Source organism: Mercenaria mercenaria, chromosome 8 (genome assembly GCF_021730395.1).
Source record: "Mercenaria mercenaria strain notata chromosome 8, MADL_Memer_1, whole genome shotgun sequence".
Classification (NCBI taxonomy): domain Eukaryota; kingdom Metazoa; phylum Mollusca; class Bivalvia; order Venerida; family Veneridae; genus Mercenaria; species Mercenaria mercenaria.
In genome coordinates this window covers 72199208-72343386 of record NC_069368.1, presented here as the reverse complement: position 1 = coordinate 72343386, position 144179 = coordinate 72199208, and the positions used below count along the sequence as shown (strand labels likewise).

Below are 144179 nucleotides of genomic sequence, written 5' to 3'. Positions count from 1 at the left end.
TGGAAACAAATATTCTGGCCAATTTTCATTAAGATTGCACCAAAAATGTGGTCTCTCGAGTTTAAACAAGTATTTTCTTAGATATGACCTAATGACCTAGTTTTGACTTGGAGTCTCCAGATGACCCATATTCAAACTTGACCAAGATTTTATCAAAGTAATCATTCTGACAAAATTTCATGAAGATCAATTGAAAAATACAGTCTCTATCGCATACACAAGGATTTTCTTTGATTTGACCTAGTGACCTACTTTTTGACCCCAGATGACCCATATTCAAACTTGACCTAGATTTCATCAAGGCAATCATTCTGACCAAATTTCACAAGGACCAATTGAAAAACACAGTCTCCATCGCATACACAAGGTTTTTCTTTGATTTGACCCAGTGACCTAGTTTTTGACCCTAGATGACCCATATTCGAACTTGACCTAGATTTCCTCAGGGCAATCATACTGACTAAATTTCATGAAAATCAACTGGAAAATACAGTCTCTATAGCATACACAAGTTTTTTTCTATAATTTGACCTAGTGACCTAGTTTTTGACCTCAGATAACCTATTTTCAAACTCGACCTAGATTTTATCAAAGCAATCATTCCAACCAACTTTCATGAAGATCAATTGAAAAATACAGCCTCTATTGCTTACACAAGGTTTTTCTTGGATTTGATCTTGTAACCTAGTTTTTGACCCCTGATAACCCATTTTCGAATCCGGCCTAGATTTCATCAATGTTATCATTCTGACCAAAATTCATGAAGATCAATTGAAAAATACAGTCTCTATCGCATACACAAGGTTTTTCTTTGATTTGACCTAGTTTTTGAGCCCAGATGATCCATTTTCGAACTCGGCCTAGATTTTATCAAACTAATAATTCTGACAAAATTTCATGAAGATCAGTTCAAAAATACAGTCTCTATTGCATACACAAGGTTTTTCTTTGATTTGACCTAGTTTTTGCTCCAAGATAACCCATTTTCGATCTTGGCCTAGATTTCATCAAGGTAATTCTGACAAAAATTCATGAAGATTAATTGAAAAATACAGCCTCTATCGAATACACTAGGTTTTTCTTTGATTTGACTTAGTGACCTAGTTTTTGACCCCAGATGAACCATTTTCAAACTCGGCCTAGACTTTATCAAGGTTATCATTCTGACAAAATTTCATGAAGATAAGTTGAAAAATACAGCCTCTATCGCATACACAAGCTAAATGTTGACAGACAGACGACAGACAGACGCCGGACATTGAGCGATCACAAAAACTCACCTGAGCATTTCTCAGGTGAGCTAAAAACATGAATATATGACTTTGCCAAGCTGATATGGTAACCTTACTTATGCTGATACATCTTTGGATGGAACAGTGTGTGTGTTCGGGTTTAGCATCTTTTTCAACATTTTTTTAGTTATATAATCGACGGTGTCTACTTTAGCAGTGAGCTTCTAGAACTGATCGACACCCAAGATACTTCCTTCTATGTTAACTTCAAGTAGGTGATTTTATTTTTTAGCATGTGCATTACCTTTAACACTTTTTCGGTTGACATCTGCTCCCTTTTCCAGGAGATATTTAGCAATATCATGATGTCCTTTATAGCAAGCTATCATTAAACATGTGTGACCATGTCTGTTTGCTATTTCTATGTCTGCTCCATTTTCAACCAGGAACCTCACTATTTCAAAATGTCCATCAAATGATGCAGCTCTCAGTGGAGTAGAGTTTGTAAGTGTGGTTTTATTAACTGATGCTGTTCTTGTTACAAGAAATTCCACAATATTAAGATAACCAGCAGCTGCAGCACACCACAATGGTGGGGCACCCTCAATTGTTTCACCATCAAATGTTACAGACCCAACCTGCTCAAAATCTGCACCACACTGCTCTATCAAATACTTAGCCACATCAAAGTGGCCGTTTCTGGCCGCCATAATCAGCGGTGTGGCTCCATTTGTCTTTGCCTGAACAAGCTGGCGTACGACATCTTTAGATTTGTGATCAAGGAAGATTTTCAGACGGTTCAGTTTACCGTCTCGTGCTGCGTTATAAACGACACTTCTATATTCCATGTCCTGTCCCTTGGACAGATGAAAGAACTCTCATATTAAAAAAGCGGGCTTATTGCAATTTTGATTTCCTAGGGCTGGGAAATTTTGAGATGTTTGTAAAATTCTGGAAATATTTTGACAAATATGGCCAGTAGTTTTTGCCAGTAGAGGGCGTTTTGTTTCGGTGCAGAAGAACAAACATTCCATGTGAATTATCACTCAGGTGGGTTTAAAACCACTAAATCAAAGTGTGGTTAAAAAAAAAATCGTACAAAAAAACGGGTATGACTGAATAGCGAAATCTAGTAGATTTCGCGAAATCTAATCAAATTAGCGAAATCTAGTCATAAAATGTAAACTAATGAATATTTTTAAAAATCCTTTTAAACTTTCGTTAAAAGTGTAAATCTACGTTTGCATGCCAATTTTCAAGAAAAAATATTTATATTTAGGGTGGTTTTGAAGCGAAAAAACGTATACGGGTCTAGATTTCGCCCGATTCTACATGCGCGGAAATCTCAAGTGTCAGGCAAAATCAAGATATAAAATCTAAAGTGATGAATTTTCTTTCTAAATCTTTTTAGGTTTTTATTAAGAATATATTTATAAGTTTGCATGTCAATTTTCAAGAAAAAATATTTATATATAAGGTGGTTTTGAAACGAAAAACGTATACAGGTGATGATTTCGCCAGAGTTTATATGGACAGAAATTTCAAGCGGCAGGCAAAATCTAGACATAAAATTTAAACAAATGAATATTTTTAAAAATCGTTTAAAGCTTTTATTAAAGATATAAATTTACGTGTGTATGCCAATTTTCAGGAAAATATATTCATATTTAAGGTGTTTTTGAAGCGAAAAACGAATACGGGTCTAGATTTCGTCCGATTCTACATGCGCGGAAATCTCAAGTGTCGGGCAAAATCAAGATATAAAATCTAAAGTGATGAATTTTCTTTCTAAATCTTTTTAGGTTTTTATTAAGAATATATTTATAAGTTTGCATGTCATTTTTCAAGAAAAAATATTTATATATAAGGTGGTTTTGAAACGAAAAACGTATACGGGTGATGATTTCGCCAGAGTTTATATGCGCAGAAATTTCAAGTGGCAGGCAAAATCAAGACATAAAATTGAAAGTGATGGATATTTTTTGAAAATCATTTAAAGGTTTTAATCAGAATATATTTCTACGTGTGCATGTCTATTTTCAGGAAAAATATTTATATTTAGTATGATTAATAACATATAATGATGTTGATTTCGCCCGATTTTATATGCGCTGAAATCTCAACTGTGAGGCAAAATCAAATCTTAAAATTTTAAGGAATGAGAGTTTTTAAAAAAAATCCTTGTGAGCTTTAATTAGGAATATATTTCTACGTGTCCATTTTAAGTTTCAAGAAATAATAATAATTAGTGTGGCTTTGAAAAGAAAGCCTATGAATTTGCCTGATTCTATATGCGCAAAACTCTCAAGTGTCAGACAGAATCGAGACTTGTATTCTTAGGTAATGAATATTTTAAACCTCCTTTTGAGCTTTTATTCGGAATGTATTTCTACCTGTCCAAGTCAAATTTAAAGAAAAAATACTAATATTTAGCATGGTTTTGAAAAGAAAATCCTATAAGAGTGTTCCTTTCATCCTATTCTGCGCGGAAGCAAAATCAAATCGTTAATTATAAGTTTGTATTATTTATTATATAATTCCACATTTATATGTCGAAAAATAGTATTGTTTTGTATAACGTATACGGGTGTATCTTGATGCATTATTCCAATATTAAATCTAAACTGGGTTTTAAAGTTGCGACTAAGGTCAAGGTCACTGTTGTAATGGTGGTAACTTTAAAAGTAGCTCTCGAAAAAAACCAGTTTTTTGTGATATTTGGAGGTATATAGGACTAATACAGTGTGTAAAATCGTTTATAATGACATAGGAGCACTTTGCATTCAGTATCTTTTACTGATAATGCTGGAATATAATGGATAAACGCAAACATTCAAGTGACTCAGGTGAAACACCGGACGCAAAAACTGCCCGTAATGGCGGCTCACCTGAAAACTTCATTGACTCAATTAGAATAGCAAATAATGTGTTAATGGACGATTCGCTAAGTGATTTATGTGGAAATATGTCAACCGCTGATCAAAATAGTATATTTACGGGAGAGGATGATAAATCAATGGATATAAAGGTAAATAAAAACGAAAACAATGGCTGCAGTGCTCCCGCCAATTTATCAAATTCAAATGAAATTCTACAATATCTAAAGAAAATTGACAAAAGATTAGACAATGTTGAACAAAAACTAACAAAGTTGGATTCATTAGAGTCTAAGGTGACTAGTATTGATACAGATGTTAAGAAATTGTGGGTATATGTGCAAGACAATATAGTGACGAACGATGAAAAGGTAAACAAATGTATGGAGGAAATTGACAATTTACAGTTTGCCTTAGGGCAGGCCAATGATTGTATTACCAGGTTAACTGAACAACAGGATAAATACAATAGTGAAATGGACTATATGAGATCGCAGTCTATGCGTAATAACCTTGTATTTGGAAACTTTCCCCGAGGTTATGAATGAAAAACATTACATGACTGAAACAAGGTACGTAATTTTCTAGTGAATGACATGGGTTTCCAACAGAATGTTGTTGATCAGATTCACATTGAAACGTGCACATCGTTCTACAAATCCACCAGATGGTTGTACTAGTGCAGATTTCACATACGAGGAGAACACGGATAACTCTGATGATGAAGGTCCCCGTCGCTATGGTCCGCCACGAAAGCCTCGAAATATTATTGTTAAGTTCGCATCCTTCAAAGACAGAGAACGTGTGCGTAACTCCAGTAATAAGCTTAAAGGCACTTCCTATTATGTGCATGAGCAATACCCTAAGGCAGTGAATGATCGACGTAAAGCATTAATCCCAAAACTTAAGGAGGCTATAAACAATGGTAGAAAAGCGTGGCTTAGCTACGATACACTGTATATTGATAAAATTCCTCAGAAAAACAGTTCTCATACTTCTGTCTCACATGATACACCAGATACACCAGTTTCACGAAACTCTACCGCTCACAGTTATGCCAGCTCCAACGCTGGCAGGCGCGGTAGAGGAAACAATGTCCGTAGAGGTCGAGGCGGTGCACGTGGAGGTAGTGATAATCGTGGTGGTAACGGTCGTGGTAAAGGTCACTAGGATTCTGCGAGGGTGGATCTTCGCATCCTTTCGTGGAACGTCCATGGATTGACTAGGGACAAGCTGGAAGATAAAGACTTCATACATTATATTACAAATAGTGATATACTGTTTTTGTACGAGACTTGGGCGAGTAAAGACAGTGCTTTTGATATATCTGGGTTTAAATGCTTGAATTTCTATAGGAAATTTCAGAATAGACGTGCTAAACGTTGCAGTGGAGGTGTTGCAGTGTACATTAGAAACGAATTCGTGAATGGAGTTAAATTAGTAAAATCAGTACATGACTCAGTTATTTGGTTAAAGTTAGAACGTGCATTTTTTCAAAACGATGAAGACATTTACATTGCAGGAGCATATATTTGGGTAGAAGGCTCGCCAGCATATGAGGTAGTAAACTGTGATTTTTTCCAGTTACTACAAACAGACATAACTAATTTCCAAGAGATGGGAAAGGTGATAGTATGTGGCGACCTAAATGCAAGAACTGGTAGTAACAGGCATGACTATATTGTTTGTGACACACTTGTTGATTATCTAGATAGTGATATATATATACCTGATAATCCTTTACCAAGAACTTCTATGGACTCTAGTACAAATTCACATGGTTTAAAGCTTCTAGATCTCTGTAAATCCACGTCTGTAAGAATGCTAACGGACGGCTTGTTGGTGACCAGGCTGGGACCTTCACCTATGTAAATACAGCAGGGTCTAGTGTAATAGATTATTTATTGCTGCATGAATATACTTTCAATATTGTTAACAATTTTAAAGTCATGCAATTTAATGAATGGTCAGACCATGCGCCAGTTTCTTTCAATATTTGCTGTGGTATCTATTCCATGAGCAATAATATTGAACCACAGTCTGGTTTGAAGCATAACTATTTTTAGTTGGAATGACCAGTTTAAAGATGAATTTAGAAGGAGATTAATTTCCAAGTTACCAGAGATGAAAAATGTGTTACACAATATCAATATCAGTAATAAAGAATCTGTAAATAATTGTATAAACAATTTCACTAATATTATAAGAGATGTTGCAGACCATTGTTTTCTAAGGAAATAAAAAGCAGTAGAGCATCTAATTACAATTACCCTAATAAATTGTGTAAGAAAGCAGATTGGTTCGATGAAGAATGCATCGCAATTAAGTCTGTATATAGTTCAGCTTTAAATCAGTTTAATTTGTGTAAATCTGAACAGAATAGAATAAACATGTGTAATGCTAAATCAGCATATAAACTACTCATTAGGAAGAAAAAACGCAAATATGAGTATAATAAGCTCAAGCAAATTGAAAATCTTAGACATTCCAAACCAAGGGATTTTTGGAAGTTATTTTAAGAAAAAAAACACATCATAGTAATGTTAAACTAGAACAGTTCTTTGAATTTTTTTCAAATTTACATGCTGATTTATCAGGAACAACAGTTCCGGAAGCAGAGGATTTCTGTGCTGCGGGTGACTGTGATCCAGATGGTGCTATTTTTGTAGAGCTAGATAGGGCAATCACTTTCGATGAAATAAAAACTGTTATTAAGGGTCTTAGCCGAAACAAAGCAAGTGGTATCGACTGTTTGTTAAATGAATATTTCATTGAGTCCTATGATATTATTGGTGGGCATCTAGCTGATTTATTCAATGTTGTTTTGAACTCCGGTCATTTTCCGGATAAATGGTCTGAAGGAATTATTGTACCATTATTTAAGAAAAAATGATGTCAATGATGTAAACAATTACAGAGTATAACTCTTATAAGTTGCCTTGCAAAAATATTTACAGGTGTACTCAATGCAAGAATTAACACATGGATAGAAAGTAATGAAATTTTAAGTGATAATCAGTTTGGTTTTAGAAACCGGTAGATCTACAGTAGATGCAATTTTTGTATTAAATGCTGTCGTGCAAAAAATCTTAAATGAGAAAGGTCGCCTTTACTGTGCCTTTATTGATCTAAGAAAGGCCTTTGACAGTATCTATTTAAATGGTTTATGGTTCAAATTATCTAAACTAGGTATTAGAGGGAAAATGTTAAATATTATAAGAAGTATGTACAACAAAGTTAAATCATGTGTACAGTGTTGTAAATCATATTCAGAATTTTTTGAATGTGCTGTTGGTCTGAAACAGGGTGAAGTTATGTCACCTGTATTATTTTCCTTATTTGTTGATGATTTAGAGTTATTTTTGCAAAACGAAGATGCATGTGGTTTGTCTATAGATGAAATTACCTTTATATTGATGTTGTTTGCAGATGACATGGTAATCTTTGGCAAAACTCCACAGGACCTGCAAAATAGTTTAAATATGTTGAAAACATACTGTGATAAATGGGGATTAGCTGTAAACACAGAGAAAAACTAAAGTCATGGTCTTCAGAAAAAGGGGTAACACTAGGCAAGACGAAAAGTGGAATTATGGGGGGATCGAGTTAGAAATAGTCAATAATTTTAATTATCTCGGCAATGTTTTTAATTACACTGGAAATTTTGCACTAAATCAGGAGTACTTAGCTGGCAAAGGTTTGAAAGCTCTGAATGTACTAATGTCAAAGATTAAACAATTCCAACTGAAACCAAAGACCATGTGCCAACTTTTTGATGCCTTTGTAGGTCAACTTTGAGTTACTCGTGTGAAGTGTGGGGGCTTACAAAATCTAAAGAGTTAGAAAGAGTTCATTTAAAATTCTGCAAGCAGTTAATGCATGTAAAAAAGTCAACCTGTAATATGGCAGTAAATGGGGAGCTAGGCAGATACCCCTTTACATAAAAGGTATGTAAGAATGATAAAGTTTTGGTGTAAAATAATCAGTTGTAATAATATTATTATTAGTACCTTATACAAAGAATTATATAATATGATTGGTCGGGTCAATGGTAGAAACTGGGCCAGTGATATAAAAATGCTTCTAGACAATTTTGGTTTTTCTTATGTATGGAACAATCCATATTCCACGAACCTGAAAATGTTTCCAAATATTTTTAAGCAGAGAGTGTATGATGCTTTTGTACAGAATTGGAACAATGATGTTTCTAATAATACTGGTTCTTTGTACCTGTATAGGAACTTTAAGACATCTTTTGAATTTGAATGTTATTTAAGTGTATTACCCAGCAAATATTGTGTTGCTTTGGCGCGATTAAGCTTGCATCTCATAAACTTCGTGTTGAAACTGACAGATATTCTCAGAATAGAAACGACAGACAACAGCGCCATTGCAGAATCTGTAATAAAATAGACATTGAAGATGAATTTCATTTTGTATTAATCTGTGAGGCATATCACCAATTGAGAAGACTCTATATCAAACCATACTTTTACAGACACCCTAGTGTTTATAAATTCAATATGTTAATGGAAACAAAAAACCATTAAAACCCTTAGAAATCTTAGTCGGTATGTGTATGAAGCCTTCGCTATGCGAAATGCTAGATTAAACAATTATGGTTAGCTGTATATATTGCATTTTGTTCCATCTTGTACAAATTTAAATTAGTTTATTAAACTACTTTATATCTGTAAACTACTAAGGTAGATTCTACTACCTATTGGGCTTATGAGCTATTTGTAAAATATTTGTATACATGTATATATGTAAAATACTTTGGTGAATTCACTACCTATAGAGTTACATAGGAAGCTTAAGAGCTAGCCTAGTTGTATTGTAGAATGCTGATCTCAAGTTAAAATTTGTTCACTTATTGTCAATATAAAACATTGATCATGTCTATATCAAGTACAGTATAGTAAAAAGTCAATCACTTTGTATCAGTAAATACGCATACTAGATCATATCTAACTACGACAAAATATGTGTACTGCAGTACCTTATTTTCTCTGCATATCAAGACTTGTTGTTGTTGTTGCTGTTTTTCGATGCTGTACAATATCACATATTCCTACAATCCCCGTGCGTGCCACTGTGTCAGTTAATACCTTTAACAATGATGCTGCAACAAAGAATCATGTAATTATCTTTCTGGATATAGAATACGCAATTTAAGTACAATTTGATACCTCAATTCATTAAATCTGGCAGAAACATTGTGAAAGCACTGAAACACGTGACGTGGTATGACCAGTTTATAAAACTGCATTTTTTATATGTCAAGCAAATGTCAGCTTATAACACCCTAGTAAACATATACTACATTTATCAGTCAAAAGAATTAAACTCAAATCATTTACCTGTTACAATTATACAGCCGGATATTTGAGGTTAATATATCCAAAACACATGTCCCAGTTTTTCAGCTGTTGCAAGCTTGGTTTACACACTGACTACGCATGCCCGAATATGTATGAACCGTGATATCGGATTTCCTTATTTGGAGGTGTCACTATGTAACCGTTATCAAATTGAATGACTCGATTTACGATATAGTGTATTGACTGGCGATGTAGACTGTTCCAAATATGGTAAAATTTACTACGGGTTTATTCTGAAAAAAAAAAAAAAAAAAAAATGTTTTAAATCTATATGAGCCGCGCCATGAGAAAACCAGTATATATTGTTTTTTCGAGCAGCCTGTCTACTGTAGACTGGAAATCGAGCATCTACTTTGGTAACATTTTGCTAGATAGATAGTTAGATATAGTCGTTATAAAAGTAAGAGTACCATGATTGACAAAATGTGTTAATATTATTGCTATAATTTGAAGAAAACCACCCTCACAGCTCAGTATATAACTTGTGAACAAACTACTGGTATAATTTAGATCTATAGATCTGTTAATTATTGATTTATTTTACAGTAACTATGACCTTATTGTTAAGCTATGTTTATTGTAAATATGTATATATGTATGACGAGAAACTGTGTACAGTTTAAGTCAATAAAATATTCTTCTTCTTCTTCTTCTTATTTTCATAATAATCTGGTAATTTAATCAAATAAGGAAGGTGTGATAATAACTGGACCGTGTTGCAGTGGGACAGTGTTACATGCAATATTACTCTCCAATATCGGGGCATTAGCCTGGCCTCTAGTATGTATAAACTTTATGCAAGTGTTCTTAATAATAGATTATCCCGCTGGTCAGAGTTAAATGCTAAAATTGTGGATGAACAGAATGGCTTTCGGAAGCGACGTAGTACAATAGATCACATTTCTACACTTACAAATATCATTGAAGTTTGCAAAAAGTTACGTAAATCAACATTCTGTTCCTTCATTGATTTTAGGCGAGCATATGATGGTATTGATAGAGCGTTATTGTGGAAGAGGTTGAACAGCATTGGTGTATCTTCTAAAATGTTGTCGGCAGTAAAGTCTTTATACAATTCAGTATCTGCATGTGTACGGATAAATGGCTTTTTGTACAGACTGGTTCTCGGTTAGTTCCGGCTTACGTCAGGGATGCTCGATGTCGCCGTTGCTTTTCAACCTGTTCTTAAATGACTTAGCATTGCAGATCAAGGCTGTAGGTAAAGGTATTAGTATTGATAATGAGCAGGTTTGCATTTTGTGTTATGCTGATGATTTAGTATTGATTGCTGAGAATGAGGAGGACTTACAGTCCATGTTACATGTTCTTAACAGTTGGTGTACATTGAATAGTATGGTTATCAATTGTAATAAGAGTAACATTGTTCATTTCAGACCACAATCCTTGTCAAGGTCAGATTTTGTGTTTAAGTGTGGAGATCATATATTAGAATATACTACTAAATATACATACTTAGGAATGCTACTCACTGAGCATTTAGATTATAATCTAACAGTCAAATCTGTGGCTCAAGCGCCAGTAGAGCTCTTGGTCTACTTATAGCCAGATATAAGAGTCTAGGTGGTATGTCCTTTTCAGTTTTTAGTAAATTGTATAATTCAACTGTGTGGCCTGTCATCTCGTATGCATCTGCCATTTGGGGTACTCGGTCTTACTCGTGTATTAATGCAGTAGAGAACAGAGCATTACGATTCTTTCTTGGCGTTGGAAAATACACACCGACTGCCGCTGTGGCTGGTGATATGGGATGGCTACCACCTTTAGTTAAACAATATAAAACAGTGTGTAATTTGTGGTATAGACTAATTACAATGGATAACAGTCGTCTCAATAGTAGAATTTTTCTCTGGACTAGAGATAATGCAAAGCCTAGTTGTAAGAATTGGGTTTTTAGTGTAAAACAAACTTTTATAGAGTTAGATTTAGATATGTTTTGTAATCGTCATTTGACTGTATCAAAAAGAAAACTTGGTGATAAGGTTTCTAGCACTATGTTTGAAAAATACAAAAATGACTGGAAAAATACTGTAAGCAGAACAAATGCTGTAAGAGGCAATGGTAGAAACAAACTAAGAACTTATTGTCTTTTCAAAAAACAGTATTGTACTGAAGAATACTGTAATGTGGTTTTACCTCGTACTCATAGGTCAGCATTTGCCAAGTTCAGATGTGGTGTAGCCCCACTTATGTTAGAAACTGGTAGATACATGAATTTGTTTCCTGAGAACCGTGTTTGCCCTTTTTGTATTGGGTGTGTGGAAGATGAGAGTCATGTTATCTTACAATGCCCTATGTATTCAAATATTAGAAATGTGCTATTTGCTAAGTGCCAAAAGGTAACAAATTTTAACTTGCAGTCGGATGCTGAAAAAATGGTTACTTTATTCTCCAACAATATGTTAATTAGATGCTGTGCCAAAGCCTGCTATGATATTTTACAATTAAGAAACTCACATTTGTATAGATAATGTTATCTCACCACTAATAAGCTGTTTTATACTGTAGAAATAAGTCTTTTTAATATTGTAGAAAACTGGAATGTTTTATCCTTGTAGTTGATGTACATGTTTACATATATTAAAATAGGTCCCTTACAATGATAAGTACTGTATGTTAATTAGGAAACTAGGATTTAGATGTAACATCTTTTTTTTTATATACTCAAAACTAAGTTTTATTCATGGGTCTTTAATTTTATGTTTTAAGTTTTCCTTAACCTGTCAAAGCTATAATTTTGAATATGTTGAAAACTTGCAACACTTGTTAAAATTTCTTGGTAAAGTTTTTGCCTCTACGTAAACTTTTCTCCATTTCGCCAAAGCTATTGTTTTAAACTTGGAACAATTTTTCACTATTAAAACCTGACACAGTAAATACTGGAACTCTACATTGCTCTGATTGAATTATGGCCCCTTTTGGACTTTTAATATTCAAGTATTGGATAATATTTATATTTAACAGAGACGTCTGCACCTGCAAGACGCATGCTCCTGTTCTAAAATGTGAATGGCCGGTATATAGTGATAGTAGAGTAGTTAGATATCCTTTCTAAATTAATTCCATTTGGCAAACAAATGAATAAACTCGGTACTTTTTTTTTCTGCCTGTAGTAAATGTATAATTTTAAATCCTATTATATAATATAGCTTTGGCCATACTATCAGTAACATTTAGTACATTTTGTGTAATAGTTATTACGTACCAAATCCCGCTTTTTTATTGTAATTCCAAGGTAATGTATAAATACATAAATCTGTATGTATGCATGTATTGATGTATACATATATGCATATATACCGTATGTTAAGTAAATTTTAATTTGAATCACTGTTATTTTAAATGTGTAGTAATTATTGTAAACTGTGATAGTATTATGTTTTTAGTAGTCTCTTATAACTCTACTAAAGAGCGGCAAAGTACATGTATATATAGAATTTTATCATGTTTTTAATATTGATTTGTGTACTTTGATGAGACTTTAATAAACAATAAAATCTGCAATGCACGCGGTGGCAATATACAACACAATACACAAAGCTTTTATCAGGAATATAAATATACGTTAGCATGTCAATTTTCAAGAAAAAATATTTATATTTCTGGTGGTTTTGAAGCGAAAAACACAATTATACGGGCCTAGATTTCGCCCGATTCTATATGAGCGGAAATCTCAAGTGACAGGTCATAAAATTTAAAGTGATGGATATTTTTTGAAAATCCTTCTAAGCTTTTATCAAGAATATATTTCTATGTGCGCATGTCAATTTTCAGGAAAAAGTATTTATATTTAGTATGATTAATAAACGAAAAACTTATACGGATGTTGATTTCGCCAGAATTTATATGCGCTAAAATCTCAACTGAGAGGCAAAATCAACTCTTTTAAGTTTTAAGGAATGAAATTTCAGTCGTGTAATTTAAATATTATTAAAAATATCGCAGTTATAGTCGTGACCGATTTTAAAAGTCTATGAATGTATAATCAGTACACTAATATATAAACATAACATGGATTTGAAATTAAGATTTCAACATGACGAAAATAACCCCAGATGTATCTAAATAATGCGATTGTGTTTTACGCTCGTTCCAACAATTTTCACGGAACTGCAATCCGTTGATATACAGAGACTATAATTTTCTACAAAAATTTGATTTCTGTAAGTTAAATATTTCTAATCTTACCTCACAGAAGATACAACGGTCATCACACTAGTCGGCACATACAGTTGATTAGTTAATCAAATTAAATTTAATCCAACGATAATTTAATTAAAGGTGGTTTTCTCACACGTTTAAAGAGGTGCGAAATGCAGCAGGTAATCATTCGGTCAAAATTGAGCCGATTTATATCATCCGACAATTATTAGTTTATTATGTGACAAACAGTAATTATTTAGATTTGCAATTTATTTTTCATTAACACATTTTCCATATGAAAACGTCTTTCTAAGAATTAAATTGAAGTTAAATGTTTAGGATATGGCCCATTTTCTTAATGTCATTCATATATGCATTCTTTCTCCAATCATTGTTGAATACAATCTCTTTCAGGTATTAAAAAATTTAGATGATGATTGATAAATATGACACGTGCAAACATAATTATATTCTCAATAACGGCTCAACACGATTTTAATAAATAATACAAACTTTTAATTTTTCGAGTTGATTTTTTTTTTTCGCGCAGAATAGGACGAAATCAACACTCGCATAGGATATTCTTTTCAGAACCTTGCTAAATATAAATATTTTTTCTTGAAAACTGACATGCACACGTAGAAATGTATTCTTAATAAAAGCTTAAAAGGATTTTAAAAAGTATTCATCACTTTAGATTTTATGTCTTGATTTTGTCTGTCACTTGAGATTTCTTCGCATATAAAATCTGGCGAAATCAACATCCGTATACCTTTTCGTTTTAAAACCAAACTTTATATAAATATTTTTTCTTGAAAATTGACATGCACACGTAGAAATATATTCTGAATAAAACCTTTAAAGGATTTTTTTTAAAAATCATCACTTTAAATTTTATGTCTTGATTTTACTTGTCACTTGAAATTTCTGCCCATATAAACTCTGGCGAAATCATCACCCGTATACGTTTTTCGTTTCAAAACCACCTTATATATAAATATTTTTTCTTGAAAAATGACATGCAAACTTATAAATATATTCTTAATAAAAACCTAAAAAGATTTAGAAAGAAAATTCATCACTTTAAATTTTATATCTTGATTTTGCCTGACACTTGAGATTTCCGCGCATGTAGAATCGGACGAAATCTAGACCCGTATTCGTTTTTCGTTTCAAAAACACCTTAAATATAAATATATTTTCTTGAAAATTGGCATACACACGTAAATTTATATCTTTAATAAAAGCTTTAAACGATTTTTAAAAATATTCATTAGTTTGAATTTTATGTCTAGATTTCGCTAATTTGATTAGATTTCGCGAAATCTACTAGATTTCGCTATTCAGTCATACCGCAAAAAAACCGACATTTACTTAATTATAATGAAGTGAATCTGCTATAACAATTAGTTTTCCTAATTTCGTGTTAAAATATTTAACTAGTCTTTATTGCATTTTTCTTTTTCATAAAATTCTCCATTATTAACGTGAGGATTTTCATCATTTTCGTGAAAGTTTTCATGAAATTAGATTCTAGTTATATTCCACCGAAAGTTAGTGTTCTGAAGTTAAACTGATACCTGTGGAAACGTATGTGCAACCCTCCTTTCAACCGGCCTTAAAGTTAATGTATTGTGATATTTCTGGCAAAGTTATTCCGTTAAGCAAAGAGCTATTTATAATTCTTTGGTTAAAGGCAAAGAAAATCTCCTATATAAGTGACACCCCCCCCCCCCCCCCCCCCCCCCCCCCCCCAAATACCAGACTTTTTAATCCCCAATATACAAGATCCTGTCTGGACCAGTCTGATAAGGGTCCATAAAACCCCTGTAGACTTGACATGTAGCCTAATTATTGTCAGAGAATCATAAATTTTATTGCCTACAGGTAAATTGGTTATTTCCTGTGTTTTGCATTTTATTAATTGAAATGCTGTTGTTTTTTTTAGTCTTTTTTCAGCATGTACACAAAATTATTTTAATTGATAAGATACTAATTTTGATTGCTCAGTCATGTTGAGTAATGTCCTGGCCAATTAAATTAAAACTCTTATAGCAAAGCATTTCTCACTATAAAATAATTATTCAAAACTTAATAAGAGAAATTACAAGTTTGTTTATTCAATGATTATGATCTTTTTAACAAAAGTAACAAAATAAAAACGGGAAAAAAAGATAACTGCTGGATTTTATTAGAAATTAAAGAAGCGTTCAGTTACATTTTTAATAGATAAAGAAGGTATATAGACAGAAGGAAGTTATATATTAAAAATGCTTAATTCCTCTTGTGTTGTCTAAATAATGTTAACCTTCTTTTATGTATAATAAAATCCAGCAATAAAGATATATCATTGTTCAAAAGATATATCATTGTTCAAAATACACAATAATTTATTACTTCTAAAAGCTATGTGCCTGAATGCATTTTTTATATTTTTGATAATAAAAAACAGCAATAATGAGATGTAATTGTTAAAAAACTTACTTTATTAAAAATATGATAAAACACTGTTGTATCTTATCACTTTGTTTATTTAGCCCTAATTCAATCAAGCTTTCTAAACTCGTTATAAAGGTGAGAACTGATTTGCTATAAAGGTGAGAAATATCACCTGCAATTTATTTACTGCACAGTAGCTATACCGTAGCTTATTATGATAAACAGAAGCAAGTCTACCAATGGTCCTGACTTGTGTATTGGACCTTATCGCCAATATGCAGACCTTATCATCTCCATAGGCCACATACCAGGCATACCAGAATCAGTGTCTTTAAAGCCAATAGCAAGTGGACATGTCCCTATAAATTTGTCGTAGAACTTCTATGAAAAACCTGTTATGTTGACATACAAATAAAATGAACTCAAGTATTTTTTATCATATTATGTGATAATTTTCTTGCCGTATAATTGATATACGGAACCATAATAAACGTGTTAACTTACAAACTTCCCAAATTCATGTCGTTAGCTGTGGTCGTTTTTCTTGATCCTCAGATAAAATGCATCACAGCTGTATAAATCAGATATGTCCTTGTTCCCAGAGGTAGATAATATTTTTTTCATTTAATCAAATATTGTTTTATCAATTTTTTGCTTGCAATGGTGCTTCAAGAATGAGTAGCACGTATTTATTTTCATTCATAGATCACCCATGTAAAAGCAACTAAAATGTTAATAAAGTGTTTGTAGCAAATAAAACGTAAATAATGAATTTGCATTTTGGAAAGGATAAGTAACCAAAAGCGAGCAAAATGTTCGTTCTATTCAAGTTTAAATTTTGCCTTTGACGTTACTGGTGCATATTTCAGACATCATATAGAAAAGGGCCTATGATAAAGAGCCGACCGCCATTTTCGTTAACGTGTGAGCTTGTAAAGTGTTAGGCGTGTGTCCTGTTTCTTAAGAGTAATGATGACACCCGTGCTCAGTGCAGTGCATCTACTGATTTCAAGGAATACTTTGACTGCCAACTGCGTTAAACGGTAAAAAATGGCTTTACTAAAACTTTTAGTGACATTCAGATACGTGAGATGGTGGCAGTTGTAAAGCAACTGTGTCAGGCCCTCCTGTTTTAAACGATAATAAATAGGACAGTGTCCTTATGTTTTGTTTCGTTCTACTTCATGGATACCACGACATTTGTTCTGCTGTGCTTACTGTTTGAATAAAGTGTTTACTTTCATAAGGATTATTGTTATTGATAATAAAACACTTCAAGTTTTAGTCCATCTAAGCGAATCCCACCTGGGTATAACAACAGGTACCTGTCACTGATGTGGGTAAAATATTCAGTTTCTAAATGTGGTGTACATAACACTAGGGGTTAAAGTGTGGAGATAAGCTGTAACTTGTGTGGCGGAACTACTAACTGATTGCTAAGATTCATGTTTTGTCCTGTACAAGGCTGATGATATTGTAGTTGTAAATCCACCACGTATATAGCATTTGCCCCTCAGTCAAATTTAATCTACTGATGAGCTACCTGGAAATCCTGTATGGATCAACACAGTCATAAAATGCCATTTGAAATTACAGTCTGTCTAGTATGCGCATTCGCTGTCAAGTTGTTTTTCTCGCGGTTCAGGACGGACATAATACTGCGAAACTTGTAAATTGCTATTCTTGCGTTTGGCAGAATAGCGATATTTATCTGTCTTTTATGATTTTGTTTCCTTGCAATAAAATTAGAATTAGCTCTTATAAAAATAAATAAATGAATGCCTACAATTTTGACTTTTCCAAAACGTGCGGAGACCGTAAATGATCAAAATTATGTGATTCCAAGTTTCGATTGTTAACATTTTTGATCTATCAGTAACAACATAATTTTCTAAACGTATGCTAAATTCCAAAATTTTATTGTCAGTCGTTGTAATGGTATTTGCAATTTATCAAGTGTTGCGTTAGAACAATTGCTAATAAGCAAGTAAGTAGGATATATTGTTTTCAGATTCAGTGATATTATATTTCTCTTAACCCTTAGCCTGCTGGCGGCAAGTGATTCTACCTTTGCGACCAGCGCAGACCAAGATCAGCATGCACATCCGTGCAGTCTGCACTGTTCGCAATTCAGTCAGTAAATTTTCAGTGAACACCCTTCTAATGATAAATGGTACTGCCCAAGTTGAATGATGGACCAGTCCATTTTAAAAATTTAGCAAGCTAAAGGTTAAGGTGCATTTTCGCGTTATTTTCAATGTGAAATAATATCCGTTATCTATAAAAGTGAATAGATAGAGATCTATAACAGTACAGTCAGATAATTGACAATGTTGTCTCAAAGAAACATTATCACGTTTTGGTCTGTTTTCCTTTTACTCCGCCTTTTCAAAACTCTCAAGGGGCAATAATAATAAACCAGAACAGACATTTCAACGGCCACTGTTCGGAATAAGTTTATGACAAGATAAAAAGGCTGGTTTGTTTGTAAAAGTTGACAACTTTACAAGTCCACCCTCTTGGGATATGTCAACACTGCAAGGAGATGCCACCGAATTTAGATGCGACCGCATCTTTGTAGTAGTATCCAGCCGGTAAACAGATATCACAGCTTTTCATAACATGCCTAGCCCCCGCATTACGCATGTGTACTGTGGTGTAAGGTTACTGAAGCTTTCTATACACAATTTAGCTAAAAATAGATGTGTGTCCATGGGACAATGGTGCCTGACCCACCCCCTTCCTGTCAATGTACATGACTTTATGACTCTAGGTGAAATATTTTAAATATACAATGTATATGCAGCATTAACTTTTAAGCTTTATATGTGTATTTTTAACTACGTCAAGGACCATAAACTCTGGTCTGGACGAGTGAAATCCCACACAAAACTCCAGTTGCATAACAACACATGCTATATAAGAATCGTCTAATGTTTTATGACTCTAGGTCGAATACTTTTTGAGATACATGGGACAAAAACTTTTATGCCCTAAATGCATTTTTACTAAAATGGCCGTGCCATGAGAAAACCAACATAGTGGGTTTGCGACTAGCATGGATCCAGACCAGCCTGCGCATCCGCGCAGTCTGGTCAGGATCCATGCTGTTCGCTAACAGTTTCTCCAATTCCAATAGGCTTTAAAAGCGAACAGCATGGATCCTGACCAGACTGCGCGAATGCGCAGGCTGGTCTGGATCCATGCTGGTCGCAAACCCACTATGTTGGTTTTCCCATGGCACGGCTCAAATAAAGGACCATGGCTCTGGTTTTGCAGAGTGAAATATAAAACAAAACTCGTGTGCACAATTTCACATGCTGTATAATATTCCTATAGGGTTTCATGATTCAAGTACAAATATTTTTTAAGATATATGCAGCATAAACTTATTTGCACATAACTGGTATTTTTGACTAAGACAGGGACCATAACTCTGGTCTGGCTGGATGACAGCCCAAACAGAACACATTTATTTATTTATTTATTTGAGTTTTACGGCGCAACAACACAGTATAGGTTATATGGCGCCAAACAGGACTACAAGTTTTGGTTCCACATCTCATTTACATCGAAATAAAAACATGAGGTATGGAATCAAAATCTGCATACCTGCTGGAATCACAGAGTTACTGCAAAACCAAGTGTAAAGACCCTATTAGTCGCCTCTTACGATCATGCAAGGGTAAGGCAGTGGTTCCAATTCTTTTAATACACAGATCGTCACAGAACCACATGGGGCAAACAAAAGACAAGGTGCACAACTTCAAGGTGCACAACTTCATATGACATATAACAATCCTGTAATGTATTATGACTCTGAGTAAAAAAAAAAAATGATGCATGTGACACAAGCATTTATGCATTTTTGCACATATTTGACTAGCGCCATAAGCCTGGTCTGGTTGAGTGAAATGGTGCATAACTTTACATACTGAATAACATTCCTATGATATTTCATAATCCTAAGTCAAATATACCGTTTGAGATATTTGCAACATAACCTTTAAGGCCATTTTAGTGCATACATTTGACTAAGTGAAGGGCCATAACTCTGGTCTGACTATTTGAAATCCCAATTAAAACACAAGGTGCACATTTTCAGATCCTGTGATATTAGACGATCCTGGAACAAATACTTTTCGAGCTATTAACAATACAAATACAGACGGATGGATGGACAGGGGCAACTCTAAGTGCTCCCCTCCCCCATCACACAAGCACACGCACACGTGCATGCACACACGCACACGCACACGCGCACACGCGCGCACACACACACACACACACACAAACACACACACGAAAGTGATGAATGAAGTACTATCATGCAATACGAAGGTGACTGATTATTTCTACTGCAGTATAACCTACTATCAATATTTGTCAATAATGTATAAACTTTATTAGGCTGTATATGTACAATATGTTGTAACGCAGTGTTTGGATTAAACGTTTGCATATATAAAATATAAATTTGTTGACTATAAATATAAAACAAGAGCACCGCCTTGCGGGTGCTGACGCTCATCTGATTTTTTTTGTGTAATAGAAATATTGTCCTACCCACGATTTTCTAAGTATAAAATGGGCCATCATTCTTGCAAAAAGCAGGATAGAGTTATGTTTCTTGATGTACAGTGTCCACTTATGATGGTGAAAAACTGTTGCAAGTTTTAAAGCAATAGCTTTGATAGTTTATGAGAAAAGTCAGCTTAAACATAATACTCAACCAAGAAAATGATTTTCTAAGTCCAAAAGGGGCAATAATTATTGCAAAAAGCAGGATGGAGTTATGTTGCTTGCTATACAGGGTCAGCTTATGATGGTGAACAAGTGTTGCAAGTTTCAAAGCAATAGCTTTGATAGTTTAAGAGAAAAAGTTGACCTAAACATAAAACTTAACCAAGAAATCTGATATTTTCTTAGTCCAAAAGGGGCCATAAATCTTGCAAAAAGCAGGATGGAGTTATGTTTCTTGCTGTACAGGGTCAGCTTATGATGGTGAACAAGTGTTGCAAGTTTTAAAGCAATAGCTTTGATAGTTTAGGATAAAAGCTGACCTAAACATAAAACTTAACCAAGAAAACTGATTTTCTAAGTCCAAAAGGGGCAATAATTCTTGCAAAAAGCAAGATGGAGTTATGTTTCTTGATGTACAGGGTCTGCTTATGATGGTGAACAAGTATTCCAAGTTTCAAAGCAATAGCTTTGATAGTTTAGGAGAAAAGTTGACCTAAACATAAAACTTAACCAAAAAATCTGATATTTTCTAAGTACAAAAGGGGCCATAAATCTTGCAAAAAGCAAGATGGAGTTATGTTTCTTGCTATACAGGGTCAGCTTATGATGGTGAACAAGTATTCCAAGTTTCAAAGAAATAGCTTTGATAGTTTAGGAGAAAAGCTGACCTAAACATAAAACTTAACCAGGCAACGCCGACGCAGACGCCGACGCCGACGCCGACAACCACTCAAGTGATGACAATAACTCATCATTTTTTTTCAAAAAATCAGATGAGCTAAAAATGTATATTTAATAACATTTCATTTTCAAACTTGTGGAGAAATATGAGAAAAATGTAATTATCAAAGGAAAGTAATTCTGAAGAAAATACAAAATTTTTGTTTTGTAATTTCGTCCATATGGCACATGAGCTTGTTATGTTGAATATTAATTAAATAAAGTTATTAAAATGTCCATGCATGTATGAAAAAGCTATTGACAGGACAAGAAAGGTGACCTAAGATATTTCACTAAATGGGATGTTGACTTTTGACTTCTAAGAGTGACCTTGACCTTTGAGGAAAGGATCTGGATGTTGTGCATGACAAATCATCTCATTCTTTGATGGATAGCAGCAACGAATGGGCAGTGAAAAAAAAAACAACTATAAACCTTTGACCTACAAGCGATACCATGACCTATGAGCTAAGCAGTTTGAATGTCGGGCATGACGTTATTTCATCAAAGCAAACATTTGTTCCAAGCAGGTTTTTACCCCCCCCCCCCCCCACAACACAAACAGACACACACACTACTTCAGTTTGATACGTATATCTTGGTAAATGTTTGGTCAAAATTTTTATAACATATATGTTATGGTCCAGACAAGGAAAACCCATAGACATTTGACCTTGGAATGTAACCTTGATCTTTGAGCTATGGGTCTGTGTGCTGCTCGTGACAAGTTGTCTCATTCCTTGAAACATTTGTGCAAAAAAGGCAAAGTTATGGACTGCACAGTAAAAAGTCCTATTGAACTTTGGCCTTTCAGTGTGACATTGTCCTTTGAGTTAGGGACCTGGGAAATGCGCATATCATATCGTCTCGTTATGAAGAACATGTTCGTCAAGTCATAATAACCCTTGAAGGATGACAGAGTTATGGGCCGGGCAGGAAAAAAACTATTGATCTCTGAACTCTGAGTTTGACATTGACCTGGAGGTCAGGGGTCTGGGTGTTGCGCACGACACTTCATCACATTATGGGATACATTTGCGCCATGTAATATAAGAATCCCTTCATGGAGTTATTGACCCGAAAGGGGAAAACACAACTGACATTTGACATCCAAATGTGACCTTGACCTTTGAGTTAGGGGTCTGGGTGTTGTGCATGACACGTTATCTCATTATGGGATGCATTTGTGTTAAGTAATATTAAAATTGCTTCATTTATGATCGTGTAATGGACCGGACAGGAAAATCATAACCGACCATTGACCTTCAAGTGTGACCTTGACCTTTAAGCTAGGAATCTGGGTTTTACCAATGACACTTCGTCTGATTATGCGGAACTCTTATGCCAAGTAATACTGAAATCCCTTGATGAAAGATTGAGTTACAGACAGGACATGCCAAAAAGTCATGTTGACCTTTGACTCCAAGTGTGACCTTGACCTTTGAGCTAGGGGGTCTGGATTTTGCGGATGATACGTCGTTTCATTATGGGGAACATTTGTGCCAAGTAATATTAAAATCCTTTGATGGATGACAAAGTTACATACTGGTCGCAAATTCGGGACGAACGAATGAAAAACGATCGGACGGACGCTGCAATTACTATATGCCGCCCCAAAGGGTGGCTGGTGGCATAAAAACATAGTGATATTCGACCTCTGAGTTTGACTTTGGCCTTTAAGATAGGGGTCGTGGTTTTGTGCGTTGCACATCATTATGGGGAGCATATGTGCCAAGTAATATTAAAATCCCAAGGATGACAGAGTTATAGATCTGACAGGAAAAAAGAGTGACCTTGATCTTTGAGCTAGGGGTCTTTGTATTGTGTCTAATGATAGGTATTTTTCCCAAATAATATTGTAATCCCTCTAAATGGATGGCAGGGCACAAAAAGACCCTGTTTACTTTTGACCTCAAAGTGTGACATTGACCTTTACGCTAGAGTTTGAAAGTTGTGCATTGCATATTTTCTTAATATGTAGAACATTTGTGCAAAGTAATATCCAAATCCTTTGATGGTTGGTTGTGTTGCAGACTGGACAGGAAAAAGCCCTGTTGACATTGGCCTTTGAGCTAGGGCTTCCAGTTTTGTATATGACATGTTATCTCATTACGGAACACCTTTGTGCCAGGTAAGTGATATACATGTACCCTTACAGAAGCAAGCCTCTGTGGCGTACATGCTGCGTATTTGCTGTGTATATGCCGCGAACACAGTAGTACGCCAGAGGAGTACATTTTACATACACCGCATGCCGCGTACATGCCGCGTACTATTTCAAGGAGTACACAGCATGTACGCAGGAGGTCACTAGTACACTTCAAGTACGCAGCACAGACTCTGAAAATTTAAGGAGTACACTGCATGTACGCAGGAGGGACTTGTACAAGAAAATAGTACACTGCATGTACACCGCAGATACTTTGAAATTTGTGCAGTACACTTCATATACGCGGGAAAGACTTGTACAATTTCTTTTGGCATTTATACTTAGTTTTTTTTTATAAGTTAAAGTCTGAAGTAAACTTCATATACGCGGGAGGGACTTGTTAATTTTCTTTTGGTGTTTATACTTTGAATTTTTTTAGGTAAAAGTCTGAAGTACACTTCATGCAGGAAGGATTTGTACATTTTTTTAGAAGCAAGAACTTGATTTCCGAGTAACTTTTATCTTAATAGCATAGAATAGTTCAGATTACCGGTATTCTGAACAATGAAAATTTGCCAAACTATTTGCAATGTTCATTTGTGAAGCTTACATCTTAGTGATTTCTGAGCTGCACCTTGCATGCAGTGTAAAAATATATTCTTTTTCATTTTGAATTAATCCTGGAGCTTTCTAACTTGGATAATTGAAAAGCCTTATTTGAACTTCGTTGCATTACATTTTGTAATACATGAAATAATTACCAAGATAATGCCTCAACAGGGCCCGAATGAGAAGAATTAATAGCTCTCACTGTTATTTGAATACTCTTAAGCAAAACACCATTCTATCATGTTTTATAAAGGCTTTAATGCTCATTATGTTAACTCATTAAGGCCTCACCAAATTAAAAAGTTGTTCATCGGATTTGCCGCTCGTATATTTTCAGAACGTTTTTGGCTAATTGTGCTCGCCCCATTGGAAAAAATCAATCCAAAATTTTTTGGTGCGCTACTTTTTACAGACGTAAAAGTGTATAAATGCTTATATAATTCCAGTCCTAGATTGTTCTCAGATGGACTTTAATCAAAATAAATACATACTACGCACACATCGTCTATAATAAATCATAACACTTATATTTAGTTGCATTAAAGTTGTTTCCCCTTGATGCAGTTACGCCATTTTCTTCAAATGTTTACCAAATTACATGCTACAAAAATTGATGTATTTCATTGAAAAGTGGATGAAGAAAAGCATACTAATTTATTTGATAACATCAATCTACATTATTTTGGTAAGGGTAAATACTTATTGATGCATGTCACTTATCTTTTTTCTGTTTTTTTCTGTCCAAATGATCAGCATTTGCATACGAAAGTTGGTGGGGTAAGGAATTTACATTATCACAGCAGTTTCGCCACAAGAGTACACAGCATGTATGCAGCAGGAGTACACAGCATGTACGCCGCAGGACTCGGGCCAGGAATACACAGCATGTACGCCGCAGGAGTACACAGCATGTATGCCGCAGGGGTAGTACACCGCAGGCTCATTTGCATGTGAAAAGTGTATGTGCCGCGTACATGCTGTGTACTATTTCCCGCATACTAAATTCCTCCAGCGTACATCCTGTGTACTATGTAGTCCACAGCATGTACGCAGCAAGTAGTACACGGCAGAGCTCATTTGCATGTCAAAAGTGTACTACAAACGTACTATCGGTGTATGTGCGGTGTATATCCTGCGTACTATTTAAAGCCCTTGATTTCAGTACACATCACGTACGCATCATATACGCTGTATGTACACAGCAAGAGTACGCAGCAGGCCTTTTTCTTCTGTAAGGGTAAAGATCTTCTAGCATACATTTGGTCGTTAATAACCTCACATGATCATCAAGATGAGGGTTTTTCCAGACAGACCTGTGCAGACTTTTCAAGTGCGATATGTACATTCTAGGACATTCCAATATGTATGCCTATGTCTGTACTTGCATATAACAGGGAGAAATCTACAGACAATGTCAACCATAAATTATTGAAATCTTAGTCATAAATCGCATCATAATTTTGTAATCTCTGAAGTGGGGAATTTACAGTGAAGATCTTTTTTGAAAACAATATGAAGCCAAGAGTTTTGTTTGAATTTGATGTTATTCTAGTGATGTGTGTATTCCAGTTTCGATTTGTGCCAAGGGGTTTGAATGCCAAAATAAACAAAAAAAGTAGATCTAATTGTCAAATTGTTACATAGGAAATCATAACCTCTCATGAACAGACTCAGTCAAACCTGGTCTGCTATTATGTTGTTTGGATGCATTCTATGCTTCTAAAGGATTTTTGCCACAGATTCTATTTTACCGTATACATACTTCTTTTTTCGTCAATAAACCTCAGCGAAATTTCACCCGACATTTACAGTTTGAAATATCTACTGATAATTCTTTGATGCTTGTGGACCATACAGACTGGCGATGTCATATCACTAGGGCCCATGGTAAAATGTAAAAGTAAAGGTAAACAACTGACAAAAGTTTTATGAAGTTTTTGAACGACAGCGACCCTACATCTAACAACAGTTAAAACTAATTATACCGTATCCGCAGTAATTTGCTGGTACCCATTTATAGTTGGGTTGACAGAGGCAATCATGGTATTTAGTGCCTTGTCCAGGGACACACCGCAAGGGGAGTAGCCAGGAATCGAACAAGGGGCCTTCCCTTCCGAGGAAAGCATCTTTATAGGCCACTTGACCAGCGCTTCCACTAAAACACAGTCTCTAAATTCCACATGTACATGTAGTTGGTTACAATCATGAGTCTGGCTACTGACAAAACTGCTGTACGAGGTTTTGAACAAGGTAGAGCTGCAGTTAAATAAGGTACTTTTGCGGCCTATACAGTACAGACGTAGATTTTTTTCATTTAACATAGAAATTTGATATTTTTTTCGTATACGCGTGTGATTTAATCATATTATTCATAATGTGTTGGAAAAATGCAATATATTAGGTAATGAGAAAAATATAACTCCTTTTTCGCAAACAAAACTCTTAAAGGAGTCCTCTTTGCACTTTAGGCGTACCACCTGTGGAGGAACCATTTCTGACAGTATCTATGTAGTTTTCCTTTTCTGGTCTCTAATTCAGACACCATTAATTACATATTACTTATTAATGGACTTAATTACCGAATGTAGAGCTTATCGGCATTACATCTTACCACATTCAGCTTTATCCCAAATAAACAAGTTTCAAGTTTCAAGTTGACGAACGCGGACACGCTTAATGATTTGGTGGTCTCTGACCTCGTCATGACTTGCTCTTATTATGATATCACCGTTACAACGGAATTTGTGAGTCGTGTAAAAAAGGCAATTTTCTCTGAAATTTCGTTATATTTTAATTCAAAAGTAAAGTGACATTCTCTTATACATTACATGTAGTCTTTTCAAAATCTCAGATACCATAGATCTTATGTTTAATTAAAGATTTGCCACAATTTTAATTACTCTGTTATTCGGATAGAAAAATTCGGATTATTAAGCATCTTACAGTCGGGATGTACCACCTCGGGTAGCCTTACTCGTTTAGCATATCGGGATGGCTTCTTTTATATAGTTGAAATCCCTCTAAGCTTATCCGTTTCTGTGTTTTACAGTCAGATAGTCTAAAAAATAGGATGTTTCTGGACAGCGTGAATGTCACGTAATAACTCCGGTGACAAAGGGAATAGTAAACAACACTTCGAAAGTCAACAGTTTTTATTTAAAGTTCAACCCAAGTTCTTAAGGAAAAGTGAGACGCACTGACAATGATAGCTAACCCATAACTAATAGAGTCTATTCAGTTCGGTTCCCCGTGCCGTTCTCTTAACGGTTCTCCCTTCTCTCTCGTTAATCAGAGTTATATACGAAATATACCCAAGAGCATTGTTGGTAATTAGCTATCATGTCCGAGCGTTATTACAAATATGGTGATACAACATTCTGCAGACTGCTGAATCTGCATGAAACTGCAATGTATAATGGAAATATGCCAGCGTCCAGTTGGCTACCTGTATGCCTGGTACAGAGAAGAACTGTACTCTGTTAACCTTTAGGATAAGAAATATACAATTATACACATGTATGAAACAGAAAGATCAATATTTCGGAGAAGCAATATTTTAGAATACTGAACTGTTTCTATATTACTTTATAACTATGTCCTGAACGGCCATTACATTACAAATTCCTTTCTTTCTTCTCTTTAAAATAAATAATAATTTAAGTATGAACATGTCATAATAATAAAGTAAAACTTAACTGGCCATTACATTACATGAAAACTTTTGACTATGGCTGTCGGACCTGTCATGTACAAACTTATTATGCATATTTCTGTTAGGAAATCTCCACTGAAATCTGTTTGGAATGTTTTCTGATACATGTTCAATAAATTTGTAATGTTAACACAGGGATCACTTTTGGCAGATTCCATTATGAGATTAATTCCCATTTGCCTTGAATCAGTGAGATTGTCACAAAATGAATGGGATTTTTTTCTTTTTATAATGAGATTTTACATCGGCATACAGCCTTTATTGCACTGGAAAGAAAACATCTGTTTATTTGTAAGATAAATTTATCTTTGTAAATAAACAAAGCAGTTCCTTTCAGAGACATATTTAACATAACTCAAAATTCTGTGCCTGAATAGGTTGATGAAAGTTGTAGCTAAGTGCAGGGTCCACATACATTTTTCCTTTCAGTAAGTTTATTTTGAGCTTTTACTTCAAAGCTCTCTGTTCAAGTGGAAGTTATATTTTAATCTTTCTGGATCTGATACACTTTCATTAGGCCAGAAAAGCTTTGAAGTCAAACTCATAATGACCCTACCCTAGCCCTCAATTGCAAACATTTCATTTGGAATTTCGGGCAGTCAGTTTCAGGTTAAAGTTTTGATGCACTTTCACTCTATCTCAGATATTATTTAATATTAAATGGATTTGATTCAGACTTAAAATATTTGTTCCACATCATCACTCACATCATATGACACAGGAGCCATAACTCTTACACCATTATTTCATGAATTATCTCCCCTTTTCACTTTGAATTTCAGGTTAAAGTTTTGATGCACTTTCACTCTATCTCAGTTATTACGAAATGGATTTGATTCAAACTTAAAATATTTGTTCCAACTTATCATCCACATCATATGACACAAGGTGCAAAACTCTGGTACCAATTTTTCATGAATTATGCCCCTTTTACTTAAAATTTAAGGTTAATTTTGATGCATTTTCACTATATTTTAGTTATCACTAAAATCTAATGGATTTGATTCAAACTTTTAAGTAGTTGTTCCACATCATATGACACAAGGTGCATAATTCATGCACCAATATTTAATGAATTATATAAATGCCCCCTTTTTGCTTAGAATTATACTTATTTAGTGTTTTTATACACTTTATCTTTATCTCTCTTATTACTTAATATTTAATTTTGACACAGACTCAAGCTATTGTGCAATATTTTCATCCACCATTGGACTATTTGGAGTCATTAAACACTCCAGTGACAGCTCCAGTTTCCTCAGATGTGCCCAGTTTCACGATCCAGCATCAAAATAGTCGAGCACACTGTCTCCTGTGACAGCTCTTGTTATGTTTCTGATTTTTTACATTAGATTTTTAATTCAATAAATCAGATATAAGTTGATCAAATGTGAAGTGTCATACTGCTTGATACTGGTAAATAAACAACCACTCATGTCATCAGTCATACGCGACCTTTACCTTGCCTCAATTTCCGGTGTTTATGAAAGAATTTTGAGCCTGTGATTTACAATTTTAGCATTATACATTTTTGCTTTGCGACACTAAAGTTTGCCAATTGAAGATTTTTAGCGCCAGACTTTATTTTTTTGTCACAATTGATGCCATTGATGACTTGCTCAGTGTTCCAGATAAGCTGCGTATCGGCGTATTTTACGCATAAAAATCAACTAAAAATGCACATGATTTCATTTTGATGCGTACATTATACGTACATGACTTTGAACTTACGCACGACATTAAAACTTGAAGCGTACCTTAATTATATTCAAATGAAAACATGTCACTACTTCCGTATAAACAATGCGACGGGTAACCACTATTAACTTCGCTAAAACGTTCTTCCTGTCTTAGGAACCGTAAACTAGTCTACTTGAACATCTGCGTCGTCTAGGCGCTCTAGAAATTTTTAGACTGGTGCCCGTGTTTACTCTCTACGTTCGAGAATGATTCTCGATATACAGTCGGGTACCTGGCCCCGTGTTCACAAAACATTTTCAGTCTCAGCTGAGTTTGATAATGAAACTTAATTTCTCATTTATATCTAAATAGCATGTTTAAAACTAAATTTAAAGTTAATATCTATTATAAAGAGATTATTCGGTATTGATGGTCAGTCTCATTTGAAATTTAAGCTTGAAGTTTTAGTAAAACTGATATTAAAATTTCAAACTCAAACTCAGTTGAGATCGAAAAATGTTTTGTGAACACGGGGCCAGGCTATAGAAATTTTATGTATTTACTTATCAAAATCAAGCGTTTGATCGTTCTATTAAAACGAAAGTAGACACATTATTTTTTATCATGGCTTCCGAAGTAAAACAGAGAAAAATTGATAAGTTTTTGTGGTTAAAACACCTCTACCGACTAAGAACTTGGTGCAACCAATAATCGAAGACATTATTTCTGCCGTTTTAAAAAATAAAAAGTCGCATGTGGCTGTCACAGAATCTTCCATTGAAAGTTGGAAAAAATTGTATCCTTGGATAAAGCTTACTAAAAAGGACAGTTTATGGTGTTGTTATAATGTCTGTCTTTGTCTCTATAGTAACGGTAAGTATTGTTAAAATTACCCTTTATCCGAGTTTGGAATTTTGAATTTACCCCCATCTTCTGAAAAGTGGGGGTAATTACCCATGGGGTCAAAAAATTATCTGGAACACTGACTTGCTGGGGGAAGCCTGTATATCTTTAAGACTTTATCTGTCCTGTCATTTCCTGCCCTGTCCACAGACAAAAGTGTTGAAAGTATTGAAAGAAGGCTTCACAGTAAAATTGTGAGATAAGTTAAAAGAAATGCTGTAGCATTCAAGTGAAAACATTTAATCGATAAAAATAAAAACCATTATTATTGCTCCTTATCTCAAGGCCTGTTTGATGACCGGCTTAAGCACAAAGTGCAGTGCACTTTAAACCCTCAGATCCTGGGAGGCTATTCCAGTTTCCATAGTGTATGATCAGCTATCTTTCAGAACATGTAACAGTTCATGTACTTCCTGAATATGATAGAAAAGAAGTGACAAACCTTTGAATATTTTAGCAAATAAGATTTTATCAAGCTCTATATATAATACGCCACTTTACACTTTATTATTTTAACAGGTGAAAATGTGGTCACATTTGAAGTACAAAAATGATTGAGTTTTGTACCAGGAAGCGGATGGTGTTGGCCATTCTTCTACTCTTCAGGTATTAACTTGAATTCCATCCTTTTCCCCGTTTTTGTCTGCAAACATGCTGTACAAATGTAGTATGTGACTTCCTTCAAAATCACATTTCAAAAGAAAATTACATGTCATATTTTGTTTTCAGTTTAAATTATATATTCTTCAAATTTAATTTTTATGAACCCCCACCCGCCTTTCGAAGAAGGAGGGGTATCTTGTTTTGCAGATGGTTACTGTTGTAGTGATCATTATTTCTTTATGTCCTTGCTTGTTTTTGTTAACGCAATTTCATCATTCCTGTTCACAAATATTTAAGACATGTAGATGTCCAATATAATATATATACTCCTTTTCAGTTTAACAGTAGTGACCTTGATAGTTGAAGGAAGGTGGTCAAACAACCATAAAATTGCTGAAGTTAATGCAGGTAAAGTTCCCCGTAAAGATCTGTAAATTTTCAATGAATTGAACTAAGTATACAATAAAATATGATTTTTTCCTTGGCAAAGTTTTGGTACACTAAAACCTAGTGTGTTTTTTTTGTGAGATTTTATGTTCACTTTGACATTATCTTAGTACAATGAAAGTAAATACAGCAACTAAAAAATGTTCACAAGGCAGTGATTGAACTTGAAGTCCTGACTACTACCAGTAGTTACCAAGTGTTTGGTATGTCTTTAGGTGATCTGATGTCAGCATGTTTCTTCTTTCTGTGTACGTTTCCATAATTTCATACATATATCATATGAAGTATGGTCTTCAACTTGATTTTACAAGACTTCAAGTGTATTTGATAAAAGTCAATTTGGTTGTGCCATAACTAAGTTTGCATACACAATATCAAACTTAAAGCCAGCCATAATTAATGAAACTATGTTGATAAGACTTTACTTTTCACAAAGCAGGGTCATGGTTTTAGGAGTGACTCTTTTTTCATTCTTTTTAACTCGTCTGATTTTTTTGGGAAAAAAATGATGAGTTATTTTCATCATTTGATCATCGTCGGCATCTGTGTCGGCATTGCCTGGTTAAGTTTTATGTTTAGGACAGCTTTTCTCCTAAACTATCTAAGCTATTGCTTTAAAACTTGCAACACTTGTTCACCATCAATAGCTGACTCTGTACAGCAAGAAACATGACTCCATCCCGCTTTTTGCAAGAATTATGGCCCCTTTTGGACTTAGAAAATACCAGATTTCATGGTTAAGTTTTATGTTTGGGTCAACTTTTCTCCTAAACTATCAAAGCTATTGCTGTAAAACTTGCAACACTTGTTCGCCATCAAAAGGGGACTCTGTACAGCAAGAAACGTAACTCTTTCCTGCTTTTTGCAAGAATTATGGCCTCTTTAGGATTTAGAAAATCAGATTTCTTGGTTAAGTTTTGCGTTTAGGTCAGCTTTTCTCCTAAACTATCAAAGCTTTTGCTTTAAAACTTGCAACTCTTGTTTACCCTGTTCAGCAAGAAACATAACTCCATCCTGCTTTTTTACAAGAATTACCCCTTTTAGACGTAGAAAATATTAGATTTCTTGGTTAAGTTTTGTGTTTAGGTCAGCTTTTCTCCTTAACGGTCAAAGCTATTGCTTTAAAACTTGGAGCAGTTATTTGCCATTAAAAGCTGACTGCACAGCGAGTACCATAAATCTACATTGCTTTTTTGCAAGACTTATGGCCCCTTTTGGACTTAGCAAATCATGAGTATGACAATTTTTCCATTATACAGAGACAAAAAAATCAGATGAGCGTCTGCACCCGCAAGGCGGTGCTCTTGTTATATTTTTTGAGGACTTGTTCCTTTCTCATTTCTGAACATGTCTGGGGACTGTTTTTGAAGACGTCTACTGTCTCAGTTTTGAACATGTCTGGGGACTGTTTTTCAAATGTTATGTAAAATCATCACCAGTATTTCATTGTCATTTTCAGAGAACGAGTCAAGATGTGGGTCAGAAGTTGTCAAGGTCATTGAGTCCTGCAGACAATGTACAACATTTGAAATGGTAAGTTTGATCATTTTGCTTTAAAAGAAAGAAGTTTACCAGGAAGTGGCTAACAAAAGTGAACTTGTACATGAGCAGAATAGCTTTTTTAGTTGTAAAATACTAGTATTCTGAGAAATGAATAAAAGTTGATTTCTTTCATGCAAAACAGAAAGAAGTACAAATTTCTCATTGTTACACCCACTGGAGCAGAAGGGCCAGTGAGAATTTTGAACTGCTTAATGGGGAATTTGTTTTCACTTAAAATCCCTCTTGCATTTGGCAGTGTTAGTGATGTCATTGTAGAATTAGAGAAGTACATGTAGTGAGTTTAATTATTTGAGTACAATGTAAGTTTAGAAGGTATTATGCCCTTTGTTTTGTCAGTCTGCCAGATAGTTGGTACGTTGTCCAGTAGACATTTACCATCAGTATGAACTACATATGTAAGAGAATACTTTAGCCTGCTGTAACAGAAATCATGTCACCTAAAGTCTGTTCCAAGTTATGAATTTGCTGAAATTTGCTGAGAATAAGTCTGTGCTGGTAGAAATCCAGGAACTCAGAATTTAAATGTTGATGAAATACTGCAAAATTTGTGCTTATTCCGCTGAAGGAAAGTTTACTTTTGAACACTGTTTAAAAGACCTGCATTTACAAGAAAAGTTGGGCCCTGTTCTGGTGGTTTTTTCTCAACAAAAGGGCAAAGTTATGTTTATAATTTCAGAAATCAGAACAAGCTTACTGTGTGAAGACTGGTTATAGGGAAAAAATACAGTGTGGTAAACAAAAGGATAACATTTACAAAAGAAGGTAACCTGACTTACAGTCTGTAGATTTTTAGCTCACAAGAGCACAAAATACTCAAGGTGAGCTGTTATTATCACTTAGTGTCCGTCATCCATCTATCAACATTTTCTGTAAATGACATCTCAGAAATCACTAAATGAAAGATGATGAAACTTAATCTGGATGGTCATTTACCAATTTTCTCAGAGCATGCAGAACCCTGGTTGCCATGGCAGTGTGAAGGAAGCTTGAAAAACTGCTGGCCCGATTTTAAAATGATTTCACACAAATGATTCTTAGGTGACATTATAGATTGCTCAAAAAAAGATGTCTCTATTGGTGTGCTGTCATTATTCCCTATATGTTGCATGGAAAAAATCTTCTTGTCAGAAACTACTTGCACGGTGTAAAAATCTTTTCACACAAAATATTCTAGGGTGACCTTCACCAAGATTATTCAGATCATTCTATGGCAGAGTGGATATGGTAGCTGACTTTGAATCTCTTGCCTCTCACCTCTTTGGGTTCGAAACCTCACTTAGGGTGTAGAATTCTTCATGTGAGGAAACCATCCAGTTGACATAAATAAAATTGGTTGTTCTAACTTCTACCAAGTTGCCCACATAATTATGCTTGTAGCATTGGCTGGAGAAACACCTAGTGTCTTCCTCCACCATCAAAAGCTGGAAAAGTTGTTATAAGACTAAATTGTGTGTAATTCTAAACCAAACACAAATATAAAAGTAAGAAAAAATACGGCTGCCAGAGGTAAAAATAGAAGAAAATCAGACAACATTTTATTTGCCATTGGTCAGATTCTGAACTAATTTCACACAAATAATTCTTTAGTGAGCCTTTCCAAAGAATGCTGAGACAATTCTGATTCTTGGAAGATTTGGTAGACAGGGGACATGGTCACCTTTCCCTTTATATATGTAAATCTTCTTACTGACAGTTCTGGTCCAGATTTGAACAGTACCATGTTTATACTGCTATAAGTTCATACAACATAGAGATATGTACCTGTATATATATAATATTCTTTTAAAAAGTTTAAGCAGTACCTTTCTACTGATGTATCTTACAAACTGTTCTACTCAGTTATTATAAAGTTATGAGGCAAATATCATAACGTTAAGAACACCCTTTTATTTCCTGCTAAACTTTTGGCCTGATTTTTATGTCACTAGGACGTATGTTGTCCGTTGACCACTATTTAAAGAACATTTCTTTTTAAACTATAAAGCCAATTTCAACCAAACTTAACAGGAAAGTTCCATTGGTTGACCCCTTTCGTATTGCTTCAGATCTAGGTCATTCATACATTCTCAGAAAGCACTGGCCTAATTTTAAAGTGATATCCAGCAATGTTCCTTTACCCAATTACCGGTACTTCAGGCCATCTTGTTTGTTAAACGTGGCAACTAGAGGCCAGACTAGTTTTTCCATATAGCTATATTGAAAGCTTTAATAACCTTCTCCTTGAAACTTCTGGTCCAGTTCCAGAATTATACCATAGCAATATTCAGTGGGTGACCTACCAGATTCCTTCAGACCATGTTGATTTGCTGAAAAAATGGCCGTCAAGTGACATAACAAGTTAGTCCCCTACTAGTTGAAAACCAGTTTCGATAGGATTGTACTTTTCTGTTGGTCATTCTATCTGTCCATCTAGTTCAGAACTGTCATCCATCAAAGGAATATCTATATGGAAAAGTTGAATAATCTCCCCTGAAATTGCTGGTCTGATTTCAAAATAATTTCAGAGCAATGTTCCATGGCAGACACTGTACCAAATTTCTGTAGGCAATGTTGATTTGTTAAAAGTGTCTCTGCATGGCTGTATGAAAAACTTTGAAAATCCGATTTCAGAATAATTTGACAGCAATGTTCCTTTATGTATATTCATAGCAGATGTAATACCAACAATATGCTGATCCTCGAATATTGATAAGTAAAGATAACTTGTAGTTTAAAAGTGTTTCCTTTGATCAAATTATCTGTACCACCTGTTGAATAACATTGATCTCACAGTAGTTTTAGCTCATTTGGAGAGGGCTCAGATGAAGCTTTTAATATTGTCTGTTGTCAGCTGTCCAACTGTCTGTCCATCCACATGATAGATTTATACTTTTGGATGTTTCACCAAAGTGGGTCAAAATACTGGTTGGCAAAATATCTAGAATTCTTTTGAAATACAGACAGATTAGATAATTGAATTATGCACCATCGAAGTTGCAAAAAGAGCTTATTTAAAGCTTGTATTTATTAGTACCCTATTGGTTGAAAACCATTTTCGGCGGCTGTAGGTTTGCGCTTTTCCATCCATTCATCATTCCATCCTTCCATTCACAATTTCATTTACCATTTGGTTCTTTTGTTTGGTGAATATTGCTTGACTTGGCTTGCTTTTTAGCTTACATTATGTAAAACTTGTTCATTTCATGATAATCTGGGTGTTTTAAGAAAAACTGCCATACATTAAGAGGCAACAAATGAAAAAAAAACTTGCCTTCTTTCAGGTTCAAACTATCTTATAACATTATAAATGAGCTGTCATTATATTCCATTGTTACTGATATTTCAGTTGTAAGGTTGATCCATGGATAGAGGAGAGGAAGTTCTGGATACTTGAACTGGTCACGTGCATTGTGGGTATAGGAACTTACGGTATAGTGCGACATAGACAGGGTATACTTGACCAGTTGTTGATGGAGAAAGTCAACAGACAGATAGCTGCATGATGTTTGAAAATATTTATAGTGTAAAAATGGTTAAACTGTCAGAGGGTTGTTGATATGTTATTATGGATGTGATAATTCTAAAATGTATTGTGAAAAGAGGACTTATTTTGTCGTGCAACAATTTTGTGGAAGTGATCAACGACAAATTACAGAATTTTCCTTGAAAGGTTTTATAAACTGAAATTGCTTTATTGTATTTACAGGTTTCTTTGATTGCATATGTGATAGGTTTAATAGTGTAAATTTAAAAAAAAACAGTGTGACGGACAGTTATTTTGAGGGCTTAGTGTGGACAGTTGTATCACCTTTATTTGGATAACATAGAAATGCCTATTGTTTATTCTAAAGGAAGATTTGAAATTTACAAGAAGCAGTTTATTTTCAATATTGCTGGCTTTTTGGGAAATTGAATGTGGTTATAAGAGTTTTTAGCTCACCTGAGCACGAAGTGCTCAAGGTGAGCTTTTGTGATCGCCCTGTGTCCGCCATCCATCGTCGTCAACAATTTGACTGTTAACACTCTAGAGGTCACAATTTTTGCCCAATCTTAATGAAACTTGGTCAGAATGTTACTCTCTACAATCTTGGACGAATTTGATATTGGGTCATCTGGGGTCAAAAACTAGGTCACCAGGTCAAATCAAAGGAAAAGTTTGTTAACACTCTAGAGGCCACATTTTTGACAATATCTGTATGAAACTTGGTCAGAATGTTAACCGTGATGATTTTTTAGTTCAAGTTCAAATCTGGGTCAGGTGGGGTCAAAAACTAGGTCACCAGGTCAAATTAAAGGAAAAGTTAGTTAACACTCTAGAAGCCACATTTATGACTGTATCTTCGTGAATCTTGGTCAGAATGTTAATCTTGATGATCTTTAGGTCAAGTTTGAATTTTGGTCATGTGGGGTCAAAAACTAGGTCACCAGGTCAAATCAAAGGAAAAGTTAGTTAACACTCTAGAGGCCACATTTATGACCATAACTTCATGACACTTGGTCAGAATATTAATCTTGATTATCTTTAGGTCAAGTTCAAATCTGGGTCAGGTGGGGTCAAAAACTAGGTCACCAGGTCAAATCAAAGGAAAAGCTTGTTAACACTCTAGAGGCCACATTTTTGACATTATTTATATGAAACTTGGTCAGAATGTCAACCTTTATGATCTTTAGATCGAGTTCAAATCTTGGTCAGGTGGGATCAAAATCTAAGTCACCAGGTCAAATCAGAGGAAAAGCTTGTTAACACTCTAGAGGCCACATCTAAGGCTGTATCTTCATGAAATTTAGTCAGAATGTTAATCTTGATGATTTTTAGGTTTGAATATTGGTCATCTGGGGTCAAAAACTAGGTCACCTGGTCAAATAAAAAGAAAAAGCTAGTTAACACTCTAGAGACCACATTTATGACCATATCTTAATGACACTTGGTCAGAATGTTAATCTTGATGATCTTTAGGTCAAGTTCAAATCTGGGTCAGGTGGGGTCAAAAATAAGGTCACCAGGTCAAATCAAAGGAAAGGCTTGTTAACACTCTAGAAGTCACATTAATGACTGTATCTTTATGAAACTTGGTCAGAATGTTAACCTTTCTTGTTTTTTAAGATACAGCCTTAAAATTTGGATGACATATACAGTTTTGCAGACTGATCTTAAAACTGAATTTCAGTGACCATGAATATGACCTACAGACCTACTTTCTTGTTTTTAGCTCACCTGTCACAAAGTGACAAGGTGAGCTTTTGTGATCGCGTGGTGTCCGTCGTCCGTCCGTGCGTGCGTCCATGCGTCCGTCCGTAAACTTTTGCTTGTGACCACTCTAGAGGTCACATTTTTCATGGGATCTTTATGAAAGTTGGTCAGAATGTTTATCTTGATGATATCAAGGTCAAGTTCGAAACTGGGTCACGTGCCATCAAAAACTAGGTCAGTAGGTCTAAAAATAGAAAAACCTTGTGACCTCTCTAGAGGCCATATATTTCACAAGATCTTCATGAAAATTGGTCAGAATATTCACCTTGATGATATCTAGGTCAAGTTCGAAACTGGGTCACGTGCCATCAAAAACTAGGTCAGTAGGTCTAAAAATAGAAAAACCTTGTGACCTCTCTAGAGGCCATATATTTCACAAGATCTTCATGAAAATTGGTCAGAACGTTTACCTTGATGATATCTAGGTCAAGTTCGAAACTGGGTCACGTGCCTTCAAAAACTAGGTCAGTAGGTCAAATAATAGAAAAACCTTGTGACCTTTCTAGAGGCCATATTTTTCATGGGATCTGTATGAAAGTTGGTCAGAATGTTCATCTTGATGATATCTAGGTCAAGTTCGAAACTGGGTCACGTGCGGTCAAAAACTAGGTCAGTAGGTCTAAAAATAGAAAAACCTTGTGACCTCTCTAGAGGCCATATATTTCATGAGATCTTCATGAAAATTGGTCAGAATGTTCAGCTTGATGATATCTAGGTCAAGGTTGAAACTGGGTCACATGCCTTCAGAAACTAGGTCAGTAGGTCAAATAATAGAAAAACCTTGTGACCTCTCTAGAGGCCATATTTTTCATGGGATCTGTATGAAAGTTGGTCTGAATGTTCATCTTGATGATATCTAGGTCAAGTTTAAAAGTGGGTAACGTGCCTTCAAAAACTAGGTCAGTAGGTCAAATAATAGAAAAACCTTGTGACCTCTCTAAAGGCCATATTTTTCATGTGATCTGTATGAAAATTATTCAGAATGTTCATCTTGATGATATCTAGGTCAAGTTCGAAACTGGGTCAACTGCGGTCAAAAACTAGGTCAGTAGGTCTAAAAGTAGAAAAACCTTGTGACCTCTCTAGAGGCCATACTTGTGAATGGATCTTCATGAAAATTGGTCAGAATGTTCACCTTGATGATATCTAGGTTAAGTTTGAAACTGGGTCATGTGCCTTAAAAAACTAGGTCAGTAGGTCAAATAATAAAAAAAACCTTGTGACCTCTCTAGAGGCCATACTTTTCATGGGATCTGTATGAAAGTTGGTTTGAATGTTCATCTTGATGATATCTAGGTCAAGTTTGAAACTGGGTCAAGTGCGGTCAAAAACTAGGTCAGTAGGTCTAAAATTATGAAAATATTTCGACCTCTCTAGAGGCCATATTTTTCAATGGATCTTCATGAAAATTGATCTGAATGTTCACCTTGATGATATCTAGGTCAGTTTTGAAACCAGGTCACGTGCGGTCAAAAACTAGGCCAGTAGGTATAAAAATAGAAAAACCTTGTGACCTCTCTAGAGGCCATATTTTTCATGAGATCTTCATGAAAATTAGTGAGAATGTTCACCTTGATGATATCTAGGTAAAGTTCAAAACAGGGTCACGTACCTTCGAAAACTAGGTCAATAGGTCAAATAATAGAAAAACCTTATTACCTCTCTAGAGACCATATTTTTCAATGGATCTTCATGAAAATTGGTCAGAATTTTTATCTTGATAATACCTAGGTGAAGTTCAAAACTAGGTCACTATGTCAAATAATAGAAAAAACGACGTCATACTCAAAACTGGGTCATGTGGGAAGAGGTGAGCGATTCAGGACCATCATGGTCCTCTTGTTTAAGATACAGACTTTAACTTCGGATGACATGTACAGTTTAGCACATCAATCTTAAAACTGAATTTCAGTGACCTACTGACCTACTTTCTTGTTTTTTTTTAAGATACAGCCTTGAAATTAGGTTGACATGTACAGTTTTGAATACTGATCTTAAAACTGACTTTCAGTGACCATAAATATGATCTACTGACCTACTTTCTTAATATTTTAGCATCAGTTTGACATTTGAAAATATGTAGCTCATATTACTCAGGTGAGCGATCCAGGGTCATCATGACCCTTTTGTTATTAAAAAATCTTTTCAGGATGACTGTAAATTGTTTTTATACGCCCGTCTCTGAAAGAGCAGGGCGCATTATGGGAACAACCGTGGCGGGCGGCGGTCGACGTCCAGAAACATGTCCGCGCTCTAAGTCAAACAGTTTTCATCCGATCTTCACCAACTTGGTGACAATGTTTGTGGGCATAATATCTTGGCCAGGTTTGATAACCACCCAAATCGCCCCAGGCACTCTTGGATTATGGCCCTTGAATTACTCGAAATCTGCGAAATTAGCCTTGTCAATTCAAACAGTTTTGATCTGATTGTCAATTTCATCCCACATGAAACCCCACAAATACCTTGATTCCTTCTAACTCTTTTTTTTTGGTTAACAAGGCATACAACATCAACATTATTACTTACATTATGATACGTAACTGAATATTTAGACGGGCGTATTTTGTGACAGTCTGGCACTCTTATTGTTTGTGTGGTATTTAATAAAAGGAAGACCTGAAGGACACAAGTTACAAAAAAATGAAAATTTAAATCTGTGGTACTTACTCAGTCTTTGGGATTCCATATAGTTAATGAATATATCAGTTGATTGTTTATGCTTATTACTGTGAGGGTGCAATTATTAATTATTTTTTATGAAACTTGTTAACATTTTACATATATAATGATGCCTAAATAATAAAATTGAAATTGTATTCCTTGTTCTGTAATAGTTATATATTCAGGGAGCAACCAACCTTGAAAAAATTGTGATATTTCAAGCAAGTCTGGGAAAAATAGCTGATTTTTGTGGACCATATTGGAAATTGAAAGCTTCAGTTTAAACAAAAAACTATTTTGCTGGTAATACTCTCAATATATTTTATTATTTCTCTCCTTATCATGGAACACTTACTGTTTTTGCCTCAGCCATCTGTCTCGATGTCTGCATTTAACTTCTGTGCTTCATCTCCAAAACTTCTGGTCAGATTTACTGAAACTTTCTAGGAGTGATAAGAGGAAAGCCTAGCCATGTATGTCCTTGGTATGTCCCACTCAGATTAGGTTTTGCAGAGTTATGATGGTTACTGTAAAATCATTTAATTTCGTGGGCATGAAATTTCGTGGTTTTGGTCAAAACGGCAATTTCGTGGGGATATGAATTCATGGATTTTAACTTTTGAACATAAAATGAATGGGAAATTTATTTGTTTATTGGGATTAAATTTCGTGGATTGACTCACCACGAAATCCACGAAAATTAGTCCCCCACGACTTTTATACATAAAGTCTTGTCCAAATTTCACCCTGTAAATCACTTGTTGGATTTCGAGACGAATCTGCTCAAATTATTAGTTCCTTACTGGTTGTAGACTAGTCGGAGCTTTTCCCATCATTCTGTTTATCTGTCCATTATTTGGTCCGTTACACTTTCTAGTGTACACAACTTCTATGATGTCCATCCAGTTGAAATGATTCTTGGTATGAATCATCATCATTAAGCAGACATGTGCATATTTGGGGATTTTCCTGTCTGATTATTTTTTCTGGAGTAAAGGCCCCTTTTTGAACTTGGAAATATTACAACTATATCATACCAGTGTGTACTTGACTCCTACAGTTCCATCCATTTGAAATGAAACTTGGGTGTACATCTACAGCATAAAGTGGATCAGGATTTTCATGTGCTATTATTATACCCCCAGATACAAAGTAAATAGGGGTTATACTGGAGTCATGCATCATGTCCATCTGTTGGTCTGTCAATGTGTATTTGTGTCCATTCTGTATCTTCTAAAATACTGGGAAGATCAGTTATTGACTCCATCAATGGGACATACCAAGTGCACAAGCAGGTCACCAGATCCAAGGTCAAGGCCCCACTAGAGGTCAAAGATCTTGCAGCTCAATTTTGTGTCTGCTGCGTATCTAGAAGGGTTTCATAAAACTAGCATCAGTTGTTAATTTGATCATGACAACAGGCAGAGTGCACATCTCAAGTCACTAAGCGTAAGGTCAAGGTTACACTTTTAAGTCCAAACATGATCACAACATTTTATTTACTGTGAATAAAAGTGGCATCCACGGGTATTGATTGTCTTTAATGATAGATCTATTGTTTTCTAGAGTTAAATATAACACTGTTATGGACTTTATTATTGTGTCAAGCGTTTTCAAGGGGCACATGTCATACAATGTTGACAGTATTCTTGTTAAAAGTAAGTCCCATCAATATGAACATCTCCGTGAGCTAATTACCCTAAACCTCATTTGTTGTTTTTAGGAGCTGCTTATTGTAAAATCATTAAATTTCGTGGGCATGAAATTTCATTTTTTTGGTCAAAACAGCAATCTCATGGGGATATGAATTTGTGGATTTCAACTTTTGAACATAAAATGAATGGGAATTTTACTTGTTCGTTTGGATTAAATTTCATGGATTGACTCAACCACAAAATCCACGAAAATAAGTCCCCTACGAATATTAATGATTTCACAGTATTTGTCGAGATGCGCCCACTATTTCAAAAAAAAACATTCTGTCATTGTATTGACTAAAAACTTTTAAATAATCATAAATCTGAAATATTGTCCAATCTGTAACAAATGCTGTTTAATTTCCCATTTCTGTGGACACTGGACATTTATTTTAAGAAACATGGACAAAGTGTGTGAATTAATGTAATCAGTTTTTGACAAAGTAGAAGTGGAATCTAATAAATAAACCCTAAAAAGTACAAAAACCAGATGGCAATAATCTGTAATGAATCAGAATCTATATTATCTTCTTTCACTATCTAAGAAGGTATACTGTTTTGGTCCATTGGTCAGTCATAGGTTTCTGTTCTAAAACTGGAAAATGTTTGATCTCACTAAGATCAGACGTTATATGTTGATAAGACTGAAAATGGTTTCCACTTGGTAACTTCAGAATGCTTTTGCCTACAGTTGCCAAAATTTGTATGATGATTGTCTGTAGTCAGTACATGACTAATAGGGTTTTTAGGGTCAGTATATCAAAGGTCAAGGTCATAGTGACTTTGAGACTTAAAATAGATTAAGCTATCTTGCTAAAGAACGCTTAGTTTGACCTACAATGGTCAAACTTCATAGGATGATTGCCAGTGGCCAATACATGTTCTCCATTGTTTTGAGGGTCAAATGCCAAGGTCACAGTGACTTTGATACTGAAAACAGTCTTTAACTCATTAACTTAAGAATGGTTTTGGTCTACAGTCATCAAACTTTATAGGATGATCGCCTGTGGTCTGTAGATGACCCATATCATTTTTGGGGTCAGTAGGTCAAGGACACAGTGACCTTGGAACTGAAAACTGTTACACCAAATAACTTAAATCACTTTGCTCTACAGGTGTCAAACTTTATAGAAGGATTGCTTGTTCTTAATGCATTCTGCTCGATAATTAAATAAGGCTTTGGCGGGTGGCTGTCTTTACATCATTTACCCGGTAGTCAAAAATTACAGCATTCAAAATTACATACCAACTTATTACATGACTCCGTGTGAGGCATATATGTGTTTTATGCACCTGTTAATATTTTGCCCGCCCAGGGGGGCGGTGGGCTGACCCAGGGGAGTTTGACATTTCAAAACAAGAGGACCATGATGGTCCAGAATCGCTCACCTCTTCCCACATGACCCAGTTTTGAGTATGACGTCGTTTTTTCTATTATTTGACATAGTGACCTAGTTTTTGAGCTCGTGTGACCCAGTTTTGAACTTGACCTAGATATTATCAAGATAAAAATTCTGACCAATTTTCATGAAGATCCATTGAAAAATATGGTCTCTAGAGAGGTCACAAGGTTTTTCTATTATTTGACCTATTGACCTAGTTTTCGAAGGTACGTGACCCTGTTTTAAACTTTACCTAGATATCATCAAGGTGAACATTCTCACTAATTTTCATAAAGATCTCATGAAAAATATGGCCTCTAGAGAGGTCACAAGGTGTTTCTATTTTTATACCTACTGGCCTAGTTTTTGACCGCACGTGACCCAGTTTCGAAACTGACCTAGATATTATCAAGGTGAACATTCAGATCAATTTTCATGAAGATCCATTGAAAGATATGGCCTCTAGAGAGGTCAAAAGATTTTAATAATTTTAGACCTACTGACCTAGTTTTTGACCTCAGTTGACCCAGTTTCAAACTTGACCTAGATATCATCAAGATGAACATTCTGACCAACTTTCATACAGATCCCATGAAAAGTATGGCCTCTAGAGAAGTCACAACGTTTTTTTATTATTTGACCTACTGACCTAGTTTTTTAAGGCACATGACCCAGTTTCAAATTTGACCTAGATATCATCAAGGTGAACATTCTGACCAATTTTTATGGAGATCCATTCACAAGTATGGCCTCTAGAGAGGTCACAAGGTTTTTCTATTTTTAGACCTACTGACCTAGTTTTTAACCGCACATGACCCTATTTCGAACTTGACCTAGATATCATCAAGATGAACATTCAGACCAATTTTCATACAGATCCCATGGAAAATATGGCCTTTAGAGAGGTCACAAGGTTTTTCTATTATTTGACCTACTGACCTAGTTTTAGAAGGCACGTGACCCATTTTCAAACTTGACCTAGATATCATCAAGATGAACATAGAGACCAACTTTCATACAGATTCCATAAAAAGTATGGCCTCTAGAGAGGTCACAAGGTTTTTCTATTATTTGACCTACTGACCTAGTTTTTGACGGCACATGACCCACTTTCAAACTTGACCTAGATATCATCAAGATGAACATTCTGACCAATTTTCATGAAGATTCCATGAAATATATGGCCTCTAGAGAGGTCACAAGGTTTTTCTATTTTTATACCTACTGACCTAGTTTTTGACCGCACGTGACCCAGTTTCGAACTTGACCTAGATATCATCAAGATGAACATTCAGACCAACTTTCATACAGATCCCATGAAAAATATGGCCTTTAGAGAGGCGCACGTGACCCAGTTTCGAACTTGACCTAGATATCATCAAGGTGAACATTCTGACCAATTTTCATGAAGATCTTGTGAAATATATGGCCTCTAGAGAGGTCACAATGTTTTTCTATTTTTAGACATACTGACCTAGTTTTTGATGGCACGTGACCCAGTTTCGAACTTGACCTAGATATCATCAAGATGAACATTCTGACCAACTTTCATAAAGATCCCATGAAAAATGTGACCTCTAGAGTGGTCACAAGCAAAAGTTTACGGACGCACGCACGCACGCACGCACATACGGATGGACGGCGGACGACGGACACCGCGCGATCACAAAAGCTCACCTTGTCACTTTGTGACAGGTGAGCTAAAAATTGTTGTCTAAATCCCCACCCTAGAGACAACCTTTTTTTGTCTAAATCCCACCCTAGAGCCTTGTTGGTACATCAAATGTTTGTCTAATTCCCGCCTGACGGGAATGGCCTTCTGTCTAAAGTCCCGTGTATGCCCGCCGCTGCCCCAGGTGGGCAAAATATTGACATGTGCATTACAAACAGTTATTGTTCATGATTGTATGTCCATTATTGCATTAAGCTGGGAACAGTCCCAGGAGCCGTGTGTCCATATTTCTAAATGTGTTTTCAGGCTGTTGATGAGTGACATTTGACAGTAATGGGAATATTTCATTGCCGTTAAACTTACATTTACTCTGATTAGTTTAATTAAATACCATGAAACTGTCATGAATTTTAACATAACAGATTGCTTTTTCAATACTGCAGCATACACCTGGACATTTATGTGCATGTCATACACGTTGTTATGTCATAAAACATTAATTGTTAATGAAGGCTATATTCCATTAAAAGAAATTGTTCTTTGTTTCATATAAAATTCAGCTTAAGATCAATTTTGATACAGTTTCTAGATTTTCACTCCGTCGTAGACCTATTTTCCACAAGATATTTGACATTTGCTTCAAGAAGATGAAAAGAAAAAGGGGTGTTGAATAGTATGCAGTGAAATGCAAGTCAGCTGAAGTCAGGTATCCTCATATTTCCACATTCCAGAAGCAGTCCACAGAATAAACACCCTACTTATCAGAATGAAAATTAGTTACCCATGATTATTAATGATAAAACAGCAATTGCTGTATTCCAATGAATTGAGTTTTGTTAAACAGTAATTTGTTTCTTGTGTGTGTCTATCACTCCTGCCAGTGGATTTTGTCTGGTTGACAGTTGATTTTGTCAGGTTGCCAGTGGGTTTTGTCAGGTTGCAGGTTGCCAGTGGATTTTGTCAAGTTGCCAGTGGATTTTGTCTGATTGACTGAATTTTGTCAGATTGCCAATGGATTTTGCTAGGTTGGAGGTTGCCAGTGGATTTTGTCAGGTTTTTTACTAAGCACAATCAATTTGCCATCTCTGAATCAGCTGGAGAAGATATCAGTACCTTGTGGAGAACCAGTCAGTACAGAATACAGGAGCATAGGTTTTGTGGAATGATTGCAGTTCTGTACTGAAATACTGTTAAAAACAGTGTTAAACTTATTAAAATCAAGTTATTTGCTATTGGTAAACTAAAACTACCAGTGAACTTGCTTTGACTTGTTCTTTCATTTCTCAGAGAAATCATATTTCTGCGAATGTTGCCATTCACTATTTAATAAGTCAGCACTATATACAGATGAAATACAATGTTTGATGACTACAACAAACTTAAAGTACCATTGCCATATTTGTATTACTTGCATAGCCTTGACATGATTGGTAAACGTGACTTATTGTATTGACAGTTCTTTCTGTGCACTAATTAGATTTTTCAGACTGATAATTGAGGATGAAATTTTGCATAATCATCTTTAATCAAGCACACACTCGGCATGATTTGAATAGGTAACTACAGGATCTGTTTGGTTGTCACACAATGTTGTTGTTGACAGTAAATTGTTGCCATATTTGTTATGGCATTTGTCACATCTAACTGTGACCCTAGCACATTTGCAACATCTCCATATTGTTGGTGATAATAAGTGTTTGATATAATTTCACACGCTTCTGCTAAAACTGCACTTTAAGAGCCGCAAGTGCTAAAAATAGAAAAACTGTCAAAGAGAAAGAACTCTTCTCATGAACTTAAATGGATGGTCTCCAAACTAGGTTAGAAACAACTTGATACTGGTATTCTCAATTTACACAAATGAGCCGTGCCATGGGAAAACCAACATAGTGGGTTTGCGACCAGCATGGATCCAGACCAGCCTGCGCATCCGCGCAGTCTGGTCAGGATCCATGCTGTTCGCTAACAGTTTCTCTAATTACTATAGGCTTTGAAAGCGAACAGCCTGGATCCTGACCAGACTGCGCGGATGCGCAGGCTGGTCTGGATCCATGCTGGTCGCAAACCCACTATGTTGGTTTTCTCATGGCACGGCTCAAATCATTCTGCTTGACAACACTTAGGGACTGCCATAGCTTAAAGTGGAGAAAGAACTTTTTTTTTTCATATATACCTTCAAATACCTTGAAATTTTCTTAGGCTGAAACAGAGATTTTCCAGGTACTTACTTAAGATAGCTTCCTTTATCAGTCATGAAAACCTCTGTATGATGTAGAACTCTTTAAATGTGTTCTTGGATATTTGGAAGAATGTAATGAAAATGATGAATTGGATGGTTATTATTTGTATTTTGTATTAAATACCATTCCCTTGCCCGTTCGCCAATTAAAATGAGGCTAATGAGACAGAAATGTTAAATGACTTAGCTTTTCATACCATCTTTAATAATAGAGATCTGTTGTCTTTTCTATTGTACATGTTTATTAGTTACTTAGTTGCTATGTGATTCTGTTAATTATGAGAAGATAGCAGCAGAGGAATTAGATCTAGTTTTCTACCCATCCTAATTATAGCTAATCACTTTTAATAGGTTTGAAGTATCATTATAGTGGGAAATAATGCTCTTAGTAAATCTCTTGGTTTCAAATTTGTCATGAAATCCAGTTTTCACCACATGCAGTCATTATGATTTATCATGCAAAATCAATGCCCTTGTCACAGAAATGATTAATTACATTTCTTATTGCATCTTTGAATGAACAGAACACAGAAATAGAATTCAAGGAAATTAATGAAGAACAGAAATTGTTAAATAAACATTGCGAGTTAAAATTTAAACAAGGCGATCGTTAACACTGATGGATGTTCCCTAAAATTACTGTAGCATAAGGGGCTTTTCAGTCACGGAGGTTGTGTTAAGGAGAAATGTACCAGTGAGGTGGGAAAATAACAAATGAAGAACATATATTTTATTTGAAAATGAATTTATTTTTTGAAGAATAAAGCACTTGAAGCGCTTAGCGGGAAGATCCTAGGTGTCTCTATGGGTAATGTTTGGAGCATTTAGCAGGAATATTCCAGATGTCTCTTTGGGTATTCTTTGGAGCATTTAGCTGGAAGATCACAGGTGTCTCTATAGGTATTGCTTGGAGCACTTAGCGGGAAGATCCCAGGTGTCTCTATGAGTATTGCTTGGAGCATTAAGGCCAGAGTTTTTTATTTTTCGTTTTACGGGAGCGCTGGTCCTAAATATTGCAAAAGTGGAATAAAATTAAAATTCATTTTCCCGAGTTTTATTTTATTTTTTCCGCCGGTCGGTTGTTTACAGCCCCAATGAAAATAAAATTAGTGTATTTTCACCTGGACGTAATTTCACAGGAAGGGAGTTTAACGTGTGCAAAATATTGTGTTTTGCCGTACATTTATCGGCATTAACAGGGTGTAAAATTCCACTCGCCTGCTCGCATTAGCGAGTTAAATCTGAGTAGGACGAGTGGACCTCGCTGTGTACTCGACCGATCGGGCGAGTGGTTTTTTATTACGTCCTTACTTTACCAAAATTCACATCTACAAAACGTCAACAAACTTTGAGATGGTTCAGTCGCTACCTGGATTGACTGGAAACAGATAAAGATATCAAAACGTCATGCCGGTAATTTTCCATTCCACAAGCACGTGTGACTTATCGTAACATCTAATTTACATCGACACGTACACAAAAACCGTGCGTAGTGCATTCATTTTTTAATATTTTCGCTTCAAGTTTTCAACACCCCTTTAGAAATAATACTTTTTGAATTCTATAATGATTTTAATAAGATATCGACAGAAATGTAGGCAAAATTCTATAAAAACGGTCGAATTTTCATATAATCATTTGTAAAAATTCAAACAGCGCAATCTTAGTTACTTATTTCTTTCTAAAAGTAAATAAATGATGAATACTATGGGCTTAAAATTCAGACTTTTGATCAGAAAGTACAAAAAAACAGAATAAAAAAATCTTAAATAATGAAAAAGGGGCTGCAATTACAATACATGGAGTAAGACGATTTTTGGCAAACAGATTTCTGTTAGTGCGGCAGAATAGGTTACGTGACCTCGTGAACGTAAGTAGAAATGCGTTTTTAAAATAAAGCAATGTGATGTCACTGCGGTTTTTAATAAGTTTTAAATGAATCTTTGTACATGTATTTTTTGACCAACAATTTAAAAGTTTTTCTTGTCAAACAATAATGTAAATTTCTTGAGGGCAAATAGGTCACAGAGGTAGGATATCCACTATAGTAACTATCGTTTGAGACATTTACCTTTTATACGGGATATAGCACATTCGCTTTTGATAACAAATTAAAGAAGAAATTTTTTATTGATTTTTATTTCTCAGCAATTTTGCGGTACGATCAGACAGTGATGTGTCACATGGCGCGAAAACATGACGTAATGGCATGACAATCTCGAGCAAAAATACCGCTGTGATCTCCGCTTCAGATGTCAAGATACTGACACACTTCTTTTAGCTCTTAGAGGGGGTGTAAATTGATCATGAAAACAAGGTCAACATAACTTAGTTTATCACTGAATAATTACCGATAATCTTTAACGTTTTTTTCTCTCTTTCTACACGGGTGGATGGACGATGATTGTGTCCAAATTTTTTAGACACTTTTCAAAATATATATTTTTCGGGAAATAATACTATTGTACATAATACTCCTTTCATAAAAGTGACAGTATTAAAAGTATTAAATTGTCTAAAGATTGTCTTACTCACATTTTGTTTTCAATAGATTCAACTTACAAGTTGGCCATAGAAAGGTAATACAATATCAAAGGTGCTTTGACATTAAATTTTATTCAAAACATTAGTTGTTTGCAGAACAAATAAATGTTTGTAACAGCAGATTGTTTTTACATTTTTATTTCAATGGTGACCCCTCACACTTTACACAGGCTTGGGACTGTCTGGCATAAAGCAGCTGGTAGTGTTGGCAAAATCTCAGACAGATGGTCCATTTCTTTTGTAACTTCGATAGAATTCATAAGTGTATAAAGAATAATAAAGAATACTTTTTATTGGAGACAATATTTTGACAAAAAGTGATGCAACTTCAGTACTTGAACTTAGTGTAGTATAAAAAGGTGCAGATTACAGAAGCAACTTCAGTACTTGCACTAAGTGTATTATAAAAAGGTGCAAATGAGTTAAATGAGGTAAATTTTCAGATTACTTTTTGCTAGATTATCTTTCATTTTTCATCACTGAAAAAAAAATCTTTCCCTCTGCACTGTGACTGTTATTCAAAGTTATTAAATACTTTATTTTGCTGATAAAATCCAGTATATTATGAGCTGGCATAAACTGTAAAGTTAGCTCATTAAAGATGATATTGGTGAAAGATACAATAAGTAAATATTATGTATAAAAAGCAGAGGTTACACAGCAGAAGATGCAAGCAAACCAAACCACCAAAACTACTACACTACTAATTAAGCCACTTTATACCAGACGTGTTTAGTCTCTACTTGCTGTCACTGAAATTTACTGTGGCTGTTGTAACAGATAAAATAATTTTTGTCTTCCACTTAAATTAAGTAAAACAAGCTTTCTGAATTTTAAAGACTTGCCAGTGTGAGTTACAGTGCCTGAAGCAGTTTATTCACAAGCATACATGAAAATTTTATTTAATGTTCATCCTGTATAAATGGCTTTTTTAGTCTTAAAACATAACAATACATCACAATATTAAATACTGGACACAAACGCAAGTAAACAAAACTTGAAACGAAAGTTCATCAAAATAAAAAAAATCTTAAAAAATTCTATTTTATTTTTATTTTTTTCCGAGATGCTCACTTTCAAGCTTTTTATTTTTATTTTTATTCCCTCCTCCCCCTGCTCATTTTTCAAAAATCTCCCGTAAAACGAAAGATAAAAAATCTCTGGCCTAAGCTGGAAGATTCCAGGTGTCTCTATAGGTATTGTTTGGAGTATTTAATGGGTAGATCCCAGGTGTCTCTATGAGTATTGTTTGGATCATTTAGTGGGAAGATCCCAGGTGTCTCTATGAGTATTGCTTGGAGCATTAAGCTGGAAGATTCCAGGTGTCTCTATAAGTATTGTTTGGAGCATTTAGTGGGAAGATCCCAGGTGTCTCTGTGAGTATTGCTTGGAGCATTAAGCTGGAAGATTCCAGGTGTCTGTATAGGTATTGTTTGGAGCATTTAGCTGGAAGATCCCAGGTGTCTGTATAGGTATTGCTTGGAGCATTTAGCGGGAAGATCCCAGGTGTCTCCGTGGGTATTATTTGGAGCACTTAGCGGGAAGATCCTAGGTGTCTCTAATGGTATTGCTTGGAGCACTTAGTGGGAAGATCCCAGGTGTCTCTGTGATTATTGCTTGGAGCATTAAGCTGGAAGATTCCAGGTGTCTCTATGGATATTGTTTGGAGCATTTAGTGGGAAGATCCCAGGTGTCTGTATGGGTATTGTTTGGAGCATTTAGTGGGAAGATCCCAGGTGTCTGTATGGGTATTGTTTGGAGCATTTAGTGGGAAGATCCCAGATGTCTGTATGGGTATTGTTTGGAGCATTTAGTGGGAAGATCCCAGGTGTCTCTATGGGTATTGTTTGGAGCATTTAGTGGGAAGATCCCAGGTGTCTCTATGGGTGTTGTTTGGAGCATTTAGTGGGAAGATCCCAGGTGTCTATATGGGTATTGTTTGGAGCATTTAGTGGGAAGATCCCAGATGTCTCTATGGGTATTGTGTGCAGCATTTAGAGGGAAGATCCCAGATGTTTCTATGGGTATTGTTTGGAGCATTTAGTCGGAAGATCCCAGATGTCTCTATGGGTATTGTTTGGAGCATTTAGTCGGAAGATCCCAGATGTCTCTATGGGTATTGTTTGGAGCATATCGCGGGAAGATTCCAGATTCCAGGTGTCTCTATGAGTATTGTTTGGAGCACTTAGCGGGGAGATCCTGGATGCCCCTGTGGATATTGTTCGGATCACTTACAGATATATTGGTCAGCTATTGACCTTAAGCAAGCCAACTGGATAGCTTAGATGAGAAACATAAAGTTCTGTGTTGAGACTTATAAGACCAGCATGAAATATAACTACTGAATTTGGACTTGGAGGCCCTGATAGCATTCTTGTTAGTAAGAAATAGTTACAGAGCAGAGGGTTAAAAACTTGTGCATGTTGAGTAAATTGGTCTCCCTAAGATACAGCAGGATATACTTCCGCTAAATATAACCAACAGACAGGATTAATTGCTATTTTACTAGGCAACTCTTAAAGGTTTCTCAAGATGTACTCTTCATCTGATTTGCTTAAATGTTTGCTGCCAATTGTTTTATTACCTCATTTGTTTGTTTGCATGCTCTCAGAACTGAAGTATATTTTCTTTTCCGTTTAATGGTTAAAGAAAAATAATGTTAGTTTATTTTGGTACAGTATTGACACAGTCATAATAAATGAAAATAAAGTTGCCTGGAGGGTCCCATGGGGTCATCCTGTACCATAAAAACCAGAAAATGTCACCAAACTTGGTTTCTCAAATAGACATTTTTCCCAATATATTCAAATGGTTCTGCTTTGCCCCTTTAAGAAGGTAGTATACCTTGTTACCAAGGTAGTATACCTTGTTACCAAGGTGGATTCAAATTAGTTGAATGCTAGCAATTTATTTCGTGTAAGTTAATGTCTTAGCTGCTACAATCTCAGCTGTGTTTATCTCTATCCCTTTGAGTACAAGTTTTATCCAGGTTTGAATTACATGACCCTCCAAAGGTATATTATACTGAAAGAAGAAGGAAAATACAGATATTACCACTTTTCAGTGTATTGCGGTTTCACTGTTATCTGTAGAAGTCCATGTAGTTGATAATTTTATAAGTAGTGCTAGCTTCCTAAAATAAGCTTAAACTGTATATGTTGCAGGGCTGGTGTTTCCATGGTAATGCATATTCTGTCATTTCTAGCTCTACTGTATGAAGTATATGGAGAGCTATCCTACTCACTCTGGCGTCTTTCACTCTATCTCAGTTATAACAAAATGGATTTGATTCAAACTTAAAATAATTGTTCCACATCATCATGCACCCATATCATATGACACAAGGTTCATAACTCTGGCACAGATTTTTCATAAATTATGCCCCCTTTTTACTTAGAATTTCAGGTTAAAGTTTTGGTGCACTTTCACTCTCTGTTATTACTAAATGGATTTGATTCAAACTTAAAACAATTGTTCCACATCATCATATGGCAGAAGGTCCATAACTCTTGCACCAATTTTTCATGAACTATGCTGCCCATTTACTTGGAATTTAAGGCTAATTTTGATGCATTTTCATTATATCTCAGTTACTACTAAATGGATTTGATTTAGACTTAAAATATTGTTCCACATCATCACCCACATCATATGACACAAGATGCATCACTCTTGCACCAATATTTTATGAATAATGCCCCCTCTTTGCTTAGAATTATACTTATTTGATGTTTTGATACACTTCATCTTTATCTCTCATCACTTAATAATTATACTTATTTGATGTTTTGATACACTTCATCTTTATCTCTCATCACTTAATAATTATACTTATTTGATGTTTTGATACACTTCATCTTTATCTCTCATCACTTAATACTTTTGACACAGACTCAAGCTATTGTCCAATATCTTCATCCACATTGGAGTCATTAAACACTCCAGTGACAGCTCCAGCTTCCTCAGATGTGCCCAGTTTCACTATCCAGCATCGAAATAGTCGAGCGCCCTGTCTCCTGTGACAGCTCTTGTTAAACAACTATGTATGATAATGGCTTTTTCCATGGCTTTTTTATATTTAAGAGAATGATTTTAAATCTGCTGAAGGGAATTTAATGTAACATTGTGGACACAATAACCATAACTCTGCCCTGAATAACAATAAAGTTATCTCCCTTCTTGCACTTTTTAAAAATTTAAGGAATAAGTTTGACTTTGATGAGAAATTAATACGACTTAACACCATGAAAGATAAATGAACAAGTTCCATACAGATTTTATACAAAATTGTCCCCTTTTGCAATTGAAGAGAATGACGTTAATTCCACTAAATGGATTTTGATATAACGTGATACAGTGATACATGTCATTAAGAGGAAAATCTGCCCTGCGTAATGATAAAGTTATCTGCCTTTTTGTACTTCTTTTCAATAATTTTAAGGTAATAAACTGAAAAGCACAAGAACTGTAACTCTTTCTTGAATATAGATAAAATTATTTCCCAGACTGAACATAAAAGGTGCAATGAGCAGTAGTTAGTATTTATTACCAGTATCACCGTTTCTTATCATCAAAATCAGTTTATATCAACAGGCAGATTATTTAATCTAATGAAACTGTTATTATATGAGCTGCGCCACGAGAAAACCAACATAGTGGCTTTGCCACCAGCATGGATCCAGACCAGCCTGCGCATCCGTGCAGTCTGGTCAGGATCCATGCTGTTCGCTTTCAAAGCCTATTGCAATTAGAGAAACCGTTAGTGAACAGTATGGATCCTGACCATGCAGACTGCGCAGATGCGCAGGCTGGTCTGGATCCATGCTGGTCACAAAGCCACTATGTTGGTTTTCTCATGGCGTGGCTCAGGGGTGTTTTAAAAGGAGAGCAGATGATTGTTGATGCTTATGTGCTGTTAACACACCTTTTTACATTATGTGCATTCCATGGCAAAGCGTTACCATATTACAGCCCTATAGTGGATAATTCAAAAGAAAATGACGTCAGTGATAAAAAAAATGCTGACATTCCCACACATTTCAGGGACAATTCACTGTGTTGATGGACAACATATTCATTTATTAGCTTTTAGCACGTTTTATACTAGAATAGTGTTAGCACATGTACATTTCATGTTTTAACATCAGCAGAATCCATCGGGATATATTGATTCCTTTGCAATACCAAGCTCGACACAACCATTGTCCCTTGGGATATATTGATACCTTTGCAATACCAAGCTCGGACATAACCAATCCCTCAGGATTCTGCAGATGTTATAACACGAAAGAATGTGCATACCAAACTGGACAGTTTACTTAATAAAAGAATTTGACTTTTGGTAAGACTTGAACCAGGTCCACTAAGTGACTTTCATCCATCATTACTACTAGGTCAATACCAGGCAGAGCTATTATTGTTCCATTGACCACCCACACAGCACATTTAATTAAACATTGAAAAACTGTTACACAAGTAAATGACAGTTGAAAAAAAGCATAACCTAGAAACCTCCTTGTTAAGTGGTTCTTCTAATATTACAACGCCAGAAATAATATACCTTTTATTGCAACTGCCAGACAGAATTAAAGCACATTAATGGTCATCTGAGTGAACAGCCCTCATAAATACGTCTTTGGTAAAGTACAGACATTCAATTAACAATGATTACATGGAGAGGGTTTCCTTTTCATCTGGAAAGCTTCTGTGTTTGCTGTGGGCTGTTATTACCTCCTTAATTTGTTGACATACTCAGACTCTCTAAATATTAAGAGAGGTTTCTTTCCATATAAATGTTAAAGGGTTAAACAAATGTAACAAGACCTATCACTAATAGTGATGAATACCCCCAGACAGCAGCTTATTATCAAAGGAACAGGGGCATTGAAAATATGGTACATTGCATTTATATATTGTACAGAGAGAAAATGTCAAAGATGCACAAAAAATGTTGTGCAAAACTGTATAAGATCTCCAAATTTCAATGCTTTACCTTAAAAAGAAGAAAGTAGGTCAGCAGGTCAAAATCAAGGTCACTGAAAGTCAGTTTTGAGATGTGCGTTCAAAACTGTACAAGTGGTCAAAATTTTATGGCAATATCTTAAAAAAAGAAGAAAGCAGGTCAGTAGGTCAAATTCATGGTCAAGGGACCATGTAATCACCAAGGGTCATCAACTATTTATACTTAACAACATATGAAGTATGTTAGAAAATTATTGAAGTTTTTTTAAATGTAACTCTATTCATATCTGAAACAAATAAAGGGCCATAACTTTGTGAAAAATAATTCAAATGGAATATGCTTCGCACATGCACAACTACACTTGGTATTGATGATAATAATAACAAGGTTTGTGTTACCTCGCAGAAAAAAAGGAAGCATTTTTTCCCAAGAAAACATACAGCACATCTATTCAATTCAAAAACACTGTTATTGAGTATCTATTGACCCAAATTGAGTTTCTGATATTATATGTACGCCACGGTCTAAGGCGTACACCTCTGGAACAGTAAGTCTATATTTTGAGCCCAACTTAGCAGGGATATGATTCAATGTTGCTGGTTTGTAAGCTGTCAGCTAGTCACAAAATCACTACCAAATGCTGTCGTGCCTGGTGCCTGGCATTAAAGGATAGAATTTGAGAAGTACATGGTTACAAGGCAAAGGTGTTACATGTACCAAAACAGTCAGCAACACTATAATGAATAAATACGTTAACCTTTTATCAACTGTCAAGTCACAAAATGAAATTGAAAAAGATACATTCTGACAGACCCAGGATGCCAGCAGAAGCAGATGTATATGAAATGACGAAAAATTGAGTCATTTAATAAAAAACATGCCAACTGGGACAAGATGTCAAACAAATGCCAATTATCTAAATGAAGTTTTATTTCAAACAGTTATTTACAAAACAATGTATTCATAATTTAACAATTTCTGTTGAAACGTCAACATAAAAAATGTAAACAAATAATTATTAACAAAGAACATTGTATAGCATTATCACATACATGTGTAAAACATGACATTATTTTACTTCGGCATATTACTGTACAATATACTGAATCTGAGATTATATGAATTTTGCACAGGTTGTAGGTGCAGATGGGACTATTTGGCTCAAGCAAAACTGTTTTGGTTTTGCCAAGTCACTGTCAATACAGTTGCCAGATTCTGATATTCCCAACTGTACCAGCAACCAGTGACGTATCCCTTTTCTTGCATACCGAAGTTTACCCTATGTTACAAACAGAACAGGATATAAAGCAAATGACTTTTCTACAGCACTTTTTCATAAAGTAGCGTATGCACTTACGTAACTCATTCATATGACATCAAAAATGACAACTTAATGCATGATACATCTTACACCCTGGGGATACATCTTACACCCTGGGGTGTAAGACAAGCTATTCTAGCACTGGTGAAAAACACTTACTTTTGAACGGTATGCAAGAAAAATGGTTGTATATATATCAAGTGTGATCAAGTGTGACACATACCAAACTTATCAGATAATTCAAAATCACTAATGATTTGCAGTGCAATTCATTATGACCATTTTAGGACATATTATGCATATGAGAGGTTTTTATTTGAACCCTGTTGAAGCATACATATACATTCAATGATTTGTATATATACAAATATTTGGTTTGATATAAGGTTCTGTTTTAGTAATAAGTTATTTTGCAATGCTTAAATTAAGAGGCCAAAGTTGTTGTAATATTTTAATGATAAAGTTTCTTCCATTTTGCCTTACAATGAATTTAAAGTCGATCATTTCTGGGGAATCTATGGAGCACTCCTGCCACCATCTCATCAGCATTCCCTATATACCATAGGCTGTTCCTTAAGACAGTCTAATGATCACAGTGCAATGCAAAAATTCTCATGCATGCCTTTCAGAGATGTTCAATAAGCTGAACACCTCTTGTACTTTTGTCGAACAAGTCACATTTTGTACCTAAAATATCAAGAAGTTTTCCTCTTTTTCAAATGTTGCTCCCTCAAAACTTAATTTTACGGTTTTGACCATAATGTGCTGTTTGGTATGAACGTGCATCTGTTGATTTTAAACTTCACAGATAAAATGCACAGGATTTTTTATTTGTTCTTGCCATTTCATTTCATGGACTGGTGCAACCTATCAATTCCACATAGAACATGATAAAGAACCTTTTAAGTTCCTGATGTGTTATTGCTTCATATAAAATACTGTTAAATCAGATATTTCAACTAGGTTAAAAGTTAGCTCTATTCAAATTTTGGGAGAATCTTTTATCGAAAACATGGACAGTTAGCAAATACAGTGAAATTAAATTCCTTGCAAAAATTTCTGCCTTTACAGTATGCTGGTTAAGTTGATATATGTAAACATGTTTTTTAAAATTTACAAAAAAATCATGTTACCCAAACTTAAGACATAGGCATCAAATAAAAGCACTTCAAAACTCATTCTTGCATGTGAAACAAATTATAAATTACTTCCGGTACACTGTAATGTCATAATGCCCCCCCCCCCCCCCACCATCTCTGAACAAATTCTCCGCTATCCAATTTGATCAAAACAGACAAAATCCTCCAAAAGATTTTGTTCAAATGACAAGGTTAACAAAAGTTGAAAAATAAAAGTCTTTATTGTGATAAATATCAAATTTTTAATAAAAAGAACTGAAAATTTTCAATTGTTTGAAAAAAAAAAACAACAAAAAAAAAAACTGGATTTTGTCTACCTTCATCAAATTTTTTCCTTAATCTGTTTCATTAAATCACACCCGACTTGTCTCCATTACAGTCTTAAACTAAAAAGGATAGGTGCAAAACATTTTCATCAGTTTGTTTTATCTTTTATTTCCGAAGCAAAACAAATCATCGTCCAATTTTACTCCCTGATTAGATTAATTATGCAGCTGGCTGTAGAGTCTGTCTACAAAAATACTCTTTTGGCCATTTCTAAATCATATAAATCGCATTGCCAACAAAAAAAAACAACATATTTTATTATGCGAAATGAGAAATATTCTTTATGAAAGATTATTACCCTGTTGCATTAATCAAACTAATTATCAAAGCTAGCAACAATCAATAGAAAACATTTCTAACAATACTCTATAATAAAGTCGATAAAAATCAATTCCCGGTACAAAGCTATAATTGCGGGAACATGGGCCTGATTATATGTATAGGGAATGTTTCCAGTGTCTATAGAAACGCTAACAAATATTTACCAAGGAATGAATTTCAAAACGTACGAGTGTCGTGTGATTGGATATTGCAAGTGAGAAACATGAGACATATGGCAATGTTTATTATTTCTTGTTCCGTGACAGTTTAGAAAGGGAAATTGTGTGCATGTTGACATTTTATCTAGCATTTTGAATAAAGCACTCTGATTGGCAATTACTTGAGGCATTATCACTCGAGTGCAGAAAAAAACTGTTCATCAAATGACAGTTGTTTTTCTTCTTCTGACTTATTGCCTAGTTGGTAAATGCTTCACAACACTGTATTGTAAAGGCTGTACTTTTTCTATTGACCATAAAGGGCTCTTCAGGCTCGGAACAACAATGTAGGTCGCTAATGAAAATGTTTTGCGCTATATCAACATTCTTCCCACATTGATATTGGCTTCTTTACAAGTGATAAAGTTTATACATGTGCTGGTTCAGAGTTTCATTTCTATTTGTGAAGGAAAAAAAAAAAAACAAAAAAAACAAAAAAACACAGAAACGTTGGAAGTTAATAATTATCTATGAACAAACGCTACACGTGTTGTTGTTGATTTTTCTTGTTTATTAATTTCTATTTGTGAAAATTATGCAAAGAGTATGTCCTAGAATGGATTGCTAGAAACTACCGTATGTCTGATTACAAAAAAAGTGAAAGTAAGTCATACAAATCTGGTAAATGCCCTGCCAATTAAAGTTGGCAAAACTCAGAAAAAATTACCAGGCAAAAAATCTCAATTTGTCAATAAAATTTTGTAAAAAAGGACCTTAAAATTATCAAAACTGAAATGATATGCTGACACGTCATGATTTTCAAACAGAATATACTTTTTAAAATTATCAGTAAGTTAGCTTGTTTTAAAATTTCTAGGTCTGTGAGTGCATTTTTCTACTAAGATTTATTACAAATGAAAACAAAAAATCTTTTACAATAGTTATTTAACAAGTGACTTTTGGCTACAATGTTTTTAAATGCTGCATGGCACATTTCTTTAAAATTCTTAGAAAATATTTCATTTCACAATTATTACAGTTACAGAATCAGTACAAGTTTAATACATATGTGAGCCTTGTCATATTAAAAGGGACCATCCAGAAGATTTTTTGTTTGTTTAAGGTAGCTGATCCAGAATCACAAATCAGCAATTTCTGTGTGATTACATACAGTATTCCTGTAAGGCAATTCTGCAGTCTTCACAGGTGAAGTGGTTCAACGCAAACATAAATTTCCATGAAAAATGTAGAATGCCAAAATTGCATATGAAGATTATTTTATGGTTGTCACTACAGGCCAACCACTTGTAGGTAGTAGGTATGTCAGTGTCATACTTCTTATATGCTTTTCTGATCTATATTTTTTACTGAAGAATAAATCCTAAACATATGGGCTTTCCTTGACTAATCTGTATCACAAGACAAGATACTTTAACATAAGTTTTCTTTGACAACAGAGTGTGTTAAGAATCTATGAAAACCAGGCCTTAGAAAAACTGGAAAAAAGATGATCCTTTTTAAAGTTACAAATTGTGTATGCCAACATTAAAATGTTGGGTCCCTCAGTGCTAGCATGAAATGTTGGGTCTTTCAGTGCTAGTGGTACATGTTTGGTCTTTTAGTGCTAGCATGAAATGTCGGGTCTTTCAGTGCTAGTGTTACATGTTTGTTCTTTTAGTGCTAGCATGAAATGTTGGGTCTTTCAGTGCTAGTGTTACATGTTTGGTCTTTTAGTGCTAGCATGAAATGTTGGGTCTTTCAGTGCTAATATGAAATGTTGGGTCTTTCAGTGCTAGCATTAAAATTTTGGGTCTTTACGTGGTAAAACCCAAAGGCTGCATTTTAATACCTGTATTCAATGATTTTCTACATAAAAATAGAATGTTCAATATACAGCTGTTGTATATAAATGTATTCAGTTTAAAAGGAAATATTCAGTAAAATAATGGAACTAACTTGAAAAATACAAAATAATATTACAGTCAAACTTTGTTCTCTTGAACTTGACAGGACTGTCAAAATTTGTTCGAGATATTCATAGATCAAGTCATTGAAAATTATATATATTATAGGGATTTTGTCCATACCTGATGATGAGTTCAAGCAAAGGAAGGCGTTCCAATTATCCTAGTTTGAGTGAATGAAGTTTGACTGTATTAAACAAATATTAATCTAATACCAATACACTGCATTAAGAAAGTAACTAATGCAGACTTTAATAAATTATATTATCAATACTCTGTTGAGGTAAAGCCTATTAACATACACCAGTATTCAAACTGAAAAAAGGTTACAAAGGTAGGAATGAACACTGGCATCTAGAATTTAAGAATTCACAGAATCACAGTTTAAAAACTTAATTCTGATTTCACTAACAAATTTGTTCTTCATAAAAACTGATCACAGGTCATGTTACATACACAAACTTATTACATATGGTAAAAACATGCTACATTATTTCATGGGGTGAAAGAAAACTAAGCCTTAAAATAGTTTTGCTTTCGCCCCACTGAAAATGAACTAGAGATTCAAAATGAGGCACATGGACGGCAATGTTGGTAAAAAGAAAGACAACAAATATTGTAGCATAAATAAAATATGGAAAATAAACTCTTACATATTAAGGTAAATAATGTATTTTTTAATTATAGCTTGTTCTCTTGGTTTTTATTTTTTCCTTTTTTTGCTACAACAAAAGTACTGAGAAAGTGATGTACATGTATCTTAAAAACAACAAAAAATCAACAAGAGCTCCAGAAAACAAGGAAATATATGCCCAAGTTTAAGATCAGGGGGGGGAAGTAAAATATAAAGTGTTTCTGTGTTGTGTGTCTGGATGGGGTTGATAGTGGAGGGTAGATTGGTAATGTGATGACCGGCTGGGGTTGAGACCGATGGGAGGTTTTGTGCCATGTTGTTGACCAGATACTAAAGCATATGAAACTAAAAGTGATCTTGTTTTTTTTGTGGTGGGATGGAGGAAGTTTATAAGAAGGGTCATCTACTGACTACAGGTGATCATCCTGTGAGGATTAACAACTTAAGGGCATACCCTTTTTACTGAGTGGAACAATTTTCAGTTTCAAGATCACTGTGACCTTGACATTTGATCTACTAACCCCCAAACAAGAGGACCATGATGGTCCTGAATCGCTCACCTATCCCCACATGACCCAGTGTTGAACTGAGTATGACGTCGTTATTTCTATAATTTGACATAGTGACCTAGTTTTTGAGCACATGTGACCTAGATATCATCAAGATAAAAAATTCTGACCAATTTTCATGAAGATCCATTGAAAAATATGGCCTCTAGAGAGGGTCACAAGGTTTTTCTATTATTTGACCTAATGACCTAGTTTTTGAAGGCACATGACCCACTTTTAAACTTGACCTAGATATCATCAAGGTCAACATTCTCACCTATTTTCATGAAGATCTCGTGAAAAATATGGCCTCTAGAGAGGTCACAAGGTTTTCTATTTTTCGACCTACTGACCTATTTTTTGACCGCACGTGACCCAGTTACGAACCTGACCTAGATATCATCAAGCTGAACATTCTCACCAATTTTCATGAAGATCCATTGAAAAATATGGCCTCTAGAGAGGTCACAAGGTTTTTCTATTTTTAGACCTACTGACCTAGTTTTTGACCCCACGTGACCCAGTTTCAAACTTGACCTAGATATCATCAAGGTGAACATTCTGACCAATACTCATGAAGATCTCATGAAAAATATGGCCTCTAGAGAGGTCACAAGGTTTTTCTATTTTTAGATCTACTGACCTAGTTTTTAACCCCACGTGATCCAGTTTCGAACTTGACCTAGATATCATCAAGGTAAACATTCTGACTAATTTTCATGAAGATCCATTGAAAAATATGGCCTCTAGAGAGGTCACAAGGTTTTTCTATTTTTAGACCTACTGACCTAGTTTTTGACCGCACGTGACCCAGTTTCGAACATGACCTAGATATCATCAAGGTGAACATTCTGACCAATTTTCATGAAGATCCATTGAGAAATATGGCCTCTAGAGAGGTCACAAGGTTTTTCTATTTTTAGACCTACTGACCTAGTTTTTGACCCCACGTGACCCAGTTTCGAACATGACCTAGATATCATCAAGGTGAACATTCTGACCAATATTCATGAAGATCTCATGAAAAATATGGCCTCTAGAGAGGTCACAAGGTTTTTCTATTTTTAGATCTACTGACCTAGTTTTTAACCCCACGTGACCCAGTTTCGAACTTGACCTAGATATCATCAAGGTGAACATTCTGACCAATTTTCATGAAGATCCATTGAGAAATATGGCCTCTAGAGAGGTCACAAGGTTTTTCTATTTTTAGACCTACTGACCTAGTTTTTGACCCCACGTAACCCAGTTTCGAACTTGACCTAGATATCATCAAGGTGAACATTCTGACCAATTTTCATGAAGATCCATTGAGAAATATGGCCTCTAGAGAGGTCACAAGGTTTTTCTATTTTTAGACCTACTGACCTAGTTTTTGATCCCACGTGACCCAGTTTCGAACTTGGCCTAGATATCATCAAGGTGAACATTCTGACCAATTTTCATGAAGATCTTGTGAAATATATGGCCTCTAGAGAGGTCACAAGGTTTTTCTATTTTTAGACCTACTGACCTAGTTTTTGATGGCACGTGACCCAGTTTCGAACTTGACCTAGATATCATCAAGATGAACATTCTGACCAACTTTCATAAAGATCCCGCAAAAAATGTGACCTCTAGAGATGTCACAAGGAAAAGTTTACGCACGGACGGACGGACGGACGGACGGACGACGGACGCCGGACACCGCACGATCACAAAAGCTCACCTTGTCACTTTGTGACTGGTGAGCTAAAAAACAATAAGGGTCATCTTCTGACCACCACAGGCAATCATCCTTTGAAGTCTGAAGACCAAAGCATTCAATAGTTATCGAGTCAAAACCATTTTTAGTTGTGTGGTCATTATGACCTTGACATTTAACCTACAAACCTCTTGAAATATAAGTGTCATCTTAAAAACTAACGCAATCATCCTATGAGACCAAGTTGTAGTTTGTCTGAATTCTATTTATAGCAGTCAAGAAAATTTGTGATAGGTGTTTACAGAGGTTCTGTCAGTTTTCTTACTTTGTTTTTCTTTTGGCAGTAAAACTGAACTTTGGCAAAAGAAAATTCTAACTATTCTTAAGTTAATAACAAAATAACAAGACGTTCGTTTAACATGTTGTTTCTTGATAAAAAAAAAAATGTGTGAAAGTAGTGAGTAATAATACATAGAATATATATACAACGAAAAAAGTTGATATTAAAACAAGGAATGATGATCAAACACAATATAACAGACTAAAAAAAGAATTGAGCATAATGGTAAACAAGAAACACAAACAGGGATTAGTTTCCTATTAAATGATCAAAAGTCTAACAAGTCTCTCGGTGAATGTTCATGCTCATCAACAAACTGAATGCACAAAATATCCTTACCCCACCCACTGTTAAATTTGATCAAGATGGCAGATAGCCCTCTTCATTTCTTTTTCAAACATTTCAATTTCAACATACTTAAGTTTAACAATCGGGTTACTATAACCTAAAACATTGTATTTTTGCAATATATTTCCATAATTTTGTAATTTTAATTTTATTTAAAACAAAACCAAAAGGTGTGCTTTGATTAAATTAAGCAGGATGAAGGTGGATTTTGTCTAAGGGTATTATGTCTGACATTTGGTGGGCATTTTGAAATCAAACATATTAAATGACTGGCTAATTTGGGAAAACATGAAGACCTGACTGGTTGCAGCATTTTGTCAATGCTTTGATGTGTGGTATTTTTCATTATGTAACCTTTCTACCATGTAATCTTAAAAAGATATATGGTGAGTGAGAATACAAAATTCCTACAACAAAAAGTTGTAAGATGAAAAAATCATTTCATAAAGACTTAGGTAAAAACTTAAGTATTGCTAGGATTAAACAGTCCCTTTAAAGATATATTATGATTTGAAAACATCAGTATTTACCATACAGAATCTATGCATACATCGAATATACATGTTTGTGTGTATAAATTATATAAATTGTTATTGCAGTCTTAAATATGCATTAAGTTTATCATATCACAGCTGAAATTTCAATTTTATTTCATATCACGAAAGTATTTTTGGGAAACAAAAGGGCATAGTATATCTTCAAATAACTTAGGAAACATGTATTTATCATCTATCAAAAACAAACGGGGTTTAAGGCTGCCAAATTTATTAAATGTAGCTAATACTGCTAATAAGTTGGTTCATTTAAATTAATAATGCAAGCCTAAAATACTACACAATTTGCATGGAGGTAAACAAGTATAAACATTTTAGTATTATATAATCATGTCACTGATTGCTGAACATTTTATTGTCTTCATTTATTTATACCCTTTTTGTAAATAAATAGTCCTGACAGTTTTTTTCAGTTGCAGATTTTGTGTGTAAAACCTGTCTAGTATCTTGTTTTTTAAAGAATTGTTTCATAAGTTCACACAATCACTTCAAATATACAATTTTTGTCTCATTTTCTACAAATGTTGCAAACAAAAATTCAAGAAACAGGATTTGAAATGCAGATAAAAATGTGTACACCAATCAAACAACTTGTCACATAAAAATCTCTGTTATGCTGTTACACTGAAATAAATATCATTTAACTTGCAGCATCGTGCCACCAATCAAAACGACTGTTATATAAATCTCATAGCATTACCCTAATATTTGCAGTACACTGCACTGCAAACAATCCAAAAAACTCAATGGAAAAGTGATGATGATACACGATTCTAGTCTACAGGACAAGCAATTTTTTCAAGTTCAAGAAGAACACTGAGCACGACAAAAACTGCATAAAGCACGAGCATAGCTCCGCCCATTATTTTAGTCATTTTCCACTTGGAGGCTGCTATCACAACAACTACCACTATAAGCATTGCAAATAATAGCACAATAGAGCAGGCTAGTCCGTTACTATCAACGTTCACTGGTCTCCCTGCGTAAACAGCATTATAAAGTAACCATGGAATCGGCAGTCTGAAATTTAAAACAAAACTATGTTTTACTTTTGAATGTCACCGAATGTCAAGAACAAAAGGTTTTCGTCTACAGAAAATGCTCATTACATTTTTTTTTAACTTGATTATTTAACTGCAATTTATATTTACATGAACTTAATTTAGCAGGCTTGTTAAGAAAGCTTTATGCTTAACTGAGTTTTCTTCCATCAGCATGGGTTCAAAGTTATCAAGTTTAGTTTGAAGACCAGTCTCAAAACTCCAGCTTCTGATTGGTTGTTTCTGAGCACACTTATGAAATTGACCAATGGCAGGGTTGTATTCTCAGACTGGTTTCAATGCTCTCAAAACTTCAGACCCAGGCTGGTATCTTACAAGGAGATGCAGTTGTGACTTGTGTCATCTACATGTAACATTGTTGAGAGATCATGACTGATCCATTACACCTTTCTTCTATTTTGTCTTATATAAGGAAGAATAGTTGTCACATATATGCAGCCTTGACCCATAAACTGAGAATCATCTTATCTGAAAACTGTTAATGCAAATATTCAGCTAAAGTGATACTTTGTACTTATTTTCACTCAATAAGCTATAGTTTTGTATCTGTCACCAGTTCTGTTGTTGTTATGTAGCACCATACAGACGTATGTGTTCTTTGAGTAATGGCACCTTCACAAGACAATTTTTAGATAGAACCGTAAGACCGAAATTGCTGTTGTTATGTTTTAATGACTGAGGACAGGATAAGAAAACACAGACTGAAATATTTGTTCTTTAAATGCGACACATTGTTCCGTTAAAGAGAATTTATTACCAAGTTCTCCGAATATCCTATGCATACAAAGAATATAGACAACACAAGAAAAATGATATGAGTTAGACCACTGTGACCCTGAACTCTGACGTATTGCACCAGAAACACAATCTTGTTATGATAACTATTCTTCCTTATATTCTCTATATTTGTTATGTTGAGACACGCAAGAAACAAACACAGTGAAATCAGTTAAGTGTATCTGCAGAGCAGTGAAACATATCCACCGCTGCTGACAAAAAAAACAACAAACAATTAACTAATCGCAGAAATATTGTCCAGTCTATGGCAGGGGCATAAAAAGTCACACAAAGTATATGCAGAAGCCAGGTAGGGATAAGTGTATACTTGTGAAAAATACTTACCCAACTGTGATATCAAATATATTACTTCCAACTGAGCTAGAGACTGCCATGTCACCAAATCCTTTCTTAGCGACGATTACACTGGTGATGAGATCTGGTATGCTGGTACCTGCCGCAAGGATGGTGAGCCCCATCACTTCATTAGGGATCCCAATAGTTTCCCCTGTTTGGTTTGCCCACCACACCATAAGGTATGAGAAAATAAATATCCATACAATACTTCCAAAGAAGGTCACTGGATACCACTTCTTCTTCTCCTAGAACATAGTAACAGAACAAAGTTAAGCAGGTAAAAGTAAGTTTTATTTAACATCTCATATAATCAACAGGTTAAAGCCCTATGGCCAATACCTCCCTTATAATGCCAATACTGCCTTACGGCACACCAGCCCTGTATAATTACCTCTAATCTCTAACTGATGTAATTAACTAAACATAGTTTTTCATGTAAAACTGATGTAGACCTTCACCAAAAAGCAACTCAGGGGAGTAGTGGTCTAGTGGTTATGGTCTTGGCCGCTCAATCCAGGGGTCATGGGTAAGCAACCCAGAATGCAGTTACCTTGGTCTCAATGACAGCTGTCTATATTTACCAATTTCACATTCTTAACTAACTTGAGGAAAAAACAATTTTCTCTATTTTGTATAATGACCTTGACCTAAACAATTTGAAATGCAACAATGCAACCAAAATCTTTGGTCTCTACAGAACTTATAGCGCAAAAACCATTTTTTCTATTTATTCACTGATCCAAGCTTGGTCACTGTGTAAGTACTAAAAGCCATATATCTTGTAGTCTTTTGGTAATCTGCTTGCAAGGCTACATTTCCCAACGGTAGTTTACATTTCTACCATGTTGTATTAAAATCTTTAAAGCCATGTTTAAGGTATGACCTCCAGCGGAAGGAAAATGTAGAAGCAATATAATATAGGTAAACATTTCTGCTGTTTTATTGAAAAAAATCTAATCTGTCTTAGATAAGGTGTTCTGGACAGACGGACAAACAATGCAAAACTTAATTTTCTCTGCTTACAGCACACAATAAAAATAGTGTTTCACAACCTATCCATCAAGCAGTTCATGTGCTAGTTCCTTTAGTATAGATAAACTTCATATTAAACTTTTATGAGATACAACAAGCACATCTCTGCTATATTCTTGTCAAAAGAAATTTATTCAGTTGTGTGACCAAGCTTAGAAGATTTCTTGCAGTTATTGATTAACATTAGCTTGAAAGCTGTTAAAATATCTTCAATTCAGCCACTTGATACAGATTAATAGCAGAATTTCATTATGTTTTATTACTGCCATCAAAATTTAATTGAATTAGCAATATAAAAATTAGTAACAACTGTTATCCTCCAGTACATCTTACAATATCGTCAATAAAACAAAGCTGCAGATAAGCCGTGTACTGTAAAAGCACATATTTTCGCTGGGTCAAAATTTTGCAAACTTGAAATTTTGAGTATTTTCACGAGGTTTAATATTCGCCATATTGTAAAAATGATATCAAACTTGAATTTGAATTTTACTAATGGTAAATATTTACGCGAGGATTAATTTTCGCAAGATGTAGGACCTCGCGAATATAGCAAAAATTAAGCCATTGCGAAAATTTCTGCTTTTACAGTATGTAAAACTTAAAGGTGTGTCAACTGAACCGATATTAGGTACATTAGTTTATAGCAGTTGCAAATAAATTCAAAATGCAATATGTGTATGTATTTATACGGTAGAATATAAATCCTATTTAAAGGCATCTTAACATTTATCAAAAATTATATTCATTTCTTTTAAAAACTATTCAACTTCATCTTCAAAGTAGGTACTTGGCTTTATCCGGCAACAGACGTCTTGCTGAGATGTTGCAACCGTATGCAGGTAACTGTGTCTGAATGTTTTTGGTTATAATATAAACAAGATTACCCTTAGAATTAACAACAAAATCTGCACATACACTTTAGAATTTTAAAATTCACATTGAAAGGTAAATACCCTTTGAAAAAAATATTACTGTAGCTTTGACCTGTGTCTCTGATAAAATATTTTGTACAGTGTTTCCTGTTACAGATTACAGTTGAACATATCTTCCTCGAGATGTGCTACTCAATATCAATTTATCCATTAAAAAAACAAAACAATGGTACAGTCTATTCAAATAAATGAATCAAACCTTGATATTTGTTACATATAATATAAAACAGAGCTAAATTTTCTCTCTTTTACATAAACTTACTAGTTACTAACAGATTGTAGAAATTCTAGAGATTGTGTTCTTTATAAACAAACACTGCTAAAAAGTCATGGAACCACTTTGACATTATTTATTAACAAAATTTGTCCAGTCAGCGCAAAAAATGAATACTGCACTGATATCTACTTTAGCCTGCTGGCAGCAAGTGATTCTGCCTTTGGCGACCAATGTAGATGTCCGTGCCAGCTGATCATGGTCTGCACTGCTTGCTATTCGTCAGTAAATTTTCAGTGAACAATTCTTTGAATAATAAGTGGTACTGCCCAAACTGAATGATGGTCCAGTCCATTTAAGAAATTTAGCAGGCTAAAAGTTAATAGGAAACTCAACAATTTTTTGTACAGAGGTGATAATTAAGCACAAGATCTCTCCAAATTTCATTAAATTTGACATAAATCTTTAGGCTTGCCCCTTTTAATGTCTCGACTTCTTACCTCTCTACGTGTGTCCGGTAATGTCAGCCACATAGGAAATATAAGTGGAGCTAGAAGAACGTAGGTAATTCTCTTGCGCCACTCTGATGGCCACGATAGATCCAACGGCTCATCTCCATCATCAGGCATCTCATTCTGATGTGAAATGAAAATACAAGTATGTTACAAGAGAACTTATACATGAACATTACACTTCACCTCTTCTAGTTTCTGTGTAGGGAGGGTTTTTTTTGTGTGAAATTTCAAAACTTTAAAATCATACTTAGACTGGAGCAGAACAGAGTGTAAATAACTTAATTTAAAATCATCCATACTTTGGTTTAAGGAGAAAAGGGCAATAACTGTTAAAGAACAAGAGGGCCATGATGGCCTTATATCACTCACCAGATTTGATCTGGCCTACTGACCTAGTTTTTGACCCCACATGACCCAATTTCAAAACTGACCTAGAGATCATAAAGACAAACATTCTGACCAAGTTCTGACCAGGTTTCATGAAGATAGGATCATAAATCTGGCATCAAGAGTGTTAACAAGCTTTTCATGTGATTTGAGCACATGACCTAGTTTTTGATCCCACATGATCAAAAAACAAACTTGATCTAAAGGTCACCAAGACAAACATTCTGACCAAGTCTCATGAAGATAGGGTCATAAATGTGACCTCTAGAGTGTTAACAAGCTTTTCCTTTGATATGATTGAATGACCTAGTTTTTGATCCCACATGACCCAGATTCAAATCTGACCTAGAGGTCATCCAGCAAAACATTCTGACCAATTCTCTTGAGTTTCAAACTTAAAATGTGGTTTCTAGAGTGTTAACAAGATTTTCCTTTGATCTGGCCTAGTGACCTAGTTTTTCACCCTACATGACCGTGTTTCGAACTTGACCTAGAGATCATCAAAATCAACATTCTGACCAAGTTTCAGGAAGATAGGGTCATAAATGTGGCCTCTAGACTAGAGTGTTAACAAGCTTTTCCTTTGATTTGACCGGGTGACCTAGTTTTTGACCCTACATGACCCAGATTCAAATCTGACCTAGAAGTCATCAAGGCAAACATTCTGACCAATTCTCATGAGTTTCAAACTTAAACTGTGGACTCTAGAGTGTTAACAAGATTTTCGTTTGATCTGGCTTAGTGACCTAGTTTTTGACCCCAAATGAACCAGTTTCAAACCTGACCTAGAGATCATTAAGACAATAATTCTGACCAAGTTTCATGAAGATAGGGTCATAAATGTGGCCTCTAGAGTGTTAACAAGCATTTCCTTTTATTTGACCAGGTGACCTAGTTTTTGACCCACATGACCCAGATTCGAATCTGACCTTGAGGTCATCAAGACAAACATTCTGACCAATTCTCATGAGTTTCAAACTTAAACTGTGGACTCTAGAGTGTTAACAAGATTTTCCTTTGATCTGGCCTAGTGACCTAGTTTTTGATCCTACATGACCCAGTTTCAAACTTGACCTAGAGATCATTAAGACAAACATTCTGACCAAGTTTCATGAAGATAGGGTCATAAATGTGGCTTCTAAAGTGTTAACAAGCGATTCCTTTGATTTGACCGGGTGACCTAGTTTTTGACCCACATGACCCAGATTCAAATTTGACCTAGAGGTCATCAAGACAAACATTCTGACCAATTCTCATGAGTTTCAAACTTAAACTGTGGTCTCTAGAGTGTTAACAAGATTTTCCTTTGATCTGGCCTTGTGATCTATTCTGACCCCACATGACCCAGTTTCGAACTTGACCTAGAAATCATCAAGTCCAACATTCTAACCAAGTTTCATAAAGATTGGGTCACACATGTGGCCTATAGAGTGTTAACAAGGCAAATGTTGACGGGTGACGCACACTGCATGACGATGGATGCCGGACAATGACCGGTCACAACAGCTCACCATGAGCACTTTGTGCTCTGGTGAGCTAAAAACTTAGTGCAATCTTCTCCAGTGTTACATACATATTTATAGTACAGTGTAGCAATAAAATTCACCATTCTGTACAGACCAGTGCTTCTGAATTTTTTATGAAGGGAACTACAAAGAATCTCTTGCCTAATGGGATTCAACTGCAATATTTTTTCCTATGAATTTTTCCTAGACACTAACCAGATGACATTTTTAGTTTCAGTGTAGTCATGGAATAAAACACTTATTGTATGGTGATATGGGTAGAAATCCTAATCTGGTCCTGCTCCATGAACTTGGATAGTTACCTCAACATCATACAATAAGTGTTTAATGTATTAAATTTAATAATGGTCAAAGAACTACAATCAACTGGGCAAAATAAAATCTAACCCCTGAATATTATGCATACATTTTGTGTGGATTTTTATTAAAAAACCTCAGCAGAAATATCAATATTTAACCCTTATGCTGGACATAATTGATTCTGCCTTTGTGACCAGTGTAGATCATGATCAGCCTGCACATCTGTGCAATCTGATCATGATCTACACTGTTTGCCATTCAGTCAGTATCTTTTTGCTCCCCTTTTTGCAGAAAATGGTACTGTCCAAATTGAAAGATGGACAAGTTCAACACAGAAATTTAGCAGGGTAAGGGTTAATTGGTTCCTACAGGTAGAGCCAATGTTACAATGACCTACTCCTAGAATCAAATATCCAGGTCATTTGCAACTAAATATCAATATTGGTGGCTAACAAAATGTTGTGTCATTAAATATACCTAAATATACCCATAATTTGAAACATGAACATTTCAAGTAGATTCTGTTTGCTAAGTTGTGATAAATAAAAGCATTTCAAATTGACTAGACCTACCTTTGTACTAATTTGTAACATATAATCCATTTTTCTCACAATATTTCTCTCCTTTACAGAAATTTGATATAAGTAAACATTTAATCCTTACAATAGGTTTTAAAGAATACAGTTTATTAAAGAAGACATTAACTTATAGTAACAACATTTTTTAAATGAAAATTTAATGGACATTCTGCCTCAGAAATACTCAATGCATTTGAACTATGGTATAAGCAATATCAACATTTCAATGTGGATTTTACATTATCCATTTTTTTGTCACTTTTCACTAATTTTAACAATTCTTCATGAAAGCTGTACTGAACACAAGTTAGAACTATTGGAAACAGCTGAAACAGCACAAGGTTTCTGCAACATATCACAGGTAGTTTAATTAAGATGACCACATTTTGGTAGTAAACTTGTAGTTGGTTTTCCCTATATATAACTTATTTTCTCTGTAGTTTATGGTTATTTTTAAAAAGGATCTGCCAAGGTGTTGTTCATCCCCTTCAGAAATGGCAAGAATACAAAATTTCAGCTTTGCAAAGGTTAACTGTATAACGGCAGTATGAAAGTCACAATAGTTACTGTTTACTGGAAAAAGGTTTATAAGAATAATAAGGGGCCTCTGTGGCCGAGTGGTTAAGGTCGCTGACTTTAAATCACTTGCCCCTCATCGATGTGGGTTCGAGCCTCACTCGGGGCGTTGAATTCTTCATGTGAGGAAGCCATCCAGCTGGCTTACGGAAGGTCGGTGGTTCTACCCAGGTGCCCGCTCGTGATGAAATAATGCACGGAGGGGCACCTGGGGTCTTCCTCCACCATTAAAGCTGGAAAGTCGCTATATGACCTATCCTGTGTCGGTGCGACGTTAAACCAACCAAAAAAAAAAAAAAAAGAATAATACATCACTTATGTCAAAGTTTTTGGATGAACATTCAATAAAGACAAACAAAAGAAAGATATTTGGGAAAATACCTCTGGACTTTTTGCACCCTCTGGATCTGATGAAGATTTTGGAGAATCAACATTTGTTGTTTCCGTGTTATTGCTGAAGCGAGTTGATGAGCTTTGCATTTGTATTCTTTCCTCCTCAATAGGAGAGCTTGTAGACTTAGCAGGGGAAACTACTCTTGTTGAAAATTCTGTCTGATTGGCAGAACCTGTATGTCCATTTGAGATAGCAGTCACTTGCATTTGTTTTTGGTTACTGTTTTTATCAGGACTGCTATGGAAACCTCCATTATGGACTTCCCCGTTTGCAAGAGATTCTTGTGATTCTCCATTTGTCTTATCTACATGGGCTACTGCATGCAGCTTCATTGCTTTGTCCTGGATATGATCTGAAACAATGAATTTATCATCTTGAATTCACCAATCAGAGAGATGCATTCTAAAATACTAAAACATAATGTCCACTTCCTGTTGGATAAAAGCACTTCAATTTTACCACAATATGTCTGCTATAGGTTTTTCAATTTTTGAATCACAGAAATTATCTAAGCAAGAGTCACAAAAAAAGGAATTTAAATTATTCTACATAAAATTGTTAATTGTATTTACAATATTCAACAGGCCTGAAACCTAAGTTCTAATGTAACTGATGGAGTGTTTAGCTGTATAGCCAGTCAAGACTGAAGTGGACACAAGATGTGATTCAACATAACCCTCAAAGCTGTGAGGCGTACCAAGCACACAGACCTACCGGTACCCATTTTTATTCACCGTATTATAGATCATAATGTTTATTTACAACTGTGAGAAGTTTCGTTAAAAACTACATAGTAGAAAACTTTCTGTTCACTAAAATACTCTCAACATTGTAATTTTCCCGTAGACTCCCATTATGAAAACATGCATTATGTCAAATTGTTTTAATCCGTCTAGCAAAAAATCAAGCACATGACCCTTTTTCTTTTATTTGCCAAATTTTCTAAGAATATTTTGAAGTTTTGAAAAATCAAGGTTTAATCAGATGCTACATTGTAAAAAAAAATTGTTCTGAATGTGCAGAACTGCCTTAAGTAAAAGTACAGAAGATCTATCAATAAATGTATGTGCATTATCATATCCCATCCACTTACTATAACAAGAGATCTAACCTGCATTTACATTTTTATTGATTGAGCTTCAAACACCTGTGGTATAAAGACACTGTCCATTCAATAAAGTTGAACTCAATTAGTGAAGGTAATACCTGCTGCCTCATTTAGCTAAGCTTAATGAGTAAGCTATTTTATTAGCAAAATGACTTTAAAAGATATAACCTGGTACTCTTGAATACTGTGGAAACATTTTATTTCATGTGCTTGGAATTTTGTTGTAATATTGGCAAAAAATGGCTATTTCATAGCAGTATACCAATCCATGTAATTAGAATTTTGAAAATAAAATTTTTAAGAATTTTACTTGCACGCTTGGATTTATTTCATGGTTTGACATAACCATGGAATAAAAAAAAATCCCCACCAAAATGAATGATTTCACAATAGTCAGCTACATAGATACTTTTTATGCTAAGAGTATGTCTTTTTGTATTCAGACTTTTGAGCTTTGCACAAGAAGTGCTAATCTGCATTGGCATTAAGAAACAGTTGACCAGTTTTTTTTTTGCACTACTAGGTGACAATATGGTATAAATGGTTGAAAGGCCAGGCAGAATCTGGGTAGAACTAACCCTTTGCTGGAAGGGTAGCTGGATGTCTTGCTCATAATTATGAAAGAAATATTAAGGATAACTGAATACTTCAACTTCAACGAAGTACTCTCCAACGCCTCTGTGGACATCGACTGGAGAGGGAATACATTCAACCAACTAGAAGATGCTTTTGTAGAAATGTGAATGTCTCCCCCAAAGCATAGTAGTAATAGGCAAAAAGTCAATAGGGGACAAGAGGGAAAGTCAAAGAGACACTAATGGTTGGCTGCAACAGGGATCATCTTCTCAGCAATTCCAATCATCCCATGAAGTTTCATCAGTCTGGGTCTTGTGGTTCTCAAGTTATTGATTGGAAACTGTTTTCTATGTTCTGGCCAGTGTGACCTTAATCTTTGATCCAGTGACCCAAAAGCAATAAGAGGTCATCTACTCTGCAAATCCAACCATCCTATGAAGTTTCAACATTCTGGGCCAAGTTGTTCTCAAGTTATTGATCTGAAAGTATTTTCCATGTACAGGCACCTGTGACTTTGAGCTTTGTTTGAGTGACCAAAAAAAGCCAAAACAATAGGGGTCATCTACTCTGTTATCATCCTATGAAGTTTGAAGGTTCTGGGTAAAATGGTTCTCCAGTTATTGATCAAAAATGAAGTGTGACAGACTGATGGCCCCTGTGATCTTGACCTTTGATGGAGTGACCCCAAAACTATAGGGGTCATCTACTCTGTAAGTCCTATCACCCTATGAAGTTTGAAGGATCTTGGTCAAATGGCTCTCAAGTTATTGACAGGAAATGGTTTTCCATGTTCTGGCCCCTGTGACCTTGACCTTTAATAGAGCAATCCAAAATCAATAGGGGTCATCTACTCTGCATGTCAAATCATCCTACAAAGTTTCAACCTTCTGGGTCAAGTGGTTCTCAAGTTATTGATCAGAAATGGTTTTTTATGCTCTGGCCCCTGGGACCTTGACCTTTGTTCAAGTGATCCGAAAATCAATAGGGGTTATCTACTCTGCATGCCCAATCACCATATGAAGTTTCAACCTTCTGGGTCATGTGGTTCTAAAGTTATTGATCAGAAATGGTTTTCCATGTTCAGGCCTGTGTAACCTTGACCTATAATAAAGTGACCCCAAAAACATTAGGGGTCGTCTAGTCCATAAGCCCTACCACCCTATGAAGTTTGAAGGTTTTCAGTCAAATGGTTCTCCAGTTACTGATCAGAAATGAAGTGTGACGGATGGATGGACACGGCAAAAACAATATGTCCCCCACGGAGACAAGACATAATTAGCCCTCAGTAGTACATTGTATGTTAAGCTGAGTTATGTATTTAATGTAATAAAATATAGATATTCAAAAAGCTGTTTCATGTTATTATGCACTGCTCTATAGGTTACATATTGTACAACTAAGTATCATGTGAGGCTGCTGTGCCACAGTTTGATTTTTTTCTTCTTATTTAAAAAGGGAGACTCTGCATAAGTGTGAGGCGATTATTGTGATTTCAAACATGTAATATTAAGTACATGTAATAAAGGTTCTTTTAAAGGTTTTAAATAATAGAATATATAAAATATATGACTATAATATCATTATTTTCTGAAATGATTCTGTCCCACATTTTGACTAATAAGTAATTTAAGAGATGGATTATATTATCATGACAATATTCAAAGTTCAATAATACATGTAATCAATCTGACTAAAGTACTTGATCTTCTAAACGAAGATCTGAGAACGACCCATTCACATTCGTCTTCTGTATATTTTGGATTTCCAATATTGCTATTTTTATTTTCGCAAATCTATTTTTGTTTGAACCAATCAGACAACTTGTTCGAATGCCAAAGAGTAAGAAAAATTTGCAGTTAATCCAGGACTCGAACCCGGGACCTCTCGCTTACAGAGCAAGTGCCCTACCGACTGAGCTAACCGGCTATCTGATATCTTTCGACATAAAAATTGTTGATATAAAAAACCAACGCTTTTTAAAGCTTGCGGAATGTTGTAAGTTAGCTTTTGATTGGCTAGCGGAAGGGTTGTCAGAACGAGGCCATCAATAGCTCGTTGTCAGATCCTATGCGTAGCGTAATAGGAGATGTACTTTAGTCAGATTGTACATGTTATCTACCTTGGTTTTTTTTAAAGCTGTCCATCCATCTCTTAAATTACTTAAATATCATATAAGAATAAGATTGCCAGCTTTAAAGGTGATTCTGTTCATACAACAAAATGCTGTCAGCAAATTTCATTTGCAATATCCATTCTCAATACTGCACACCTTTATAGTAAATCTACTCAGACTAACAGACATCTGATTTAGTTTTTCCTGCAAACACCTTAAGAAAAAATTTTAAAAAAAGTATATCTCTAAGAGCTCTCAGATGACTACTGGTAATTGCATCCAACCAAGATAAAAAGCCTCTGCCACATCATCAATTTTAAGATCAATAGATGTAGTGTCTCCATTTAACTCAATTATTTTTTTATTCAAAAGAAACAGGGCTTTAGAACTACGAAGAACATAGTCATAGGACAAAATCCCTCAAGGAGAAAAGTCTTGTTCTCATACAAGATCATCCTCTATCTAAAAACACATATACAGTACCAAATAAACCAAACCGAATTACTACTGTTTTTGACCTTTAATGATAACATTTCTTCATTTCTTGGGGTTATATTTATTAGATTATGAAAGAGAGGTTCCTCAAGACCATTATACTGAATGTTTTTCCTCATGGCAGTACTGAGGACTGAAACCACCTACCAGAAGATTGTAGTTGAATATTTTTTTAAAAATAAGATAGACAAACTATGGACAAATGAACGCTACAAGTCTAATAAACACCTGGAAGTACACCTATAGACCCTTCAACCACAATGGGTTCCAGAAGCCAGTACCAGCTGACAGTACCAAAACCTGAAGAGGTGGTAAACTGGTATCTACTGCCAAAAGAGACCAACAGGATTTTCACTTGGAAGTTCATCTGGATACTGATGGTTTGCTGTAGTGCAGACTGTGTTCTGAAGCATGGTTTAACTATAGTTACTGGTTCCTTAGAAATTCAATGGAGCACTGGAATTGAGGGTTACCAGTAACATACGCATCAGTGCATTTGATTAGACATGTTGCTTGTTTTTAATATGCACATTCTGAAAAACTTGTCCACCAGTACCGATTCGAAAAATTGTAAAAAATCCTTATGTGTATTTATTGCCTCATTTTTATTTTGAGGTTTCATAGACAATAGCAATAATCGCCTTCTTAAGGCGGCGTATGACACTTTATGAAAATTTATATGAACTTTCTTTTGCTAAAATGTTCAAATAATTGTATCATTTTCATTATATTTAGAAAGATAAACCAACAATTTTTTGGTCTCTTTATCATGAACTACTGTCCTGGTGGCAACCCTTGGACACAGATATATAACTAAAGGGAATAAAATCTCTTAAAAGTCCTCACTTTTTGAACAAGGTTTATAGACAGACTGACAATATCCTTACAAAATCAGATTTGTTCTCTAGATACTTAGCAGAAACTGTTTTCAGTTTAAAGGTCACTGTGACCTTGACCTTTGACCTATTTATTCCCAAAACCATGGGTCGTCTACTGACCACAGGCAAGTAACCTATGACGCTGGAACATTGTAAGGCCAAGCAATCATTAGATAATAATCAGAAACCACAAGGGTCTACTGCAATATCTACAATATGCCTCCTATAATTGTAACGTTTGGTAGGGGCATAACAAATAATCAAGAAAGGAATGTCAAGATATTTTCTCCTTTTTAACCTATACTAAGTCATGCATTATTTTAGCTGTATATTCGAGACAATATCAAACCCAATTTATTACAATTCTATGCATAATAAATAACAGTGCAAAGCTATAAGCATAAAGCATGATATATATATGATCCTAGTCAGGAATATCACCTGGTTTCCGAGATGACACTCTTGCAAGTTCCTGTAGTTCTGGTTCTGAACAAAATTAAGGAACATGAATATACAAACAAGAGGGCCATGATGGCCTTGTATCGCTCACCTGAGTACCATTGCTCAAAATGATATGATCAAGTTTTGACATAGAGCACAATGTCATAGGCATACACATTAAATATCATCAGGATAAACATTTTCTTGTAACAGTCCCTTCTAACCTAGTCAGGGCCAATTTCCATACATGTTTGAGTATCTTAAGCTCAAATGCTGCATTTTTGTACTAACATGACTATTCCTTACCCTGGAAGACTTAAATAATGTTTAAAACCAATCTCATTAGATGCTGCTGAGATATATTTGTTTACATAAAATAAAGGGAGGTAATTTGTCATAAATTCAGTCAAAAGTTATATACCCTGTTTGTCCGAGTCCATCTGATGGCACAAATGACATTTCAAATCAGTATCTTCATTGATTACTGAGATACACCTATTTTAATTTCAAACAAAGGGAGGTAATTTGATATAAAATCAGTCCATAGCTATCTACCCTGATTGCCTCAGTGCAACTAAAGACAATAATGAAATTTCAAATGGGTTCTATAAATATTTACCGAGATAAATCCATTTTTATTAAAATCAGGGGAGGTAATCAGATATAAAATAACTCTGGAACCTTCGATTGGATCTAAAAGATTCGTCACGAAATCCAGGAAATATCGTTGTTGAAGATATTTTGGAAGTTTGCATCAAATCAAACCATAAATGAAGTCTCTATATGGCTGCAAAAGCCAAAATAGCTAATTCTGGCCCTTTCAGGGGCCATCACTTTGGAACGCATAAAGGAATCTGGCCAGATCAAGAATGGAACCATGATCTTATGGTGATACAAGTCGTGTGCAAGTCTGGTTAAAATAAAATCATAAATGAAGCTGCTATTGTGCAGACAAGGTCAAAATAGCTAATACTGGCCCTTTCAGGGGCCATAACTCTGGAACCCATAATGGGATCTGGCTAGTTCAAGAAAGGATCCAAGATCTTATGGTGATAAAGTTGTGTGCAAGTTTGGTAAAAATCAAATCATAATTAAAGCTGCTATTGTGCAGACAAGGTCAAAATAGCTAATTTTGATCCTTTCAGGGGCCATAACTCTGGAACCCATAATCGGATCTGGCCAGTTCAACAAAGGAACCAAGATCTTATGGTGATACAAGTTTGTATGCAAGTTTGGTTAAAATAAAAGCATAAATGAAACCACTATTGTGCAGACAAGAAATTGTTGACGCATGCACGGACTCGGACAACGGACGAAGGGTGATTACAAAAGCTCACATTGTCACTATGTGACAGGTGAGCTAAAAACTGGGAATATTTCCTGAAAATTTCAAGTTCTGCCCCCTATCTAATTGGAGAACATCATACTCTAGCTGAATGACAAATGTGTTTTTTTAATATAAAAGGTCTTTACTGAATTTTATGACAAGACAGGTATATCCTGGTTGCCTCCTCCTTTTGCTCTACTGTTTGCAGTATATATCACAGGCATTACCTTTATTCTGCTAAATTTCTAAAATGAAATGGTCCATCATTTAATTTGGGCAATACCAAAGAGGTTTTCACTGAAAATTTACTTATTGAATAGCGAACAGTGCAGATCATGATCAGCCTGCACTGGTCGCAAAGGCAGAATCACTTGCCACCAGCAGGCTAAAGGTTAACATGCAGACATAATACAAGAATAGATTGTATTTAGTTTGACTTTTCATAGATGTTATGTGAGGAAATATCTATGATGAATTTACATAAGAAGTATACATCTCTTCATTATTTACAGAAAGAGAATTACAATATCCACACACAAGACATAACCAAAAATGGTGAGACCCTGAGTGACATAGATCTTAAAGACCTGCCTCGGACCAAAAGCATCACTATCTGCTTGGCTGTGTTTTGAAAACATGATCTTTAAACTAACCAAACTTGCATTACAATAGCTCTAAAATAAATATTATATCTTCATTTAGTGCCCAGAGTTTTAACATTTGGATACAATATAACAATATAATAATTGTAATAGTACCTTTAAATGTCAGGAGCATTTATACAGTATTAAACTGTCAAAAGCATTTAAATAGTACTTTTAAGGGTGAATAGCACTAATGCAGTATTAAACTGTCAGGAGCATTTAAATAGTACTTTTAAGTGTCAAGAGCATTTATACAGTATTAAACTGTCAGAGGCATTTAAATAGTACTTTTAAGTGTCAAGAGCAGAGCATTTATACAGTATTAAACTGTCAAGAGCATTTAAATAGTACTTTTAAGTGTCAAGAGCATTTATAGAGTATTAAACTGTCAGGAGCATTTAAATAGTACTTTTAAGTATCAAGAGCATTTATACAGTATTAAACTGTCAGCAGCATTTAAATAGTACTTTTAAGTGTCAAGAGCATTTATACAGTATTAAACTGTCAGAGGCATTTAAATAGTACTTTTAAGTGTCAAGAGCATTAAAATTTTAAACAGTATTAAACTGTCAGGAGCATTTAAATAGTACTTTAAATGGTCAAGAGCATTTATACAGTATTAAACTGTCAGAGGCATTTAAATAGTACTTTTAAGTGTCAAAAGCATTTATACAGTATTAAACTGTCAGGAGCATTTAAATAGTACTTTTAAGTGTCAAGAGCATTTATACAGTATTAAACTGTCAGAGGCATTTAAATAGTACTTTTAAGTGTCAAGAGCATTACAATTTTAAACAGTATTAAACTGTCAGGAGCATTTAAATAGCACTTTATAAGGTAAAGAGCATTTATACAGTATTAAACTGTCAGGACATTCAGAAGAGCTTTTAAATAGTATTAAATTGTTGGGAGCATTTACATTGTCCTAATATTGTCAGGGTCAGAGTTAAACACTGAACATTAATCACACTCAAAGTTAGAATCAATTATCATTTCATTCACTTGTACAACACAGAGTACACAATATTAACATACAGAAATGTGACTCCATCTGCATAAACAGAAAGGTATTATACAAAGTACAGTATACACACATTGCCAAGTACAAGTTTCATCCTACTGTTGATACATACCTTCGGCAATAGGGTCTATTGTGTGGATCATCAACTGAAGTACCCCATGTCTAAAATGACTGGTACCCGAATGTAAAATAGGTATACTGCAACTCCTGTGTGGCTTCTGTAAAATTTTTAAAAAGAAAAAAAATATTTAACATATTTTTAATGAAACTATTATACCGGTATAATAAATATATAACACAATGAAAATACTAAATAAAAATAATTATTGCAAATTTATTCAATGTTATAAAATTTCACTGAATCAATTACATGCAATAAGCCTGTAAACTTTTTGGTTCCTGTTTAACTCAATAATTTAATCCATTACCAAAACATGCACCAAAGAAGGCTAAATCCACTTTAAAACCTAGATATGCTACTTGAATCATATTATCACTGCAAAAGACCCTAACAATTCAACAAAATTCTCTACCTTTTCCCCATTCTATTATTACTGTTTTGTGCCGATGCTTTCAAAAACTGAGCCAAAGACTGATGGCACTATAGTTGTAGTAGACAGGTTTAAGTCCTTAACTGCATAAATCTATCTGCTTAGTTGACAGAATATCCTTAATTAAGAGTACTAAAATAAAATCACCATTTTTAAGTAAATTTCAAAATTGTGAGTCTTAAATTTCTGCTGCATTAAATTTGTTCAAAGTAAATGATGAAGAAGATATTAAACAGCTTATTTTGCAAAGAAATGTGCAATAAAGAATTCATGGCATATTTATTATAAATGAATTAATTTGTTGATGTAATTTATTTATATTTTGCTATATAAATATACAGTGTACTTCACACAAAACCATAGTACCTGCTTCTAATATATATACACAGTTACAGTAGTTTAGAGCTTAATGGCAGACAAAACAAATAAAATATTTTGTGCAACTTTGAAAAAATGTGCATGCTGCAAAATTATTTATAAAAGTGTTTTAAAATCACACTGATATTGTACATATGAGCTGTGCCATGAGAAAATCAACATAGTGGGTTTGCGACCAGCATGGATCCAGACCAGCCTGCGCATCCGCGCAGTCTGGTCAGGCTCCATGCTGTTCGCTTTTAAAGCCTATTGGAATTGGAGAAACTGTTAGCGAACAGCATGGATCCTGACCAGACTGCGCGGATGCGCAGGCTGGTCTGGATCCATGCTGGTCGCAAAGCCACTATGTTGGTTTTCCCATGGCACGGCTCATATAATTATACAACTGCAAACAACTTCTACAAATCAAGTTAAAATATGTGAAAATAAGGGTTAGTGCAAATTAGAAACTAGTCTATCCTCTATTCTAGTATAAGTAACTATAACACAACTATAACAATGTGCAAATGAAATAAAAATACAACTTCATTGTCATTTACAAATCTGAACAAACCCTTTAACAGTAAACGTACATGTGACAGCCACTGATATCTTATTTCATATCATTGTAACTGACTTGTATTTTGAATCTATGATATCACTGCTAGCTGCAAGATCATACATGAATGGATATAAAGTCAAACTTCCTTCACTTGAACTCTGATAATTCAAACACCACCCTCTGCTTGAACTTATCATCTGGTCCCAGCAAAATCTATGTGTAGTTTTTGATGGCTCGAACTACCGATTACCCAATCCAATCAAGTTCGAGTGAACAAAGTTTCACTACCGGTATACAGTTCCTAGCATCGATAATCATACAGTACCAATTTTAAACTTGGTCCTAACTCTTAAATCAATATTGCCCCAAGAGACCACTGCTGAAATGGAATATAATTCTAAAAATAACAATATAAAATGATTTTCAATATAATTCAGCTGAACACTGCATTCTATCTCCAACTTCTCCAGTTCACTCTTCAGCTTCTCAAATACCTTGTGATCTGGGTTTTCTCTGTCATACTTTGTCCAATTTAACGGCTACATTCTAGTCTGTATCTGTGGTTCTTTTACAAAGTCCCAAGCTATATAAACCTTCTGAAATTTGTTATTTCTTGTTTTACTTTGCAAAACTTTTCAATTTTGAAATACTTAAGCTTACTGCAAATGATTTTAGTATGCAAAGATTGTGTACTCTGAACCTTCCTGCAGATATCATTGTACCTAGCACACTTTTTTGGTTCTATTGTGTAGTTTAAACGGCAAGACTCCCTTATTCTTTAAAACTCCTTTTTATTACCTTTATAATTATTACAGTTATTTCTCAATATTTCTGAAAACAATTCTTTATACAAAGGCCTTTTGTGTTTTCTTCTTTTCAAATGAATGAAATCATTAAATAAACAAGAGCTGTCACTAATGGTGACAAATGCCCCTGCAGCACCTTGACCTTTGACCTGGTGAACCCAAAGTCAGTAGGGGTCATGTACTCAATAAGTACTATCAGCATGTGAAGTTTGAAGGTCCTGGGTGCAGTGGTTCGGGAGTAAAGTGCCTTCATGCAAAAAGTTAACATTGTGACGAACTAACGAACGAACGGACGGACAGTTGGAAACTAACATGCCTCCCTTCAGGGACATAAAAACTGCTATCAAGGAAAGCACTGCCTGGACAGAAAAAAAATTGTTTTTGCCTTATTATAGGTATATATGTTAATGCCTCCTAAACACCAAAAATGTCTTTCCCCTATATATCAAAATAATGTTACGTAATTTCAATTTATATAAATTTAGAAAGTTTATAATCAGTCATTTATGTATTTTTCTACAGCTCCCAGATGCTTCAGTAAACTTCTTTGATAGTTTAACCATCTACTGGCAAAATCTACTTGCAAGATCTACTGGCAAGATCTGCTTGTAAAATCTACTATCAAAATCTGATAAACATTTCTGTAATGTAATGAATAATTTCAGTGGTATTAATTATTAATGAAATGTTAACTGGAGACTAATTAAGTGAAACACAACTGTTCGATGCTGTTTTCCTAACTGACTGCCGCAATGATAGGCACGTAATGAAACTTCTATTTCCTTTTTTTTTAAATTCAAACAGTGACTTTAAAATTATAAAAGCATATACATAATATCTTCAAGACAAAATGATTTAAATAGCAAAAACCAGATCACTTTAAATTTAACTGCCTTATAGTGCTACCAATTATCTGGTATTGTTCCAAAATAATTTATAGTATTGTCCGCTCTTCAGACAAACAGCTTTCAACTGTTCTATAGTTTTGTCCCTTCCTGTTACAAAAAATCTTTCCCTGTCCAAATACAGTGGAAAAAAACCCAAATAAAAGCATCTAATGATTCCACCTTTGAACTCTTAAGTTTCACATGGGGATTCTCAAGAATCCACATTGGCACTCACATGATTCCACATTAGAACTGCCCCAATGCCCCCAAAACAAAACCATACTTCTGACTTTGTTTAGTACATCAAAGCTCACCTTTTCCAGCATAGCGCAGTCCCCTACTGAATTATTGTAATGAGACACTGTGTTACAAACACTGAACTTCTAAGAACTGCTGAAGAAATTGTGCAGAGAAAGAAACTGGAAGTGTGCTCTCCACCAAACTTTCAAACAATATCAGCCTCAGTACTTTCACCTCTGATTCTCTTCAATATGTTACGTTTTTGTTACAATGAAGATTTATTTTACAAGTTAAACAATGACACCATAACATAAGAAATATTATGGGAGGTTTATGGTCTAGAGAATCAGGTGGAAACTACCAAGATCCATAAATAGAAAATGCTATATATTGTTAACCCCACAGCACAGAAATGAGAAATTGTTAATGAAACAGATCAAGAAGAAAACAAAGAATTATTCTCATTATTTTTTAAAAAAGTGGCACCAGTGAATAATTTACTGAATGAGCTGTGGTAAATGATACCTCTGACTTAGGGCTTAATGTATAATATTAAAGACCATGATTGTGGTATTTGATATTTCCTCTACAAATTTTCAAGTAAAATTTAAACCATTTCTTTCATTTTAGATGCTCGTGTAAAATATATCAGATTTTATTTTAAACAAGAGGGCCAAGATGGCCCTAGGTCGCTCACCTAAGAGACACTCCATCACAGTGTAAAACATGTTTGACCTAGTGATTTCAAGGAAACAAATATTCTGACCAATTTTCATTAAGATTGGACCAAAAAATTGGTCTCTTGCGATAAAACCAGCATTTTCTTAGTTATGACCTAGTTTTTGACCCAGATGACCCATGTTCAATTAAAATTGGAGCAAAAATCTTGAGTATAAGTAAGTATTTTCTTTGATTTGACCTAGTGACCTAGCTTTTAACCCCAGATGACCCATATTAGAACCTTACCTAGATTTTATCAAGGCAATCATTCTGACCAAAATTCATGAAGATCAACTGAAAAATACAGCCTCTATCACATACAGAAGTTTTTTCTTTGATTTGACCAAGTGACCTAGTTTTTGACCTCAGATGACCCATATTCAAATTCGACCTAGATTTCATTAAGGCAATCAACCTGACCAAATTTCATAAAAATCAATTGAAAAAAACAGTCTCTATCGCATACACAAGATTTTTCTTTAATTTGACCTAGTGACCTAGTTTTTGACCTCAGATAACCCATATTCAAAATCGACCTAGATTTCATCAAGACAATCATTCTGACCAAATTTCATACAGATCAATTGAAAAATACATCCTCTATTGCATACACAATGTTTTTCTTCGATTTGACCTAGTGACCTAGTTTTTGACCCGAGATGACCCATTTTCGAACACGGCCTAGATTTTATCAAGGTTATCATTCTGACTAAATTTCATGAAGATCAGTTGAAAAATACAGCCTCTACTGCATACACAAGGTTTTTCTTTTTGTTTTGACCTAGTGACCTAATTTTTGACCCCAGATGACCTATTTTCGAACTCGGTCTAAATTTCATCAAGGTAATCATTCTGACCAAAATTCATGAAGATCAATTGAAAAATACAGCCTCTATCGCATACACAAGGTTTTTACGTGATATGACCTAGTGACCTAGTTTTTGACTCCAGATGACCCATTTTCGAACTCGGCCTAGATTTCATCAAGGTAATCATTCTGACCAAAATTCATGAAGATCAATTGAAAAATACCGCCTCTATCGCATACACAAGGTTTTTCTTTGATTTGACCTAGTGACCTAGTTTTTGACCCGAGATGACCCATTTTCGAACTCGGCCTAGATTTCATCAAGGCAATCATTCTGACCAAAATTCATGAAGATCAATTGAAAAATACAGCCTCTATTGCATACACAAGGTTTTTCTTTGATTTGACCTAGTGACCTAGTTTTTGATCCGAGATGACCCATTTTTGAACTCGGCCTAGATTTCATCAAGGTTATCATTCTGACCAATATTCATGAAGAAGAATTGAAATATACAGCCTCTATCGCATACACAAGGTTTTTCTTTGATTTCACCTAGTGACCTAGTTTTTGACCCGAGATGACCCATTTTCGAACTCGGCTTAGATTTCATCAAGGTTATCATTCTGACCAATATTCATGAAGATTAATTGAGAAATACCGCCTCTATCGCATACACAAGGTTTTTCTTTGATTTGACCTAGTGACCTAGTTTTTGACCCGAGATGATCCATTTTCGAACTCGGCCTAGATTTCATCAAAGTTATCACTCTGACCAATATTCATGAAGATTAAATGAAAAATACAGCCTCTATCGCATACACAAGGTTTTTCTTTGATTTGACCTAGTGACCTAGTTTTTGACCCGAGATGACTCATTTTCGAACTCGGCCTAGATTTCATCAAGGTTATCATTCTGACCAATATTCATGAAGATTAATTGAAAAATACAGCCTCTATCGCATACACAAGCTAAATGTTGACAGACGACGGACGACAGACGACGGACGCCGGACATCGAGCGATCAGAAAAACTCACCTTAGCATTGCTCAGGTGAGCTAAAAATTAGTCTATCAGCACCGTATTTTTTTTTTAAATGTAGAATTTATTAGGACAATACATGTTTTCTAATGCCTTCTTTCATAAATTTCAAGAAACATTGCAACTTTATGAAAACCACACATAATTGTATCAGATTCTCCGACCACTGAGTGGTTTCTTTCATACTGTAATACCACTGTGTCCTGATGCCACTTTTCCAAAATAAAGGGAGATAAAAAAGACATGGAAAGCTATAAGTATGTTAACACAAATGTCTTTCAAAGAGTTTCAAACCTCGATATGTGAACTTGAGCAACATTTTTTTCGATTATACAGGAATTCCAAGTCTCTGTTGAGAAAAGCGTTCTGTAAATGAAAACACAACAAGCAGTCCATTAGCGGGTGTTTTTCCCCAGAGGTATTTCACATTATCCTATCAGATATCTAATTCTTTGAGTCGTGTCACATCAAACGAAACATTATCTAGCTCACGATTGCCTACTACTTGATTAAAACTTTAAAATCTGAAACAAATAAAGCAATAATGACATTTGAATAAAAGCAGAAGCAGCTATAGTCTATTTGTACCTACAAATGAAATAATTTTAAGTTAACATATATTGTAATTTCCGCAAAATGTGGACTTATACATTTTTGCATTACGGTGAAATCATATCATAATAAACAGTGTATTGGGCTTTAAAATCGCTGGTCCTTGTTTTTCTATTTTGGAACTACAGACCATTTCAGTACACTTTGTCTACTTAAATTTTCATAACTCACTATGTCTTATATGGTCTGCACTGGTTTGCAATCATGAATGTATTCAAATTTTCTGATTATAAGTTAGATTACTCATGATAATTGATCTCGAGGACAGTTAACCATCAACTAAGTTTTAAACTGCTTCTTTCAGTTAATGTACCACACAATTAAATATTAGTACCTGTACTATAGAGTGGATACAGTGCTCTAGTCATAATGACTCTGACTACGAAATCGAGAGTGGCAAATTCAATCCCCTGCTTCTCAAACTAAACTAGATGTCCACTGGAAACTGGTTACTGTCTCTGGTTATTGTCACTACATGGTCATATGATACATGCCGACTAAGTAAACTTTCATATTACTTTTGGTTGGTGGGGGACTTCAAAACATCATCAAGAAAGTCAAATACTTCTTGAGATATATGCCACACATATACTTTCAGGCCCTTTATGCATAATTTTGAATATGTCAAAGGCGATCATCTCTGGTCTTGCTGAGTAAAATCCCAAAGAAAACCCAAGAAGCACAACTGCTTGTGGTAATTAAAATTTCCATACAGTTTCATTAACACTTTAGATTAAAATTTCTTGAGATACCTGTGACCTAAACTTTTCAGTCTTCTTATGCATGATAGGCCATTAAACTCCGGTCACACTCAGTTAAATCCTAAATGCAGCTTCCCATGCTGAATAACAACCCTATGATGTTTGTAGGTCAATTATTATTTGAGATATACACAACACAAATTTTAATGGGTGGGTAGTTAGACATAGAGACAAGGGTAAATCTAAGTGTCCCCTGCACCCCCACAACCCCCAATTTTTTTGGGGGGGAGGGGGTGGAGGGGAGGGGCATAAAACATCATTCGGATAACAGTCCTGTGTATTTCCCTTTATATCTGGAATGCTAAAGAACCCGTGAAGCTTTGCACTATCCTCCCACTAAAAATGTTTAGAGTTTTCAATATTGGTCACCAGTGGGATCTATAACTCTACCATGCAGTAGCTAAACATGCTATAGATGTTCTGAATGATATTATTTAACAGTAATTAACAGTATAATGTAAGTGAGTATCAAAATACAATTATTGTTATCTGTAAACTATCCTGAAAATAACCTAGCAACAGAGAAACAAATATAACACAAAACGTATCTTCACAACTCATCAGAAATAACATATAAATAGTATTGTATTAAAGTACTTAGAAACCAGTAACTAATATGATATTTTGTGTCCTAGCAACTAAATAAAACAAAAAAATTATCAAAGTATTTGTAAAAATTTGCAAAAGCACTGCGATTTTTTTCCGTGCCAAAAAGACAGAAACAATATTGATCTGTTAAAAATATTTGGATCTGTCAACCAAATGAGAATTTACAACACAATATCGTATGTTTTTGAGTTAACAATGTTCTTTGATGATTTGATCTAGTTTCTGATCTTACTCAATCCAGATTCCAACTTGACCTAAATTTCATAGAGAGTAACAATCTGAAAGGTTTAAAAATGTTGCATGTAGAATATCAAGATTTTTTTATGATTTAATCTACTGGCATAGTTTTTGACCCTGCATTAACATTGATTCTGATTCATTATCAAGACAAATATTCTGATTACCAAGTATAAAGTGTTGCCTCTAAAGTGTTAACAAGGTTCTTCTACGATTTGACCTAGTGACCTACTTCTAAGATTACAGGAAACCCAGATTTTAAATTAACTTAGATTTCTTACAAATGTTCTGACAAAATTTTAACAAGATCAATTAGAAAATGTAAACAAGAGGTAGAAAAAGTGTTCACAAGGTTTTTCTATTATTTGACCTAGTGACCTAGTTTTTGACTCAAGATGTCACAGACACAAACATTTTCAAGAAGGTGAGGTAGAAAATGTGGCCTGTAGCCTGTTAATAGTGTTTTCCTACTAATTGACCTAGATATCCAACTTTAAACCCCAGATGACCCAGTAAAAATATGTATGATTTTATTGAGGGTAACATTCTAGCAAAGTTTCATTAAGAGTGGGTCAACATTGTGACCTCTAGAGTGTTTACAGTCCAACTGTTGATGATGCTGACAGCCCACAATTACAGCTCAATCACTTTGTGGGCAGATGACATGAAACTGTAAGTGTAAATTTCTCTTTTACAATGACAGTCTTTCCCTTTTTTTTTACATTTTATCAATTTTATGTCATGGACTGTACATGTAAATTTATCAATCCTGAACAAAACAATGCTATAAACTAGAAGCAGGAAATCACAGCTTTTTGTGACCCATTCTCATTTAGGTTTAGAAAGTTTGTGTCATACTCCAGGTAAGTGCCATCTATTGCCTCTCAATAACCAACATCTGACAATACTTTTACTGAGTTCAATGTATTATCAAACATCTATCGATTGAGCAGATCAGTTTCTTGGAAAAACAGTGTCAATTATTCTAATAGTAATTCTCATCAGAGACATTTTCAACTATGTAATATTCAACCATTTATATCAAAAGACATCTGTCCATGTTCTGAATTTGTGTTGGGCATACTCTCAGAAAGTATTTGACCTAGAGTCATCAAACCTCACAGGATTACCATTCAACATGTGAAGTTGTGTGTCTGGTGTTTAAATTGGGATATCACACTGCTAGACCAGAGTTATGGCCCTTGACTTTGTCAAAAATATACATACAGTGACAGGAGTGGGGGCACCAGTGTCCCTTGGGAACACATGTGTTTAGTAAATGATAACATCTGTTTAAATATAAATAAAAGAAAATCATTTGTACAAATTTATAGGTTATGGGTGAGCTGCCATAGAGTGTTGTCAGAGAATAACTACAACACTATCCAGTCTTGAAATGAATCATGTATCTCGAACATTACTATTAAATGTTGTAAGTCTTCCCTTTGTTTACTTAAGTTTACAAACAAACGTGCCAAACTGCTTCTCTAACATAAAACACAGTTTCTGTTTTTAATTGTTGTCATGCGTTATCCAACTGACTTAGTTATTATTTATCTGTCTTCCATCCTAGACAGGTATCACCGCAATTAAGTTAATCAATTAAGTTAATTGCATCTACAATAAACAGCTTGTGTCTGTTTATGTTATGTTTCTAACTGATATTGAATTTCTCCGACCAATAAACAGAACACTATTTTTCTTGTGAATTCTAACAGGAAACATGCGACATTGCAAGACAGTTGCACAACATTCTGCGTTATCATGTATATGTTTTAATATCAGGTAACAATCAAATTACTCTTAAGAAAATATTTTTCCTTCAATTATTGCGGAAAAAAGTCTACCTTTTGACAGATTTCTCCTTCACAAGTAAATACAAACAGAAATATAAGGCAGATAATTACAGAAAAGGTTTACATTCGTAATCAAATACCTCTTTAAAATGCATTTCCTTGTCTGGATTGACAGCTTCAGTTGACATTTGGTTTATACTAATTTGTTTTAGCTCGACTGTGGTGAAAGCTTCAAGCTTATTGGAACCACTCTGGAGTTCGCTTCCTGGAAAAACCAGTACTGGTGTCATATAAGAAGTCATGGTCATGACTCCAGTGGGGCTCGAACCCACAACCCCTAGATTGAGTGGCTGACACCTTATCCACTAGACCACCGCTCAGTTGACATTTGATGAAGGTGTGAATATTTAGTGAGAAAAAAAATCTATCAAACAGAAAAAATGTATTTTCATATAACAATGATTTATCACATATAATTTGTTTGTTTCGTTTTGGGTTTACCACTGTTTTTCAGTTATGTAGCAGCCATTCTCGCATACCAGAGGTCTACCGTGGTTCCCTGGATGATTTCGTCTCGGGATTTTGACGAACCTCTAATGGATGAGAATGTGTAGCAGCAGACATTCTCCGCAAGTAACTGCCAACTTCTCCACATGAATCAGAGGTGGAGGACCAATGATTTCAGACACAATGTAATGTTTATCAAATTGTCACAGAAAATAAACATCTCACCCAAGAATTAAACTCACGACCCCACGATCATTATCTGCACTCTCCCATTTGAGCTAAGCGGGCGGGCTTTCTCATATGTAGATCAAGCTTGCACTAATAAGTTGTATTACTGAAGTCTGTTCAAAATATATCACCTAATCGTCCATTTAATGTATTTTCACAAAGTTCCTTCTAAGTTACACATCGTTACTTGTAAAGCTATATCTCTGATGGGCGGTATAAAACAAGGGAGTGATATATAAGGAGTCTATCTATACATATTTATCAAGGATATATTACCTCCCTTGGCATCCACTTCGAAGGGCATTTCATTAGAAGTTCTAAGAACTATGAGACTGTTAACTGAAACATTGCGTAACCATATACTTTGATAATATCACAGTTTCTACTGATATTTACATACTGCCTTAACTTTGGAAATATTGTTTATATGATGTTTTGACCCAGTTATATAGACTTATGGCAGGAGGTAATTATCACAAGAAACTGGAACTATCCAACACCTTGTTCTAAATACATTTTAGATTAATTTGAATAATTACCATTCTACTCCTCTCTCATACATAACATAATTTGAGTCAAAAACTTTCAAGTATATGAGGATTATTGTTGTTGCAGAAAATATATTCAGGGGCTCATGTTGTCTCAAAACATATTTACTGGCTTCACTTCTGTCACATGATGAAATTCTAATTGGCACTCAAGTGGTCACCATTCAACATCATTGCAATGTATCTCGGTCACACTCAAAACACGGTCACATTCAAAACACGGTCACTCCCTTTGAATGACAAACTAATTAATCATTGTTACCAAGGAGACCGTCATGTATTCAGTTCCTTTAATTAGTATACTGCTACTTACTGTGCAGTATTTGTATGAGATTATGTTTATTCTTCAAACTTTTGTTGATCAACAAAATACAGCAGTTTTGCCATAATTATATATACTTCTACTTTTAATACCAATACCAAGTTATACTTTCTCCCAAAAAAGTCTTCCTCCTAAACAATACTAGAAGGTGATACATGATATTGGTATCCAAGTACAGGGACCCTCTACCCTAAATCAAATTATTTGAATTTTTCAACATTCTTTTAGTGAATATAAAGATTATGTATATTACAGCAAAATTTGATAAGAAAAACTTGAAGAAATGTCTATGTTGTTTGCAAACCATGCCATTTGACATCACTAAATTTTCATGAATTTCAAGCAAACGCTGTAAAGCAAAGTATTGAAGTCTTCAGTTGAAAACTGGATTAAAATGTATATATTTACTTCTGAAACAGATTTCTTCCAAGCGTCAACTGACATAATTTATGGCTGTGTGTAATTTAAATTACACATAATTGCTGACAAAGTTCCATGTTGTAGGTGTGGTTAATATGAGCAAGTGATAATTGTGTATCCAATGAATCCTGCAAAAAATGACTTATAATGGAGGATATAGTAGAAGTGATGCATAATAAATGATAATTTTATGGGTGTGGCTTACACAAACAAACAAATAAATATGCAAAGTGATAATTACTGCATGGTGTGTGGCTTCTGACTATCTGTAGCCAATAATAATATTGGCAGTGCTTAAGGTCTGGTGAAAAAAATTAAATTGTTGTGGGTGTGGCAATGAAGAAAGTTTATAAATGAAAATAATTATCATATTGTGGGCAAATAGCTAAGACTGGTGATAAATGATCATGTTTTTAGTGTGGCTTACCCAGTAATGACACATACATTCTGACAACTTAAGAAATATAAAGAGGAAAATATAATCTTCAGTACATTAACATAAAAACAGTATTAAGTATCTTTAGCTGCATAATACCAAACTTCAACTCTGCATACTGTACTAACCTGAACACCAGAATGTAAATCTTTTTATCAAAGCCTTTCTGGCACCAACAGATAATTGTCTCTCCCATGCCTAACACCATTTTTGCGCATAACATGTGGTTAAATGCAGCAAATATTCGATTTCAGTACTGTCTTGTTTTGGGAAACATTTGTGCTAAGCAACACTAAAATCTCTCGATGGACGGAGTTACACTCTGAAAATTTTGCAACAAAGTGATGGACTAGACACAAAATAGACACTATTAAAATATGATCTCAACAGTGACCATGATCTTTGCTGTACAAGCTTGTCTTGCATCTGACTCATAATTTTGTTGTAAGGAATATTGTTCCAAGTAGAATTTAAAATCCCTTGATGAAAGGCAGTGAGATGAAACTGGCCCAAGTAAACTTTGACCTCTAGATATGACCTTGACATTGAAGTTTGTAGGATTGGGTTATGTAAGCAACATGTTGTCTCACTATTGGGAACATTTGTGCAGCTCCTTATACTGGGGAATTCTGCACATAGCTTGATGTAAGAGTATTGGGCTGAACACAAAACTCAACCTGTTAAATAACCTCAAAGTGTGACCTTGACCTTTAAACTAAATGTCTGGGTCTAATATGAGACACATGACCTCATTATGAGGACCATTTATGTGAGTAACACTAAAAATCCCTAAGTTGTGGAGCTGACAAAACATTTTGTTACAAAGTGCATAAATATCTTTATGCTATGTCCTTCAAATAGCTACAAATTCAGTACATGGAAGCAAACTTTTGGTTTTCTGTTTTTTCATAAAAGAAAACTAAATTTCAGCAAACCGATGTCCAAAGGTAAAAAACAGGTTTCACTGTCCTTTACTACTTAAAAACATTAAAAAGAGAGTATTTATTAATAACAATGACAATAGGCCTCACCAAATAAAGAAGTTGTTCAATGGATTTAACACTCCCATTTTTTCAGAAACACAAAATTTTGTTGTTTTTTTTGTTTGACTGTTTTGCTTGCATAAGCACCACTGAAAAAAAAGCTAGTTAAAATGTTGGGGTTTTGATACTTTTTTTTCAAATGTAATAGTTTACAAATGATCACAGACACAATTATTGTCTTAAAATATATGAATGTATTATGCAGTTTGCATATAGTTACTTCCTCTTACACAGTTTATATAATTTTCCAGGAATGCTTGCTGCAATGAGTCACAATTACCAAAAAATTGGCATAATTGGATTGATATTGTTGAAATACAGATCAATAAACTTACAAATTAATTTGATAAATTAATCTACATTATACTGGTAAAAGGAAGTACATTCTGATGCATGTCATTTATCTGTTTTGTTATTTTTTTCTGTTCAAATTACTGGCATCTGGTACATGAAAATGGGTGGGGAAAGGAATAATATGCAAGTTGTCTTCTGATTAACAGTTACTGGATCTCCGAAATTTCAATTCCTGCTTAAAATGTACTATCATAACTTGGACCTTGTTTCAAAAAGAGTAAATCTCTAAAAAATGCAAACATATAAAATGCAGGATTTTTGTTTCATAGCAATGTAATTTTTCAGTTAAATTTCTACAATAACCACTCGTCATAATGGTTTAAAGTTTTTTTATGTAATGTTGCATATTCCATATTTCATACTAACAGTTTCAACTACATAGTTACATTATTTGATTTTATGTGTACTAATATTGTAATAACAATAATTTTTAAAGTTTTTCTTTAGTTTAACAAGAGCCAAAAAAAAAAAGAAAAAAATCTTCACTCTTCCCTTGCTCCCATTTTCCTCAAAATCAAAAACAAATCTTTCAATTTATTTTTCCCTTGCTACTTCATTCTTTTTGTTTTGAAAAAAATCTGATGAACAACTTTTCAACTTGGTGTTGCCTAAAACTGTATATTGAGTAATGCTATCTCATGTAATAAATATGCACCAAGACCCACGGCTACTAAATGCTAGTGCCACCACATAATTGTGGTGATAATGAAAAGAGCTATCGACATTTCCATGGTGCAGCTATCTACTTGTAAAACACGTGAGTAAAAATTATATTTTAACTTATATTTTTATTGATACTTTTTTCAAAAGTCAGAGAATGTAGTTCCGTGTAACAACACTTTTACTAGAGGTTGGCTGTGATTTCATTAAAATAATATGCAAATTGTGGTGTCAGGAGCTTTTCTCCCGAATCTGACAGTGGCACAATTTCATATCGGCCAGTATTCGAACACCATTCCGATGAACGGACACACTGTAGAAATGATAAATAACTTTATACGCACACACCATGAATAATAGAATCTCGGGTTAGAAGAAATATACCAGGATTTTTAAAAGTGGTGGCGATATAACTCTAGTGATGGCGCTATACAGTAGTGGTGGCGCTGTTACGGCATTCAATAATACGAACTGCTGACGCATCCAGAACAAAACAAACCCCGACATTCTATAACTGATAATTTTCCTGCAACGAATTATGTTATTAAAGAAAGAAAAAACACGATTATAGTTTATTTACCTTTATAAAACATTCTCTATCCAAGAATAAAAAAGAACAAAATACTCACAGACCCTTGGGACTCTTGTAGTCAAAGTAAATATTTTCCTTTGTTTAAAATGTTAATGTAGAATTATTTCTAATCTTTAAATATTCTACTTAAATACAAACGTAAGTGTACTTTAAATTCAGGTCATGAAAATAGTAGCAATACTTTTATTTCAAACAAAGATTTGTGTCCAGGAAATAATCTGAAGATAGCGTAGAATTTATTTGTTATATTAAGATTCTGAAAGTTACTTCCCTTGGTTTTTATATGTCGTTTGCATGTCATTGTAAACAAAAGACCTTACTTTCACAATTCTTTCTGAAAAGTGAGTACAGTACATTTTCATTTCCAATCGATTAAATATGATGAATCAATAGAGCTTATATAGATGTACAATCTGAATCCATATACATGTAGATTATTTTGCGATCATGTAGAGGTTACTACATGTATTTTGTTGAGTAACGTAATTTGGGTGTAGTGTGGGATAGGTTGATAACATCGATTATTGTAAAAATTTCCGTGGCTTGCAGTCAGACATTTTCATATATTAAAATTGAATATATCAGCCACTAATCATAAACAACAGCGCCATCACTTCTGTATAGCGCCACCACTTGAATGATAGCGCCACCACTTTCAAAAATAGTCGTGTTTTAATTTCTTACTGCATTTTTCGTAATTCTTTGGTGTATGGGAATACGTGTAATTCATTTCTACACCATTTGCATGTGCAGGTGTGTTCTTACAGTGTGTCTTATCATCGGAATGGTGTTCGAATACTGGCCGATATGAAAATATGCCACTGTCAAATTCGGGAGAAAAGCTCATGGCATCACAATTTGCATAGTATTTTAATGAAATTACAGCCAACCTCTAGTAAAAGTGTTGTTACACGGAACTACATTCTCCGATTTTCGAAAAAAGTTCTATCAATAAAAATATAAGATAAAATATAAATTTTACTCACGTGTTTACGAGTAGAAACGGGCGATAGCTGCACCACGGAAATGTCGATAGCTCTTTTCTTTATCACCACAATTTGGTGGTGGCCCTTGCGTATAGTAGCCGTGAGACCTACACACTAAGATGCCTAACAACTAAAAAGCACTATGCTTTTTCATGGAATATTTTGTGTAATTAAATCCCTGAAAATCAAAGTTTTAAAACACATTAATCAAAGCACTAGAAATTTACCTATATATGTATATACAAAAAATCAACGGCTGTATCAAAGAATATGAATATTTTTAAAACATATTTGATACAGCCCTATCCTAATTTAATTAGACTACGCCTAGCTAAAAAAAAAAATGAAGCCTTTCTACCAAGATTTACCTACCCTGCTAGCCAGAATCTCCTGTCAAAAGAAATTAGTGAGCTTAGACACAATATTTAGTGTTAAAACAGCATTCTGGTAACTTTGTAAAAGATACTCGGGCATCCCAAAGACATTTTCTGTTTATTTTTTCTTTCCCTAAATGTTGTATCTCGAAAATATAGCTTACTGTCAGACTGTTATGTAAACCTTTCAGTGACAATGGACCAACAGTTGTCATAAAGTTACACATTATAATTATCTATCTACCTTATCAAAACTGATGCATATTCAGCACCAAGGCCTCTGTGATCTTGACCTTGACCTTATGACCATATACACCACTGGGCCATCTACTGACCACAGGAAATCAGGAGATGTAGGCTAAACATTCTCCAGTAACTGACTGGAAACCATCTTCTAGTTCCTGACCTGTAACCTGCATACACTTGCATCAAATAGGGTTTGTCTACTGACTTCAGATCATTATCTAGATTTCTAGCTAGACTGCTTAATTGAGTCCAAGTTACCTTAGCTACCATTTTTAGTCTTCAGGTCATTGAGAACTTGACCTTTGACCTACTATGTCCCAAAAGAAACAGTGTTATTTACTGACTACAGGTAATCAGTAAAGAAGTTAGATGGTTGTAGAACAAAGTAAGCAAAAATCCCATTTTTGTTCAGAAGTTGTTGTGATGACCTTGTAAGGCCAAAAAAGTTGAGGTCACCTACTGACCACAAACAAGGCTTCTCTAGTTGCCAGATGGCCTACTTAAAAGACTGACAGACAACATGAGCAAAACAATGAACTCCCTTCTTTCTTGGCAGATTCTTCTTTGAAAGGAGGGTATGACATATGTTTACATGTTGGTGATATGACATTCATATAGTTACATCCCTGTTTTATAATCAAGAAAGAACATTTATGTAACATTTATCAAAGAAACAACTTTAAAACTAGTCTTATAGCTACAGAAAATGAAAAAAAATCAAGAACATGAATAAATACTAGTTTAATTAAAATAATGCAGCATTATCTGAACAAAATGGAATAAGCCCATGCAGCATATCTCCTAATCAACTAGGAAATCACTTGCCTCCCACTAGTTTGTGTTTGAAATCTTCCTTGAGGTGCAGAAATACTTCATGAGCTGGTACACTGGAGGTCAGTGTTTATATCTGGCTGCTTGCCCCTACTTGAAACTACCCTGAGAGGCATCAGCCTCAACTACCAAAAGTTTGAAAGTCGCTAAATGACCTAACATTGTGTCTGTGTGACTTGGTATCCATCAAACCAATAAAAGTACTGACTAATTGAAATGGCTACAAAAAAGCTAGCTGTGTTCATGGGGGGGGGGGGGGGGGGGGGGGGACAGGGGAGAGGGGGCAATGATTTTGACCAAAGTCTATGCTTTATTCAAAATAATTATTCTATTAAGTTGAAAAAGCAAAGTTTTGTAACATTCTGTCAAACATATCTTTTCAAGAAAATGTGACCTTAAAAAGGGAAAAAATATGTTGTCAGTATATGAGCCGTGCCATGAGAAAACCAACATAGTGGCTTTGCGACCAGCATGGATCCAGACCAGCCTGCGCATCCGCGCAGTCTGGTCAGGATCCATGCTGTTCGCTAACAGTTTCTCCAATTCCAATAGGCTTTAAAAGCAAACAGCATGGAGCCTGACCAGACTGTGCGGATGCGCAGGCTGGTCTGGATCCATGCTGGTCGCACACCCACTATGTTGGTTTTCTCATGGCGTGGCTCATATTCTTTTTATGAAGTCAATTCCTATTAACCTTTAAGCCTGCTGGTGGCGATTGGTTTTGCCTTTGCAACCGGTGCAGACAAAGATCAGCCTGCACATCCGTGTATGCACTGTTCGCCATTCAATCAGTATCTTTTTTGGTAAGCACCCCTTTTAACAGTTAATGGTACTGTCTTAAGTTGAAAGATGGACAAGTTCATTATAGAAATTTAGCAGTGTAAGGGTTAACTGAAATGCATAAGACATGACCTTGCATCAGAAAAAAGATCATTTTCATGATTCAGAATTATACAGTAAGCCAAAAGGAATACTTCATGCTCAACAAAACTTCTAGGTTCTGTGGCAACGCAAAGATTTTTTTGAACCAGCTCAATTAAACTGTTTATACATTAATGTATGAAAAGCATTTCATCCGAAATTATTTGTATTAGATATTATTTGTTTGGAATTACATAAAGATGCAGACAGAATTAAGTTCTTATTTTTCATGCATCTCTGTCGCCAAGAATGTCTGCATGTAACAGAATCCTGTGCAACATAAGGCAGACTTGCCTTAAATATGAGAGAATTAATGAACAAAGGTCTTCTAATATTTATTTTTTGTCTATTTAATATTCATAGGGTGTTATTATGTCTGTCTACTGACAAGATCTCAAAGACGTCACATGATTCTCTTATATCTATTCATGCAGGTTACTTCAAAGACATCACACAATATCTTATTTTCTTGTTTGTTGGGTTCTGAAGTTTTAGGTGTGTAGGAAACTATAGATTCCAGCTTTTGATGATCGAAGCAGACCCAGCTGGCCCTTCAGGCATTATTTGAGACATGGGCAGGTACCGGGGTAGAACAGACCTTCTGTACGCCAGCCAGCTAAGTATTCAACACCCCATGTCAGGTTTCAGACCTACAGGTGTGAAAAATCAACATTGTTAATAACTTGGTCAAAAAGGCTCCTATTACACAATGTTCTATATCTTGCTTGAGAAAATTCAATGTCTGTTATTCTGGTTGGCAAATGCTTTACAAATCATTCAACCTCTTAAAGGGTCATTTAAATGTCAGTTTAGATTTTTTAATCCATTTAGAAAATAATGTATATTAACCTGACTGTTCAGGCAGCATTTTTACAACATTGCACATGCATAAAGGAATGTCTGCAGCCATGAAGATATTTTAAGCCCTAAACTAACACATAATTGAGCCGCGCCATGGGAAAACCAACATAGTGGCTTTGCGACCAGCATGGATCCAGACCAGCCTGCGCATCTGCGCAGTCTGGTCAGGATCCATGCTGTTCGCTAACAGTTTCTCTAATAGCAATAGGCTTTGAAAGCGAACAGCATGGATCCTGACCAGACTGCGCGGATGCGCAGGCTGGTCTGGATCCATACTGGTCGCAAAGCCACTATGTTGGTTTTCTCATGGCGAGGCTCAATTACAATCAAATGTAATGTAATATGTTGCAAACTCTCAACAGCTGTATATAAAAGGTTATTTCTGTGTAATGGTTATCATTAATGAATTCCCATGATAATTTTTCTTTAGTTAATGCCATATTTACACCATATTACATTGCTCATAAACAATTATAATAGACATGAGATGTATGTGACAGTACAAAAATACATATAAAAACTAAAATATCCTTGCCAAGCACAAGATAGAGTATAAACATTTGAAACTTGAAAAATAAATAAAAACCAAGCCATGCAAGGTACGACATGCAAGGTATCTGGACAAATCCCAACCCTAAGCTCCTTTAAAAATTTTTAAGTTAATTATAGACACATAATCTCAACCCTTCATTTAAAAAAAAAACTGATGCCAAATTTTGTATAATTTCTTTAACTAACAGAAAAATACAATTAATTAATTCAATTCATTATCTTTGATAAAAAAAGAGAACATGTTGCTTGTCATTGGGCCAAGTCATTTCAACTTTGCAGGATATATCATTTCCCTGTTGATCTTGTGAGACTAGTAGGGCATCAAATAAAATATTTTCTTTAGTTTCTTTAGCCCTGTCATTCCAATTAAATTTTGGAATTAGTGGTTAATACCAGTATAGGTAGATTTTATGCATAAAAAGGAAGACCATGCAATCTTATTTTGAACAAGGCAGTCTGAAAGACAGCTAAATCCCCCGCCACTGCTATGGATAGTGAAAGGGTAAACCTTTGATTTTAGCTGTGACCTTGACCTTGAACTGACATGGCTGACTTATGAATTCTGCACAACGTCTTGATGAGGTGATCATTTGACCAAAGTTTCATGAAAATCCTTCAAGGGGTTTAGGAGATACAGAGGTGAAACCTTTGACCTTCAGTTGTGACCTTGACCTTGAGTTGACATGGCTGACTCATGAGTTCTTGATGAGGTGATCATTTGACCCAAGTTTGATTAAAATCATTCAAGGGGTTAAGGAGATACAGAGTGGACACCAAATGGAAGGCTCAAACCTTCGACCCTTAGTTGTGACCTTGACCTTGAGCTGGCATGGTTGACTCATAATTTCTGCATATTGTTCTGATGAGGTAATCATTTGACCCAAGTTTTATAAAATTCCTTCAAGGGGTTTAGGAGATATAGAGCGGACACGAAATGGAAGGCTCAAACCTTTGACCTTCAGTTGTGACCTTGACCTTGAGCCGGCATGACTGACTCATGGGTTCTGCACATCGTCTTGATGAGGTGATCATTTGACCCAAGTTTTATAAAATTCCTTCAAGAGGTTTAAGAGATATAGAGCGGACACAAAATGGAAGGCTCAAACATTTGACCTTGAGTTGTGACCTTGACTTTGAGCCGGCATGGCTGACTCGTGTGTTCTGCACATCCTCTTGATGAGGTGATCATTTGACCCAAGTTTTATAAAATTCCTTCCAGGGGTTTAGGAGATATAGAGCGGACACAAAATGACAGGCTCAAACCTTTGAGTTGTGACCTTGACCCGACAAGGCTGACTCATGGGTTCTGCACATCGTCTTGATGAGGTGATCATTTGACCCAAGTTTCATGAAAATCCTTCAAGAGGTTTAGGAGATATGGACGGGACACGATTTTGTTACGGACGGAAGGACAGAAAGACGGACGGAAAGACGGACGGACGGAGGAGACCATTCCTATAATCCCTCCGCCACGGCGGGGGATTAACAAAAGCCAAACTAGGAAATTATGAATTAAGAATTAAGATACTTCCCTTGTCGCACAGGTGACCAGCCAGCACCAACGCATTCATTTGCTCAAACCCTATCATAACATTTTTCTTATAACTCACATGACCTGCATCATCGTAACTCCCAAGTAGATCTATAATTACACTGAAGAGGGGCAGGGTTTGTCCTACACACCAAGCAAAGGGCGGAGTTTGTCTTACACACCAAGCAAGGGGCAAGGTTTGTCCTACATACCAAGCAAGGGGCAGGGTTTGTCCTTATACACACCAAGCAAAATTAATCCCTGCACATTTTGACTGGGATACCTTGCACTCCTAGAAATGACCAGATCATGTAACTAGGCAATCCCAAAATATATACACCATAATACAAATCATGTCAACAATATGCAACATATGAAACAGTGCTCAAGGATCAATTTATTTTTTGTCTTACTAAGAGTTAAAAATTTGTATGAAATCATTTTCATAGCTCTAGTAAGACTTCATAAATGTCTCCACTGGCACTCACACACACAGAGGGACAAAGCCTAGCTAAAATGGAGAAAGCAATAAGCCACACATAATTGTGAACCTACCCTGTTTGCCATTATATCCTGTTAAGAAAGAAAAAATCTAAATTTACTTTGAATAAACAGTTTCCTTGCAATATGTAGTATAAATGTGACAGTAGATAAATAAGATTTTAATAAACCTGTGTCTAGCTTAAGTTGTATGATTCCTGAAAAAAATGTTCATTTTTTTACACACTCATTACAGAAGATACATTGTACCAGCAGTAGGCGTTACACCTATAGGGCAGATGGGGTAGCTAAAAAAAGGATTTGCCTTTATACATAATTTTTGTTTGTACAATTATGTCTAGCAGGAATAATTATAATGCTTTCAGGATCAGAAAGTGCCAGACTTAATATTGCTACCGGTAATACTGAAGCCAGATAGATGACAGTAATGAAGAAATGATTATAATTACTATCATCAAGTCTGACACAGTCTTGCACTTTTTGTTGCAAAGGCTGACCGAATTCTACACATTTGACCAAAGTCTCACACAGAATTGTTAAAATATAAGCAGCAGACAGACTATTTCAGATTTCATCCATCTTAAATTTATTATTATTCATTGTAGTTGGACTATCACTGGCACATCCAGAGGAAGGTGGACCCAGCATTATGTCCCCAGGCATACACTATGCATCATGCTAAAATGAAGATATACACCACTTTACCTCATGTACAAAAGGACTTTTCATTTATCCCAAATCATAATGTAAGTAGTGACATTAACCTCTTACATAAAGGGACTTTTTGGATCATTGCAACTTAAAATATTGTTTGATGTTTGAAGACTACATGTACTTCTAGTAATATATATTTTCTTTGGGATATACTTCTATCTAAGATTCGTTAAAATGGTTATTTATGGAATCCTGTTCATGCCACTTTAATTCTCACCTTGCCAACACGCAACAATGTGATAATTATTATTGTCTCCTTGTCAAAAAATATAATATACATATGAGATTTAACAATCCTTGCGAGGTTTTTGAGTCGATAATTATTGTATTAATTTTCACATGTTTTTTTAAATTCTCACATTGGAAAATTAAGATGATAATTATTGCCCTAAAAACCTTGCAAGGATTGTTAAATCTTGCATGCATTTATGTTTTGCGACAAGGCGACTATGGGATAATTATTGCATTGTCGTGTGTTGACGAGGCGAGAATTTAATGTGGCACAAACAGGATTCCGTAGTCATGTTTATTTTAGTTTCAATATTTTGGATGAACCTGCCATTTAATGTTGGGCTGGTTGATGTTACTTAACCTCCCTTTTATTTGTTTATGTTGCAAAAAGCATGGCACCAAATGCCATTAAGATAATCTGTAAATCTAGTGTTAATATCATGTCAGTGTTCATTGTTTAGTACCATTACTTGATGAACTACGATCTGCCCCAGAACACTTATGTTGATTTGTTGTTCTAATTTAGCATTACATGACAAAGCATAATATATCATCATGATTCCTCCACATACCATCGCAGCATCCTGCAATAATGAAACTCAGCATTTATTAATGATAAATTGAGGTTAAATACTGGGGGAAAATCTTAATAAGGCATCATACTTCCATCAGAGAACAAGAGTGCCAGAATGTCACAATATACACCCTTCACAGCAAATTTCTTTACTCAGCTAGCACCTGTATTTGCAAATGGAATTTTAATTTTGTGGTTGTTTAGTAATCATTGTAAGTCTTTTGTTTTTCTAAGTCCACAAAAAAACTCCTTACCAGGTAGAGATACATTAAAATACACCTAAAATTTGAAAGTAACATCTATGTTGTACCATAGAAAAGTGGTCTTGGTTTTTCCCTACGGTCAATTATAAAAGAGTTACAATATAAGTTATTTATAGAAACAACTAAGGGAAGATAATCTTAAAAAAAAAAAAAAAAAAAAAAATCCAAAAAAAAACTTGTAAGTCCACACAAAAATCGTTACCAGGTAGAGATTGGTCAAAATACACCTCATAATTGGATGTAGCATGCATGTTGTACTACAGAAAAGTGGTCTCCATTTTTCCCTACGACTAGTAATGAAAAAGTTACAATATAAGCTATTTATAGTAACAACAAAGGGAAGTAATTCTAAAGAAGGGAACTGCGCATGACACTTCATCTCATGATGGTGTATAATTGTGCCAAGTTACATCAAAAAATCCCTCCATGCATGAAGAAGAAATGCTTCGGACAAAGTCATTCTTGTATCTGACCTTTGGCCTCTGTGACCTTGACCTTTGACCTAGGGACCTGGTTCTTGGGCATGACACTCCGCCTCGTGGTGGTGAACATTTGTGCAAGTTATATCAAAATCCCTCTATGCATGAAGAAGAAATGCTCCGGACAAGGTTTTCATTCTTGTATCCGTTGACCTCTAAGTGTGACCTTGACCTTAGACCTAGAGACCTGGTTCTTGCGCATGACACTCCGGCTCGTGGTGGTGAACATTTGTGCCAAGTTATATCAAAATCCCTCCATGCACGAGAAGGTATGCTCCGGACAAAGTTTTCTTTCTTGTATCCTTTGACCTCTAAGTGTGACCTTGACCTTAGACATAGGGACCTGGTTCTTGCGCATGACACTCCGTCTCATGATGATGAACAATTGTGCCAACTTTCATCAAAATCCCTCCATGCATGAAAAAGATATGCTCCGGACAAAGCCATTCTTGAATTTGACCTTTGACCTCTAAGTGTGACCTTGACCTTAGACCTAGGGACCTGGTTTTTGCGCATGACACTCCGTCTTATGATGGTGAACAACTGTGCCAAGTTTCATCAAAATCCCTTCATGCGTGTAGAAGATATGCTCCGGACAAAGTCTGTGGATGCCGCCCGCCCGCCAGGGGCGTTCCCATAATACGTCCCATTTTTCAAACGGGCGTATAAAAAAAGAATGGACCATATTTGTTCTGAAAATTATTTCATTTTGTTGTAAATTGCAGTATTTTTTACCTAAGATTACCATCACAATGTATGTTTATATTTTTATCATTTTTTTTTAAAGCTGAAATTCTTGATCCTTTCATACTACTGGTGACCCCTACAACATAGTAGAATTATATGTCTTTGAAATAAATACTTCTGAAAATGAAAGAAATCCTGGAATGTGAAAATGCTGATTATTAAACCGGATACCTGACATATACAGTTGAAACTCAAAATTTCGAATTAGCTTATCTCAAAATTCCAGCTGTCTCAAAGCCATTTTTAAGTGTTGTTACGAAAACATGTGCACGAAATATCATTTTAAATTGATTTTTGGAAATTTCGAAGTGAAACGCCTGATCCCCTGAAATTTGAGATACCTAGTTTCAACTGCATAATATACAGTCTTAGATTCTGAAAATAATGAAAAAAAAAATAGTATATATTGATAAATGAACTACTGAAGCAGGAAGTCAAATCTTCAGTTTTTCATTCAAATAATATTATATCTGTTTACAGTTTTATAAAGACAGTCTCTGTTGTAAACTGGGTTCAGAATGTATCCTGTTTCTTTCTTTTTAAGTTAATACTTATTATATCTGTTCTGGTATTGCAAATCAAGCAAGGTTTGGTGCCAAATGTTGAGAAAGACAAATTCTATACTGGCACGCGAGTAGTCCCCGGACAGAAATCGCATATATTTCGTCCTCAAAAGCTTAAACAATATCACGAATAAAAACGATAAACATATATAACTACCTTAACTCCGGTATTACCAGTTTAGGGGTTTTCCTGTGAAATGACGTCACGTTCGCGGGGAATTAGCGAGGCCCGAAAAGGGGTCTGTAGAACGTCAAATTTTAACATGCTCGATAGTAATGCCCGGACACCATTTTTTCATGAATATATTTATCGGGAACTGCCCATATGAGCTGGAATTATGAAAAAGACAAATGATAACATAACTGTAAAAAGATCGAACGTTTGCGTCAAATTTATTTGTCCCAGCCACACAGAAAATTGCGACAACAGAAAATAGAATAATTATGCTTAAGTCACGGACAATAACTGGCTAATCGAACAACTTATGAAATATTTTGGCATATTTGTATTGTTGTCACAAAGAAAATAAGTTTTCTTGTTGAAAGTGTGGGTATCGTCTGCTAGTCGTGAAGTAAAGACTTTTAGCCTTAATTTTAAAACCCTCCAGACAGGCCTTTCTTGCGCATGCGCAATAAAAACGGAAGCCCCGCAAGTGAAAATGTAAACAAGTAACCATGCGGAAGGATTTCCATGATTATTATACTCATATGATAACCTGTGAAAAATAAACTTCTTCTCAAAACAAACGTCTGTATGATTAGGCACAAAAATATGTAGGCGAATCGCGAAAATAGAGCGTTGCGGGAACGTGTCCGGGGACTACTGCTGTCTGGGGACTACTCGCGTGCCACTATATGGGGTATAACATGCCCCACTTAATAATTATGTTCTAGAATTTTAAAAGAGTAAAAACTAGCATTGACAAGTCTTTTATATGTCTATCAATGTCTCTTACATAAGGGTACAACTTCATAAAATTGAAAGAAATGGAAGTGATGGTAAAGAAGGACAGCTATGTGAACATAAACCAGTCTACTGATCAGGGCTTCGGAAATTTGCCGGTTTGTCGGTTTTGGACCGATTTTTGACTTTTCAGACCGATTCGTGAAGTGAAAAAAACGAAAAAAATCGGTCCCGTAAAAATGGAGAAAAGTATAGATTTCGGTCTGATATCTCAATACACGATCACCTGCCAAGTACGAAATTGTTGGTCGCACCTTCAGATAATCAATAAACGTGTCAATCGGTCTGATTGTCACTTTGATAATCGGTCCGTAATTAGCGCGTGACGCAATCAGTGCTCGCGCGGCACATCCTTTAATGTTTGCAAACAGCCGACTGCGATGTATTAAACATTTTTGACTGGTTTCCTTACGTTTCTGACTGGATCCAAATCATTTCGACGGGGATCCACATCTTTTATTTAGAATCCGACGGATGGTTTATTTCAAAAGGCTATGTTTGATCACGGTAACAAACAAATGGTCACTGCATTTAATCAAAGAGCTATAATTGTACATTATAGGTCTTTGATTTAATGAGACATCACATGGAAAACCGATAAAAATAATTTTTATAATTAATTGATTTGAAAAAAATTACATGATTCATTTGTTGGGGTTCCAGTTGAAACAAATGCAGAAAATCGTCTTTGCAACCCGATTGTACAAAAAAAAAAAAAAAAATGGACGGGCAACCACGAATGATAAAGAAAACCGGAGCGGCACTGTTTATCAAATCGGTCTTTTAAAAAACGTTTCAAAATGAAATTTTGTTTACATCAGAAGAGAACATATAACTTTATAAAATGAAGTTGCTTATTGAAGTAAAACGTAAGTGAAATGAAATATCCGTGGCCAACCCGCGTGACGTTTTGGTACTATACATGCGGGAAATTCGATCTCGGCGTTCAAATAACGTACACATTCGGTCCGCGGCAGAGTATTCTTTAAATACTGAGGCTGTTTAGCAGAAAATATGTGTCGTGTAACTCACTTTGACGCATTGTATTTTATAGAATTCCGTCAAAGAATGAGGAAACATCACAAAGTATCTGCCGTGTATACGGTATCGAAGTCACGTGCGTTGGCTTTTAGACTAGTTACGCACACGGTGTCAATGCATCGTATTATCTCGGAAAAACATCAAAATCTAAACAAAGTAACGATCACACATAACACTGATAACTGTCTTCATTGTATGGTAACGCGCGGTGACTGGTAACTCAGTTTTAATGCATGACATGCTTATTTCTTTACCCTATCACGTTTTACAAAATATGTAATATTGGGAATGCGGTGGGTGGGGTAGCGCCGATGTCAGGATTTTCGTTTCGGACCGATTGAGTTATCAAAATTTCCGGAGCCCTGCTACTGATACCAAATCAAGATCGTTGCCCTTTTAAGCTGAATTTATATAATGCCTCTGCTTAAAAAGAAATACTGTATAATGTTCTTTGATTTGATTATTAAAGAAAATCCTTTTGGGTAGAAATCTATAGATTTTGTGTAGGCATCTTAAAATTATATTTAATATGATCTAATCAAAAATTCAAATTACGTAATCGTTTGTAAAATTCGTTTTATGAGTTGTATTAGACTGTAACAGTTTAAGTGCATTTAAGTAAATAAAACCAGACACAGAAATAGGATTTCAATCCATAAAATATTAATGTGGAACACAATTTTGCAATTTCTATTACCCTAGTGCCCTAACCTTATACTTTTGAAAATATCATGTGGCAATTTTAGCATTTTAAAGGAGGCAATAAATATTAAAATTGGATATATTCTTAATTACCTAAGAACAATTATTTATAATTAATTACAACCCTCTCTCTATGTAGGCAGTCACCCTAATAACCATCAACTTTGTATTATGGGGTATTAAGGAGGCATCAAATGATCCTATACTAATGCCGCTTAATGTTTTAAAACAAAAAATAATAGCAGATAACATACAATACAATCAATATCAATTACCATGTATCATTCTCTTATTCATATGCAGGAAGAATTCTTTTGCTCAGTTTAATAGGTTACTTTAGAGCATATATTACCAACACTATATATTGTACGACAATGTGCAGGACAATGTACCAAAGCACATACAGTGCAAAATTGGAAGAAGAAAGGTGGATATAATTATTTTGGCTGAGAAATATGGAGAATGTATGGATACATCAACAGACATTTATGTAAAATATTAGCAGTTAAAAAAGATACAATACATTTTTCACATTGGAAAACAGTAGATGAAACAGACTGAAACTCCTGTCATAGACTGAAACACGACTCACTTCAGCATTGATGGCTCAAAACCCTGGAACGCTTCAGCATTTTTTGCTCAAATACCCTAGCTCTCCTGAGCATCGATGGCTTGAAAACTCTCTGCCTCTCTGCCTGATTTGAGTTATTTGTGTGGTGCTTATCCATTTTGCTTATATTTCCTAAGTTTTGAGCCGTCAAAACACGGCATAAATCAAGCATTTTGCTCATCATCTTTTGATCTTCATTCTAAAACTTTTAAGATTTTCTTTTATATAAACAAAGAAGGATTTAGTGTGTACTGTCTTGTCGATTAGAACACATTTCACAAAATCACCTACTTTTGGCTATTCAGGCTTACTCCCTCGTATCTAAAACTGCATTTTATTCCAGATCCCTTCCTGGTGTAATTTGAACATGTTAGAATGGAAATAGATTTTAGTTTTGCGTGCATTGTTGGCAAATTAAACACTTTTTTTGTTTGCATGCATCGTAATCTTATCACGAAGGCTGATTCTGAACTCAAAACTGTGTTTTATTTGCCAACATAGCGCGCAAAACTAAAATCTATTTCCTAAGTAGCGCATGTTTTACTGTAATTCTGGGAAGTTTTTATATTAATATCAAATGTTTTGCATAATTTTACATTTTCTGTTTTATAATTTGCTTATTACTTTTTAACAGACTTTTCACATTTTTGTGAAATACAACACCACTTAATATGCGCACCATAACAGAACTTTAACAGTATCAAGTAACTTTAAAACCAGGGATGTGTTTGTGTAAACCTTCTGTTTCCACAAGCAGACATGAAACTCCAGTGCATGTTTTGTAATACAGCTTGACCAGATTATTTTCTGTTTAATTCAATGTATTAACCATGAAGTCAGCACAACTAGCATGACTGCGACTGCTTTACAAGAACCTGGGTCCAACGTTCTTCATAAGACCATGAAGATCAGTCTCATAATGCAACCATGCTATAGGTCAATTTTAGGACTGAGCTCTGAACCATCAAGAGTCTGGTCTCCAAACACAGTCAAATCGCAAAAGCTTCTGGGACCATAATTCTTTAATTTGTTACACTGTGTATTTCCATACTTATAGGTTATTAGTTTTGTATCGGGGTATATGTGTGAGTTCTACAGCGGAAATATAGTGCAACTTTAGGAGCGCAATATTCTTCCACTAAAGAACGAGTGCATATTTCCCGATCCAAAGAATAACCTTTTTATTACATGCAAATCTACATGACTGTATAAATGTAATGAAAATATTATGAATTTGATCAATAGCCTGCATAAGACTGACAATACTGAACTAAATAAAAGAATTAATACAACAACACACATTTAATAACGTCAAGCACCTGATATGAAATTCAGGCGTCAGTGTATGGAAAAATATTGACGTTTCCTGTACCATTATAACTTAATGGGAAATTGAAACAAGTATACTAATAATGATGTATATTCCTGCTGAGGTGTTGCCAGAACAAAAAATTACCACAATGGCCATGATACATAAATATGAACAGAGCAAGAACAACAACAGCGGGTATTGATTTTTTAACATTCAGGCGGAAAAGATTTTAGTGTGAAAACAGCCTTCAATATTGAACAGTAAGGTGTAATAGGCAGTAAGAAAAATCCTTGTTATTGAAAAACATGATCAGATGACATTGATTAGCAATAAAATGTAAATCTAAGTAAATTAATGAAAGATTTGCCGCAATCACTGTTTGATTATAGCAAGTTTGTCGAGTACGCAATCAATAAGACCACTCTGACATCACAGACTTGATGATGCCGAATCAATTGCAAATAAAAGCTGCATGGAAACCAATTAATAAAAGAAGGTGCTTTAAATTATTCCTATCTAGAAAAAAATGCCAATTAAGTCAGAAATGACCAATCTTTACTTTTCCAGTAGACTGAACTTATTGATTTTGTAATAAGGAAGGATTTTGCAAAGTTTCAGCACAGAAGGTACAAAATTATAAGTTGATAAAGATTTGTATGTGCTTTTTCTTTCAACTTCTCAGACTAAAAACTTCTATCAGTATCATAGAATTTACTGAATTCTTGCTTAATTCTGACCTTTAAACCTTACCCTGCTATATTTCTATAATGAACTGGTCCATCTTTCAATTTGGACAGTACCACTTATTACTCAAAGGGGTTTTCACTGAAAATTTACTGACTGAATAGCGAACAGAGCAGACCATGATCAGACTGCACAGATGTGCAGGCTGATCTTGGTCTGCACTGGTCGCAAAGGCAGAATCATCTGCCGCCAGCAGGCTAAGTGTTAATTAGTTACTTTTTATTGCTGAGATCTACAAGTAATTTCAACATATCAAACATAATATTTTTCTCCATCAAAAAGTAAATATCAAAATCAAAAACTGTTCATTCTGATACTTCACAAACTGAATCGCATATTGATGATTTAACACTTGAAAGAACTTGACATCCACAGAGCAATTCAGATACGAAATTAAACTTTTAGGACGGTAAAAGTTTTACTGTATACTTAACATAAATAGACACATTTCATTAAAATATTTAGACTAACATCCTCACATTTAAAAGAGTGATTGGATATTGATTGATACATTATAAATGTCTGATTGAAAAAGTTAAAAGGACTTACAAATATAAGCTTAACTTGCAAACTTTAGATATCGACTTAACACCTCATCATTTTCGATCAAAAGAAATGGCCTAATATGACATGGAAATGAACTTTTATATCAATGAGGTAAAAATGTGGCACCTACGTCACCTTATATAAAAGTTTTAATGAATTTGAAAAGTTTGCTTTGAGTTCTATTTATAGACACTCTCTGAAGAAATGCTTGAATGACTCTCTACCTATATGTTCATGAAATAGTAATGATTTCTACATTATGTTCTTTCATTCAGCATTTTCCCTTCTTTTTACATAGACTATGTAAAACAAGTGACCCTAGAGTGTGGCAATTTATAACCTCCCAGATGCTTGATACACAATACTACATGATGATGCTTGATACACAATACTACATGCAACATATTACTCAGTTCAAGAGCTTGAGGTTTTAGACAAGAAGATATTTAAATGTTTCCCTCTATAAGTCTATGCAAAAGCCAAATGCCTAAGCTCGCAGCATTACAGTTTTAGACAAGAAAATTTATAAAGTTTTAACCAGTGAACCCCAGGGTGGGACCAATTTTTACCCCAGGGGCAAAATTTAAACAAATTTGGTAAAGAACCACAACATAGTGCTACATGCCAAATACCTAAACCATGGGTATTACAGTTTTAGACAAGATTCTTGCATAGGCTAATGTAAAATAAGTGAACCAGAGGGGCATGATTTGAATAAATTTGATAGAGGACCACTACAAAAAGCTACATAACAAATATCTAAGCTCTGGGCACTGCAATTTTGAAAAAAAAGATTAGGGAGAGGGCAACCTTAAGCTTATAAAGCTTCCTGTCCAATCCTTTATTGTATATTTGTATTCATGTTGTGAAAATAATTCAAAAATAAAATATGTTTAAACCAAAAAAAAAAAGGATTTCCTTGTGGTTTCCATGACAACCAGAATTCTGCCTGAGAAGGAATTCTTTCGAAAAAAAAGTGTGGACAAACAATGGACAATGGATGCAAGACGGATAATGAGTGGTCACAAGCACTTCTTGCACAGGTGAGCTAAATAAGAAAAAATTGCAGTTAGAAAATATATAAATACACAACAAAATAACTTCTGAACCCAGTTTTAAAACAGTGACACTTATAGAATGCGCAATAACTATAGGTCATTTGCTATGTATCAAAATACTGCATGACTTTAAAGTGTACAGTATTCATTCATGAAGAACAATTGCATATTTCTTTATGCATAGCAAAAAATCTTATCATTACATATTTGTTTACACTTAATAAATTATATATGATAACAATGATGTATTTTAAGCATGAATATACACATTAAAATGACATCAAAAATGAGGTCGTTCATCCAATAATTGAAACTGACACGTCAATGCAGAAAACAGTGATGTTTGAGGTTCCACTGTAAAACAAGTAGGTAATAAAACAACAATATCATGCTGTTATTTACATACAGGATGATATAACCTGTCCTGTCCCCTTAATCAAAGGGGAACAATTTGAAGGAATTCGGTAAGCTGGTCAGCTCAAGAATATTCAGATGTCAGTAAGTTATACAAAGTGGCCTTTCACCAAAGGACAATTATAAAAAAATGCTTAAAAATACATTTTTACAAACAATATCTATGAATCTGTCCCTCCAGTTATAATAGTTGATGTATCCTCTATTATCATTCCGTATAAGTCATACACCAGCTGAAATAATTTTCAGCTTGGTCTTAATATATGGGATAAAAACAAGTATATCTGAAGCAATATAATAGGCACCTGCTAAAATAAAGTTACTAGATTCAGTCTTTACTTTACAAGAGCTTTATGAACATGTCTAAACTGAACTGTTCTGAATTTTGAGACTACATAATTGTGCCGCGCCATGAGAAAACCAACATAGTGCATTTGTGACCAGCATGGATCCAGACCAGCCTGTGCATCTGCGCAGTCTGGTCAGGATCCATGATGTTCGCTTTCAAAGCCTATTGCAGTTAGAGAACCCGTTTGCGAACAGCATGGATCCTGGTTGCAAATGCACTATTTTGTTTTCTCATGGCGCGGCTCATATACCAATGAAATCTCAATTTCTCTATTACTGAAAATAATTACTGTACTGATATCTAGCACTCAAGAGTTATAATTTAGGGATAATGCATCTTTTTTCTTGTTATAACATCTGCAGATGTACAAAATGAACTTGCGCTAACGCTTTTCTAGCATAAAACGTGTAAAAACTTATAAATTTATAATACGTTGTCCCTAAACATCATTAAATTTCCAAGAAATGCACAGGAATGTCTGCGTTGTTTTATCACATTGACGTCATTTCCTTTTGCTTTGCTACGAAGAACGCAGTTTTAACACCTCATGAGCTCGATAATTTCTCTGTTAAAACACGTTTTTTCTCTCCTGTTAAAACAAGAACAGCAGTTTTATGCTAGAAATGTGATCAGAAAAAGTTTCCTTTTGTACATTACTGTTAAGCTGACAAAGTCATTAAGAAACAGAAAATATACATACCTCATTCAGTAAATTATTATCACTGTGTACCCTGGTTTTTCTGCGAAGTATCTTCGTTTTCACAAAAGTTTCTATTTTTGAGTTAAATTTCATGAAAAGAACATATGCAAGGTAAAGTAGAAATAATATCAGCGCTTGCCACCAGTAAATTGTCCCCGTTCGAAAAAATACAATTAACACAATTAGATCTATACTGTAAAAAGTGACGTCTCGAAAGAGGGGCCACCATGTTAAGTGTAACACTGTCTTCGATACTAATGCACACATGCCTATAACAAATAGAATGTTGAACACAGCAGATCCCACTATCGTTCCTATACCAACATTATTTCGTGCAAAAAATACGCCAATCAAACTCGTAAAAAGTTCCGGGGCACTACCACCAGCCGCCATGAAAGTAGCGCCAGCAACGTCCTCTGAAATATCCACACGCTGAATAATCACACTCAATGCAGGAACAAAAAATTCATCACAGACAATTGCTAATGCTACAAACATGTAAATTAGTCCGATCACATGTAGAACTACGGCACCATCACGTCTTTGTTCAAGATCAAATGCATCTGGCGGATATTGAAACCCGGCATCAGTAGTATTGTCAGATAAAAGTTTTCTTGACAAAAATGACTGTTGAAAGTTCTGTGAATGCCTCTTGAATACAGCCATTGGCACTATAATGCATAGGAAGCCAAAAGCAAACACGGACACTAGTATCAACAGTCGCCATGTTCGGTATCGTCGACGCAGCAACAATGGTATTTGAACAGACGACATTGTAGATCACGTTTATCAATTCTTCTATAATAAAATGTTATTTATCCGCAGATCAGTTTTCATGCATATTCCCACTTTCTCAACATTTCTAAACCTGTTTTGTTCATAACCAACCCTGTCTTTTTACACAACAAACCACCTCTGTGCACCATGGTTGTATACTTCAAGTCACTGAGCAAAGAATCTGTCAATTAATCAGTATCCCTTCAAATCTGAAAAAAAAAAACAGAAAATGAAGATGTTTTAGGAAAAGCATGCTATTTTTGTGCTAATTTCAATTCTGCTTTTGCAAACAAATTAAGTAATGGCATTTAAGCCAAAGCTTTAAGAAAATGAATTCTAAAGGAAAACTGGTTCCAGCGTTTGTACCAGTATAACAGAGTATTAGTAGATGGATATCTGTTTGCTGCAGTATTAAAGATTGAAGAAGTATCTGCAAACAACAGATGCAGTATTTTCATGTGACATAGCCAGGAAGATCTGGTATTTACCTATAACAGGTTATTTTCAGCTTCCTGGTAAAACAAATAAATTTTCTCCTATTTTATTTCTTTCATGTAGTGTTTTAACCAGATTTCAGATTTTTAGCTCTTGGTAGCAGTGAAAAATATTTTGTAAAATAAAACAGATAACTGTTGGAACTCGGTTTATTAAATCTCGAATTCCAAAGGATCGAGCGTTTTACTTTGAGATAACCAAAATTTGACTTAAAACGATCATTTGTGCAAGTGTTTGCGGGACGGGACTTGAAAATGTTTTCGATATAGCCATAATTTTGAGGTAAGTCACATTTCGAGATATCAAGTTTCAACTGTATTTTACTTTCATATCTCGTAAATTCAGAAAAACAAGAGGGCCATGATGGCCCTATATCGCTCACCTGTTATCAATGCACTTGAGGACAAGAAGGTCCTCAGAAAAAATATCTAAGTCTAAAGGACAGGAACAACAAAGGAAAGAAATTTAACCAAAAAGAAAAAAAATTCTTACAAGGTACAGATATGTCAAAATACACCTAAAAATTGGAGGTACCATCCATGTTGTACCACAGAAAAGTGGTCTCGGTTTTTCCCTACAGCCAATAATAAAAAAGTTACTTAAAATAAGCTATTTATATTAACGTAAAAGGGAAGTAATTCAAAAGAAAATTATTGTAAGTGAACAAAAGAAGGATCTGCCAAATAAATCTGTTGACATAAATGAAATTTCAGATCAGTATCTTCATTAGTTACGGAGATATACCCATTTTAATTTGAAATAAAGGGAGGTAATTTGACATAAAATCAGTCCATAGTTATCTACCCTGATTGACTCAGTCCAACTAATGATAATAAGGAAATTTCAAATAAGTCCTATAAGTACTTACTGATATAAATCCATTTTGACTACAATCAGGGGAGGTAATCAGATATAAAATAACTCTGGAACCTACGATTGGATCTGATTTGTCATGGAATCCAAGATTTATTGTTGTTGAAGATATTTTGGAAGTTTGTATCAAATAAAACCATAAAGAAGTCTCTATATGGCTGCAAAAGCCAAAATAGCCAATTTTGGACCTTCAAGGGGCCATAACTCTGGAACCCATGATGGAATCTGGCCAGTTCAAGAAAGGAACCAAGATCTTGTGGTGATACAAGTTGTGTGCAAGTTTGGTTAAAATCAAATCATAAATGAAGTTGCTATTGTGCAGACAAGGTCAAAATAGCTAATTTTGGCCCTTTCAGGGGCCGTAACTCTGGAACCCATTATGGGATCTGGCCAGTTCAACAAAGGAACCAAGATCTTATGGCAACACAAGTTTTGTGCAAGTTTGATTAAATTCAAATCATAAATGAAGCTGCTATTGTGCAGACAAGGTCAAAATAGCTAATTCTGGCCCTTTCAGGGGCCATAACTCTGGAACCCATAATGGAATCTAGCCAGTTCAACAAAGGAACCAAGATCTTATAGTGATACAAGTTGTGTGCAAGTTTGGTTAAAATCAAATCATAAAATGAAGCTGCTATTGTGCAGACAAGGTCAAAATAGCTAATTCTGGCCCTTTCAGGGGCCATAACTCTGGAACCCATAATGGGATCTAGCCAGTTCAAGAAAGCAACCAAGGTCTTATGGTGATACAAGTTGTGTGCCAGTTTGGTAAAAATCAAATCATAAATAAAGCTGCTATTGTGCAGACAAGGTCATAATAACTGATTTTGGCCCTTTCAGGGGCCATAACTCTGGAACCCATTATGGGATCTGGCCAGTTCAAGAAAGGAACGGAGATCTTATGGTGATACAAGTTGTGTGCAAGTTTGGTTAAAATAAAATCATAAATGAAACCATTATCGTGCAGACAAGAAATTGTTGACGGACGGACGGACACACGACGGACGAAGGGTGATCACAAAAGCTCACCTTGTCACTATGTGACAGGTGAGCTAAAAACATTATTTAAATAGATTTATGTAAAAATACTGTTAATTGTTTATGTTAGATGAATTTAGAGTTCTAGTCTGTCTTTACTTTTTCTTTATTTCCTTGTTTCTTGAAAATGATTCAGCTGAATCTAAATTTCCCCTTGCCATTTCATTTTGTTCCATAAATATTAAAATCCTTCAATATATCACTAAAGTCTTGTCAGTGCAAGCACATATCAAATTATGAATTGGCAACCAGGGTAGAACTGGATTTGAGGCAAAAAACCTGGATTTACTAAAATTTGACAATCAAGAAATTTAACATTTTAAAATGATTTTGAGTCAGTTGTATTCTTCTTTTATCACCAATATATTCAGGGGAACCAGAGATTTCTAGTCTTCAGCAAAGATACTGGGTACCAGATTTGCACAGCAATGTCTGGAATTGTTTTCAATTCCCTTTTAGAAGTTCTGTCCAATAATATATCCCCTGTTAAGCCTTTTTCACTTAAATCAAGAAATATAGCCATTCCTAGAACATTTAAACATAATGTAAACATACTGAAAATATATATAACAATTTATTTTATGCTAACCAATGAAATAGTGTATTCTATCAGTTAAATATTTTTATATCTCATCACTCACACTGTGAAAATATGAAATCTTTATTTTCACACTGTGAGAGATATAGCTCCGCCCCCTCATACACTGTGTATGAATTTTAAATTATTTGCTTAAAACAGGGTGAAAATAATTGTAGTCGCACTTTATTCTTTATAGTATATTTCTCGATTCAAATTATTTTTACTTCATGAGAATTTCATAACGTTATGCAGCAAAAAATAAAATAAAATGGAACTTTATGTTGTGTGCATCTTTCTAACGTCTGACGTCATGTCTGTTTACGCGCGTCTGTTTCCCGCGCTGAGATTAAAATTGTTGCAAAATGCACATCTCAACGTAACTGAGCATAAAATAAAAAGAAAATTTGTTTGTTTTTCGTGAATATTGAATATATCTCACCTTGAAGAAAAATATTTGAAATTTTCTCACTTCTCAGTGAGATATATTCCATATTCACTCAAAACAAACAAATATCCTAGCTCTATTTACTTCACACATTATTGTACTTGATTTCAGTGATAAATTAAAAAAATGTTTTCTTCATAGCTTTAGTAGTAATTTTGGATTAATCATAAATAGATGATTTTTTTGTTCCACTTTCTGTACATATTTTGTTGTCCTTTATAAATAGGCTTAGGAAAAAAACTTTTAAAAATGCTTGGCTGATGTATTATCCTGTCTAAATGTCATATTAAACTACAATATATAAAATGTTTAATGGCTTGACCTATAATATCCATGTACGTTAATACCCTGATCAACGTTGTACATATAAGAAGATCAACTTAATCGGGAGATTTGCTAACTTATTCCACGCCATAAGGACTATGGTCAATTAACCTTATCTTCGATAGTAAACCCTTATTCCTGTAGGACACTGCCAAGACAATGATGACTTTACGTGAACTGTCTTTATTTCATGTTTGCCAGCTATTTAGTCTGAAACATAATGAGAGATTACACTGTATCTCAGGGAATTAATAGCGTATGAACATCCAACGCATCATTTTCTGCCATCTTAAAAAACTAAAGTGTACAGTATTTCTTAAAAGAATGTAAAATATGTTTTCTTTCATATAAAATGAAAAAGAACTCTATAAATTTCAAAGAGCAATTTCACTATTTTTCAAAATAGAGACTGTGATGGCATAACATTGCATGGGTTCAGTTGGTACATATAGTATAAACCATTTGAGAATAAAATATGTAAGAAGATCCTTTGAAAGGATGAAATGCAGCTAAGGAAGATAATAGAGTCTGTTAATGAGATCTCAGGTAGTGGAAAGTGCAACACTCTTCTAATTAACCCTTACCCTGCTAAATTTCTATAATGAACTTGTCCATCTTTCCATCTGGTCAGTACCATTAACTGTTAAAAGGGGTGCCTATCAAAAAGATACTGACTGAATGGCGAAACAGTGCAGATCATGATCAGACTGCATGGATGTGCAGGCGGATCATGATCTACACTGGTTGCAAAGGCAGAATCAATCATGTCCAGCATGGTGAGGGTTAAAATGACTTTGATATGAGTCCCTAGTGATAGCGTATGGGTGCTTTAATACACCTTGCATGCTAAAGAACCAGGGAAGCTTCTGGAATTGGAGAACCTTTTGTACCTTGCACTATCCTCCCACAAGAAAAAACAGTAAAACCCATGGATACCCTATATAGTATGATCATTGCATTTCAAAAGCACTAAAGTGGACTTCTTCTACTGGGAACATACCTAGTCTTAGTAGTGCTACTTCCAAAGAAGTTTCTTAGAAGCTAGCAAGTAGTTGTTGATAAAAGACACACACAAGATAATTATGTGAGTTAAAGCTTCCTATAAAGTTTCATTGAATTCCAGCCAGTGGTTGCTAAGGAACACTCTGGACAATAAAAGGTGCTATAGTATAGTAATGCTGAATAATCAAAGGGCAATAACTCCTTGAAAAATCATTCAACCAATACATGAAGATAAAGTTTGCATCTCCTCATGGTAGTGAAGCACCCTGTGAAGTATTGTGAATTCATGCTAGTGGTTGCTGATGAATACTCTGAACAAGAAATATGCTTAAGTGTACTAATTTGATTGATTTAATAACCAGTGAAACATCATCTGACTGGAACATAAAGAAAACATGCACACCTCATCTTGGCAGTGAATCTTCTTATAGGAAGTTCAAGCCAGTGGTTGCTGAGAAATACTCCAAGCAAGAATTGCGGGAGAGACTTACAAAATTAATGATAGTGGTGATATATAATTACGCTTCCCCTTTTGGGGAGCATAGAAATCTGCTTACAGTCTGCCGGAGTAGTCACCCATATGTGGGTTACCAGGGGTGACTATAACAGTGGCAACAATACAAACCATCACACACACACACCTATAGAAAAATGTCATGGAAAAATAGATTTACTGATCACAGCGCTGTATAACGGATATAAACACCATTTATACCAATAAAAATACATTTGTTATTAGAAATTATGTTGTGTGTGTGTGTGTGTGTGTGTGAGCTTATTTATAGTCTCCACAGTTAACCAATAATATGGGCGACTCCCCCAGAAGACTGTTACTAATGTTAATATTGGATAAGGTATATCAATATATATCTGCTGGTTAAATACAGGTCAGACTAGCTTTACCTCCTTCATACATACCTGTACAATTTATTCCTAGCCACATACATATTTAATATAACCGTATTCCTCTATGAAAATCACCTTACATAATGTAATATTTGTAGTTACTGCTAAGTAATTCTGTATGAATTAACCCTTATTTATTTTCTTATAATTATACAAAAAAGATATGGTTATTTAATTTGTAAAGAAATATTATAATCTGTATGGGAACTTGTGACCAATATGAAAGTTATCACGCTGCTCCAACGTCAACTAACTTGGACTTAAGTAGACCAAAAACTTAACATAATAATAGGTCTGTTTACTTTTCACATCACTTAACAAAAGTAAACCCTCCTTCTTAAGGACCCATATACAAATTTGAACTAATCTCTATTCTAAAATCTTGTCTCTAATACTCTTGAAAACAATCTTAGAGTTCACATAAACTGTATAATTGTAATGTCAATAAGTGAATTTAAAAGGCTTTTAAAAAAAATGATGACATGTGTGCGCAAACAGACTTAAATAAATATACAGTGGAATAGAATTGACGTAAATCACTTGTCGTGTGAATAGGAAGCCAACTTACATGAAATACGTATAAAAATATCCAAACACTTTTTAATACATGTTTTTTCATATTGTGCTGCCTAAACAAAATTAATCTTTTTACAATTCAAATATTTTGAAATTTCTATAACCAATATACATCCAATCTACCAAAGGGATTAAAACACAAACGGATTTAATTCAAACATTTTGAAATTTTGCTCTATTTAAGTAACAGTCACTACCAATAGTCTAATATTTAAAACATGAAATGTCAAATTGCAGGAGACCGAGTCGTTTGTTAATGTACATTATTGTGAGAAATACAACGTATTGACGTAATACAAATTCTTTTGTCACAGATAACAGTATAAAATGACTGAACAAAAAAGATAGTACAAATGCTTGAAAGAGACACAGTAGATTATTATCGGACTGAACTGTCATTTTGGGTAATCTGATATAAGAGCATCCAGTCAAATAATTTAAAAGATTTAAACATATTCATTTTCATTCTTTACTATTCTTAAGCTATGAAACAGAAATATCTAATATATTAAAATAGATCAATGTTAAATATTTTTCTTACTTTTCAAAGTGCTATTGTAACAAATTAATTGAATTTTAAAGTGGGGGCATCTCTAGATTTATGAGAAATTGTTCAGTTTAGTAAGTACTTTTGATAGTCAATGTAAATAAAATGTAAAAATAACATGATTTAGTGTTTATTTTACAAACATCTAAAATCTTGTTGGTTGCATAATCAGGAAAGCTCCCTCAAGTGTTACTTTAAGTGAAATGATAAAAAAATATGATATCAAATGAAAAAAAAAATGATTTGTATACCACAGGAAATTGAAAGAAAGTATAATCCTTTCTACTTCTCCAGTTCCAGTACAATATGACATTTGGTACATACCAAGTAGATAGCTCGCCTTTTTTTGTGTGCATGTTTTACTTTGATTAAAGTTCTATTTTAAAGCTTTTCACAGTCATAAATAAACATATTGGCTATCATATGGTGGAATAAAATGTATAGGTCCCTTGTTTTTGAGATATTTGCCCATGATTCAAATTAAAGCCTAAAGCTGATTTCAAGACATTAATTTTTGTAATTATTTTACACTGTTAAAACTTTAAATATCATCTTTTTATCGTCAGAGAGATAGTAATGTTACCGTCTCAATAAATTTACTCAAGGGAAAAAAAAAAATTGTCATTAATAAAATGATTTTCATTTCCGGATGCTAATTTAAAGGTCTGGCTATACTTTACGGTATCCGGTTATATCAAATGTATCTCTGACCTTATTTGAAATACATGTATTTTATAAATTGTAATATCATGTTTAATTAAGAAATGATATGTAGCAAAAGTGTGTTTTCATTAATTTAAAAACACTAGCTGATGCATAATTTTTATAAAAAATTTCTATGCAGTGTGTAAACTTAATCTAAATTGTTTCACTAATTAAAACATGCTTTTGCTATTTAGATTCTGATACATGGTGTGTATGCATATCGGATCCATCTTCGTTCGGACTTGTGTCAACTGATAAAACGAAAAGCAAGGGTATATAGCTACGTCTTCCCGTGGTTCATATGTTTGTATGCACAAACCTGTGTTCAGGACAAAAATTTTGATTTTCCAAGCTCCCTGACAAAGCGACGACACTGGAGTTCACTGTTTATATATACCACATAGAAGGTCCTGCAGCGAACAGAGAGGGATCCGATATGCATACACACCGTGTAATATGTTGTTATTATTTTAACAGTTAATGGTACTCCAAAATGAATGATGGACAAGTTCAGTATAGAAATTTAGCAGGGTAAGAGTTAAATAATAGAATATTATTATAGATGCACTATACAGAATTAGCACTTCTCTTTTTCAAACAGAGTCATTCTATAATGTAGGTGATGTGATGTCATCATTAAAATTGAAAATAAACATGTTTCGAAACATCTGAATCAAAATTAAATGATAATTTAACAGAAAGGTTTTAATTATTGACAATATCAATTTAAGCATTATTTTTCTTACTTATTTCAATATTATTTTAATGTCCTGGATTTCAAACCAATGTTGTAGCAGTTGCCATAATAGTATTTAAACCTGACCTATGTTAACTGCTCTTTATATAGATTACCAATACAATGGAATAAAATCATTGGAGCGAATTATGGACACCATTGCGAGTGATTAATAAAAATGGTAAAAACTTAATCTGTGGATGATTAAGTATTTATTTTTTAAAGTCAAAATTGTACCAACCATAATTATTAAAGGTAACCAATGGCCATCTTTCACCAAAATATTTCATCTTTATTTTCTTTAAATATATAAAATCCTCATTAAATGGATTTAACTTTATAAAATATATAAATTAAGTTTGCATATAGAACTACATTCATAAGTAAATGTCAGGCAGAAACAGTTGATTGTTAAAAAAAAAACAACAAAAAAAAACAGCCTTTTTTTTTTTAGTGGTAGTACACATTTATATTGTGTTTATCTATATATGTATACAGTGTGTACTATTTGGATCTAATATATCTTTAATGAAGATAGATCCATCATTTTATATAATTAAAACATGTAATCAATAAAGAATTTCTGAACATTAGATCATTAATCTTATTCATTAGAAGTAATCTAAATTTCATCAACACAATACTAAACCTATTAATTTTAACTATAGATGGATGATTTAAAAAAACAAAACAATATACCTTTTTTTACACATCAATATATGTTCCAAATAAACCATAATTAATTCTTTCCAAATATTAAACTCCACGGCTTAAACCATACTTTGTTAATCCCAAATATAATTCAATTCATATATATATATATATAAAGACTACGCAGGCCCTATAATTTTTAAGCAAATATAGAATGGTAATAAATATACCTTTTTTTGTACATTAAATGTTTGCGAAAGTAACTTAATCCAGGTCTACCACACTATTACCTTATCAATGCCATAAACTTGTGATGAGTTAAAACTCCCAATGATCAGCAGGTAAGAATCGGAGAAGGAGAAAATCCATAGGTTGTACAATGCCAGCATGACTCTACCTATTTTCCATAATCAATACATAGAACCAATACCTACATGTGTTTAGTAAGTGGCTGAATAGTTACATCAATGACATTTATACCTTAAAAAAAATTAATACAAAAACAACTGCACTTATTATAAACAATGATAATCTATTTTATTTCAAAGTTTAAAAAAAATCTTTAAAAATTATAACGTTCTAAAACGTAGGAGATACAGGCCAGATATAAGAAAAGCTTATTAAAGAAACATTACTTTTCAGGTTATTAGAGTAAAATTACTTTTCAGGTTATCAAAAAAACATTAATTTTCAGGTTATTAAAGAAACATTACTTTTCAGGTAATTAAAGAAACATTACTTTCTGTTTTAATTTCATTTCCTATATTTAGATGAAGTACATCATAATGTTTTAGCTGGATTTGCATTAATCAGCCAGCTTAGTACAGTACTGGTGATTGCAGATGATTTGTCACAGAAATTAGAGACCTCATTATATGCAGGGAAATTAACAATTACTTTAACTTCTGTTGAAAAATTTCATGAACTGAAAATGGAACTATATATCCCTGTTCATGATCTCTTTCATGAACTGTTAATGAACACATTTTAGAATTTATTCATGAATTGTTCATGAACAAATTCATTAAATAATATATAATTAAATTTAATTCCAAGACTGAAATTCAGATACTAACCTTTCTGCAGGGTCGTGAAAACTTGTGACATTTTAAAAGGATTCTATATTTTTTAAAATAAATGATAATGACAACACCTTAATTACTTATTTAATATTCAACGTACACGTGTTCCTTTTAAACCGTTCCTTGCTGTAGTATGATAAATGTTTCCTTCTTATTCGCTACACAAACTTCTCAAAAAATTTACCAGCATGCAACAAAATGGTGGAAACTGATCATGTGACATTATGAATTTAATATTTATGAACTTTCATGAACAGTTCAGGAACTTATTCATTATTTTAAAAGATAATAAACCTAAGATGTTGAAAAGAAAAGCACTACATCAGAATAAGGCAACCCTCAGCATAAAAACATTTTGTAAATGTTTATTGTATCATTTTTTTAAAAAAAAGGTTAAAAACAATAAGAAACAAGATCTTCTTTACCCTTACCCTGCTAAATTTCTATGATATAGGTGTCCATCTTTCAATTTGAACAGTACCATTAACAGTTAAAAGGAGACTGCATACCAAAAAGATACTGATACTGACTGAATGATGAACATGAGTGTGCAGGCTGATCATGATCTACACAGGTCCCAAAGGCAGAATCAATCGTGTCCTGCAGATAAGGGTTAAGTTTACAGACCAATAATACAAAGTTTTGTCTAGGAAACTTTTGAGGCCATTATGTGTGTCTGGTCTGATTGGTCAAAAAATTTTGCGTGGTAGAATTGTTTTCTTTTATAAAATAGATAAATTATAAGAAAATATATAAATCAATACCTATAATTTTGGTTTTAATAGCTTGTTGAAATAATGGATAGCTAAAAATATTGCCTGTTTTGGAGATAATTGCAGAAAAGTCATACAGAGCAGACAGTGACCTCATTAATACGTAATTTAACCACCAAAACATGGCAGAAATCCACAGCTCAATGCAGAATTTTGATGATTTTGTGTGTCTGCAAAATAAAGTGCCTTACAAAATTGTATGAGAGTTAGACCACTCAGTCTGTCTATTTACAGGTTTGCAGTCAAAAAAGTATCATTCCTGTTTTCAGAAATAATGTTTATTTCATAATTTTTACATTCAGTATAAAGCATTTTGTATAGAAAGAAAAAAAAAAGTTTATTTTCATATAAACAACATTGGTGTAATAAAATAAAGGACAGCTATTTTCATGAGACTGCATACGCAATATGGCGACATTCATAAATTAAAGTCCTGAAAGGACTGATAGCCAGTGCTTATTGAGCGATATTTCAACTCATACACCTGAAGAAGCAACATTTCATTGTGCATAGACCTGTCATGATTTGAACAATATTAGTAGAGGTCCATTAAACAATGCTATACATGCCAGATATCTAAGCTATGTGCATTGTGTTTCAAGACAAGAAAATTTTTAAAGTTTTTCCGTATACAACTCTATGTAAAACTAAGTTTGCCTGAGAGTGGGGCCATTTTCAAACCTAACCCTAACGCTAAACCCTAACCCTAAAAGTAACCCTAACCCTACAGCGGAGTGATTCCGAATATTTCGAATGTGAATATAAAGTTCATAATTATTCTAGAATCCTTGCTGCTAAATGTTTTTGTTGTTTAAAACAGTAGTCTTCAATAGCTAACACACTCACACAATACCAATATTATAACAAGAGGACCATGATGGTCCTGAATCACTCACCTGTTCCCACATGACCCAGTTTTGAACTGAGTATGACGTTGTTTTTTTATTATTTGACATAGTGACCTAGTTTCTGAGCTCATGTGACCCAGTTTTGAACCTGACCTAGATATCATCAAGATAAAAATTCTGACCAATTTTCATGAAGATCCATTGAAAAATATGGCCTCTAGAGAGGTCACAAGGTTTTTTTATTATTTGACCTACTGACCTAGTTATTGACTGCACATGACCCAGTTTCGAATCTGACCTATATATCATCAAGGTGAACATTCTGACCAATTTTCATGAAGATCCATTTGAAAGTATGGCCTCTAGAGACGTTACAAGGATTTTCTATTTTTAGACCTACTGACCAAGTTTTTGATCGAAGTTGACCCAGTTTCACATTTGACCTAGATATCATCAAGATAAACATTCAGACCAACTTTCATACAGATCCCATGAAAAATATGGCCTCTAGAGAGGTCACAAGGTTTTTTTTATTATTTGACCTACTGACCTAGTTATTGATGCTCGTGACCCAATTTCAAACTTGACCTAGATATCATCAAGGTGAACATTCTGACCAATTTTCATGAAGATCCATTTGAAAGAATGGCCTCTAGAGAGGTCACAAGGTTTTTCTATTTTTAGACCTACTGACCTAGATTTTGACCACAGTTGACCCAGTTTCGAACTTGATCTAGATATCAACAAGATGAACATTCAGACACACTTTCATACAGATCCCATGAAAAATACAGCCTCTAGAGAGGTCACAAGGTTTTTTTATTATTTGACCTACTGACCTAGTTATTGACCGCACTAGAGAGGTCACAAGGTTTTTCTATTTTTAGACCTACTGACCTAGTTTTTGACCGCACGTGACCCAGTTTCAAACTCGACCTAGATATCATCAAGATGAACATCCAGACCAATTTTCATACAGATACCATGAAAAATATGGCCTCTAGAGAGGTCAAAAGGTTTTTCTATTATTTGACCTACTGACCTAGTTTTTGACGGCATGTGACCCAGTTTCAAACTTGACCTAGATATCATCAAGTTGAAGATTCTGACCAATTTTCATGAAGATCTTCTGAAAAATATGGCCTCTAGAGAGGTCACAATGTTTTTCTATTTTTAGACCTACTGACCTAGTTTTTGACCACACGTGACCCAGTTTCGAACTTGACCTAGATATCATCAAGGTGAACATTCTGACCAATTTTCATAAAGACCCCATGAAAAATGTGACCTCTAGAGTGGTCACAAGCAAAAGTTTATGGACGGACGGACGGACGGACTGACGGACGGACGCACGGACGACGGACAACGGACGCTGCGCGATCACAAAAGCTCACCTTGTCACTTTGTGACAGGTGAGCTAAAAAATAAATATGGGACTATTTTTTAACACATCCACAATATTTGTGTGATGTAGAAGGAAAACTCAAATGATGCGAGGTTGAAACTTGGTAGTTGATTTAGAGCTATAGCCAGTTGCTAAAGCACTGGCTAAAAACATGAACAAAATGGCATCGTCTGAAAAATTCTTTCAAAATTGGGACGCCAAAATTTCAAAAAGAACATTAAATTTTAGCTTAATCTAATTTTTCTGATGGAAAAGAACAAAACTGGACTGACATGACTGAATGACTTTTTACTGGATTTAACAATATTTTAAATAAAACAAGACAGCCATAGCGGCCCTAAGCCGCTCACTTAACCTTGACTATCTGACCTTGAATAAACATATGATACACTGAATCATGAATGGTAATATCTGTGTTTAGCATACAAAAACATGTCAAGTGCCCTCATTTGAGTGAGGACATTACAATGATTCTACATATCAAGTTTGATGGAGATCCATCCAGCAGTTCGTGAGTAGAAATTTTTCTACTTTTAGCTCTAGCAGCCCCTAGAAGGGGCCCAAGTGCCCATCTGAACAAAATTGAGAGATGACCTTAAAATGATACTACATGTATATACAGTTTAATGAAGATCCATCAAGCGGTTCAGGAGAAGATGAATAAAATATTTCTAATTTTAGCTCTAGCGGCCCCTAAAAAGGGCCAAGTGCCCCTATTTCACCAAAATTGAGAGAATACCTTACACTGATGGTCAAAACATTTATTTTGAATTTTCTGATACACATGGAAAGCAAACCACTTATTGTTGTAGAAGCTAGAGTAAAAATGATAATATAAGAACTGAATGCTATCTTCTGTGCCTTTATATGGGTATAAACAACATTGGGACTTCTTGCCAATCAACCAAGAAATCCATATGTGGTTTATAGCAGTATAAACGCACAAAAAGTAGCATTAAATTCTTAAGAAAACAGATCATACTGCATAACACAAGAGATCACAGAGTGATCTTGGCGCCCACCAATGTGCCATTTTTGAGTGTTCCAAATTTTAAGACTTACTGACTACCTCAAGGTCATTTCCGTACACAACACTGTGCATGTGGTCCAAATTCGAAAGCTGTAGCTTGAGAAATGTGAAAGTAGGTCACCCGGTCAATGTCAAGGTCAAAGTTTGTTTCGGTACACAATCCTATGCATGTGGTCTAAATTTGAAGCTGTAGCTACAGAAATGTGAAAGTAGGTCACTAGGTCAATCTTAAGGTCCAAATTCATTTTGGTACACAAACTATGCAAGTGGTCCAAATTCGAAGCTGTAGCTGCGAATGTAAAGTAGTCACTAGGTCAAAATCAAGGTCAAATTCTATTTCGGAATACAAAACTTGCATGCGGTCCAAAATTTGAAGCTGTATCTTAAATAGTGAAAGTAGTCACTAGTCACTGTAAAGGTCAAAGTTCATTTTGGTACAAAAAACTATGCAAGTGTCAAATTTGAAGGCTGTAGCATGAGAATGTAAAAGTAGGTCACTAGGTCAAAATATGGTCAAATTCTATTTCGGAATCACAAAACTATGCATGTGGTCCAAATTGAAGCCTGTACCTTAAAAATGTGAAAGTAGTCACTAGTCAATGTGAAGGTCAAAGTTGTTTTTACGGTACACAAACTTATGCATGTGGTCCAAATTTGAAGGTGTAGCTGAGAATGTAAGTAGGTCACTAGCAAAATCAATGTCAAATTTCACTTTGAAACACGTACTATGCATAGGTCCAAATTTGACGCCTGTACCTTTCAAAAATGTGAAAGTAGGCACTAGGTCAAATCAAGGTCAAAGTTTTTCCGTGCACAAATACTTGCATGTGGTCCAAATTTGAAGGCTGTAGCTACAGAAATGTGAAAGTAGGTCACTAGGTCAAAATCAAGGTCAACTCATGTCAAGGTTCATCTTGCCACTCAAAATATACATGTGTCCAAATTTGAAGCTGTAGCTACAGAAATTGAAAATAGGTCACAAGGTCAAATCAAGCAACTCATGTCAGGTTCTCTTGCCACTCAAAAATATACATTGGTCCAAATTTGAATGTTGTAGTTATTGACAAGAACATTTTAAAAGCTTTTCCCTATATAAGTCTATATGAACACATGTGACCCCGGGGCGGGGCCATTTTTGACCTAGGGCGTAATTTGAACAAACTTGGTAGAGAACACTAGATGATGCTACATTACAAATCAAAGCCTTAGGCTTTGTGTTTGGACAAGAAGATTTTCAAAGTTTTTCCTTAATAAGTCTATGTAAACATTATGACCCCAGGCGGGCCTATTTGACCTAGGAGTAAAATATGAACAATCTTAGTTGAAGACACTAGATGATGTCACATACAAAATATCAAAGCCTAGGCCCAAGTGTTTTGGACAAGGGTTATCAAGTTTTTCCCTATATAAGTCATTTATAAACTATGTGACCCAGGGCGGGCCATATTTGATCCCAGAGAAATAATTTGAATCATCTTGGTAGAGGAACACTAATGATGCTTCAAACCAAATATCAAACCCAGCTCTGTGGTTTTGGATAAGAAGGTTTTCAAAGTTTTTCCTATAAAATCTATGTAAAATATAGAAATAAACAAAGGCATAACTCACTCATAAAATTGTTGAACCAGTTGATTTTCAGGGACACAACTAGGTACCAAAACATCATTCGACAAAGTTTGGTCAAAATCCCCCCAGTAGTTTCTGAGGAGATGCATAACGAGAAATTGTTAACGGATGACGACGGACGGAATGACGACGACGGCCACGGACGCAGAGTGATTTTAATAGCCACCATCTGATGATGGTGGGCTAAAAAAGAGCTGTCTGCTGACTATTTGGAAAATTGATGTAAGTGCATGTATTTGGTCAAAATATTACCAGAGATTTTCAGACAAAAGAGGGAAAATATATAAGACAAACAATGAACTGGTATTTGTGGAACTGCATGGATATTTAAGTCTTGCACTATATGGCAATGTGTAATGATATATATATAGTGAAGTGATCAAGCATTGCTTGCGGAGCACTTCAACGTGTAGATGGCCTCTGGATATCACTGGCATTTCATTCTTATAAGACTCCCTGATAAAAGTTGCTGTTTCATGAAAATTCTTATATAAACAGAATATACAGATTTCCAAGTCCAAAAATGGCCAAAATTCAGCCAAATATCTAAATATCTTTGACATAGTTACATACCCTTGACTACAGACGGAATAATGACAATGAACAAGTGTTTAAAGTTTCAGAGCCACTTGTCAAATAGTTTCTACAAAACATGGACTTGTACCAAAACTGAACCAATTTCCAAGTCCAAAAAGGGCCATATAATTCAGCCAAAATACTTGGCAGAGTTATGTTCTCTAAGCCTACTGATAGAGACTGTTATAATAAACAAGTGATAAAAGTTTCAAAGCCATATGTCAAACAGTTCACCCAAAATATGAACTGACTAAGATTTGTAAATCAAAAGGGGTCATAATGCAGACAAAATCATAGGTGGAGTTATATTTTTTTGTACTCTTGCCTAAACCTGGACAAGCTGATGGTACACAAGTGTTAAAAGTTTCAAAGCTATATGTCGAAAGGTTTAGTCAAAATATGGACTAGTATGAAAAATTTAATCAAGGTGTGACGCTGATGCCGATGAAGATGCGGATGCCTACGCCATGGTGAACAGGATAGCTCTCCTTATTCTTCAAATAGTTGAAGTAAAAATTCATCAGGTTAACTAAGGCACAACTCTTAGTCATTCTTCAGACAGTACAACAAACAAAAACCCAAACCCATCCTAAAATAGCTTGCCAAGGAAACTGTTTACCAAAAATAAAAAAAAACCTGCACGAAAAAAAAAAGGTACAATGTCATGATCAATTTCAATTTCCTGAAATGGTTATTCAATCGATACAGTTACAGACGAATGGCCTATCACTGTTTATAGATAATCATTGTTATGTTGGCAGACACGGATACATGCAATTTTAATGAAATTAGAGATGAGCATCATCAGGTAGCATTTATGTCCATTGCTGTAAATCATTTTTATAGCCTGATCAATTATCTTGGATGTTAGATGAACTAGTTAACATTAATAACAATTGTTCAAAGTTCCGCAGCCTAATTATGCTTGATAAACTTACAATTATAGAACGTTCCGCAGTCTAATTAATTCAAGAAACATATTGGCAGGTTGAATTAAGTACCAACAAACAACTCTTAATATTCTTGAAAAAAAGCAAGGTGTTTCTTCCAAAAATTTCATACAAAATAATAGTTAAGTTCCCTTGGCAGTACATCTTTTTTTTTTTACAAAAATAATGTAATTTCCTTAGCAATCATTTGGGTAGATCTAATGTCATTAGAAAAAGCACATGCAGCAATTTTGGTGAAAATATGGAAGAATATGGATGCCACAAAAATGCCATAAAGTATCATGACTTTCAAGTTCCTGTGTAGGACATAAAAAGTACTATTAAGAGTTGAGAAACAGAATACTTTATAAACCACTATGTAACTATTAGTATGATTTGGCTGGGTGTGTGCTCCCTTGTTAGTTAGACATCTTCTAACCAACAAGGGAGCACGTTCTCCATGGCTCACACCCAGCCAAATCATACTTAAGAAGCAACCCCACTTGGCAACTGTCTACACTTGCCTCTAGCTCCACCAGCACGATAGTTATCGTTAGCACTAACAGTATAGCGCCGCAGAACAGAGAGTGAAACTGAAACAACTCCAAAGTTGAGGATAACCTTACACATATCCAATATACTGATGCCTCATTTCAAAGAAGCAATATAGATCCTAAGTAAATATGTAGAGTCTTAAGACATTAAAGACTACACACTAAACGTGCAGCAATTAATAGTACGATATTAAATAAAACAAGAGCTGTCCGTAAGACAGCACGCTCAACTTTTCTCAGTGCTTGACTCTGAATTAGAGCTTTGCCAGTAAAATTTTTATAAAACTTTAACCAAATAATTTTAAGTTTAAAAGGGGCATAACTCTGTCAAAATTCAATCAGAGTTATGGGGATTGTTTTTTCTGGTATAGACTTTGATAGTAAATAACTATGTTATGTTTCAAGTCAAAAGCTTTGATGGTAACAGAGATATCTGACTTTATAAAAAACTTTAACAAAAAAATTCTAAGTTAAAAAGGTGCAAAACTCTGTCAAAATTCAATTCTAAGTCAAAAAGGGGAATAACTCTGTCAAAATTCAGATCAGAATTATTGGGATTGTTTCTCCTGGTGTAGACTTTGACAGTAAATGACCTTTTTTTAGTTTCAAGTCAATAGCTTTGATAGTAACAGAGATATTTGACTTTATCAAAAAAAATCATTAACCAACGGCGACGCAGACGGCCACACCGACGCCAGTGCAATAGCTCTACTTTTTCTTCGAAAAGTCAACCTAAAAATCAATGAGATCATACATTGTGACACAAAGACAGAAAATAACACAAATATAAGATGTAACAAGAAATACTTTGGGATCCATGAGCTTCCTACTCTCCACCCAGTAGGGATCAATATTTCTGGATATTCAGTCAATTCATTTAACACTATGTAACTGTTAACTAGGCACTTCTTCTACTGTTATATGAAACACCCTTTACCAATAATATGTTCCTCTTAAGGTTTGTCAACTTGAACTAAAAAGACATAACATTGCAGAATAACACCTGCTTAATGTAATATATTCAATGTAATTGCATAATAGCAAATGAAGAGCTTTATGGGACATTCTAAATTACGAGTTATTAAGTAAATAAATACATACATACACTGGTTTATTCTGTAATATTATATTTTTATTTCTAAAGTATAATACTTGCATGGTTGTTTACAGGTCTGGTAAATAGGGTTAAGTTCACAAAGCTTAAAAGTCTGAACCTTGAAATCAACGTTGTTTATAATATATTGTTTGTTGTTTTTCGTGAACTACATCTGAATATACAGACTTTTTTGTAGTGCAGATGTAAGTACACATGCACTTTATTAGTCTTTGCAAGAAAGATAACTCTCCCATAACTATACTTCACATAGGTTAAATGATTTGTTTGTTTGTTTTGGGTTTAACGCCGTTTTCAACAGTATTTCAGTCATGTAACGGCGGGCAGTTAACCTAACCAGTATTCCTGGATTCTGTACCAGTACAAACCTGTTCTCCGCAGTTATATTCAATGTAATTGCATAATAGCAAATGAAGAGCTTTATGGGACATTCTAAATTACAAGTTATTAAGTAAATAAATACATACATACACTGGTTTATTCTGTAATATTATATTTTTATTTCTAAAGTATAATACTTGCATGGTTGTTTACAGGTCTGGTAAATAGGGTTAAGTTCACAAAGCTTAAAAGTCTGAACCTTGAAATCAACGTTGTTTATAATATATTGTTTGTTGTTTTTCGTGAACTACATCTGAATATACAGACTTTTTTGTAGTGCAGATGTAAGTACACATGCACTTTATTAGTCTTTGCAAGAAAGATAACTCTCCCATAACTATACTTCACATAGGTTAAATGAAGTGACTGAGTATTTCCATTCTGGAAATATTGATCTCTACTAGGTGGAGAGTATGAAGCTCGTGGATCTGAAAGTATTTCCTGTTGCATCTTATATTTCTGTGTTATTTTCAGTCCCTGGGTCACAATGTTTGATCTCAATGATTTTTTATTTTATATCATACTATTGCTGCGTGTTTAGTGTGTAGTCTTTAAATGCCTTGAGACACTACATATTTACTTTGGATCTATATTGCTTCTTTGTAAAGAGGCATCCATATATTGGATATGTCTAAGGTTATCCTCATCTTTGGAGTTGTTCCAGTTTCACTCTCTGTTCTGTGGTGCTGTATTGTTAGTGCCCGCAGTAACTATCGTGCTGGCAGAGCTAGAGGCAAGTGTAAGGTTGCATAGACAGTTGCTGATGCTAGAGTTACTCCCAGAGGTGGGATTCATAGTTGGAGTTGCTGGGGAGCAGGTCCCCAGGGCCCAAGTGGGGTTGCTTCTAGTATGATTTGGCTGGGTGTGAGCCATGGAGAATATGCTCTCTTGTTGGTTAGATATCTTCCCTGACCAGTTTCGTTCAACAGTGTTGTGAAGTTCTTCCGAGGACTTGACCATAATGACTAGGGAACTTTAGTTTGCATTATGTGCAGTCTGATGCTGCATACTGCTTATATACTCTCTGATGCCTGTTGGTGCCGGTGCCGGTACCGGTACCAGAGCTGGTATCAGGCCGGTTTGGCTTTCTGGGATACTTCTGGTGACAGCTTGGTGCCAGTTTCTATTTTAGCGACACTATGGTGCTGGTAGTGATCTATTTTTGATGGTGCCGGTTGGTGCCGGTTTTAATATATTTTTAGATCGGTGCCAGTGGTGCCAGTAATGATCTATTATTAGTGGAGCGGGCATGGTGCAGTTTATATTAGATCATGGCCAAATCTGATCAAGAGTATGGAGAAAAAACGTAGAGTATTTTATGCAAACAGGACACTTATCATGGATTAGCTTAATTTTTATTTTGCAGATTTTTACATAAAAAGATGAATGCTTGCACAGTACTGCAAGGCTAATGTACAGCTTCTCCACATCTCTTTCTGGTGCAGCGACTTGTATGTGAATCAGTTATATTTTGTGACTCTTCAGTCTGTCTTCTACATCTATATATCATGTATATTGCACCCCCCAAGCACTGGCTAATGCTATTGTAGTAAAACTGCATGATCTCCAATGATCCTAAAAGATCATAAGATACAGCAACACAAGGTCTAACCATTACCCTGCTAAATTTCTATAATGAACTTGTCCATCTTTCGATTTGGACAGTACCATTAACTGATATAGGGGTACTTACCAAAAAGATCCTGACTGAATGGCGAACAGTGCAGATCTTGATCAGACTGCATGGATGTAGGCTGATCATGATCTACACTGGTTGCAAAGGCAGAATCAATCTTGTTCAGCATGATAAGGGTTAATATGTGCAAGAAACAGTTAGGCTGCACTGCCAATTGTTCTAATATTTCATTAAATTATGCCAATATTTAAAATTTCTTTAAAACTATTTTGTTAATTCACATGTTATTACCCAATACAAACAAGAAGGCTGTTTATCTCTGGTGGCCCTAAGTGCAATCAAGCTGCTAATCTATTGAATTAAACTAGGGAAAGGTCTATCCAATAATGTTTATGCAAAGATCTATCCAGCAGTTCATAAGGAGAAGAAGTTGTTTGAACATTATTCTACCTTCAGCTCTGGCCAGTAAAACATTTTAGTATACTTATTGTACATGACTGCCGACAAACATGTGAATGGACTGACTTCTGTATATAACCCAGCTTCTCCTGCTTACAATAAATTGATAAGCAGTCTCCACTTTAATATTAACACTTCTTCTGGTCTAAAATTCCAGCCAAAACTGCCTTCAGATACATACATTTTGATATCTTGTAAATATTCCACTGTGAACTATTGGAAGGTCATGATAATATTGCATGTAAATTTGAGGCAGCTACTGCTACTTATTTCTGACAACCGCAATATTACTATATATATATCTCTATAAGTAGACAGAGAAAGCTAGGACTCCTCCCCATTCCCCACCATATCCTGGAGGCCATGTTTTTTGTGGCAAAGATTTTCAAAATTTTCTATATAGCCATTTAAAGAAAATTAGCTTGGCCCCTGGTGGTCGTTATTTTTGATGACAAAATCATTTGAAGGAACTTGGTATAGGGTGACCAAAGGAACCTGCACTGCTATAAAATTATTTTGATATCAGGCCAGCAGTTTTTGAGGAGATTTTTAAAGATTTCCCTCTTAGCTGTTGTGACAAACACAATTCTGCATGAATGACCAAGAGTTGAAGAAATCGGAAATGAGACCTTCCAAGAAGCAGTATATGAGTCTGCTTTGAAGTTTGGCTGAATATGGTTTGGTTATTTAGGAAAGCTATGAATGAAAGATAGATAATGGACATCCAACAATCCTGTTCTAAGAAGCTTAGCATGAGGTGAGCTAATGAAATTGTAACACAGAAGGGATTATTTTGAAACTGCTATCAATGTCCTGCTAGATTTTTTCTGGTCATATGATTCTGACAAACATAGCAGCTAGCTAATCCAATTAATGGCATGTTCTCTATTAGATTGATTCAGAATTTAATCTTCATGACTGATAACAAGGTGTGATGATTAGACAATATTATATTCAAGGTTAATAAGCTCAAATCGATAGGGAGGATGAGAGACATGAACATTATAATAAGATGCATATACAAATTGTCATCACTTACCCTGCTAAATTTCTAAAATGGACTGGTCTATCATTCAATTTGGGCAGCACCACATACTATTTAAAGGGGTTTTTTTACTGCAAATTTAATGACAGAATACAGAACAGTGCAGACCAAGATCAGCCTGCACAATCTTTATGGTCTGCACTGTTTGCAGGCAGAATCACTTGCTGCCAGCAGGCTTAAGGTTAAACATCAGGTTTCTAACCCACTATTACAGTTACTCTTGACAAATTTCTTCTAATTACTTATGGGAAACAGTCTCAGTAAATTATGTCAATCTATTAAGGCAGATAATATATAGAAACATTAAGAACACTTGTGAATATAACTCACCTGCCTAGAAACTGACCTTCCATGCTGACTCTGGAGACTGACTAATAGTTATAAAACCAGTCTCAAAACTCTGCTTTCTGATTGGATGATTCAAATATCAAATTTGAAATTGGTCAATGGCAACATTCCATTTGAAGAAAGTTTGGACACGGTTGCTACCGTTAGTTGCTACTACTTATCTTTATGAACCAAGTTTGATGAATATCCATCTAGTAGTTCATTAGAAGAAATTGTTTAAAGGAATTTCTGTTTCCAGCTTCAGTGGCACTTAAAAAGAGGCTAAGTGCCCCCATTTGCAAAAAAAATGTGGAAGAGGGCCTTACAACGATGCTACAATGCAAGTTTGATGGAAATCTATCAAGTGGTTCATGAGAAGAAGTCATTCAAAGGTAAGTGGCAAAGTTCCCCTGCTGGTATAAATTTGGAAGAAGATCTTACAATAATGCTACAGACAAACTTTAATGATTATCCAACAAGCAGTTTATAAGAAACAAATGTTAACCTTTTATCTATTTTTAACTCTAGTGGCGTCTTACAGGTGCAAAGTGCTCATCTGAACAAATAGGGGACCATAAAATGAAGGTACAAACTAGGTTTCCTGAAGATTCATCACGCACTGCATGAGAAAAAGTTGTTTAAAGTTATTTCTATTTCTAAGTTAAAGTGACCCCTTAGAGAGGCTAAATGCCCTCATTTGAAAATAATTGGGAGAAAACTTTATGATGCTACAAACCAAGTTTGATGAAGATCCATCAAGCGGTTCATGATAAGAAGGTTTCTGAGGTATTTCTATTTTTAGCTCCTATTAGAAAATATCTGGGAGAGGACCTTCAAGTGATGCTAAAGCCCAAATCTGATAAAGTCCATCAAGCGGTCCATGAGAAGATTCTGAAGTGATTTAAGAAAACTTGAGAGAGGACCTTACCAGGGTGCTAAAGTTTAGTGTAATTCTGACCAGTATGTCCAGTGATCAATGATTTTCTGAAAATTGTTGCAGAGATATTTGGTAATTTAGTTCAACCAACTGGGATTGTAAGTATAATACTGTTTGGTCACCCCTAACCTTTATTTATATAATCACCTAACAATTATCAATAGGTTTGTAACTATTAATATGACAGAGAGGTCAATTTGTGTATCAACTTATTCAAAATTTTAAAAAATGCAGCCAGTCCAATATAGCAATGAGAAAATATTGAACTTTTTTGACTGAAAGGTGCCAGTGATCAATAAGTAAAGATTTGAATACATACTAATGAATGCCAATCAGCCCTACTGGTATTGTGATGACCTTTTTAGTGTGAAAATGCAAACAAACCAAAGCATTGCAAGTCTCATAGGAATGGTATAAGGACCTAAATAATGTCAATTTGCTATGGTACAGTTTTTGGACATTAAGTCTCCTTACCTAGTCAGTTGTTTCTTTTTTCATGTTCAGCTGTGTCATTTTCCATCTACTTTGTTAGGATCTAAAGAACAAAATTAGATCAACCTTTTTAATATCCTTAATACAGCTTTGGCTAAGCATTCAATCAGCTGATCAAAGAATCCATTATCAGTTGTGGCTGATTTCTGTCACGTTGCTCTGAAGCAAAATGACAGGGAACATGTCTTTAACCCTTGCCCTGCTAAATTTCTATAATGAACTTGTCCATCTTTCAATTTGGACAGTACCATTAACTGAGAACAGGGGTGCTTACCAAACAGATACTGACTGAATGGCGAACAGTGCAGATCATGATCAGACTCCATGGATGTGCAGGCTGATCATGATCTACACTGGTCGCAAAGGCAGTTCAATCATGTCCAGCATGATAAGGATTATTTTTAATTCTGTAGTTCTGACACTCTCAATAGATTTGGTATCTGACAGAATGAAAAGTTTCAAGAATAGAGAGATGACAATAAAAAATTCCTCTACTTTTTTTTGTGATAAATTGTGCTGTCCTGCCTGCAATGGTTGCAATTTTGTCTTTTAGTTCTGTGGCCTACATTAAAAAATATCTATAAAACTGTGGTTACAAAAGGAAGTGCAGCAGATTTACTGATCTTATCCATTCAGTTGCTTGATATACACAACTATCTGATGTTTATAGGTTGTTTTTTTTTGAAAGCATATATTTTTGAAAAAAAAACAGCTCTGCTGAAATCGGTATTAAAGAAATATAACTTATGAAAAGTGAAATATACTGATCCTTTGAAATAAAGTTTACAATATGCTTTGTATAATGACTTAGAAAAGTCTAAATTAAAAAAAAAAAACATTAAGATCTATTATTCTATCATTTACTTCTCAAATGATGTATAAATATGTCCGTATAGATATTTATAACATAATTCAATAATTCCTTTCATTTTTCAATGCTCTATTTCCTTTATGATCCTGTGTCAGGGCCTTGAATTTTTGTACAGCAACCAGTTGTTTAATTAACTATCAAAAACCATTTAAGTAATCATGAAAAAAGCATAAATATTATAATGCTATTTATTTCATCTTTTACTTTCTAAACTAAAAAGATAAAAGAAGTCTAATTAAGCCTTTTTAATTTTGGCCATTTCCCATTATGTTACGTTCTTTTCTCCCATGTTTTTATGTAATTTATCATTTCCTATCACATTTTGCCCTTTACACTTCAGTTGAAACTTAGTATCTGGAATTCCAAGGGATGAAGCGTTTTACTTTGAGATAACTGAACTTCAATGTTAAATTATATTTTGTGCACCTGCTTTTGTGACCAGACTTGAAACTGTCTTCAAGATAGCCAGAATTTCGAGTATCGAGTTTCAACTGTATTTTCATTTGTATTTGCTCTTTCCTATTATGTACTGCCTTTTCCACACACCATTTTTATATCATTATGCACTTTCCTATCATGTGCCTTTTCCACAAACTATTTTCATTTTCCTCTGCCCTTCCCCTGCATTTTCTGCCCTTTCCACACAATATCTTTCATTCTTATCAACCCTTTCCTATCAATTTCTGCCCTTTCCACACAATATCTTTATTTCTATCAACCCTTTCCTATCAATTTCTGCCCTTTCCACACAATATCTTTATTTCTATCAACCCTTTCCTATCAATTTCTGCCCTTTCCACACAATATCTTTCTTTCTATCAACCCTTTCCTATCAATTTCTGCCCTTTCCACACAATATCTTTCTTTCTATCAACCCTTTCCTATCAATTTCTGCCCTTTCCACACAATATCTTTCTTTCTATCAACCCTTTCCTATCAATGTCTGCCCTTTCCACACAATATCTTTCTTTCTATCAACCCTTTCCTATCAATGTCTGCCCTTTCCACACAATATCTTTCTTTCTATCAACCCTTTCCTATCAATGTCTGCCCTTTCCACACAATATCTTTCTTTCTATCAACCCTTTCCTATCAATGTCTGCCCTTTCCACACAATATCTTTATTTCTATCAACCCTTTCCTATCAATTTCTGCCCTTTCCACACAATATCTTTCTTTCTATCAACCCTTTCCTATCAATGTCTGCCCTTTCCACACAATATCTTTCTTTCTATCAACCCTTTCCTATCAATGTCTGCCCTTTCCACACAATATCTTTCTTTCTATCAACCCTTTCCTATCAATTTCTGCCCTTTCCACACAAT

At 34.7% G+C, this 144179-nt stretch overlaps 3 protein-coding genes and 1 long non-coding RNA gene across 11 annotated transcripts in view; 1 reads left to right on the top strand and 3 right to left on the bottom strand.

Annotated features, from left to right (window-relative positions):
* LOC123566106 (protein fem-1 homolog C-like) overlaps nt 1-2253 on the bottom strand; it is a 9606-nt gene extending 7353 nt beyond the window's left edge. The window contains exon 1 of the mRNA XM_045359965.2: nt 1537-2253. Coding sequence (XP_045215900.2) covers nt 1537-2080 — 544 coding nt within the window. The 5' untranslated portion in view covers nt 2081-2253. The remainder of the gene's footprint in view (nt 1-1536) is intronic.
* A 5843-nt stretch (nt 2254-8096) lies between these two features.
* On the bottom strand, nt 8097-10149 carry LOC128559097 (uncharacterized). The gene is made up of 3 exons (XR_008372163.1): nt 9472-10149; nt 9111-9233; nt 8097-8507 (listed from the first exon to the last, which is right to left on the bottom strand). It is a non-coding gene; the product is annotated as an uncharacterized LOC128559097 (long non-coding RNA).
* A 16875-nt stretch (nt 10150-27024) lies between these two features.
* On the top strand, nt 27025-41270 carry LOC123566107 (uncharacterized). Of its 3 annotated transcripts, none has more exons than XM_045359967.2 (6): nt 27025-27075; nt 31128-31214; nt 31549-31619; nt 33118-33191; nt 33898-33983; nt 36547-41270. In XM_045359967.2, exons 2-6 carry the CDS (start codon nt 31159-31161, stop codon nt 36701-36703), a joined length of 444 nt encoding a protein of 147 aa, XP_045215902.1. In that variant the 5' UTR covers nt 27025-27075; nt 31128-31158; the 3' UTR covers nt 36704-41270. The 3 variants fall into 3 exon arrangements, with proteins under 3 accessions (XP_045215902.1, XP_045215901.1, XP_045215903.1); XM_045359966.2 differs by having other exon boundaries at nt 27029-27114; XM_045359968.2 differs by having other exon boundaries at nt 27037-27057.
* An 18078-nt stretch (nt 41271-59348) lies between these two features.
* On the bottom strand, nt 59349-127107 carry LOC123565265 (sodium/potassium/calcium exchanger 2-like). 6 transcript variants are annotated; one of them, XM_053550165.1, is made up of 10 exons: nt 127000-127107; nt 117115-118100; nt 105158-105175; nt 89470-89541; nt 83317-83422; nt 80213-80257; nt 74589-74953; nt 70826-70960; nt 68133-68389; nt 59349-66969 (listed from the first exon to the last, which is right to left on the bottom strand). In XM_053550165.1, the coding sequence occupies exons 2-10, from the start codon at nt 117886-117888 to the stop codon at nt 66723-66725; spliced, it is 2019 nt and encodes a 672-aa protein (XP_053406140.1). In that variant the 5' UTR covers nt 117889-118100; nt 127000-127107; the 3' UTR covers nt 59349-66722. The 6 variants fall into 6 exon arrangements, with proteins under 6 accessions (XP_053406140.1, XP_053406139.1, XP_053406142.1 ...); XM_053550164.1 differs by lacking the exon at nt 127000-127107 and adding an exon at nt 124123-124346; XM_053550167.1 differs by lacking the exons at nt 80213-80257; nt 127000-127107 and adding an exon at nt 124123-124346.
* Between the last annotated feature and the right edge of the window lie 17072 nt (nt 127108-144179).

Coding starts and splice junctions, on each gene's coding strand:
- LOC123566107 (XM_045359967.2), top strand. CDS start 31,159: ATGATTGAGTTTTGTACCAGGAAGCGGATGGTGTTGGCCATTCTTCTA. Junction 31,215..31,548: donor GCCATTCTTCTACTCTTCAG/GTATTAACTTGA, acceptor ACTCCTTTTCAG/TTTAACAGTAGTGACCTTGA. Junction 33,192..33,897: donor AATGTACAACATTTGAAATG/GTAAGTTTGATC, acceptor TTATAATTTCAG/AAATCAGAACAAGCTTACTG.
- LOC123565265 (XM_053550165.1), bottom strand. CDS start 117,888: ATGTCGTCTGTTCAAATACCATTGTTGCTGCGTCGACGATACCGAACA. Junction 70,961..74,588: donor AGGGTGCAAAAAGTCCAGAG/GTATTTTCCCAA, acceptor ATTTCACATCAG/AATGAGATGCCTGATGATGG. Junction 66,970..68,132: donor ATATTTGATATCACAGTTGG/GTAAGTATTTTT, acceptor TTTAAATTTCAG/ACTGCCGATTCCATGGTTAC.